General features: G+C 42.1%; 1 protein-coding gene and 1 pseudogene across 3 annotated transcripts; one reads left to right on the forward strand and one right to left on the reverse strand.

Moving 5' to 3' along the window:
• Nucleotides 1-11,601: 11,601 nt before the first annotated feature.
• Nucleotides 11,602-106,359, reverse strand: BLM (BLM RecQ like helicase). Of its 3 annotated transcripts, XM_041751025.1 has the most exons (22): nucleotides 105,764-106,359; nucleotides 72,827-72,928; nucleotides 70,963-71,654; nucleotides 69,726-69,876; nucleotides 66,788-66,909; nucleotides 62,888-63,020; nucleotides 61,880-62,571; nucleotides 59,755-59,946; nucleotides 57,603-57,721; nucleotides 56,425-56,538; nucleotides 53,630-53,728; nucleotides 53,312-53,460; nucleotides 46,634-46,740; nucleotides 43,902-44,062; nucleotides 38,020-38,215; nucleotides 35,238-35,428; nucleotides 30,126-30,273; nucleotides 21,853-22,052; nucleotides 21,169-21,364; nucleotides 18,819-18,941; nucleotides 16,310-16,511; nucleotides 11,602-13,018 (listed from the first exon to the last, which is right to left on the reverse strand). In XM_041751025.1, the coding sequence occupies exons 1-22, from the start codon at nucleotides 106,051-106,053 to the stop codon at nucleotides 12,841-12,843; spliced, it is 4,557 nt and encodes a 1,518-aa protein (XP_041606959.1). In that variant the 5' UTR covers nucleotides 106,054-106,359; the 3' UTR covers nucleotides 11,602-12,840. The 3 variants fall into 3 exon arrangements, with proteins under 3 accessions (XP_041606959.1, XP_041606961.1, XP_041606960.1); XM_041751027.1 differs by lacking the exons at nucleotides 72,827-72,928; nucleotides 105,764-106,359 and having other exon boundaries at nucleotides 69,764-69,876; nucleotides 70,963-71,092; XM_041751026.1 differs by lacking the exons at nucleotides 11,602-13,018; nucleotides 16,310-16,511; nucleotides 18,819-18,941 and having other exon boundaries at nucleotides 21,283-21,360.
• LOC121489434 lies at nucleotides 77,984-78,496 on the forward strand (annotated as a pseudogene).
• Nucleotides 106,360-107,879: the final 1,520 nt, after the last annotated feature.

The raw sequence follows: 107,879 nt of genomic DNA on the forward strand, positions 1-107,879 counted from the left end.
AAGAAATAAGATTACAGAATTCATCAACAGAGGATCCCTGGGTGGCTCAGCGGTTTGGCGCCTGCCTTTGGCCCAGGGCGTGATCCTGGAGTCCCGGGATCGAGTCCCACGTCGGGCTCCTGGCATGGAGCCTGCTTTTGCCTCCTCCTGTGTCTCTGCCTCTCTCTCTCTCTCTCTCTGAGTCTATCATGAATAAATAAATATATCTTTAAAAAAAAAAAACAAAAACAAAATTCATCAACAGATTGGAGTCTTGGGGAAAAACAAGAAATGCTTCACCTGGGCAGGCTTCATCATCTTCCCTCCATTCCTGATTTTGACTCTAATGTTTTCCCTTTGTCTAGGTTTCTAACACTTAGATTCTGCTCTGCAACCATGATTCTCCTAGTAGGTCATCTTTTTTTTTTTAAGTATTTTATTTCTTTATTCATGAGAGACAGAGACATAGGCAGAGGGAGAAGCAGGCTCCCTGCTCAGCAGGGAGCCCGACCACAACCACTCTGAGTTTGATTCCAGGACCCCTGGATCATGACCTGAGCCGAAGGCGGGTGTTTCACCGACTGAGCCACCAGGTTCCCATCCATTCCTTTTTTTAAAAGCATACTTTGTCTCTAGGTTTTGTATTTGGAGTCATGTCCTCGTTGTACCAGGAAAAGTGGGGAAAGACTGAAACGGCACCGCTGCCCCTGAAAAAAGCCTACGGTGGGAGGGAGTTCCTGTATTTAGGGACCTGTGCCTTTGATCATCTTGGACCAAGTCTCAGTTACCTTAGGGTAATGCTAATGGTTCCTGTTCAGAGATATGCAAACGAATTTTGTCCTGTGGAATGCAGTGGGACACGCATATGTACATTCACTTTGGTACTTCTTAGCTGCCTGTTTGTGCTGTTCTAATTTTCTTTTAAGCTGGTTGGAACATATTACTTGTTCTCTAATTATTTAATGAGTTAAATAAAATTTTTGACATGTGTTCATTTTATATTACAAGAGAGTCATGATTTTACCTTTAAAAAAAAGGGGGCCTTTTAACTCTCGGCTAGATTTTCAATGCTGAGTAGTTGCGGGTTTTTTCTTTTTCTTTTTTTTTTCAAAGAAGGCTCAAGGGTGCTGTTTCCCATGATCCTTTCCATGTTGTCTATAAATCCAAACAACCTCACTGGGTGTAATATTCTTGGTTTCCTCTTTTCCACACAACTTTGAAGACTAAGCTCCCTTGTCTCCTGGAGTTGAATGTTGCTGTGGAAAAATGAGAGGCCAGATTGATTTTTTTTCCTTCCCTTGTTTGTAACTTGGGGTTTCCTCCTGAGCTCCTGAATGGTTGTTTTCTCTATCCTTAAAGTTTAGCCAGAGTTGGTATGTTCCTGATGATGATCATCCCAAACCCCTCCTGTGCCCTCTAAATCTCCAAATATTCTTTGGCTTCAGCTGTTGGATAATCTACTTCAAGGAGCCAATCCTTCTTAGGTTGGAAGTTCTGGGCTCCATCTCTCTGAGGTTATTGCTATGATTTCAGCTTTTTCTCTGTGCTAGGAGTTTGCTTTTCGGATGTGCGTGTGATGCCGTGACTCGGTTTCTAGATATGCAGTGGTCCTGTTTGGGTCCTGATATTGGTTCTTGACTGTCTCTGCTTCATGCTCTTTTGATATCGAATTCATGTCCTCATGCCCCCTTCTCTAATCTGGGGCTACTGGTTTTGAGGAAGTTGCCTTTGATACTGGGCCCTATCAGCTCTCATGCCCTCATGTGATTTCCTTGCTTTTCCTGGCACTTGACAGAGTGATCTTGCAAGTTCTTTTCATCTGCATGGTTAACTGAGCCCAGTCCTGTGGTCATCCTCCTTGTGGCTGTAATACAGGTACCAACCTGTGTCCAGCCCCGCCCCCCACCTCAGGACAACTGCGAGGGCTGTGTGGTTTTTAGCTGCCTTTTTGGTAGCCCGAGTGTGCAGGGACCGAGTCCTCTACAGAGGCCGCCTGGCAGGGGGCTACAGGCCTTGTCTTTCCGGCCATCCCCTAAACACTGCATCCAGACCCCTCTGCCCAGCCAGGAGGGTGTCCTCCTGCCATCCCCCACCCCTGCTGTGCAGCCCAGGATCCGTGAAGGTGGGGGGGGCGGTCCTGGAGGCCACTGCTGTGGAGACTCTTCATAGTTTGTTGGTCATTCTTTTCATAAACAATTTGTCATTGTTACTCATTTCCTCTGCATGGGGTAGGGGTACTCAAGTTCTTCCTCACTCTGCCCCTCCGGAGTCTGAGCTCCTCTCCGCGCAGCCTCCTAAAAATGACAGTGTCCAGGTCCGGCTGGCCAGAGGCCCCTAGAGCCTGCTTCTGCAGGTCTGCCTGGGACTCTTCCCCACCCGGAGTGGTGAGGGTGTCTAGGCCTGGGGGTGGGAACTGCTGAGTCATCTGCTAGGGCCATTGCATTTTGGTCCTATTAAAGGAAGACAGCTCTGATTATGTGAAATCACATGGCTCTGAACGGCTCACAGTTTTGGAATGTCTAAGTGGGTGGGCAAACTGGATCATTCATTCTATTGGTGGGGCCTCTGAGGCCCAGAGAGGAGAAGTGACTGCCCCAAGGTCATACAGCAAGCCAGCAACAGACAGGTTTGAAGACTTGGAAATGCCAACCAGGCCTGGGGATCAGGGTGGCCCACCTCTGAGGTCAGGAAGGTCCATGGCATGAGGAGCCCCCCCCCCCCCCCCCCCCCCCCCCCCCCCCCCCCCCCCCCCCCGCCCAGTCCCATCTCCTGGCCTTGCAGAGAGGAAATGATTGCAGCCCTGCTCCTGAGGAACTGTGGTCACGGGCTTCCTTGGGGGAGGGTAGCCACCCTGCGAGGCATGCTATCAAATCCCAACCCTCTCAGGAGGAGCCCCACTTCCTCTCCCGCCTGCCCCGCCCCCCCATCCACCCACCACCCTGGCAGCTGTGCTTTCAGCAGGAGCCCAGAGCCTGGCAGTGCAGTGACCCAGTGACCTGGGGCCAGGTGGCAGGTGGAGTGGTCCTGGTAAGGAAGCTGCAACGGAAAAGGTGGGGGATCTGGATTAGTGCCAGCGATGGCTGGGGTCAGGCTTTTCCGAGAGGGTCCCCCACCTGCCCAGGGAAGGGGCTGCCAGAGCAGTGGGGGCCTGGTGGCTCAACGCTCCAACTAGAGGCCTGGGCCGGGGCCCTCGGGGCAGGTGGACCGAGCGGCTCAGTGTGTCCTAGGTACTCGTGGGCCTCCAGCTCTGTTCCTGCGGCACCCCAGCAGCCTGATGACATCGGGCAGCGCGCCGAGGGTCCTGGGCCCACCCGCTTGCTCCTTCCAGGGCCTTCTGAGGCTCAGCTGGCTCAGAACTGTAACAGGACCCTCCCCACAGGGTTGTGATGAGGATTAATTCCTGCAAAGGCACACAGGAAGCAGGGCTCTCCATAATGGAGCCACTGAGCCCAAAATAGATCCATTCCACAAGGTAACAAGAAATATTTCAGTGGAGCTTTTTGCGAGGTGATGGGGAGAAGGAATCGCACCGTTCACCGCAGAGCTGCAATTTCATTTCTCTCTCGGGCATTTCTGATCTTTTCCTGCTAAATTCCCCTCCTCCCTCCGCCCCCACCTCTTCCCAGCGGCCCCTTTACTGCTCAGGCCTGGCTCCCTCGCCCAGAGGTGGGGGCTGGCAGTGGCCCCCACGTGTATCCTGGGGCGTGTGCGAATCACGCCAGTGGCTGCGGCTGGTGCGGGGTCGCCGCCGCGCTGGGCGTAGGAGGACCCGAGGAGGTCAGCGCGGACTCTGGCCTCCAACTCAGGCACACGGGCCCCAGCTCTTCCACAGTGGACGCTGAACACAGTCCCCCACCCGTGGGCTCCTGGCTCTTCACAGCAACCCCAGGAGGAAGACACTGATAAGTCACCCCAGTTTTTGGATGAAGAAGCAAGACCAAGAAGCTAAGGGCTCATGTGACGGATGAACACAGAACCTGAAGTCCCTTGTCGTGTGACGGTGTGGCTGCTCCGCCATCCCGCTGGGTCTGTGACAGGCCAGGCCTGCAGGCGTATCACGGGACCTGTCTCCCGGACAAGCCTGCAGGCCACCTGGTTATTACGGCTAATGTTGTCACAGAAACTTACAATTTAGGAGTTTGCACACCCTCTGACATCTCTCCTTGGGTTTCCCAGGGGTTCCTGGTCTAGATTAAGGCCTCCTATGTTATGGGGTGCTGTCTGCCAATCTCCAGAACCCCAGAAGCTGGATGCTTATGATGGTTGGATAGCTGGGTGTGGTCATGTCTGAAGCAGGCCTCTTTGTTTCCTTTTTTTTTCTTAAGATTTTATTTATTTTATTTATTCATGAGAGACATAGAGAGAGGCAGACACACAGGCAGAGGGAGAAGAAGGCCCCATGCAGCAGCCCGATGTGGGACTCTATCCCGGGTCCCCAGGATCAAACCCTGGGCCGAAGGCGGCGCTAAACCACTGAGACACCAGGGCTGCCCCTCTTTTTTTTTTTTTTTGAGAGAACGATTTTATTTAAGAATTATGTTGAGAATGGCTGACGCCACTGAGTGAGAACAGATTATTCACCACTTGACCCTGGCACAATATAGGCCACAAACAACAAATATATAGAGCAGGTCTTTGCTAGAATGACAACTGCCCATGTCCAGAGAGTGCCAGGCACCTCATGCATTATCATGTTAAATCTTCCTAAAGATCAATCCCACAGGGTCATGCTATTATGACCTATCTAAGGCAAAGGAGAGTTAAGTGAATTACTCAAGGTCACACAAGAAATTGACCCAACTGGCCTTTGACCTCAAGGACTCTGACCCAGGAGCCAGTGACAGTCTTCCTTCCTGTGAGCTGGTGACACAGCCAGGGGAGGGCAGCCCCATTCTTTTCTGAGACAACTCTGTTCCCAGCTCACTTGGATCCTGTTGGGTCTGGGCAAAGACAGCAGGCGCCAAGTAAACACCTAAATGGCATTTTTCTGGAAAGCCTCTGTAACACATTGGCACCCCAACCCCCTTGTCTGAGTCCCCAGTGGACCATATCAAGCAGCATTTGCCTGGCCTGGCAGGGAGACAGAACTCTGCTCTCAGGCAAACTTGGCCGGTAATGTGATCCCATTTGACCCCACAGGCTGGCAAGGCCTGGGAAATGTCAGCTTACACTCGTTTCCACCATTTCTAAGGGGGTTTCCTTTGCCCCCAGAACACTCTGCAAAGCGCCCAATGGGAATGGCAGTTCGGTGGCTGTTCCCAGCTGCCGAGTCACGGTTGAAGATGTACTTTAGGGCTGGAAGGGGCCTGGAGAACCCTAACTCTCTCATGATACCAGACTCCTGCCTGCAAAGGGCTCCCACTGGAAGAAAGATTCTGACCCACGGACAGGCTTGTCCAACATCATGAACGGAGGTAGCTTAAGCCGTCAGGGAAACCAAGGGTGAAAGAGAATTCCTTGCCCAAGGCCCAAAGCTAAAAATCGCCTCAGCAGAGGTTTGTTTTCACCTTGTATTCACCCCGAGGGCTGACCCCTGCTGCCCTTCCCTCTTCCTGAGGCCTGTGGGTCTCAAAGTGTGGGCTGGGGGTGACAGGTGGCTTTAGCCTCATAGTGTGTGGGGGTGTTTATAAGGACTGCAGACCCTCAGGCTGCACCCCCGATCTTCTGCATCAGAAACATTTTTTTTTTTTAAGATTTTATTTATTTAGGAATCCCTGGGTGGCTCAGTGGTTGAGCATCTGCCTTTGGCTCAGGGCCTGATCCTGTAGTCCCGGGATCGAGTCCCACATCGGGCTCCCTGCATGGAGCCTGCTTCTCCCTCCGCCTGTGTCTCTGCCTCTCTGCCCATGCAGGGAGCCCGATGCGGAACTCAATCCCGGGACTCCAGGATCAGGCCCTGAGCCAAAGGCAGATGCTCAAACGCTGAGCCACCCAGGTGTCCCAGAAACAGTTTTAACTAGCCTTGTAGTGATGTGGAAGCTGTTGAGAACAAGTGCCCTAGGCTTCTACCAATGTGAAGCCCTGTACAGGTAGGAATGACTGAAGTCTGCATTCCCACTCCTCCACACCTGGAGCCTTCCCCATATGTAAGCAACTACAGATATGTTGGATAGAATAAGGAGCTGGAAACAGATGCCAGTGATTTACAAATCTTAGCACATGGTAAACGATGCATCTCCAAATCAATAAATGGGGAAATCAGCTAGCTCTCTGATAACCAAAAACATCAGCAAACACACACAAAAGGGAATCTAAGTGAATACCAAGGCCAATTGGACGGCAACTTCCACTTGTCTTCATGAAGCCTGCAGAAGTGTTGAGGGAAGAAGACCTTTGGAACTGGTCTGCCACTATGCTCCACCACCTGGGCACTACCAACTCGGCTGTGGGATTCCCAGGGTCAGCAGGCCCCAGGGCCCTGTCCCCAACCTCCTACCTCATTCTCCCATTAAGAGGACAGTTTAGGCAGATGCCTTTCCAGTGGTCCTCTTCATCCACCCATCACCCACCCATCACCCACCCATCACCCATCCATCCACCCATCCATTCACCATCTATCACCTATCCATCCACTCATTACCCATCCAACAAATGTTATGAGGCACCTGCTGTGTGCCAGGTCCTCCTGGTCACAACCCCAGTCTGGGCAAAGCACAAAGCTAAGCTAAGGACTGTGAAGGGAGTGTTGGGACTTGTGGGGTGGGTCCTTGCAGGCTGGCTGGGACCCCCTTCCCCTTCCTCTGTGCAACACTTGCTCCTTGAGTGAGAGTTCCTGCTGTGCTCCTTAAGGTCACCTAAACAGGTGGCCCAGCCCAGGGTGCCTGTCCTCTTGAAGTGATGAGGGTGGTCAGGTGGGGAAATGTCACTTTCTGCTCAGAAGTGGGTTCCTGAGCTGGCTCTGAGATCCTCTCACCCTTCCCGGGAAGTGAGGAAAAGAGAGCCAGTGGGGCTGGATGAACCCTAGGACCCCTGGCCTGGAGGCTAGGCAGCTACTCTAGCCTCCTCACTGCACAAGTCCAACCCCACTGGTGCCAGCAGGCCTGGCATAGCCCTGGGAGGGGGTGGCTGCCCGTGTACCCATGGCCTGTTCCTAGTCCACAGGGGTTCCTACCCCACAGCCCTTCTGGAAAAAAGCTGAGCCCAAGGTGGCTGAGTGGCCGTCTCTTTGCTTTATTTGATTATAAAAATGATACAGGGCTTATTGTAAAAGTTAATCTATTCAGAAAAGTAAAAAATCACCTCCATCCTGCCACTTTTACTATTCTGGTCAGCAACCTTCACACACACACACACACACACACACATACACACTTTAGTAGCTGTGCTGTTCTGTAGCCTGCTTTTAAGGAAAAAAAAAAGAGGGCTGAGGTTAACAAGCTGTATGAGCACAGAGCACCCTGAGCTATGCTGTGGCCCTTCCTGCAGCCATGTGGCCCGGAGTTCTGAGCTGAGCAGGGTGGCACCATTCTGCTCTCCAATAACCACTGCGGGGGACTCCCCAGGCCAATAAGCAGTGCATTCACCACATGCTCTTCAATAAAACATAACTTAGCACAGAGCTGGATTTTTCGTGTAGGGGGTTGTGTGGCCTTTGAGGGTTTACTTGCTAAGTATAGGGGAGGAAGCGTGGGTGAGAGAGAGAATGCATGCGCACACACATGCACGCACACCCTGAACATCAGGGGAGATGCCAGGCCCAGAGGGCTGCACCAGGGGCCCCAGATGGAGCCTTCAGGCAATAGTGACCGCCGGCCTGGGAGCAGTAGGAACTGTTGGGATCACACATGCAGGCACCATGTCATCTCTCTGGGATGTCATCGGAGCGTGCGGGCAGCCCCTGTGCCTGCCCGTTTCCCCTCCTTGGCCAGTGGGATCGATCTGCTCCTGTCGCCTGCCTGTGACCCTGAAGGTTGCCTGGCCTCTCTGTGGACCAGCAAAGGCCTACTGCCTGTCTGCTGGCATCCAGCTCATCCGCTCTGGTCTTCACTGACCTCGTGGTCAGAGCAATTTCTCTAACCCTCAAATCAGATCATAGCTCTCTGTTGCTTCAGCACCTTCCCCGGGCACAAGGCCATGCTGCTAGGCCAGGACCATCTGGGCTGGCTTCTCTGCCTCCCTCAGCCTGTCCTGAGCTGCAGAGATGCCCCAACAGGCCAGGCTCTGTCACACCTCCAGCCCTCACCACTGTGCTTCCTTTGGATCTGCGGCCTCCTTCCCTTGTTCCCAATTCGTCTTCATTCTTTAGGGGCCGGAGTTTCACTTCTTGTGCACCTGAGACGAGGCTAGGCCTCAGCCAGGGGCTCCCAGGGCACCCCCAATATTGCTCCTGTTCCCCTTCTCCTGGGCTGGGAGAGCATGTGCTCCCTTGGCTGGCTGAGCCTTGCCGAGGCCTGGGGCCAAGCCTGAGTCCCCAGGGCCCGGGCCACCAAGGCTTGTGGAGTATGTGACGGCGGCGGTGCCCACCATCACTGCACGTGGGGACCCAGCGCTTCCTTTCTGGCGCGGGTGAGACCCTGAGGCTCGGGAAGCTGCTGAGCACACAGGTCACTCACTTGGCGGGGCAGGCATGGGCTGGCTGGGCTGGGCGCCGACGAGCCGGCGGTGACAGATGGACTGTGGTCCGGGCTCTGGCGACGCACGTGCAGACAGCGAGTTGCAGTGGGGCTCGCGTGGGCGACTTCTCTCTGGCACAACTGTTAAATCACAGCTGCCGCAGACGTTCACGCTTCTGTCTTGAGGTTAGAAGGGTTACAGCCTGCCCGGGGTCACGAGAGGCTTGAGGCCCCTTGCTGGGGAGGCCCGAGGGTGCCGGGTGTGGGCAGGACGCCGGCCAGAGGTCCGGGCTTCTCAGACGCACTTCCTTCCCAGCTGGGATTCGGTCTCTGGGGGTGTTCTTCAGGCCCTCCCCAAAGTGGTGAAGGTCCCCCGGGTCAGGGCCTCAGCTCACCACCCGACCTTCACCTTCGGGCCCGTGCTCACTGCTCTGGGCTCTGCCCCATGGAGGGAGCACTCCCCACGGGTGGTGGGGACCTGCCCCAGAGCTGGGCAAAGGGCCAGGCTCGGAACTTCGTGGGGCCTCCAGGCTGATGGCGGGGACGGAGGACATGGGGCCAGGACAGGCTGATGGCTGTGGCCACTGTGTGTGCCAGGCCCTGTGTGGGACCCGAAGGGACAGAGGCCGTGGGGAAGAACTCCGGCATCCGGAGTAGGTCTAGGGGCCCTCCGAGTCCCCACCGGGTCGCCAGTGGGCCCTGGACCCTCGGTGGGTGGGTGGAACCACGCAGTCAAGCTGCGAGGACACTGAAACCCCAGGCTCAGGCCCTCGCCCTTCTCCAGGGTTCTGCGGACTCAGTCTACCCTCTTGTCCTGTCCCCTGTCCTCTCCCGACAACCAGAACAAAGCGGCCACCCCGACCAGGGGGGAGTCTCATTCCCTCTCCCTTCTCTGCCCCCCCACAAGGAACAGGGGTCTAGGAAAGCCAGGCTGGGAGTGGGAAGGACAGGAGAACGAGTGCTTTTTGGAACGCAGGAACTGCTGAAGGCCGGGCTGTTCGTCCCGGCAGCTCCGGCGGTGCCCGCGCAGCAACAGAGGCCTGAGCCCGCCGTCCCACTCCGGGCGGGCCTGGTCAGGGCGATGGCTCGGGCGCCTCTCGCCAGCCCGCTCGTCCAAACCGTCCGTGAGGCCACGTGGGGGCCGCGGCAGCTGAGGGAGAAGTGGCTGCGGGAGCCTCTCGGGAACTCCGCCCGGCCCTCCTGAAGGGCCCATGACGCCGTTGTCTCTCCGGCCAGAGGCCTCTGTCCTGGTGGGAGCCCAGGGCTTGGGGAGACCCAGGACGGCTGCCAACCCCAGCAACCGCTCAGGGTAGAGACACAGGGCTGGGGCCCGGCGGGGCCTCCCAAGGACAGGGGAGCCTTGGGGGCTCAGAGCAGCTCCAGGCTGTAGGAGAAACAGTTTCTTAGGAAGAGCAAGGGGCCCAGACCACAGCCTCCACTTCCTCTTCTGGAGAAAAACCGCAGCTCAGCTGTGCCAGCGGGTAGTTGTGCAGCTCTATCCCTGGAGCCTGCCCCGAGGGGTCTGATGTTTCAGCGGGTAGTGGCAGGTGGCCCCTGGGGCTTTGGATGGAAAAAACGGGGTCGAGAGAGGAGGCTGGATTGTCCAGGGCAAGAGCACAGACCTGGATTCCTTACAGTGTATTGTCTAAACTGGAACACTTTCAGGAATGAAAGGGAACGGTCTTAATTATTACACCAGGACAGCAAATGCAACCTGGGACTCTTCGGGGCAAACCGGGATGTGTTACCCTACTTATCACCACTTCTTAGCTGTGCAGATCTGTGCAATTACATAACCTCTCTGAATTCTAGTTTCTGCATAAAGAAGGATAATATCATGTGCCTGCCTCCCAGGGCTGTTGGAGGGATTAAAGGAGTGAATTAAATTATGTGAAAATCTTTGGAACAGCCTTTGGCATGGAGTGGGCTTTGCAGGTTCTCCCCCTGTGAAGAAGTGGGGTCTTTCTTTTTTTTTTCTTTTTTTTTTTTTTTTGGGGGGGTCTGTCTTTCAAAGTAAGCAAGGACCTATCAGCTTGCTGGAGTCCTCATGGTGGGAGAGCCCAGGGAGGCAGATCCCAATCTTTCTTGGGTCCTCCACAGGCCTGATGGGGGAAGGTGGTAGAGGCCCAGACCCCTCCTCACCCTCAGGCCTTCCCGCCCCTGGGGAGGGTGGGCTGGGAAGTGCCTCAGGCTGGAACTCATCCCCCATCTTCTTTCCAGCCATGGTGATGTGTGTGTGCAGAGGCTCTGCTAGGGCCTAGTGGCTTGGTGGTCACTGGCTCTCCTGGGCTGTCAGGGGCACAAAGTCCCTGTGCTTCCGCTGTCCTGAGATTGCCCAAGTGCATGTGACCGCATCCCACCCTCCACCCCCAGGGAGATCAGAGAAGGCTGGAGGCTGGAATGAAGGAGGCCACTAACATTTTCCATGCCTATTGCTGGGGCCTGAGAACTTAACAGAGTGTATTCCAACTCAGAATTTTTAAGAGGGGAGTGTGGGGCCCTGCTCTGCCACTGGACCCTGGACTGGCTGCAGGCATCCAGACCTCAGGTTCCTGCCTCGAGGTGAGTTAGTAGGTTTAGGGTCAGAGTCAGCTCCATCCCCCTCAGCACCCAACTCTGGGGGCACCCTCTGCACTGCCCTTTTCTGTCCCAAGGCCCTGGGAGCCCCAAGATAGTGGGTACACCCTGGGGAGACAGTGGTCTCCAGTATCTGGGCAGAAGAAGCCTCAGGAAAGGAATGAGTGAGGCTGGAGCCAGGAAGTAAACCAATGTCTGTGGCATCAGCTCTGTACAGAGGCCACCCTCTAAACTGCCCCCCCCCCCCCCCAACAAGCCAAAGCTGCCACAGGTGGATGGGACCTCCAGCCAGATGCCAACACTCCCAGGTGACCTTACCCAGCAGCCTCAGCTATAGGCCACTTTGTCGTGTTTCCTTTTCTCATCCCGAGAAGGTTCTTCTGGTTACTTGAGTAAGAGCTTGATGGTATCTTTGAAAATGTTAGCTCTGTAAGACTTTTTTTTTTTTAAAGATTTTATTTATTTATTCATAAGAGACACAGAGAAGCAGAAACATAGGTAGACGTAGAGGCTCTCCTATAGGGAGCCTGATGTGGGACTCGATCCCAGGATCCCAGGATCATGACCTGAGCCAAAGGCAGACTCTCAACCACGGAGCCACCCAGGTGCCCCATCTGGAAGACATCCTGAGAGAAGAGGACATAGTCCTCAGTGGACTCCTGTCTGGCCAGTCTCCTCTGTGTTACACGTGGAGCCCAAAACCCCCAGGTAGCAGTCGAGGAAGTAAGGAGTCGTGTGCAGCTGAGGGCTGCCCCTCAGGTTGGGTACAAGATCCGCCTCAGTACTCAGCCTCCAGGCAGAGCCCACAAGGCTTCCAGCCACATCCCATCCATTACCTTTGGCCCAGGCAGGGCCTCCTCCCTCTGACTGAGGTCCAGGAGAGAATTGGGACGCCAACAGGTCTCTAAAGTTACTGACAGCTAAGAAACAAGAGGTCTCCAAAATTGAGGTACTAAAGCTCCCCAAAGAGGTGCCACATTAAGACTTTCTGGCCAATCAGCCTACCAGTTGAAGGTCTTGGAAAGTGAGACACCCCCCACCTAAATATTAAACATGAACAGCTCCGATATTCTCACCAAGAGAATGTTTGATCATTCTCTTGTTGGCTCCAGATTTGGCGATATTATCCAGTGTTGACAACTTAATAGGCAGAAGGATGGCATCTCATTGTCCTAATATATACTTGTAACTGGGGAGACTGGGCATTTTTCACATATTTGTGGGCCATTTGTACTTCTTCTGGGAAGAGCCTTTTACATCCCCTGTTCATTTTTCTGCTGAGCTGGTTTTCTTCTTTTTCATGATTTGTATAGGACTCTGTATTGTGGATATTAATTGTCAGATCTTTTTGTTTTCTCTGTCATTTGTCTTTTAATTTTGTTTATGTCACCTTCTGCAGAGTTTTACAGTTTCACAATGTCCCATGCATGTCTCTTCCTGCGGCTTCTGTGTTTCATGTCGTGCTTAGAATTTCTCTCACTGAGATGATTCAGCTGCTGCTTCAGACGTTCTGAGAAACGACGGCCACAAGGCTTGCAGTGGCAGCAAATCATGCTTATTCAAAAGAAAACGTTTATTTTAAAAATAAGAACTGTCACCCCAAGCATTTATTTAAATATTAATAGTTATGGGTAAAAATTATAAATGGTATAACAAAACTAACAGCTTTATATTCACAGATGGTGAGATGCTGACAAACAAGAAATAATCTATGTACATTGAGATTTGGTTGTTATGAAAATGCATATGAAGGCTTAAGAAACGGTCTATTTATAGGCTTTGGGGGAGCCATAATCCCCAATTTTCTAGCGGCTCCTGATGCTGCTTGAGAACCATGCAAAGATGAATGAGGTCCAAATATGTTGGAGGATTTACTTTTAGAAGATGTCTTTCTGCATGCGGTGGACCCCCTAAGAGGTGACAAAGAAAAGAAAATTAAAATGTTAAATAAAATCAAAAGTGAACAGTCTTCTTTCTCTTAAACCTGCACAGAGCTATATAATCGGTCTGTGATGTTTTCCTTGTTCTTCTGTGTCTCTGTTCATCTCCTCCTATAAATCCCCTGTAAGTTTCCTTTATAATTCAAGGAATAGAGGACTGCTGCCCTTTGCACAATTTTGTCCTAAATTTGTCTTCCTAAAATGGCAAGGACTATTTCTTAATTTTGTGACCTGAGACTGACCCCTGTGTCTGCACCCCCACCTACACCTCTCACCGCTGATAATCAAACCCCTCCCTCTGGACAACAGAGCCCAGACCCACGTTCCTCAATCTGACCAAATAAAGGAAGTGAGAATACCTTGATTTAAGATCCCAACTGTCAGGACAACAGACACTCTGGAATTACTGTGCTTGCCCAGTTCTGAGAAAGGTAGCTTTGTAAGTGAGTGGAGCTGGGTCCTGCTTTGAGCCTAGCGGGGCGGGAGCAGAGCACTGCGGAGCCTCCTCCAGGCAGGACCCAGCTCACCCAGCAGCGGGGGAGTCTGCACATGTAGGTTCCCAGGGGAGGTGCTTGGGTCTGGCGCCTGTGTCATGGCCACGTCGCCAGCAGCTCCCTCTCTTGCCCACTCTCCTCTCCTAGTCACTGCCTTCAAAACCAGGCAAGACGCCCTGCCACAGCTTATTACAAAGTCCTGCCAGCACCTCACTTCCCTGACTGACCTGAAGATACCAGTTCTTTTTTTTCCTCCCAAATGAAACAAAAGCAAAGAGCCACGAGGCCAGCATTTTACAAGGATAACAGGAGAAGCCTTTCCAAACGATGTGGGTTATTTCCCATGGTTTGTAACCAGTCTGAATCCATGCCAGAGTTAATTCCATAACACTAGGGCAGGCAAAGGGCCTCCTGCCTCTGAATTTAGGGGTCAGGGTCTCAGGGCCACCCACCTGTGGTAAAGGCATTCTGGTGGGCTGGGCTGCAGAGTGGTTTTTCAACATTTTTAAACTCTTGCTTGAGGGCAGTTTTACTGCAGAACTGGCAAAGATCTGCTACACCAGCAGAGAAGCAGCCTTGAATTTCCCTACGCTGATTTCCTGCTGAGAAATTAAGCCCTGAGCAAAAACCTGCTGTTTATGTTGATTTACAGAATGAATCCGCCAACTGCGGTCTCTGCCTCAGCCGGGCCATCCATTTCACTCCCACTCGGAGAGCCCAGAACACAACTGGTTCATTGTGTGTTATTCTGAAGATGTAAAATTCTGAGGGTAGGGTGGGGAGTTAAGGTATCTGGCAAAGAGCCACTTGTATTCTGTTGCTGTGCGGACTCTCAGCCAGGTGAGCAGCTGGAAACTGTGGGAAACCATCACCATGGTTCAGTGGGAGTGAGAATGAAAGCACGTGTACAAAGAGGCTGCTACGAGGGTTGAAAAAAAAGTTACAAAACTCACTGGTTTTGGTTGGTAGGGATTAGAAAAGAAAACCGTTGTAAACGCATAGGCTAATTAACAACTAGCATCAAAATTGGTACTGGTTTTTGGAGAAGTGTGAGTTTTACTACTACTCCCTAGATGAGGTTCTAACCCACAAGGCGAAGTGCTTCACTCTTACAAACAGAAGTTGGAAAAACTGCAAAGGGAGCCAAGGGCAATCGAACATCGAAATATGGCATGCTTTGTTCGAACAAGTAAGAATGAGGAGATCATAATCATGGGTAAGGGATCTCAGCGGGCAACATGCAGAAATGAAAGCACTCTGAGTAGGCGTGGGTGAGCCAGAGGCCAGTCCTACCTGGGAAATTGAGACCTCCCTGGGAAAAGCCTCACGCAAGCCTTCCCCAGGCCAGGCCTCAGCTTCCTCATCATAAACCCCAGGGGGCTGCACCAGATGCCTTTTAAATTCTCCTTCAACTCTGTGAGCTCCTAAGGAAATGAGTATTTCCCAAAACAGAGGAATAGATGAGGAAAATAAGAAAATGTCCCCACCAGAGAACATCTGCTGGTCACTTGCGCACTAAAAACCACAAAATTAAACTAACATTTAGTAATGCCTTTAATTTCTGTACCCTGGCAGAAGGATTAGCACATACAAGATGTTTGTTTATGGACTTAACAAGAAAACGACAATTTGGTAACATTTGCCTTCCTTTTCTCTTCCCCCACTCAATTTTTTTTTATTACCCAGAAGGAAAAGAGGTAGAAAAACTGCAAAAGAAAAACACAACAGCTTGCAAAAGTTTTCCGAGGACTTGTTTCCCTTTTCCTGTAAGCAGTTTTGTTAGCTCATCCAGTTATTTGGGGGCCCTATTCTCCAGACTGATGAGGTGGTCCCCATCCTGCCAGACTTCACTTACCTGCGAGGTCAGGGCAGGGGCTGTCAGAACTAGTGCAATTATGAAGATGTCAAAACACTGTACAAATCACCAGCCAGGACCCGACAACACCCCATTCCCCACTGGCATGCAGGGAGCACCCTAAAGCTGCCGCATCTCGTCCCAGGGACATCCTGGCCCAGGGATGGGAGGTGGAAGGCCTGGCTTAACTGATCTTTCAGTTTGCCTGTTGTGGCCTTTTGTCTGCTGCCCTGTGAAGGTTGGGAGGCAGGTTCTTCCAGCTATTAATGAGGGGCAGGAGCACTGGCAGGGAGCACGCAGGGCTTCCGGGCGCAGGCCTGCAGATTCCACAGCAATAAAGGCAGGGTAGCAGGTACTGATGCAATTATAAAAGCAACATGAAAACAAAACCCTTTGTTTGCTCAGCTAGTATATGATTTATAACATTTTAGGTGGAAAAGTCCCTTAAGAAGAGCCCCCAAATACAAGGCCAAAACTGGAGACACTGGGGCAGCCAGGTGGCCCAGCAGTTTGACGCCACCTTCCACCCGAGGTGTGATTCTGGAGACCTGGAATCGAGTCCCGTGTCAGGCTCCTGCATGGAGCCTGCTTCTCCCTCTGCCTGTGTCTCTGCTCCCCTGTGTCTGTCATAAATAAATTAAAAAATCTTAAAAAAAAAAAACAAAACAAAACTGGAGACATTTTCGGTCAAGTAGAAAACTTGAGTGATAATCAATTTAGGAGTAGAGATTTTAAAATCTGAAACAAATGTTCCTGTTTTGGATTCAATCTTAATCATCACTCCATTAACTAGGGAGGCAAACACTGAACAATGGCTTATTTTAATGAAAGCTTCAAAGTGACCCGGAGCACTTGCGCTTTTGTACTTTCCTCCCCGATTCACTGCGACCCAGACTGCGCGCCAGGACATACCCTTTTGTCTTGGAGCCACCAAAGCCAGTTCTCCTCCTCTTAGACCTCTGGGTAGCTGACATCCTTTTCCTCTTTCTTTCATTTTTGGTTTTATTTGCAAAGTAGTGAGAAGATACGGATGTTTCCTCGTCGAACTCCTCAGGGGCACTTCTCCTGATGCTTCTGCTGCTGCTCGGGCTGATTCGTGGGGAACCATCGTCAGCTACAAATGGACAAGGCAGACAAGTGTCTGTGACGCTGTGCTGGCCCAGGTCTTGTTACAGTCCACGTGGAGGTACACAACCAGGGGTGCAGTTTGGCTGCTACCTTATGCTTTCCTGGTGTCCTCCTGCCACATGGGTTCAACAATTCTACAAGAATAGAACAGTTCTCTTTTATGTGAACAGAGCCCCCAAAGTCCTCACTGGAAATTTACTTTTAAAGTAAGGAGATCAGAATTCATTAAAGAAATCTGTGATACTTTTTTCTTTTCTTTATTTTTTAAAGTAAGCCCTACTAGCCCCAATGTGGGCCTTGAACTTACAATCCTGAGACCATGAGTCCCATGTCCAACTGCCTGAGCCAGCCGGGCGCTCCAGAAATTTGTGATACTCTTTAGCTTAGAGACATCAGGTAAGCTCATATTCTGTTGTGTGGCCTGTGTCCCTGTTATCATTTGGGTAGTAAGTCCTGATAAGCTCTTTGAAAAGTATAAAGTGCGGGGATCCCTGGGTGGCTCAGCAGTTTAGGGCCTGCCTTCAGCCCAGGGCACGATCCTGGAGTCCCGGGATCAAGTCCCACGTCGGGCTCCCGGCATGGAGCCTGCTTCTCCCTCTGCCTGTGTCTCTGCCTCTCTCTCTCTCTCTCTCTCTCTCTCTCTGTATCTCATGAATAAATAAAATCTTTAAAAAAAAAGTATAAAGTGCTATATAAAAGAAGATTTTATTTATCAGTTTACACATGCTGAAAAAAAAAGCCCAATATAAGAGAAACATTATGCTCTGCACCTCATCTTTGAACAATGGTTACTTAGTAAATGCGTGTCAGAAAAGCCTAGGACCTATTATACTCTTCAAAGACAAAAAACCACTTCTTTACATTACAGTTGTGAACATGTCACATATTATGCAGTAAATGGGTCTGTATGAAAGCACTGGTTTGCACAAAAAAGGTGGTATTTTCTATAAGTATTAGCATCCTAAGGCACCTGAAAAGCATGAAACCTCTCTATGGGTCAACAGGGATCTCAGCTCCATTCTCTGAAGGAAGGAGTTTCCGGGCTGGCTCCCCTTCTTGCTCCCCACCCCGCCCCGCCCCGACTGGCAGGAAGGGCCCTAACCCACAGGATTCCTTGTCTGTCCAACACTAGTTCACACGGGGAGGCAGTGCAGCTCTGGTGAAGCTGTCATCCCATCATCCTAGCTGTGGGACTTGGAAATAAAAAGGCTGTGAAATGGGGTGTTGTGAGGACTGAATGATACTAGCAGGCAAAGCTCTTGGCACGGCGTCTGTCCCTCACTAAGTGGGAGCAATCATCACCACGCTGTGGGCTGTTTCCACAGAGGAGCCCGTCTTCTGTGGGCAAGAATCCCCTTTCAAACGAGTTACTACACTAAACAAATGTTAAGTTCCTACCAATATTCAAAGCAAGGCTCTTAATGGAATAATTACCACACAGAGGAATTTACAAAAACCCCACCTTTCAGCATTTTGTTAATGGGTAAAAAGAGGAAGAGGGACAGAATTTGCAACAGACGCTCACTCATTCCTCATTCTGCTTACCTTTTCCATCAACCTTGGGTAGAAACAGGGAAAACACTGACATTGTTACAGAAGCAGGGAAAACCCTGACATTGGCCTCTGTGTCTTACTGCATGGCACGATGCTGGAGATGGGCACGGGGCCTCGTATCCCCTACAACACAATCTCCCTGTCACTATCTTCCTGAGGTTAAAGCTGTCTGTGGCTCAGGGATGAGGTTCATAGTGAGGGGCTACATGATGGGCCCAATGTAACCCTGGGGACAGTCTGCTAATTGCGCTCACTTGGGCTGATTCCTTCTGATAAGGATGATTATCTAGCATTCCAACTGCACGTTCATTTTCCCCGAAACATTTAAATTCTACTCTTAAATTTTATCTTTAGACACGCTTGTCAGATAACATGCTCCTCCCGCAGATAAGGAAACCAAACACAAAGAGGTTATTTGTGGTCTGCCAAGGATAGCAGACTAAGATGGGATTCCTCGAGAACTGGAATTCCTGGGTCCAAAGATCCTTCTCTGGGTCCTACTAGCAGGTCCAGTACCTGCCTGGCATTCTCCAGGGGTGGGGGTGGGGCTAAGCACCAGTGTCCTCGAAGAGGTGCCTGGCACACCACTGGGGGCTGCTCTGAGCACTTTGGTGCCCATGTGACCGGCTGCAGGAAGCATTCACACAACCCAGAAACCACACAATTCTAATCCAGTGAGATGCAGTGCTTAACACGAAAACAGGCTTTTAGAAGACACATATTTAGCAGTGTACCGAACCTGGCAATGTCCACTCAGAGTATTTCTGTAATATTGGAATCAATTCTGCACCATATTTTTCCAGTTTGTCTTCAGTAACACCATCAATTTGAAGCAAAACCTCGGGATCAGAAGATAGAGATTCTGTGCAGGGGCATAAAATCAGGAATTCAAATTACCACCCATAGAAAACCCACCGAGTTCATGCTCATTCACTCATTCAGCACATTTGTCAAGTGCCAACTAACTGCAGGGCACCAGGCACATAGGCCAATTTTCTAAAAGGCAGTTTGTGCTGACAGAGACAGCAGACAGGCCCAGAGAACAGGAGTCCATCATACAGTTCCAGCAGCAAAGGCACGTAGAGCGGGGGCAGGCGGAGACAGTGAGGGGCACGAATGGGGGAGGGGGATCAGAGGCGAAGTGTCTCAGCCTTGAACCTGACTTTGCTCTCACCTGCTGTTCTCACAACAATGACTTGTCTAGCTGTCACAATGATGCTCCCTGTTTTTGGAGAACGCCCACATTTGTATTTCTGGCTCTGACTGCTCCCCTGTACTCCAGACATGTAGATCCTACTCCATAAGGCCACAGTTGAATTCTTACTCTGCCCCCACCCTAAACCCGTTCTTCTTCTAGTCTCTCCCATGTGGGGTGAAGCAAGTATTTGGACTTGAACAATGGACCATTACGAGTCCCCTGCATATAGATGGTGCATCAGTCTTGGAGTTAGACAAGCTTGTCATTTTAAGGATCGCTCTGGCTGCTCATGGAAAATGAACCATAAGGGAGAGAGGAAACTGGAAGTCCCTGCAGACCCCCTGCAGGAGCAGGCAAGGATGCAGTCAACTACAACACGGTAGTGGGTTCTGACTGAAGAGAGAGATCCGGGTCTGTAGGACTCATTGATGGACTGCCTCTTGGGGAGTAAGGAAGTGATAATTTCTACTATTTGAGCAAAGAAAAGGTAGACCTCAAATCTGTGATTTTCGCATCATTTCTGTTTGGAGGAAAAGGAACAGGCCTGTGGGACAGATCAGCAGGTTTATGGGCGGCTGATGGAAGATGAAATTGGACAGGCAAGCAGAAATGCAGGTGCTGCTTGCCGAACAGCCATGGTCCCCTGGATGCATGAGGCCTGGTCACTGCTGATGGTGCCGTGGGCACGTCGGCAGTGTCCCAGCCATGCTGGTGCCACCTGAGTGGAGTCTGACCGTCACACGAAACAGCTGCCAGAAGATGAGAGTGTGAGAGCCCCTGGAAAGTGACTGTGATGCCCAAAAATGCAGGGTCATGGGGAAGGATCTGCAAGAATATAGCAAATATCCTTCTTTGAGGAAAAGGCCACGAGGCCATGACACCTGTGAGCAACATCCTAGCACTTAATGGGACCCAAAAAGGATGCCTCACGTTGGTGGGGCAGCATTACATGTGTGTGCCTGAGAGATGTGTGGCCTCCTGTTGTCACTTCCTGGCATTATCAGGGAAATGCCACCATCAAATCAGGACGGCGGACACGGGATTTTGTAAAGAGTGGAGCGTGCCTAAGAGGCTATGTCATTCTCAGTGACAGAGTTATGTATGATAAAAAATCTGTACTTAAATAAGTCAAAAGCAATTCTTTGCATAAAAGCACTGTGTCATTGTTTAATTAGCACCATTTTTGCTTTCTTAATAGTACACAAAATAGCAGTGTCTGAAAACAGCATCTCAGAGTTGATGAGACACTGTGATGATCTAGGATGGTAGGAATGGGAACAGAACAGAGAGGTATGGATCATAAGATGTGATGAAGGAAGAATGCAGAAGGTAACACATACATTAATCAGTCAGCTATGTGAGTGACTTATTTTATTTTCCAGGGGTTTTCCTATTAGGGTTCTGGGCTGAGCTGTTGGGAGCAATGGAAATAACTCAGGTCAGCACATATTTCTTAACTCAAGATAAGCAGTGTGCTAGATTCGGGCTCAAAGAAGCATGAAACATCATGTCTTTTCATAAAGAATATAGCTCCTTGCAGAGACATTTGTACATAACATAGCCAAATGTCATAAAGCAGGCAGATTATAAACACAAAATCAATGAGTGACGGCTAGTGTTAGTGATTACAATTATCTACATCCTGACATCTGGCATTAGAGGGAAAACTATAAAATTAAAATTATACTATGTGTCCAAATAACACGGTACTGTACATACCTTAAAGACTGTATTTCATCTCAAGTTTGTTTCTTTGAGCTTTCAGTTTAGAGATTATATAAAAATAGTGAAAATAAACTGAGCTAGATCTCTGCACTTAAAAAGTTCCTTAGTGAGATAAACTTTTGGCTTATTAAATCATGCCAATAACAGAGGACTCACCCACACCTACCTGCAAGCTTCTTGAGAGTCACAGTATTAAAAATATTAAAGTAGTGGACACCAAAAACTTTTCCCAGAGATTTACACACTTCTGTCAGTTCTCCAAGACACTTCTTTACCACTTCTTCTCTTTGAGACATCTTTGCCACTAAAGCAGCTTTCTGTTTTTTTATACTGGTAGAATTTTCCGTTTCTATAAAGTCTACCTTTGTGAGAGAGAAAGTGATCACAGGAGTGGGTACATGCACACTTGTATCTAAATACAGGCTTCATTTAATTCTTAACTGCATTTTTTAGTTTTTTGGTGTGTTTTTTTTGTTTTTGTTTTTGGTATTGCTGTTATGTCAAGCAGTTACAGCAAGCCCCTCAGGAATAGGGGCTGTGCATTCCTCATCTTTACATGTCCAGTGCCTGGTGCAGTACAGCTTCTTGATAAATGTTTACCTAATGAATGTATGGTGATTCAGAGATCAGACGAATTCACTTTGACAGGTACTACATTACTTGGGTTAAATTTTAAGATCTCTTTCCAAATTAAGAGGAACAAAATATGTTCATATAGGACAGTATATTTAAATGGACAGTATATATCCATAAACTTTGGAGAAGACCCTCTAATTTACAGTAATGTATTTTTAGTTTTACCCACTCATTATAAGATAATTAAATAAAATAAACATTTAAAATACCATACCTTTAAATGCCCATTTAGTACAGTTTGGGCTTTATTTCCTGGCATCACATAGGCAATTGGTTGGTCATTGGCATTGATATATAAGTCTTCATCCAAAATCTTGTCAAGTATCAATTTCTTAAAAAGTCTTTCGGCATTGTGTCGCGAATAAGTAGATCCCTGTCCAAATATCCCCGACTGAATTTTTGCACTCTTACTCCCTAGTAAGAAGACCCCAGAAGCTAGATTAGTAAATGTAGGTTCTTCAGAAGCCTTAATAGGAGAGGTTGAAAAAATCATTTATGGACAAGTCCTGGTAAATGGAGTAAATAATCTGTTCCACAGGAAAACCCACAGCACAAATAAACATTTCCATAAAATGAGAATATTGGAATAGAACTCTAAACTTTCTACAGTTCTATATACTTTTCCTGATCTTTTTTATAACATGCATTGACCAAAACCAGCAGCAAAATAAAGCTTCTCATTTTAGGATGTTGCATTTACACCTTATACAATTACATTAGAGCAAAGAAATCAGATTTACATAAACTTTAAGCACTTCATATCACTGTGTTACATTAGGATAACTGCATTACTGATTTAGTTACAAAAAGTTTGGACAATCATTTTTACAAATGCCATCTCTGGTCTTGTACTGAAAGCACTACTTGTTTGCGGTCCAATTATTTAAGCCTATACTTTTTATGATCTTTATAACCTGTAAAACAAAAGCACATCCCTCCACGAGACTGCACCTCCCCTGCACCCCACTCGCTGAGAGTACCATCCTGGGCTGGATCTTTGGTTTCATATCCAATCTGCTGTAATTATTAATGTCTTCATTATAAACACAACTTTATTATAGCAATCTACTTGAGAAGCCTTGTGACACTGATTATAATCAGAATTAACAGTTACTTTGTAAAGCTTTAGCTCTATTTTAAGAGTTCCAAATAATTACGTTATTGTAAATGTCAGATGGCTTCTGGTCACATACACCCCATGATTCAAGTTTTCCTTCCTTCAAGTGGTTTGTATCCCTGAAACGTCACATTACAGGATCAGGACCACTGCTCTGGTAATAGTGGGTTTGGGTAATATGGACCAGCCTGGTGCTGCGGATAACTAAGAAAGCTGGAAAAATAAATAAACTTAAAAAAAAAAAAAAAAAGTTGGGGGATGGGGGAGCTAGCTGGCTCAGTCGGAGGAACATAGGACTCTTTTTTTTTTTTTTAAAGATTTTATTTATTTATTCATGAGAAACACACACAAAGAGAGGCAGAGACACAGGCAGAGGGAGAAGCAGGCTCCATGTAGGGAACCCAATGTGGGACCTGATCCCGGGACTTCAGGATCACACTCCTGCCGAAGGCAGGCACCAAACCGCTGAGCCACCTGGGGATCCCCTGAACACAGGACTCTTGATCTCAGGGTTATAAGTTTGAGCCCCACACTGGTTGTAGACATTACTAAAAACAAACAAACTTTGGGAAAAAAAGAAAGCTGAGTGAAACAATTTTCTTAACATGAGAAAGAGCTAACAAGAAACTGAGTAATGTCGGGAATCCCTGGGTGGCTCAGCAGTTTAGCACCTGCCTTTGGCCCAGGGCATGATTCTGGAGTCTCCGGATTGAGTCCCACATTGGGCTCCCTGCATGGAGCCTGCTTCTCCCTCTGCCTGTGTCTCTGCCTCTCTCTCTCTCTGATGAATTAAAAAAAAAAACCAAAAACAAAACCCAGAATGTCAGGAAATTGTTTGACTTAGTAATCTTTCTAGGAATCCACATGAAAGGTGCAATCAGTGATGCAATTGAAGGTGTATTTAAGAGGCCATTTATCATGTCATTATGTGTAATAGAAAAATATGTCCTTAAGTAAGACTACTTAAATACATCTCATCAGTATGATAAAATATAAATTACTAAAAGCTATTCTAGAATAAAAAATTAAGAAATGCTTATCTTATTAAATAGAAATGATATAAATTATATGTACAATGATACGTATGTGATTGTGAACAAATACACATTAAAATATTAGCAGTTTTGGGCAGCCCGCATGGCTCAGCGGTTTAGCGCTGCCTTCAGCCCAGGGCATGATCCTGGAGACTGGGATCGAGTCCCGCATCAGGCTCCCTGCATGGAGTCTGTTTTTCCCTCTGCCTGTGTCTCTGCCTCTCTCTCAATCTGTGTCCCTCATGAATAAATAAAATCTTAAACAAATTATAAATAAAATATTAGCAGTTTTTTTCTGGAGTTACTTACATTTTACATATTGCAATGTGGAGTGATTATGTATCACTCTTATAATACATTATTTCATCTGCAACCCCTTATTCCCCCAGACCCCCCAAAGAGGTCCAAACTAGAAGGCAAGAATCCAGAAAGAGGGAGCATTTGGGTGGCTTAGTCAGTTAAGCATCTACCTTTGGCTCCGGCACATGATCTCAGGGTCCTGGGATGGAGCCCTGTGTCAGGCTCCCTGTTCAGCAGGGAGTCTGCTTCCCCCTTTCCTTCTCTCCTCCTGCTTGTGCTCTATCCTCTTCAAATAAACACAATCTTAAAAGGGTGGGGAGGGGTGGGAACACCTGGGTGGCTCAGTTGGTTAAACATCTGTCTTCAGCTCAGGTTGTGATGCTGGGTCCTGGGATGGAGCCCTATGTAGGGTCAGGCTCCCTGCTCAGCAGGGAGTCTACTTCTCCCTTTCCCTCTGCTGCTCCCCCTGCTCATGCTCTCTCTCTCTATCTCAAATAAATAAATAAAAATCTTAAAAAAAAAAAAAAAAAAAAAAAAGAATCCAGAGAGTGAAGATCAACACTGAAGGTTGCTTTTGTCCTGAGGAATGAAGGTCCAGAAGGAACAGCTGAGAAACTGAGTAAACCATATTCCTATGCCAATCTAGGTATGTTTTAATAAATAAATGCATCTATTAATTGCTTTATCTATTTTTTAAATTAAAGTAAGGCATGTCCATGGGAAAAATAATAGTACAGAAAGGTTTGGAATAAAAAGCAACATTCCTTTTTTAAATAAGATTTTATATACTTATTAGAGAGAGAGTGTGTGTATGCAGGCACAGGCCTGGGGCAGGGGAGGAGCAGAGGGGGAGGGAGAGGAAGGGCGAAAGAATCCCAAGCAGACTCATGAGCCCATTTAGTGAGCCTGAGATCATGACCTGGGCGGAAACCAAGAGTAGGATGCCTAACTGACTGAGGCAGCTGGGTGCCCCAGGCAGTCCTGTTTTAAATAGCTTTTGTTTTCAGCTCTTCTGGTGGCTCCTTCTAGGAGGAACCCAAACTCTTGCTGTCTAGTCATTCTACTAGCCAGCGCTACCATCTGACATTTACCTACTAACTCCCCACTATGAAAGATGGGGCTTCATCTCATTTAGACCACTCCCTGTGGGCAGCCCTGGTGGCGCAGCGGTTTGGCGCCGCCTGCAGCCCAGGGTGTGATCCTGGGGACCTGCTCATGAGTCTGCTTGGGATTCTTTCGCCCTTCCTCTCCCTCCCCCTCTGCTCCTCCCCTGCCCCAGGCCTGTGCCTCCATACACGCTCTCTAATAAGTATATAAAATCTTTTTTATTTTTATTTATTTTATTTTTTAAATTTTTTTTTAAATTTTTTTATTTATTTATGATAGTCACAGAGAGAGAGAGAGAGGCAGAGACACAGGCAGAGGGAGAAGCAGGCTCCATGCACCGGGAGCCTGATGTGGGATTCAATCCCGGGACTCCAGGATCACGCCCTGGGCCAAAGGCAGGCGCCAAACCGCTGCGCCACCCAGGGATCCCTAAAATCTTTTTTAAAAAAAGGAATGCCTCTCTCTCTCTCTCTCTCTCACGAATAAATAAATAAAGTCTTTAAAAAAAAAATTGACCACTCCCTGCATTTCATCTTGCCTCAAATTTGGCAAGTTATCTAATATCAGCTCATTTCTTGATTATTTTGTAATTTTAGACAGAACTTGTGGCTACTCTACCTTCTACCTAGGAGGAATGAGCTCCCCAAGTACTCCCCTTTTGTTAAGTGTACTTTTATTTTTACATCATCAAGATTAACACATCTTGTCCTGTTCTCTAAACAATTTACCGTTTATACATTGACTCTGTCACAGCCCGTCAGCAGTGTTTATGACAAGTTTCCTTCCCTACTTAGAAGGTCCTGACTCCTGTGCAACCCTCAGGAGAATGTTTATTGCACCCAGACAACTGGATTTTTTTGGTATATTTTATCAATTCCTCAAAATCATGTAACAATTTCCTTGGTTTTACACATTTGACCTTGGCTCTTTTTGTATAATCTTTCACATGGAATTTCTCAGTGTCTTTCTTCTTGTTGAAAATTAACATTTGCATTCTTAAAACTGTCATCAAAAAATTTCATTTCTTATTCCTTCTCACATTGCTTAGGACCTATTTGTCTTGATTTTCTGTTATAATTTGCACAGACTGCTTATTGGACCTGCTGCATAGCTTGTGGATCTGGGCTTTCTTCTCCCTGGACCCATGGGTCAGCTCCCGTTTATGGTATTAGAATGTGTGCACTCATTTTGCCTTCGAGCTTCTAGGGTTGCTGACATTAACTGCCAGTTTGGCTTTGGTTTCTGTCTTTCCAAAGTTTTCATAATTATCTCTGAAGGGGTCCAGAACATGCCACTGTGGCATAAACATTATTTTAAGCAGAAGGCATTTGAGTTCCTGAGACCTCTTATCTGCAAAAAAGCAGAGACCCCCCAAAACTCAATTGTCCTAAGTTCTTTCCCTGGGAGCAACCAAATTAGACTGATTCTTATCACTGAAGATGAGAAGGCTCCATACCACTCCTAAACACTGTCACAAACTATCTTATCTCCCTCTCATCTCTTCTTCTAGAAAGCCCATTTATCTTTCCAAAAAACCATTTGTTTTCCCCTAAGCACTCTTTTCCCCTTCTGCTAGTAAGATGGTATATAAGCCCCAACTCTAATTGGCCCTTTGAGTCTTCCCACCTTTTTAAAGATTTTATTTATTTATTCATGAGAGACACAGAGATAGACGCAGAGACATAGGCAGAGGGAGAAGCAGGCTCCCTGTAAGCCTGATGTGGGACTTGATGCCAGGACTCCGGGATTACGCCCTGAGCCAAAGGCAGACATTTAACCACTGAGCCATTCAGGTGCCCCCGAGTCACATTTTGATGAAATCTGTCTTTTGTCAGATGAATTTACAGGCCCCAACCACTAAATATAACAGGATGGAGGAAGTTTTTCTTCCCCAACATCATTTTATTCTTGGCATTCTCAAATCTCATCTTATAAAGTATCTCCTTTGGCCTTCAGTGGAAGGTTGTATTCTGAAGGCCTTTTTCTTTCACTCAGAAATTTTCTATTATCACTGATTTGATAACTCCCTCTACTTTCTGTTTTGTTTTTTTTTTAAGATTTTATTTATTCATGAGAGACAGAGAGAGAGAGAGAGAGAGAGAGAGAGAGGGCCAGAGACACAGGCAGAGGGAGAAACAGGCTCCATGTAGGGAGTCTGACGCGGGACTCAATCCCAGGACTTCAGGATCACACCCTGGAATGCAGGCGGCGCTAAACCGCTGTGCCACCAGGGCTGCCCTCTACTTTCTATTTCAAAAATTACGTCAGATTTCACATCTCCAAAGAACTGATCTATTTTATTTCTCTCATACTTTTCATGTATCTTTTTGCTCAGGGCCTAGAAAATTTATTGACTTTATCTTTCAACATTTCCACTAAACTTACTTTGTCAATCATTAAAAAATTTTAACAGCTCTTGGGGAGCCTGGTCAGCTCAGTCGAAGGAGGCTGAGTCTCTTGATCTCAGGGTTCTAAGTTTGAGCCCCATGCTGGGGATAGAAATTATTTAAAAATATATAAATAAAATAATAATAAAGAAGATTTATTTGAGAGAGAGCATGAGCAGGGAGGAGGGGCAGAAGGAGAAGCAGACACCCTGACTGAGCAGGGAGCCCAACGTGGGGCTCAATCCCAGGACCCTGAGATCATGACCTGAGCTGAAGACAGATGCTTCACTGACTGAGCCACCCAGGTGCCCCAATAAGTAAGATTTTTAACAGTTCTCCCTCATTCTTTGTATCTTTTCCATAACATTATTACTTAAGTCTTTGTGAAGATTCAAAATTAGGAGTTTCTCCTCCCTTCTCCCTAAAGGTACTAATTATTTTCTAAATTCTCTATATCCCAGGGTTAAATACTTACTTGGTTTTTCTTGATTGTCCAGTTGTATTTAACCTGCAGGCATCAGGTTAAACTTTTGAGGTGGATTTCCTGTTATTTAATTTTTCTTAATCCGAAAAAAACCCCACTATTTTTTATTTGAGAGAGAAAGAGAGTGCATGAATGTGCAAGGGAAGGGGCAGATGGTGAGGGAGAGAATCTCAAGCAGACTCCTCGCTGAATGTGGAACCTGATGCAGGGCTCCATCTCATGACCCTGAAATCATGACCTGAGCCAAAACCAAGAGTAGGATGCTTAACTAAGTTATCTAGATGCCCTTCCTCTGTTATTTTGTATCTATTTCCCCTCAAATTCCCCCCATGAATAGGAGTACCCAGGTTTGTTTTAGGGTGAGTGGGTGGGCTGGGTGGTTCCCAAATGCCACTTAGGGGCTTGGGCCCCTAACTCAGCTGCCTTTCTATTCCTTTTTTTTTGTTTTAAGAAGCTTTATGTTTATTTTTAAGATTTTATTTATTTATTAATGAGAGACAGAGAGAGAGAGGCAGAGACACAGGCAGAGAGAGAAGCAGGCTCCATGCAGGGAGCCCGACATGGGACCCGATGCCTGGTCTCCAGGATCACAACCCAGGCCGAAGGAGGTGCCAAACTGCTGAGCCACCCAGGCGTCTCTGCCTTTCTATTCCTTAGGCAGTTTTGTTCTAGAATCAATTCCAGGCTGGTATTTGATACAGTTCTCTCGTGGGCAGTCTTTAATTGCTCCCTCCTATTTCTGGCTCCCCTACTTTTGCTCCCACCCCCTGGGCCTGTAGACTAGTCTGAGGCCCACTGATAATGGACTTCTGCGTGGCTGACAGTCCTTCCTCTTCTATGACTCTCTCCCTACATTCATTTTGCATGGTGGCCTTTTGTATTTCAGTACACTTGGCACCATGCTTCTATCCATTTCCTAAAAGATTTGAAAAACCTTGAATCTGATGATGGTCTCTTTCTGGTGCTCTAATGCCCTAATGAATTGAATCCCCATTTTACTTCCTTACTATTACTTTAATAGGGCCTCAAACAAACAAAAAGACATACTTTTGCCCAGGCTGCCATCTGGAACTGGAAGTCATTCAACAGATAATTCTCCAATTAAGTTATATTCCATTCATTCAGATGGAATTTTGATGCTTTAATATTTTCTTTGTACTAATTTTTATTACTACTACTATCTTTTTGACATATAATTGATATACAATAATATATCAGTTTCATGTGTACAGCATAGCAATCCAACAATTCTATACATTGTGTCTTGCTTACCATGAGAGGTGGTCACCAGTTGTCACCATACGTTATTACAATATTACTGTTGACATTTTCTATCCTGCACTTCTCATTCCCATGATGTATTCATTTTATTTTACTTTATTTTTAAGATTTTTATTTATTTATTCATGAGAGACAGAGAGAGGCAGAGACATAGGCAGAGGGAGAAGCAGGCTCCCTATGGGGAGCCTGATGCAGGACTCAATCCGGGGTCCCCAGGATCACAACATGAGCTGAAGGCAGATGCTCAACTGCTGAGCCACCCAAGTGTCCCGATGTATTCATTTTATAACTGGAAGTTTGCACCTCTTAATTCCTATCACTCATTTACCCTATTATTTCCTTTTCTGAATATGAAGAGCTCACCTTAGTGACATATAAATTCTATATAAATAATTGGTAAAATTAATAAAAGCTTATTTTTGTTTGTAACTCATAAAAGTTTTATTCTGAAATCCTTAATTTCATTTTTAAATAGTTTAAAATTTTTATTTACTTGAGAGAGACAGAAAGAGACAGTGTGCACATAAGCAAGGGGAGGGGGAGAGGGGGAAGCAGATTCCTCACTGAGCAGGGTGCCTCATGCAGAGCTTGATCTCCGGACCCTGAAATCATGACCTGAGCCTAAGGCAGATACTTAACTGAGTCACCCAGGTGTCCCCGAAATCCTTAATTTCTACAAGAAAATAGACGAGAGATTTTTTTCTGTGTACTTGTGATGAATTCTTTAGATGCTCAATCTTAATTACTGTAACTCAAACAATAAAACGGACAACTTACCCAAGAAAATGTCAACTAGCATATTCATAGTAAATCTCCCAGAAGGACCTAATTGGTTTTTAATTCTTGTTCCTTGTGATGAACTATGTTCTTGAACAAATCTTACAATATTTTTTACATCATCAGTCACATCTCTTGTCTTATAATCCTATGAATAAAAAGAGATTACCAAAAAAGAAAAAAGAAAAAAAAGGAGATTACCTTCTGCTGTAATGAAGCCAATACCTAAGTTGCTAGGGTTTAATATTACCTGCGGTATAGTCTTATAACCAATTTCCACACCAAAACCAAGACCCAAACCCAAATTTCTTTTTTTAAAAGATTAAAAAAAATGTATTCATTTGATGGGCAGCCCAGGTGGCTCAGTGGTTTGGTGCCGCCTTCAGCCCAGGGTGTGATCCTAGGATCCCAGGATTGAGTCCCGCATTGGGCTCCCTGCATGGGGCCTGCTTCTCCCTCTGCTGGTGTCTCTGCCTCTCTCTCTGTGTCTCTCATGAATAAATAAATAAAATCATTAAAAGAAAAAATGTATTCTTTTGAGAGAGAGAGAGTGCACTTGTGTGCACACACACGAGCAGGGGGAGGAGCAGAGGGAGAGGGAGAAACAGACCCCGCTGACCAGGTAGCCTGACTCAGGGCTCTATCCCAGGACCCTGGGATCATGACCTGAGCCAAAGACAGATGCTTAACTGACTGAGCCACCCAGGTGCCCCCAAACCCTAATTTCCAATGTTCTTTCTTTTCTAAGTTCTTACATTAACCTTGTGCCTAGAACAATTAGCACTCTACCATATCTACTTTACTACTGTGTTAGAGACATTCCTCTCCTTACAGACATTCTTCCATTCCTCTTCCATTCTGTTACTTGGATGGTGACTTCTGCGATCAAAAACAGTGCCCCCCCCAAAAAAAACCCCACTGCCCAACCATGCAAATCTATGAGTTCTGATTGCTTTTGGGCCTTTGGTGCTGTAGTCAACCATTTTAATGATGGCCTGGCAGCTCCCTTTCTTCTCTCTGGTCTCCAAACTCAGCCTACTTTTTAAAGTATTACTGTATGATTTATCTGCTTTCATCTATCCTAGATCTCCAAACTAGTAATTCTAACCACTCACTGTTCTCAAAAGCGGCATCAAGCTCCTGGCCTCTGCCTATGCAGCCGCCTCACCTTCTACCCCTTGTTCCTCTGCCACGGTCTCACAACAAGACAAACAGGTTTCTTGTCTTATTCTAACAGTTGGTAGTGATTCTGAGGTTCTATCTAGAACCATCATGAAACAGTGCTCTGTCACTCTAACGCAGTTCCTGCCTTAATTCTTGGTGACTCAGCAGACAGATGCTCCACCTTGGCCTCTGGCATCTTGATCTCCTCTGCCCCAGTGACCCTGTCTTCCATGTTTGCAGCAACTCACTCCCCTGGTCACACCTACCACCTTGGCCTCACTAAAAGCGGCAACCCCTTCATTCTTTGACTGCCACCTTATGCCATCTTGTATATTCTGACTCCAACAACCCACTAATTCCCATCCTCATCTGATCTCCTAACTCAGCTTAAATTCCACAGCCCGTCATTACAATACTACCTTTCATGTACCTTAAGTTCCCTTGCCTTTAGGTCACTTCATCACATTCATTGTTCAACGGATGATACACATTAGTTCCAACTCTTCATCATTCCATGCCCGAGCCTTGGTGGCTGACCTTGGCTGGAGAACATGTGCAGCCATGTTGAAAGTCTGCACTTTCAACAAATGGCCAGAAACCTCAAGTGAATCCCTCACTCGGCCAGGTCATCATCACACACCCTTGGTCTAGTACCCCCCCATTCAGGGATGAGCATACTGTGGCCCATGAGCTGTACTCCTGTTTCCGTACATCAAATTTTATTGGAACAAAGCCATGGAAAATTGATGTATTTACTGTTTATATTTGCTTTTGGGCTAAAAGAGCAGAGTTGAGTACTTGTGACAGAGACCATGATTCCAGGACCCACAAAGCCTGGTTTGCTGACCACTGTCCAAGATAACTACTTCTCTTGCTCCTTTCTCTTCAATTCTCTTTTCCTGACCATTAGCTGACCACTTCATCTGCTACTTCACAGAAAATGAAAGCAACCACAAGAGAGCTTTCACAAACTTCCCTCACATCATCTATCACTGGCAAAGGCTCCATAGTCTTCTTCCTCCTGCTATTACGGATGGACTATCTCGGTTCCTACCCAGAGCCAACTCTGGACTTGTGCACTAGATCCCTCCACTACCCACCCTCTTCAAGCTCTTCAAGGACATTGCATCTGTGGTTCTCCCCTCTTCTGACACAATAAAGTTTTCACCCTATACAGGTACATTCTTTTTTTTTTTTTAAGTCTTCTTTTTTTTTAGATTTTATTTATTTATTTATCTATTTATTTATTTTAGATTTTATTTATTTATTCATGAAAGACACACAGAAAGAGGTAGAGACACAGGCAGAGGGAGAAGCAGGCTCCATGCAGGGAGCCTGACATGGGACTTGATCCTGGGACTCCAGGATCATACCCTGGGCTTAAGGTGGCGCTAAACCGCTGACCCACCCAGGATGCCCCTACAGGTACATTCTTATCAGAGACATATATTACTTCTGTCTTTTCCTGATTCCACTCCCCTTGCCAGCTGCTATCTCATTTTTCTGATCATCCTTGAAGCAGAACTTAAGAGAGTTTTCTATTTTCACTACCTCCAGTTTGGCCCCACGCTACTGAAACTGGCCAAACAAATCTAAGCTACCATGATTCCTGTGGTGCTAACGCCAGTGGCATATTCTCGGTCCCTTTCCTTCTTGGCTTAGGAGCAGCATTTGAGGTGTGAGTACTCCCTCCTCCCTAAAACGCTTTCTGTCTGTATGTTTTCCTCTTACCTTGCTAATTCTCTTTCTTGGTCTCCTTTCCTAGCCCCTCCTCTTCTCCTTAAACTCTTAATGTCCTAGGACTCAATGCTTTGGTTTTCTTATCTTTGGTCTAATCTTAGACCTCTGAAGATTTCATCTGCTCTTATGGCTCTGAATACCATCTGTGTACTAACCACTCCCAAATTTGTAGGTACCACAAGCCTCTTTTCAGAATTCCTGAATCTAACAGACACATCTAACTCAAAACACCCCAAACTGAACTGATTTGCCCTGCCAAATGGCCATCCCCAAACATTCTGGCTGAGAGTCACATCACACCACCCCTCCAGTGGCTTCTCTGGCCTGCCATTTCCTTTCCTTCAACTGACTCTTAGCTGTGCCCAGCTAAACGGGCTTCCCTGCCATCCTTCAAATACACAGGCATACCCACCCTCGCCTCTAATACCCTGAGGCTAAGAATGCCCATATCCAGGGAGCTGCTTAGCTAACTACAAGTATCCTCTCAGGTAGGCTGCATCTCTGTGCTAAGACTTCCCTGGGCCAATTTACCTGATCCTGAACCTTCATCCCATCCGTTATTCTGGGCTCCTTACGTTGCTGTGCTCGCATGCCCTTACACTGTACTCAGACTCCCTCTGTGAGGATGTAAGCCCCACAGGGGTAGGGATCTTTTTATTTTGTTCAGTTACGCATCCCAATCTCCTAGAATGGTACCCTCACACAGCAGGCACTCAATAAACATTTGTTAAACAAGAACTGATCAGCAATGTCGCAGGGTAGGGCTTGAGGAATCTGGAGATCCTACCCTGAGAGAGAGTACACCACCCTCTGTTCTGGCTACTGCTGCGTATCTTTGTGACTGTGCTTATCACATGGCATTACAATCATGTGAATACATGTATGTCTGTCCCCCTCCAGTCTATGAACTGGCCCATAGCACACTCATTTGTGAATCTCCAGCATCTTGCATAGACATTTCAAATAATGTATCAAATGTGAAAACACTCTGTAAACTGCAATGTCTCTCTGTACGGAGACATTAAAACACAGAATTACCATGAGAGGTAAAATTAAGTACCTAATGATTGAATTTAACAACTTCTCATGGTTATTTTTAGGACAGATGATAGCAAACTCATCTAGAATCTATTGCCATTAATTCTTTATAGTTTTTAAATAACCAATTTATAGTATAACATAATTAACCTGATTCAAACACACAATATACTAGTTACTATAACTCTCTTCAGAATTACAACTTCAAATATATATTGGGATCGAATCTAAATATTCTATCTGTCCATGTTGGATCTTTCCAGATAAATGATATTTCTTTTTTTTTTTAATTTTTATTTATTTATGATAGTCACAGAGAGAGAGAGAGAGAGAGAGAGAGAGAGGCAGAGACACAGGCAGAGGGAGAAGCAGGCTCCATGCTCCGGGAGCCCGATGTGGGATTCGATCCCGGGTCTCCAGGATCGCGCCCTGGGCCAAAGGCAGGCACTAAACCGCTGCGCCACTCAGGGATCCGATAAATGATATTTCTAAAATACCCTATAAGCCTTATTGCACATATAAAACCTTAATATTTTATTTTATTTTTAAATTTTATTTATTTATTCATGAGAGACACACAGAGAGAGGGGCAGAGACACAGGCAGAGAGAGAAGCAGGCTCCATGCAGGAAGCCCAACGTGGGACTCGATCCCATGACTCAAGGACCATGCCCTGGGCCGAAGGCAGGCACTAAACTGCTGAGCCATCCAGGGATCCCCAAAACCTCAATATTTTAGATAGGTCCGGTATATTTTTTTTATAGGCTTCTAATCTGAAAGCTATTCCACAGAATTACTATTAAATGTTTCTATTCCAGGGGATCCCTGGGTGGCGCAGCGGTTTGGCGCCTGCCTTTGGCCCAGGGCGCGATCCTGGAGACCCGGGATCGAATCCCACATCAGGCTCCCGGCGCATGGAGCCTGCTTCTCCCTCTGCCTGTGTCTCTGCCTCTCTCTCTTTCTCTCTGTATGACTATCATAAATAAATAAAAAAAAAAAAAAAATGTTTCTATTCCAAATTACTATGGGGAGGAAGCCATCTTTCCCCAGCTCAATCCCTGAGGGCACACTTATAGTAACCTAACTTGTACCTCACTTTGCCAAATTAAGAAAGAAAAAAAGTCCTGGCAATTTCCCGAATTACAAGGAATTTAAAACTTTCTTTTTTTACCTTTGTTTTACAGCAATTATCACAAGAAACATCAGGGTATTTCTTACAAAAATCAGGATTAAATCCAGTTTCACCAAAGTAAGCCAAAAGCTGTATTCTCCTGCATTCTGTTATATTTTCACAGTAATGCACCATACTATACAAATTATTGAAGTGAGTCTCTCTTGTATGACGGTTTCCATCTTTTTCCACTAAAAGAGGTGAAGACCAAAGTAAAAATACTTATTAGTATTAAGTAGAAAAAATAGAAGCAAATATCACAGAAATATACAGAATAGATTCATGTAACTTTAAATATTAAATGAAACAAAATTATTAATAGCATAGATATCAGTATGGTATCATTCTATATTCTATACTATGACCAACAGGGTATTTATGTTTATCCCTCAAATTTTTAGTTTTATAGGAATAAATGAAGATTGTCATCAGGAATATCTGAAAAATTTCTTCAGATCTTTATGATTCCCACTGATGAAGATGTGAATCAAATTTACTGTATTTATCAGATAAGCACATACTTAGCTGGATGTTCAAAGTCAGCAGAGCATGGAACCATGGCAGTGAGCCATGCACGTCCCTGGGCATCTAGGGTCAAAAGAGTTAAGCCAGCGGTTCCCGAGGTGTGTGCCAAGGAGCCCCGGGGTGCTGCAGTGAACTCACAGGGATGTTGGCAGGGTATTTTAAATCTAAGCACAGCAATATCTGACATCTGTTGAACACCACACAAACCACTAGTCCGAGGTAGCTCAGGGTGCTACATTCCTTCCGATGCCATCTCTGTGAAACTCAAGTTTTGGCAGTTGTCGTGATAAATACAAGTACCTCCAGAAAAATCCACGTGAAACAGGAAATACGGGTGGCAGTGTCTAATCTCATGTCAAGGTTTGAGAATCACATGCACACACTTTCTGTTTGTAAGCAATTGAGGTTAGTTAAGAATGAAAATAAAAAAATTAAAAATTTTTTTCTGATTTATGAGTATTATTTTTTTTCAAAATATTGCTAAGTGTTAAAAACTTAAAATACTTATTGAATTGTTTGGACCTAAATTAATCTAGGTTCTTTCTTTTTTTTTTTTTTTTAAAGATTTTATTTATTTATTCATGAGAGAGAGAGAGAGAGGCAGACACAGGTAGAGGGAGAAGCAGGCTCCCTGCAGGAAGCCTGATGTGGGACTCAATTCAGGGACTCTAGGATCATGCCCTCAGCCGAAGGCAGGTGCTAAACCACTGAGCCACCCAGGGATCCCCAATACAGGTTCTGTTTAAAATCACAAAAGGACATGCTAAGATTAAAAGTCCATTTTTTCACTGAGAATCATCTTGGTATATAGTGCAAGGGACATGGACTTTGGGGTTCAGATAGACCTGGGCCCCATCAGAGCTCTGCCACTTACTAGCTCTACATCTCTCGTCCTGCCATGTGAAATGAGGAGAGTAACAGCATTACCCATTAGGCCTGTTGTGAAGACTGGGTAAAGGGATATAATCAAGCAGTTAAGATAGCGCACAGAGCAGGTGCTAAGCAATGCCATCTATCTGTATTGCTGATACAACGTACTCTCCCCCCAACCCCCATTCCTATTGCTGCTGCTGCTCATCAGTGCTCTTGGGGGCAAGTCACAAAGGTTTCATGAAACTCCCTTTTACCATGGGATAAACTACCTCAAAAGCTAGGGATTATGGGCACAAAAGGGGACATGATACTTGGCACGGTGCCTGGTAAATGTCATGTCCATGTGTAGTATCTCTGGAAGGATCCATTCAAAAGTGGTCTCAAAATAGCAACTTTATTTGGGAAATGTATTTAACTACCACAATTTAGTAGAAAAATGGGCAAAGGGCCTAATAAAAGATTCTAAAATATGTATTACTTTAACCTAGCAAGTCTAAGTCTGGAAATTTGTTCTATACAGATTCTTTGCACATATGCCCAAAGATACCCGTAAAAGATGCTCAATACTGTACTGCTGATAACTGTGAAAAGCAATAAATAATCTAGGTATCAATTCCAACAGGACTGGTTAAAAAGCCATGGAATTCTACGTAGTTGAACAATACGTTATCCACCGGAGTCATAATTACATCCTCATGTAGACTGAAAACAATCAGCTTGCTATCAATCTACAAAAAAAGGCATACATAACCCCATTTACAAATTTTATTTCAATTAATTAATTAATTAATTAATTAATTAATCAGATAGAGAGGCAGAGACACAAGCAGAGGGAGAAGTAGGCTCCATGCAGGGAGCCCAACGCAGGACTCATTCCCAGGCCTCCAGGATCTCATCCTGGGCTGCAGGCGGCGCTAAACCGCTGCGCCACAGGGGCTGCCCCGAATTTACAAATTTTAAAATGTATGCATTTGGCAGGGGTAGACACTAAATATCAGATACTGCTTCTCTCTGATGGGGGAGTAGAAGGCTGAGATGGGAGAGAGAGACACGGGGGGGTTTATTTCTTAACCTGGTGATATGTGAAGGTTCGTTATTTCTCCCATTTGACCTTTCTGCGTGTCTGAAATCTATGTTACATGCAAGGATGCACACAGAGACTGGATCTGGAAGGATACAAAGGAAGCCAATAGCTGGAGTTATTTCTTAGGGCAGGATCACATACAAGGCATGGTTTGGACATTGTCTGCTGCTGTATCATTTGAGTGTTACATGACAAGCATGTAATACGTTTATAACTATTTAAAGAAAACTGGACCGAAAGTACCCCGATGGCAGGACAAGGTTCTATCACGAGACTGAAGAGGACAGGAGTTTGGCTTACTCAGGATGAGTCTCTTGAGTCGTGTCACATCATGATAGGTATAGAACAGCAGGCAGTGAGAAATTTCCCCATCTCTTCCAGCTCTGCCAGATTCTTGGTAGTAGCCCTCCACAGACTTAGGGAGAGATGCATGAATCACGAATCGCACATCAGGTTTGTCAATCCCCATTCCGAATGCTATTGTTGCACAGATGACCTGATGAAAAAGCAAAAACCTTTTAGACTCATAATAGATTTACAGGAACATTTACAGGCACCTCTAAAAGCTCCATCCTCTATTTTACTTTATTTATTTATTTTTAAAAAAGATTTTATTTATTTATTCCTAAGAGACACACAGAGAAGCAGAGATGTAGGCAGAGGGAGAAGCGGCCTCCATGCAAGGACCCTGATGTGGGACTCGATCCTGGAACTCCGGGAACACACCTAGAGCCAAAGGCAGATGCTCAACCGCTGAGCTACCCAGGCGTCCCTTTATTTTACTTTAAAGTATACTCTATACAACAATCTAATATCGTAACTTGGTCCCATTATTTAGCACGACTTATATGAGATCTTCATATACAAGATAACTGGCAATTTTATTAAGACCCAAGGAGGTAAAGAGAAACCTGCTATGGCAGGCACTTTTTTGTATGATTTGGAGTCATTATGGAAGAGGCCCAGAATCAAGAGCAGTCACCTCTTGCTGTGTTGCCATTGCTTATTCTCTTACATTTTTGATATGGAGGTGTGAGGAGCACTATCCACATGGCCATGATCACCAGGTCTATGATCATGAACACGTTGCTCAGGAGCCCACGTTACTCAGGCTGTTCCCAGGGCTTGAACTTCCAGCGGCCACCGCTGCCAGCTTCTCTGATGCTCTGGGAGCAATGGCATTCTCCCCTGCTCTGCTGCTTACCGTCTATGTTCCTAGGTGGGGCAGCTGATGGAACACACACAAGCAACAGCTGATTTCAAAGTAAAAACTTGTGACATTTTTATTGGAACTCATGTGGGTGAAAGTCTAAGTTGCTTATACTAGAAAAAAAAAAAAAGACTGGAGATTGTGCCTATGCAAATGACTTAGTAGGACAAGCCAGGTGACAGTTAAATTTCAGGAGCTTCATAAATTGGCTTTTAGTAAAAAGATCATTTTTAAGAATATCTATTTCAGTTGCAAATTTAGGACTTATTAAGTCAGACCAAAAAGTTACATCTCCAGGTAAAATTATATTATACAAATAAAGCTGCAAGGCTTTATTTTATTTTTTTAGCTCTTAAGAAAATAAACAGCGGCTGCAAGAACAGGATTTCAAAAGCAACTGAGCTACCTAGCAGCCAGACTGAGGCCTTGGTGCCTGAACAGTAGAAACAGCAACTGCAGGCTGTGAAGTGTGAGGCAGCAAATAAATGTGCTTGGCAACGTTGGGTCTGGCTGCGGCCTGAGCTATAGGCCAGTCAGCCCTCTAAATTTATGGCACTTTGATCAAAGGAAATGTCCTTGGAAAAGAGAAAGTCTACTGGAGCCTCTAGTGGTGGGGAGCAGGTGGAGAGGCCGGGCAGGGAGGTGTGGCAACCCACAGGCCCGTAGCAGTCCAAGAAGCAGGGGTGCATTTCCCCAGGTCAGGTGGGCCTAGGGCAGTGAGAGAGCGTGTAGGCTCCCAGCGAGTCGACATAGATGCCAAGTCCCCCTGAAAGCCTTTACTCCTCATCACTGGGAAAAACTTGCTTGGTCCAGCTGTTATTTCCTTATTTCTGTGTTGCTTTTAAAACTATAGACTAGACTATAATAATTTCTTTGTGAAGAAAAACAAGGAAGTTTTATTCTATCTTACAAATCTAACAAGATCAGGGTTGTCCAGTGATGGTATAATTAGCTAGTCTGAAAATGGAAACAAAAACTCACCAATTTTTTTAAACTATATATATTTTTTTTGTTTTTTTTCTTTTTTTTAAACTATATTTTTGATCAAAGTGTTTTATATGTATGCATACAAATATGTATATATGTGTGCATGGGTATTTATACTATACATATTTTTTTTCAAGAATTTATTTATATATTCATGAGAGAGAAAGAGAAGCAGAGACATAGACAGAGAAGCAGGCTCCTCACAGCATGCCTGATGTGGGACTGGATCCCAGGACTCCAGGATCACTCTCTGAGCCAAAGGCAGACGCTCAACCCCTGAGCCACCCAGGAGTCCCCCCCCCTTTTTTTTAGTCCCTTTTTTATGGTTTTAGATTCTATTTGTTCCTATGTTTCTCCATCATTTACATCTGAACATTTGCATATCATTATGAAATTCTTCATAAATCATTTTCAATGTCAGGAATGCACAATAATAGAGTCCTGAGTCACTCTCTCAGGACACTTAGGCTACTTACGATTAAAAATATTATTATACAGTCGATGATATTCTAATAACTTTGTTGTAAGTGCCTAGTACAATTATTGTGGTGTGCATGCGACAATGTATATAATTGCCAAGTCACTGTGTTGTATACCTGAAAGTAATATAATATTGTATATATCAGCTATACTTCAATTAAAAAAACCCCCAGAAAACCATAAACAAACACTGATACGAATTCCATTCGTGCGTTTCAAATCAGAAGCTCCTGTAATAGTCTGCTATGTTCTTTTCCAGAAAGGCTCTCAGAAGCATTGCAGGAAACTGCCTCTTATAGCACTATTAACAATTAATAGAAGTTTCCTAATACAAGAAGTGAAAATGGTCTCTCACTGTTTTAAGTTTGACTTCCTTTAATAACTAGCAAAGTTGCACTTTGAGAAACAATTCTACTTAGCTTTTTGTGGCTCCTTCTTTTTGATGTCTCTTGATAGCCTGGGGAAATTTATTATTTGAGACTCATGTTTTTCTTATCAAAGTTTTACATGCTCTTTGGTATGTTTTATTTGCTGGAGACATTATTTTCCTAGTTTTGCTATTTGCTATTGCCTTTAATTTTACCAATTAATAAGTGTTTATTTAGGTTTTTAATTGTTTCTAGCAATTATTTCCTTTTGAGCTCTTTTTAAGGTTGGGTTCTCTTCTAGTCAGAGTTCATACATTTAAAAATACCAATACTGGGGCATCTGGATGGCTCAGTGGTTGAGTGTCTGCCTTTGGCTCAGGTCGTGATCCTGGGGACCTGGGATCAAGTCTGGCATCAGGCTCCCTGGAGGGGGCCTGCTTCTCCCTGACTCTGCTTCTCTCTGTCTCTCATGAATAAATAAATAAAATCTTCAAAAAAATAAAAATATCAATACCTTTATTTACCTATAATTAATTTTGATAGGAGGATTCAAAATGATTCCCCCCCCAGCAGGTAAGGGGTACCAGTGGTTGGATTGTCCTCCTTTCCTCATTATTTTTCAATGTCATCCTTACCACATATTGTTTTTATAATGCCTTTTTTTAAAAAGATTTATTCATTTTGGGGGAGGGGAGGGGAAAGGAGGGGGTAGAGTCTCAAGCAGACTCTGCCTTAAGCAGGGAACCCTGCTTATGGGGCTTGATATCACAACCCTGAGATCACAACTTGAGCTGAAACCAAGAGCTGGGACACTCAATTGACTGCACCACCCACCCGGTGTGCTCTGTTTTCCAGTCTAATTCTGGACTTCTGTGTCACTGATCTGTCTGTAATGTACTGCAAAGCCAGTGTTCACGTGTTTTCATTTTCTTGCCCAAGTCTTTCAGTTATTTTAACTTGAATATTCTTCCAGATAAACTTTAGAAAAAGTTTATCAAAGAAAAAAAACCCACTGGAATTCTGCTTAGTTAAATATACAAATTAGGGAAGACTGGCATCTGTGATTACTTCAGTGGAGATAAGCTGGTGATACATTTTGGACTTTACATATCTGAGAGTGCTTTTCTGTTGTGTCCAACATCTGTGATGAGAGCTGGCTGTGAAATCCTACAGCTCCAGGCTTCCCTCCTTTGATTCTGAAGATGGTGTGTTCTGCTTTTGTTCTTCAGTGAAACAGTTTCAGGCCTGTTTTTTTGTAGAGTATCCTATTTCTCTATCTTCGTGAATGTAATTTCTTTCAGCTCTCTGCAAATCAAACAAAGTGGTGAACTCTGTCTACATGTAAGTTTTCCCCCAGCGACTCTGAGATAATGCTTTTAAATTTGTTAAATATTTGTTATGTATTCATTCAGAACACATCTGACTACTGTATCTACTTCAGCCATCTTGATTTCTTCCTTGGATACACTGATTATTCTTAAGCTGACATTTTCAAGATATTCACTACCTCGCTGATCCAAATGTCTGCACCAAGGTGAATCATTTATGTCTTGATACATAATTGGATTTGTTTTGCCTTTTTGTGAATTTTCTTATCTAGACTGAATTTTTTTTTTTTAAGATTTTATTTATTCATAGAGACACACAGAGAGAGAGGCAGAGACACAGGCAGAGGGAGAAGCAGGCTCCATGCAGGGAGCCCGACGTGGGACTCGATCCAGGGTCTCCAGGATCAGGCCCTGGGCTGCAGGCGGCGCCAAACCGCTGCGCCACCGGGGCTGCCCCTAGATAAACTGAATTTTTATTTGTGCCTTCATCTCTGCCTGTGGTCTTCTTATGGCAAAGTGCTTCTAGTTCATATATTGAGTCTTCTGGCATCTTTCCAAGGACCCCAAGCTAATACCCTCTAAGACTTTTTTCTGTTTCCATTATGAAATAATTTTGAGAGGTATTTTTCCTTTGAATCTTCGGGGTAATTTCTTTTTTTGTGAACTGAAAACTTCATAGGCTAAGAAAAAAAGTTATCAGTCATTTTCCTCAAATTCATCCTTGTATTTAGAGAGATCTATCCAAGGCTGCAACACTGGCACCTGTTGCCATACGGGATGTCTAGAGGGTTCTTAGTTCCATGTCTCTTGATCCACTTGGGTGAAAAATCTGTCATCTCAGAATCTCAACACAATTAATTATCAGGGAAATGCAAATTAAAATCACAATGAGATGCTGCTTCACATTCCCTAGGATGGATATGGTTAAAAAAATAAAGTAATAATAATAATAAGGAAGCATGGACACTAGAACCTCATATATCACTGGTGGAAATGTAAAGTTTAAAATTCTGTAGCTGCTTTAGAAAACAGTTTGGTAGTTCCTCAAAACATTAAATACAGTTACCATATGACTAAACAATTCCCCACTCTAGGTATCTATCCAAGAGAACTGAAAACATATTCATACAAAAACATGTACACGGATGTTCGCAGAAGCATTATTCACAATAGCCAGAAAGTGGGTACAACAAAATGTCCATTAACTGATGAATGGATAACAAACTAGGATATATTCATACAACAGAATGTGATCTGGTGCACAAAAAGAAAGTACTGATACATGCTACAACAAGATACATAATGCCTTGAAAACATTATGCTAAATAAGAGAAATTAGTCACAAAAGAACACATACTGTATAATTTCATTTATATGAAATGTCCAGAATAGGAAAAACTATAGAGACAGATTAGCAGTGGTTCCATTAGTTTTTGTCAGAGATGGGAGTTTGTGAAGTGGGGAGTGGCTGCTAACGGGTATGGAGTTTCTTTTTGCAATGATGAAATATTCTGGAATTAGATAATGGTGATGCTTGCACAACCCTGTGAATACACTAAAACCTACTGACTCATAAACTTTGAAAGGGCGAATTTTATGGTATGTAAATTACAACTGAATAAGAAAAAAATTTTTTTGATTTAGGAAAGAAAAAGCAACTTCAGAAGTCTCAAAAAAATCTGTTTTTAAATTTCAGTCTTATTTTGATGTTTGCTGTCTTTTCAGTAGAAAGAATTTTTATACTGCATGTGCAAGTTTGTTCATATACTATAAAAGATTATTTCCTTTGTTTATTTTAAAAAATGTTACCTGGCAGCCATCCTGATTAATCCACTTGTGCTGTACTTCATCCCTTGCAGAATCACTGAGGCCAGCATGATAAGCAAGAGCAGCAAGACCATCTTTCTGTAAAGTGTCAGCCATTGTATCACATTCTCGTCTGGAGAGGCAATAGATTATCCCGGAGTCATCTGCCAAGAAACCAAAACAGTATTGAGACATGAGAGCTTTTAACATAAGTAACAAAACAATTTCCTTTCTTTTTTTAAGTTGGCTCTAATTCCAGCATGGAGTCCAATGTGGGGCTCGAACCCATGACCCTGAGATCAAGACCCAAACTGAGATCAAGGGTGGGATGCTCAACCAACTTAGCCACTTGTTATGTTCTTAGAAATACATAAACCATAAGCAGACCTCCAGTCTTCTAATAGTAGCGGGTAACAGAGTAATTCAAGCAAGGAGTTCAGGTGGACTGGAAATGACAAGATGTGACCTTCTGGGGGCGTGTGGGTGGCTCAGTTGGTTAAGCGTCTGCCTTAGCTCAGGTCATGATCCCAGGGTCATGGGATTGAGCCCCACGTCAGGCTCCCTGCTCAGTGGGGGGGGGGGGGGGGGGGGGGGACTGCTTCTCTCTCAGCCTCTACTTTTCTCAGTGTTTGTGTTTCCTCTCTCTCTCAAATAAATTAAAAAAAACACGTGACCTTTTGTTCTATTTGTTCCCCAAATGACTCCTTATGTGGACGTGGAGGAAGCCTGGGCTCTATTTCACGCTGGCAATAAAATGGAAAGAGGGTACCCTTACACAAATGCTGCGGAAAGCGTATAGCTGTATGTATCAGCCTTAGAAATGCATCTAGGAAGCTAATCTAGGAAATAAAGTGGTACAAGGACTTCTGTGAAAAGTTTTGTTTCTACTTTTTAAAATTAGAAAAATTTTAATGGCCAACATTAGGACATTAAGAAATAAGATACTGGGGATCCCTGGGTGGCTCAGCGGTTTGGCGCCTGCCTTTGGCCCAAGGAGCAGTCCTGGAATCCCGGGATCGAGTCTCGTGTCGGGATCCCGGCATGGAGCCTGCTTCTCTCTCTGCCTCTCTCTCTCTCTCTATGTCTATCATGAATAAATAAATAAAATCTTAAAAAAAAAAAAAAAAAGATACACTGAAACTTTTTTTTTTTTTTTTAAAGATTTCATTTATTTGTTCATGAGACACACAGAGAGAGGCAGAGACATAGGCAAAAGGGAGGAGCAGGCTCCCTGCGGGGAGCCCGATGTGGGACTTGATCCCAGGACCCTGGGATCACAACCTGAGCCAAAGGTAGACAGTTAACTACTGAGCCACCCAGGCATCCTGATATGCTGAAACTTTTAAGTGACCTCTAAGTTTAAAAAATAAAACACGAAAATGCTCAAGATATAAAACAGGTTAAGGGTAGAAAAACTATACACAGAAGCTAATGGAAAGATGCACACAGCAACTGCTGGAAGGAAATAAACCCCCAAATGGTAATGGTGACTTGTCTTGAGGTAAGGTTTATCTTTTGCTTCTTTCTTCTTGTTACTTTCTCAGTTTTCTTCAGTAAGCACATGTTATATGTATTGCTTTGAAAAATCACAAAACGAGGGATGCCTGGGTGGCTCAGCAGTTAAGCTTCTGCCTTTGGCTCAGGGCATGATCCTGGAATCCTGAGATCCAGTCCTACATTGGGCTTCCTGCATGGAGCCTGCTTCTCTCTCTGCCTGTGTCTCTGCCTTGCTCTCTCTCTGGGTCTCTCATGAATAAATAAATAAAATCTTAAAAAAAAAAAAATCACAAAACGAAAGGTATGAGATTTGTCCGCTCTCCATGGCAAAGTCAAGGTTATAGACACACACGCTGCCTATGTTCTTCACTGCCTGAGAGGAGGAGGCCTAGAAGGGAGATTGTGGATGACTTCTTGGTCTATCCCTGTATCATTTGATTTGTTCAAAAAAATACATATAGGATTTTTTTTAAAAGATTTATTTACTTATTTATTCATGAGAAACACAGGGAGAGAGAGAGAGAGAGAGAGAGAGAGAGAGGCAGAGCCACAGGCAGAGGGAGAAGCAGGCTCCATGAAGGGAGCCCGATGTGGGACTTGATTCCCGGTCTCCAAGATCACATCCTGGGCTGCAGGCGGTGCTAAACTGCTGCGCCACCAGGGCTGCCCCAAGGATTTTTTTTTAAAAGTGATCGCTACACCCAATGTGGGGGCTCGAACTCATGATCCCCGAGATCAAAAGTCACACGCTCCACTGATAGAGCCAGCCAGGTGCCCCACAAACATGTGTACTAGTTTTTAAAAAATCAAAGAGAGGTGGCTAACAGAAACAATTTTCTATGGGGAAATAGAAAAAGGGTTACATGGAAAACCACCATGCATTTCAGGATCTCATTCCAGTTAACAGAACTCAGAGGCAGACACTCTTGGGAGAAGACCCTAACCCAGACAGTGGTATAATTCCTACCAACAGAAACCAGGGGAGATACACTGAAACCACAAATCATAACACGGGTGTGTAGGAGGGAGTATTTCATACACTTTTTCTTAGGGTTTATTGTTACTAAACGCAATTTTATAATTTCTAGGATTCAGAGAGTTGCAGTATTCTGTTCTATAAATAGCTAGTTAGTGTTATTATAACGAGAAAAGAAATGTTTAATATGCACATTTATTCTATTGTGATACTGAAACGACATTTATTACTTCTAGACAGTTTGTCATATAGCTGTACTCACGTGGGTGATACTTTCTGATCCATTCTAAGCAATCAAATGCCACCTTCTTGGGTTTTTTTGGTAACACGTAGTATTTCAGATTATGTCTGTTAAAGCTCATGCTAAACCTAGAAGTCCCAAACATAAAATTCTGTTATTATGAGAAAGTATAGTTTCAGTCACCTTCACACATTAAACACAGATTTTGCATTCTGCAAACCTAATTATCAAGCTGTCTTAAGCTGAATATGGTCCCTGGCAGCTTAGGTAAGAGAACCGTGGGAGGGAAGTCAGGTGAAGGGTCCACAGATAGAGGGAGTAAATGTCTGTAGGCCGAGGTGATAAGGAATTAGGAAGGCTATACACAGACCGTGTACAAAGCCCAGTCGCCAGGATGAGGTTGATTACAAGCAGAGGCAAATAAAACATTACTTAAAACATTAAGAAAATCAGAGAATGGTGTATTTTTTTTTTTTTTTTACACCACCAATGTTCTCAAATTTTGACTGCGTCCATGAAGAGTTGACTGTAGGGCAGCAGCAGGAGCTGATGCCTTACGCATCAGGGATCCCTGTCCTGTGGTCTGCGCCCCAGAGAGCAGGTCTGTCTCCCCTTTCGCTGGTCCTTTGTTCTCCTCCCACTTCCACCCTCCTGCTTCCTTAGCTTTTCTCTATTTGCTCCTCTCCTGTATTCAGTCTCTTCCTTTTGCCTGAGTATGTTCTAGGGCCACCAATCCTAAAAACAGAAGCTCCTCTGGATCCTTACATTCCACTGCATCTGGCACCTCACCTCTTTCTTTTCCCTCCAATGGCAAGTTTCTCAGAAGACACTTATGCCCCCAACCAGCCATATGTCATGGGGATGTGTACTAACAGTTTATATGAACTGAGAAACAAAGTCAGAATTTTCCTTTTAAAAATGAAAGTAAGTTTAATTTAGGTGATGGGGGGATCCCTGGGTGGCGCAGCGGTTTAGCGCCTGTCTTTGGCCCGGGGCGTGATCCTGGAGACCCGGGATCAAATCCCACGTCGGGCTCCCGGTGCATGGAGCCTGCTTCTCCCTCTGCCTGTGTCTCTGCCTCTCTCTCTCTCTCTGTGTGACTATCATAAATAAATAAAAATTAAAAAAAAAATTTAGGTGATGGGTTTGGCACTGAATACTAGCTTTGCCAACCAGATTAGATAGTAGTTACATCCCAGCATTTGAAAGTGCTAAATGGTAGCCACAAAAATTGGATGAAACTATCATTTAAAAGCATATCCCACAATAAAAATACCTGTCAAAAATATATTAGAAAAAGTGTACTAAAACTAACAGCATTTTGGTTTCCCAACTTTTCCAAATATAATGGATATAAGATTCATTTCAGTACAAGAGGAACAAGAATATTTATTTACTTGGGCGGGGGAGGCAGAGGAAGTGGGAGAGAGAATCTCAAGCAGACTCCACACCCAATGCAGAGCCTGACTTGGGGTTCAATCTCACAACCCTGCAATCATGAACTGAGCCAAAACCAGAGTTGGCCACTAACCAAACTGAGCCCCAGGAACAAGAATATTTAATAGTCATTAGATAAGTCTTGGTATTTTTTATAGTATGCTTCCCAGAAAAAATAAAGTGAGTAATGATCTGACTTATTTTGCCAGTTAGATTGTTTACAATACTTCGCTTTCCACAAAATTTAAAGAACCTAAGTTGAGTCGTCAGTTGACAGACCATTAAAAATAATTTTTATGACATATTATGTAATTTTGGCATATATGTCAGAAAAAATTCAAATAATTGAGTGTTACTGCTATAATAAAATGCTTTCCATTCCCATCTACATGTGTATGTGAGCAATGGTTCTCAATGCTTACATCTGTAAAAATAAGAAATATGAACCAACTTGATTTGTCCATGGATGTATCAGCTAATTGAAAAGAAGTCCTATCTCATTAAATTACACATTCTCAATCAAAATATAGGCTTAAATTTTTAAAAAGATACTTAAACTATTTCAATCAGTAATATATTACTAATGATTATAGTAATTCAATCTGGAAGAAAATTTTGGTATGGGAAATTCAAAAACAACTTTTAATTTATATACACAGATTTTTTTCATATTTTTCTTATAGGTAAGTATGATATAGTAAGTAATAAGACTTCAAGCATAAAAATATATTACCTTAGGATAAAAATCTGTGGGGAAACTGAAAGAGAAATAGGAGTTCAAAGAGAAAAAGGAAAGATATAATAAAATATCTGTTAAAGACTTTTTTTTAAAGATTTTATTTATTTTTTTATTCATGAGAGGCACAGAGTCAGAGAGAGGCAGAGATACAGGCAGAGGGAGAAGCAGGCTCCAAGCAGGGAGCCCGATGTGGGACTCGATCCGGGTCTCCAGATCACACCCTGGGCTGAAGGCGGCGCTAAACTTCTGAGCCACTGGGGCGGCCCAAGATATATATAAAGATTTTATTTTTTTATTCATCAGAGACAGAAAGAGAGAGAGGCAGAGACATAGGCAGAGGGAGAAACAGGCTCCATGCAGGGAACCCAATGAGGGACTCGATCCCGGGCCTCCTAGGATCACACCCTGGGCAGAAGGGGCGCTCAACCGTTGAGCCACCCAGGTGTCCCTGTTAAAGACATTTTTGAAGATATTTAAAGTTAAAATTTTTTAATGTGTTTTTTAAATGAGTGAAAGTAGATACAAAATTACTATTATATTTATATTCTACTGGATACATTTAAAAGGGCTAGGTTAAAGATTTAATTTAAAAACATTATTTACAACAGACTACATTCTTATTTAAAATTCATGTTGAAAAATTTTTGGTGTCATGTTAGAAATATATAGGTGATACAGTTTTCCAAAATTCTTTCAGGAGGCCCATAAAACCAAAGAAAGTACTAAGGGGCACCTGGGTGGCTCAGTTAAATGTCTGCCTTTGGCTCAGGTCATGATCCTGGAGTCCCTGAGAGCGAGCTCTGCCTCGGGCTCCCTGCTCAGAAGGGGGTCTGCTTCTCCCTCTTCCCCCTGCTCATGTTCTCTCTCTTGGTCTCTCTCAAATAAATAAAATCTTAAAAAAAAGAAAGTATGAAGACTGAGGTAGTGACCTTCTCCACTCATCCCTTAACCCCCACCCCAACCACAGATCTAAAAATCAAATTCATTATCCACCCCTTCACCTCTTCTCCCCTCCTGCATGTCACCTGCACCAGAAACTAGTATAAACTTTACAATGTCTGTCTTTCTTATGCCACCAGTTGTCAGTCTTCCTGTTTCAGCTGTGTCTTCCCTCAAACCGGTACCCTGGGTTCTCTTCTGCTGTTGCCAGCACTGTCACCTCTCTTCTAGAATGCTACAATGGGGTTTCCAGGGGCCATTTGGCCTCTGATCCCTTGTTCGTCTGCTACATCTTCTGTTCCACTGCCAGGGTGATTATTCTATCCTAAGGTTCAGCTCAAGCCATTTTCCAGGTCAAGTTGTCCAAAGAATGAATTCCAAACACGATACCACCACAAAATGCAAGATCCCCGTGATGGGGTGTTAAGCCCTCCCAGGTCTCTCCTCTTATCCCATGTATTATTCTCCATTCCTTGGATCCCGCTTGTACTCTGATACCTGAAACTTCAGCCCTGAATTCTCCTTCTCTGCCTGTGAAAGCACCATTCTCATCACTTCACACCCACTAGGACAGGTATAATAAAAGATGTCCTGTAACATGTGTTGATGTGGACAGGGAGCAACCATAGCCCTCACACACTGCTGGAGCTCTGTGGTCTGTCATGGCTGCTGCACAGATGCCCCAGAGAAACAAAAACACACACCCACAACTTAAGACACCAAGGCCCGTAGTAGTCTTCATAAACAACGGCCACAAAATGGAAACAACTGAAATATCCACCACATGATAAATGAAAAATAAAACGTAGAGAGCACACGTGTGATGGAATAGTTTTTGTCAGTAGGACAGAAAGCAGTACTGACAGGAACCAACACATGGATGAACCCTGAACACATGAAGCTGCGTGAGAGGCCAGTCACAGAGGCCACTTTCCGCAAAATGCCGTTTCTATGAAATGTCCAGCTTAGGCAAAAATCTATAAAGACACAAAATAGATCAGTGGTTGTCTAGGGCTGGGGAGATGGGGAATAGTGGGAACTGACTGCTGATGGGTATGGAGTTTCTTTCAAGGGAGACAGATATGTTCTAAAATTAGATATGGTGGGGGTGCACAACTCTGTGAATAAATAAAAAAAAATCATAGCATTGCATACTTAAATAGGTGACTCTTAAAGTATGTAAATGGTATCTCAGTACAGCTGCTGACAACAAAGACTCCTCAACCTACCAAGCCCACTTCCTTTATAAAAGCCCATCCGACCCCTCCTCATTAACAACTGGTTGTTATTTTGGGTTAGAGTCACTCTTGCCTTCCTGAGTTCCTGCAGTCATAATTTACATCTCTAATTAACACGTACTTCATCCTGCAATTTATTAAGAAGTACTTAAAGGGTTCTAAAACCAGACTGTCTGGGTTTAAGTCCTCCCTCCGGCACTCGTGAGGCCTATGACCTTGTGCAAGTTATTTCTCTGTGCCTTTGTTTCCTCATCCAAAAGTGAGGAAAGTAGGAGTACTCAGCTCATAAGCCTTTTGTGTGGATAAATGAGTTCATATACATAAACTGTCAAGAATAGTGCCTGGCCCATTGAATAGGCTAAATATGTAACTAGTAGCTCTCATTATTGTTTTGTGATATTATTGTTGTATCAACTGTCTATGTGTCTGCCTTTCCCTTCTCAGTTTATATTTTAAGGTCCTAAGGAAAAGAAATAAAGTCTCTATTTTATTATTATCTATCCTATTTTCCAAAGAAGAACATTACCACACACTAGCTGTAGAAGAGGAGCACGGGGGTGCTGTGGCTCCAACCCTAGGGAGACCTGCCTTCTCCGGGGCCATGATACAGCAGCAGTTGGGTACATTTAATCGAAGCAAGGGCCTACTGGCAAAAAAGATCAGGAAAAAATGTACCAGAAAGTGTTTGTTAAAATCTTTTTACTTCCACTAAGAGATTTAAACTCTCCCAAATATAGAAGTAGCAAATATATTAAGGAATCAACAGACTTGCCCAAATTTTCATATTTTACCCACATTTACCAAAATTCCTCCATATGTTCCATTTATTCATTCTTACTGAGTGCCAATTATGCACAGGGCGCCACATGCTAGACTCAGGAAATGTACAATCTATTGCTTTTCCAGGCTGATCTCCTCACACGACCAGGAAAAGATATTAAAGGTGTCTATCTCTAAATGCATATGTGCAATGTTTACGCAAACAAAAATGACAAATTCTGTACTTACAAAAAGTTATTCAAAAGGTGAAGTGAATTCATACAATTTCTTTTCACTATGTGCATTTGGCAATTAATATTACTGGCCTAGAAGATGAGCAGACTGCATCTGGCATAAATTTGATGGAAAAAAGCTAAAAACACTGCCTATTAAAAAAAAGAAAGGCTTTCACAGATCAATGTAGTACTTATAGCAGTGAATTTCTGGCAGGTAGGTTACTCACTAGAACCTAAAGCATAATATGACACCTTAAATATGTTTTCATGTACATCAATTATGGAAGCAAAATCTCTCCCCACCCCCAAATTCTACAAAAACACCCTTTCTCAAGTGAGATTAAAGATATTCCATTCCAAATTTTGTGATTTCACACAAAAAATTCTGAGGACTCGAAAATTCGTGTGCTGGAGAATGCCTGTTTAATCGGCAAAGGTCCCTGTAGCTGTCTTAACCTCATGGTCCCCCATATCCTTCATATGGTGCTTTTGGTTCTTCCCTAAGCTGCTGAGGGATGCTGCTGTTTTTATTGATCACAATATTTAGAGAGCCAGCTTACTGTCTTTATTTCCAAATGAGCAAGAAGTGTGCTTTAAAAATTCACCCCAATATACCGGTCATTCCTTCAAGCATTCCTCAAAGTACCCACTAATAAATTAGAAGAGACAAGTATTTTTAACCTTGGCACACAGCAGCTGTTAAGTAAATATTTGCTGAGTGAATGAACCTATCAGAGAATGCACCTGTCTCTACAGACTCATGCAGAGGTATGAAACAATCCAGTACAACCTAGATATGTGGGGATTTTTTTTTTTATAGTAGTTTCTATTGTAATTATGGATTTGGTGGCAATGAAAAGCACCTATGCTTTTGAGATGAAAACAAAGCATAAAAACTGTAAAACATAGTTCCTGGATTGTTTTCAATATCCTGGCTATAAGTGGAACTTCAGGGAAAATGACAAAGTAGGGTCATCTGTGTACTTCCTGATGTATACCCTAGGATGTATGGGAACCAGGATAGAAAAATAAAAGCTAATTTACTACAGGGACCATTCTAGAGTTAACAGGTACAGCACACACTTTATCTCTACTTCCAAAATAGGTATTGGGATAGAGTTTGAATTTCAGTAAGTAAAAAGCCCTCAGGCCTTGGTTCCCAAATTTTGCTGCACGCTGGAATCACTTGGGGGTTTTTAAAAACATAATGGCTCCCAGCCCCCAAAATTCTTGTCTAATTGACAGAGTGCAATCTGTGCACTGGGATTTTAAAGCTCAGTACATTCTACTGTGTGGCAATCTGGGAACCACTGCCCCAGGGTTTCTAAATTCAGGACTTTGAGCAACTTACACCTGAGGCTGGAGGATCTTCAGCTGAGTGAGGATGTCCTTCTGTACCCTGGGATTAGCTGTGGCAGTAAGGGCCATCACTGGAACAGAGGGAAACTTCTGGCGAAGCATATTCATTCTTTTATAATCTTGGCGAAAATCATGTCCCCACTAGTTGGAAAAAAAAAATAATGCTTTTCAGACTATTTGGATCTTCCTACATAAAAAGGAAGCATATACTGCATATACTGCTCACTGTATTTCATCTATTCTGAAAAGACATATACTGTTGGTAGTATATATTCATTGTGTATTTCAAGTCACATAAACCAGTGTTTACCTGACTGACACAATGCGCTTCATCAATGACAAAACGTGCCAGGAGCTTCCTCTCATACAGATTCTCCAGAGTGGAAAGCAGTCTATTACTTGCACAGACCTAGACGAGAGATGTATTCATTAGAGATCTGAAAATATTTAAACACCACAGCACCTTAAGGACTCTGCTGTCTTTAGTTCCACTACAACTTCAGCTGTATTAAAACCTCCACATAAAATGAGTTATTTCAATGTATGAAGAGAATTAGCAGAATAGAAAATTGCAAACGAAACCTTCTAGAATATTCACCCACATTTAGCAAGCAGTTGTGTATTAGGTCAGTGGTTCTAAAACTTTTTTCCTGCCTCAATATGTCTGAGGTTCACCATGTTTACACTGTAACAGGGTTACAGGTTTAGGTTGTCGGCATGCATGTTGTTTTTGGGGGGGGGGGGATACACACATACACACAAGTATGTATATATGTATGTGTTTCATGATTCTGTGTGTGACAGGGTCTAGAAGCAATGATATCCCAGTAGAAATGACAACATCTGGCATCCATGTCTTGACAGGGACATGTCAACAGGATACAGAAGCAGTGTGATGGAGCTCTCCCACTGGCCAAATCTAGGACAATTAGAACATCCACATAAACAATGAGAGTGGATTATAGCCCCCTGATAAATTAAGAACCCATGATTTCATGTTGGTATAAATAAATATGTAGGTAAAAGGGAAAGCTCTTCCTTACAGGAGAATGCTGGCTAAGTTAGAAAACTCATCATTTGGCATCCATTACAGAAATCACTGACAGGGAGTCATCAATGGATGATAAAAACTCTTTTGGGTCAAAGTCTGATGAGTAACAGGATATTTATACAATCTCAAGAGTACTCCACAGCAGGATACCCACTAATTACAAAAGCAAAAGATTTATGCTTATTTTTGTAATTACCAATTGCAACAACACAAAAGAAGTCATTTTATAGTGGAGAATCTGGCAGACACCACCTCAACCAGTGATCAAAGTTAACACCACCAACAAAAGGATAAACAGACATCAAGTGCATCCCAATCTGATGCACTGAGAACAATTGTCACCTCTATGATATTCCTGCCAAAATGAGTAACATAAATCTCATCGTGAGGAAACAGAAGATACATTCAAACTGAGGGACAGGCCTCAAAACAACTGGCCTTCACTCTTCACAACTGTCAAAATCATGAAGGACAGAGAGAAACTTTAAAGAGACATGACAACCGAATGCAATCTAGGATTTTCTTTTGCAATAAAGGACATTACTGGGACAACTAGAAAGACTATAATAAGGTTTACAGATTAAGTCATTGTATCAATAAACATTTTCTCATTTCAATGATTGTCCTGAGGTTATGCAAGAGAATTTGTTTTTAGGAAACGCATGGTGAAGTGTTTAGAGTTGAAAGGGTTGTCATGTCTACAACCTACTCTCAAATATTTTAGGAAAAAGGCAGAGAGAGGGAAAGGACAATAAAGCAATTATAGTAAAATGTTACCATTTAGGGTTTCTGGGTGAAAGTTATACAGGAATCCTTGTACTATACTGTGTATCAGAAATTATGTCAAAAATTTAAAAATATTATGTATTCTAGTGGGCTTTTATGACATAATAGAAAAATACATTGGTCTCTGCTTTCAGTTCCTGGCACAAGTTCTTGAAACCCTTGTAATTTGCTACGTGATAACAGTAGAAGCATCCCTCACTCCAATATCTGTCTCTGACCCCATCCCTGACGTAGGGATCCTAAATCCCTTCTAAATTCTTAAGTGATAGGAGCACTGGGAGTGTCTTTTGTTCTAGTGCAGTGACTCTGGGTGGGGGCCACTCACCAGACAGACCGAGCCATGATCAGAAACTTGGAATTTTCAGTGGCACCCCATCCTCTTGAGAGGGGAGAGGGGCTGGACATGATCATGCCTATGTGAGGACGCCACCATAAATTCTCAATAGTAGGAGGTTTGGTGAGCTTCCAGTGTGGATGGTTATGCATCCCAGCACCACCAGAAAAGAAGCTCCTGTGTTTGGGACCCCCTCCCCCCAAGTCCCTATACTGTGTGTCTCTCATCTGGCTGTTCATCTGCATCATCTGTCATGTCCTTTAATAAACTGGTAAATGTTAAGTGTTTCCCTGAGTTTTGTGGGCCGCTCTAGCACATTAATCAAACCCGAGGAGGGGATCACCGGAATCTCTGCTTTGTTAGCCAAATCCAACAGAAGTTATGGGTGACTAGGGACCTTCTAGTTGCTACTGGCATCTAAAAGAGGGTGGGAATCATCTTGTGGGACTGAGCCCTTCACCTGGGGGGGGGGGCAATGCTCTCTCTATATAGATACTGTCAGAGCTGTGTTAAATTGTAGGACTCTCTGCTGTAGGACTCTCTGGTCACAGAGAGCTGCTTAGAATAAGGAAAAAATGTCCACACGTTTGGTCACCAGGAATAAAATATTCCATGTGACGGTAAAGGAGAGAGACATCGGAAGGGAAGCCTGGGTTCTTCCCTACTCAGGAGACAGAACAGGGTTGTTTTTCTAACACAGCTTTAATATTTTTATTTATTTCATTACTTTTTAAAGATTTTATTTATTCATGACAGACACACAGAGAGAGGTAGAGAGACAGGCAGAGAGAGGCAGGCTCCCAGCAGGGAGCCCAGTGTGAGACTCCATCCCAGGACCCCGGGATCATGACCTGAGCCAAAGGCAGCCACTCAACCACTGAGCCATCCAGGTGCCCCTAATATCATATTTTAAAATAATGGTATCAATACAAACCTTCTCTGGAGTAACATATAGAAGTTTTATAATTGGGTCTTTCTTGGATAATTGCAGGTAAATACTTGTTGCTTCCGAGTCAGTCTTATCACCTGTTAGATATGTAGCTGGAATCTAAGTAAAAAAGTCGTAAACATAAATTTATCTTTAGGTTCTATATATACTTTATAAGTCTCATATCAAACCTGGGTCAAAGGAAAGCTAATCTCAATGCGGTGAAAGTAAATAATTAGCACATATTAAAAAAAAAAAAACTTTTCTTAGCCATAACTTAGAATATTCCCATTGTTTATTTCCTTCTTTTTTCTTCTCTTTTCTTTACTGCCATTGCTTTTCACATAAGTAAGATAAATATGAATTCAGTGCCCAAGAGAGTCACATCCTAATGCACAGCTCGTTTTTGTTTAGGCAAATGTATCTCCAGTGCGTTAAAGCATGAGGACGATGAGAGGGCCATAGCATCAGGAATAGCTGAACACTGGTGATTGGCGCTGCACACACACATTCTTTGGCAGAAAAATCAAACTGGCGGTCTTGTTGAGGGGTGGTGGCTCACGACTTCAAATATATGTGGGGTTTGGTAGAATACATTTTATACTTTCTTAACCTCAGCCGGAGGAAAAAGGACACATGTGTGGGTGTGCTCATGTGTAAGTATTTTAAGATATTATATGCTGATCTTGCAGTAATAAGAAATCCTTTCACATTAATAAAAGAAATGTACATCAGCAAAATACAGGTTAAAAGTTCTTGCTAAGATACATTTTTCTAGAATAAAATTAGACTGAACTGAGAAGGTTATCTGTACCTAGAATTTTCAACGACTTGTACAACTTACTCAAACTGCTGTGCTTGATTCTTCTAATTTATGAACTACTTAATAAAAAATGTTACCCAGAGTACTGAAATATAATTACTTTTATTTTTTTTTATTTATTTATTTTTTTATTTATGATAGTCACAGAGAGAGAAAGAGAGAGAGGCAGAGACATAGGCAGAGGGAGAAGCAGGCTCCATGCACCGGGAGCCCGATGTGGGACTCGATCCCGGGTCTCCAGGATCACGCCCTGGGCCAAAGGCAGGCGCCAAACCGCTGCGCCACCCAGGGATCCCTATAATTACTTTTATGTCTTTATTAGTATTTTTAATTATAATTGGTAGTGTTTGTTTTAACTTACATCCAAGGAAGTCAGCTTTTGGACTTGATCTACTATAAGTGATCTCAAAGGAGAAATGACAATAGTGACACCAGGAGAGACACAGGCAGGGAGCTGGTAACACAGACTCTTACCACCTCCTGAAAGGACAAAAAACAAAAACAAAAAACCACCTGTCAGGTTCTGTCTTGTGAGCATGAAGGCAGAAGTTACAAACTAAATCATACAGTAATATTTAAAAGTAACAGAACACCAAGTGACATTCCCTATGGTGCCAATAATTTGCCACACTGGAATAAGCCAAAATATTTAGATAATTTAAATGTGTGAAATTTATCTTTTAGGAGATCTTATGTAGGTATACATGAATGCAAAAACAGGAATCAGGGCAGGAAACTTAAATGCAATAGAAGTGCTTTAAAAAGCTACTTGGGAAATCCAAGTACAGTATGAGGGATATTCTACCACAGTATCAGGGTGAAAATAATTACCTTGTATAATATTTAATTTTTAAGGAGTTAAAATGTTATAAAACATACATCACTTAAGACCGTAGTGAACATGGTTTAATATTTCTTTGATGATCCAGAAAGCACTTTTAGGATCTCACTTTTTTAAACCATTAATATGAACCTTTCAACGCTGAACATCCGCACTTTGACTCCCTGTACTCTTATCAGTAAGAAAATATTCCCAATCTTCCTTTGAGATAGAAGAGTAGAACTACATCGGTGTGTACTAACAGAAGATGAAGAGAAAGTCATTCTGAGATGCATCCCCATTTCTCTGGGTAACTCTAATTCAAAATGGTAAGACAACTGGTCTACATTTAATGATTAGTCTCTTAATTTTCAACTTCTCCCATCCACTAATGATAGAAACTTGTGCCTGGCAGTTTCTAGGACTCTGTTTTTGTTTTTTTTAAATACTACACATCACATTCCACCTTTTTTGCATGTTGGGTAAGTATATTATATCTTGGTATACATGTATGTGTAAATGTCAAGAAAAGATCAAGAAGCTGTGTTCCAGCTTCTGCTCCATCACTTAGACTGTCTGACTTTGACACTCAAGCTACCCTTACCATGCCTCAATTCTCTCACCTGCAAAATGTTTTTTTTGTCTGAAAGAAACCTTATTGGAATCTTTATCTATATAAATCAACAGGTTGAAACTGGGGTGGGAAGAACCACAAAAAGCCCCCTGAAATCCTAAAGGACCATGAAAAACCCTGAAACCACTGACTAGATCATTGTCAGGATCACTTCCAGCTTCCATTTTGAAATACCAAACTAGAGCCAGAGCAGCAGAGTGAACAAGTTAATAAAATACAAAATGTTGGTTATTAAGCCAATGTTGTCTGAGTTCTAAAATCAGTTTGAAAGAACTCAGATGCTTAGCAACATAATTTTAAAACGGTAATAACTAATTGCTAAAGGTCATAGCAAGGTGAGTAAAAGGCAGAGGGAAGGCTCTGAGGAAGTACTGCAACTCAGATTCCTGTGCTCCTTATCCTAACTGTTGATTTAATATCCTCACTTGGATGACTGTAAACCATCAAACAGCTGTTACAGATGTGAATGGCACAGTGAAAAGTCCTGGATCTCTTAAAAACTGAGACCAAGCAAGAACTATGGCTAAAGGCCTTCTGCTTACTCCTCACGACATTCTGTGAAGTAGGTACTTGGTTATCACCCCCGCTGCACACATGAGGAAGCTGGTGCTTGGGGTGAAGTGCTTCGCTCCAGGTCACGCTGCAAGTAAGTGGCAGCGCTGCACACTGGAGCCAGGCCGTCACTCCAGAGCTGATGATCTTAACCACCCTTCGACAGCAGACTGTACCAAATAAAGTGCCAGAGATGTTCAAGGTCTCTGACGATGATAACTTTTTGTTCAAGTTCCAGATTAATACAGACTAAAAAGAGAGAGAGAGAGAGAGAAATTCTAGATCGATTCAACACAACAAGCTCTGAGGTGAAAATCTTAAAGGGTTATAAATGTTATCATGTCAGCAGAGGACGTGAGGTAATACATTTTCTCACTATGGCATGGGAGGTATAGAGGTCTCTTAATGATGGAAATGCCATGTGGGTGTTCATTTTATTTCTATTAAAGGGCTTTCATTTAACATCTGCCAATGGACTCTTGCCAATTTACATCTAAAAATACATACCAGTGGGCATTAAGATAAAACAGTCTTCACCCAGCAGTGCAGCATTGATCGCCTCTAGCTGATTAGTTCTAAAATTATGCAGGCCAAATTTTTTATGAAAAATCTTCATCATTTCTTTTGTATGAGGAAAACTAAGACTTTGGAAACGTTCGTGTTTCAGATTTCTGGATGCTAAATTTTGCGCCAACTTGTCTGAGAAAATAATTGATGTTAAGAAAAATCAGTGCATTATTGTTAACAAGTCAGTTTTAGCATTTACCCTTTGCCATACAAAATCAAAGGCATACATGTCCCTGCAGCACATCTTTCTTCAACCACTTATCAGGGTTTCATCCCCACCAAATGTCAAAGCTGCCAGAGGCTTCCCGAGGCCAAATTCCAGTCTTTTCCTTGATCTTTTTGCAGTACCTACCACTAACTATTTCATTTATTCCCTTCTTCCTCCTCTCTTGACCTTCAAGACGATCATAGTTTTTCTTTTCTTTTTTTTTTTTTAATTTTTATTTATTTATGATAGTCACAGAGAGAGAGAGAGAGAGAGGCAGAGACACAGGCGGAGGAAGAAGCAGGCTCCATGCACCGGGAGCCCGATGTGGGATTCGATCCCGGGTCTCCAGGATCGCGCCCTGGGCCAAAGGCAGGCGCTAAACCGCTGCGCCACCCAGGGATCCCGATCATAGTTTTTCTATTTAAATTCTCTCTCCTGGCTCCACTTCCTCCACCTGCCCCTTACACTTGGGAGTCTTTGCAGATGCTTGGGACTTTTGGCCATTCTTTCTTTGTAATTCTCCTAGTCCTCAGATCTTGAACATCACGTATGTGCACAGATTGCCTAGATCTCTTTTGTAAGGCCCTACTGACACCCACCTAAGTTCTAGTCCTGCATGCATCTCCAAATGTCTGCAAGACATTTCTACCTGAATGACTTTACCAACACTTTAAGCTCCATGAGTCTTAAAATAGCCCTCCTCAGCTTTTCTCCCAATCTGCTTTGCCTCCTGACTCCCCTGCTCTGCTAATGGTGTCACATATTTCCCAGTCACCGGGTCTGGAACCTCCAAGGCATCTCAGCTTCCTCTGGCTCCTCTTCCACGTCTCTCACATCTGCCCCCCTGCTCTGCAGCCCTGGTTTGGCACACAGAACAAGAGGTGCTCACACCAGCTCTGGCAGTCTCTCCAACCCCAACACTCAACTGTCTCAAAGATAAATACAAACATCAAGTATGACACATTCTAACTTGACACAAAAATAAATCCATTAATGGTTATTTTAAAGGTCAACAGCATAACTGTCAGAACAACCTCCATGGTATTAAGTCATCAATGGCAAAAATAAGGAAGGCTGTACTTTATAAATCTTACACATATAAACTTGCTTCAGTTAAAAAACACTTGGTGATAACTTTATAGGGTTGATGTAAGGTTTTAAAATTAATTTTGGCTTCTCCTGCAGCCTTTCCAGTGGCTAACTGCACTCCTCCACAAAATTCTACTAAGAGGAAAGGGACTACTCGTTACTCAACTATGACCAGAACCCAACATAAACCAGGGCCTGGAGTGGGAACTCCATAAACATCTGTTGAATGAATTAAAAGGATTTTAGGCCCAGAGAGATCATTTGTCTTAAGAAATTTCTGACTCCATGTCTTTCTTAGGCGGCCTTGCATTTTAATATTTTAACACATAAAACATGTTTTACTACTTTATAAATTGATTGGTTCTCATCAGAGTTCTAAAAATACATTCAGTTACATTTTTTAACATATAAACTCAGCTTTGCTTTTACTTATCTCCCAAATCATTAAAAACTTGGTGCTCATGTGCTTTATTGTTTCCAGGACTAAAAGATGTTAATTTAAAGGCAAAGCACATTTGTAATGACTTTAGAGCTTTACTACAATAGGTTATAATTACTCATTTTATAAAACTACAGCTGCTACGGAGACAAAGGAGTGACTTGCTATTGAAATTGTGATTTGTAATTCATATTATCAACAGGAATTTGCATAGAAACAATGCACTTTTCAGGCAAGGATGATTTCCTCTTGGTTTTCTTACCCAATTGCGATTTTGGACAGTTCCGTTTACATATAAAATATAAGCATTCAATTTAGTTTAAACTTACCAGTGTAATTCTGAATTGACTCTGAGTTTTTATTTTGAGCAGTAGATGCCACTGGAAGACAGTTTGTCTTGGCTGAAGAAATTCTTTCTGATACTGGCTTAACTGGCCGACCTTCCTTAATAGGTAGACAGGCAGCTGTGGAAGATCTGCTGGCCGCTAAATCATGCATTATATCTTCCCAGTCATCATCATCATCAAAGCCATCTATGTCAAAATTATCAATATCACAGGCAGCCTGAATTTCTAAGTCATTTATTGGAGCAGCACGTTTATTCTGATCTTTCACAGCCGTGCTTGTGAGAACATTTCCCAGGAAGTAAGAGCTCTCGTTCCTTTTTTCTATCCGTGGTGTTTCAGCCCAGTTGCTACTTACAAAGGACTTCTGTAAATGGGGACTGAATAACAGTCTTTCAGAGGGATTCTTCATGGTGCCGGAGAATCCTGTCTTTCCTGGGGTAGTAGCCAGTAAACACTCCCCAGTGGAACTGGAATGTGAGGGAAGGTGTGGAAAATTTAACTCCTTAACAGAATTCCCAGTAGGATGGGAATTGCCCTTTGGAAACACATCAGGAGCAGAAAGAGATGCCATATCCTCCACAGGGCTTCCCAGTGAATCAGGCCCGCATGTCCACACCGAAGCAAGAACACTGGCATCACTTGTATTAAAGTCGGCTTCAGCTAGGAGCTTCCTTCTGAAGAGGAAACAGAACTCCACATGAAACATGAGTAGTCTGCCAGGGCAGACCACACAAGTGTATCTTTAGTTTTCATCCCCAATCGTGGCGAAGTCTATCCTTTATATCCTCTTTTCCTCAATCTCAAAAATGTGAACACAAATGCTAAAGGGGCAGTTTGAAAAAGTAAACAAATTCAAAATATAAAACATAATGCCAATTATCCGATACGATTTCCTATTCAGAACACCTCAAAATTCTGCCCGGTACATTTCTAACTCAAGTCAGTCGAAATGCAATCAGATATATTGCAAGAGAAGGAAAAGTAAGATACCTTATGTCCCGCTGCTGATGCAGTGCATTCCCACAAGCCAGAGCTTTCAGTTCATCATCAGGAATAGTATCTACTAATTTACAGATCTGGTCCATCACGTGAATAAGCTGCTGCTGTAAACTTGGCTGTCTAGCTATAAAATGTTATTTTGTTAATATTTTTCCTTGAAAAAGACTTAAAATTTTGACAGTCATGCATGTAAAACTGGCAGTACTTTAACAACAAGATCATAAACTATCATGTATCACCCTATTATCTGCCTGTGAAATAATCTGAAATCATGTTGTCTCTATTCTATATCATGAGAGCCCCAAATTGTGTTATCTTCATTTTGTTTCATGTCAATTCTTAATATTTCTCTTAGGGTAACCAACATCATTGTAAGATGCAAAAGTTTATCAGCTTACTATCATTTTTTTTTTAAAAGATTTATTTATTCGTGAGAGACACAGAGAGAGAGAAACAGAGACACAGGCAGAGAGAGAAGCAGGCTCCATGCAGGGAGCCCGATGCAGGACTCAATCCGGGCACCCCAGGATCACACCCTGGGCCAAAGGCAGACACTCAACCACTGAGCCACCCAGGCATCCCAGGTTACTATCATTTTTAACTAACTTGAGGGGTAAATCTTGCCATGCCCATACAAGGTATCATACAGGGCTGGACTGGCAAGGCTCCCACACCACCTGTAATTCCAGTCCACCCGGCATCCACACACTGTTTTCAAGGTAACAGCACAGCACTGAGACTTTCTTTTCGGGGACCCCAACCTCAGTGGGCCTTTTTTTTTTTTTTAATTTTTATTTATTTATGATAGGCACACAGTGAGAGAGAGAGAGAGAGAGGCAGAGACACAGGCAGAGGGAGAAGCAGGCTCCATGCACCGGGAGCCCGACGTGGGATTCGATCCCGGGTCTCCAGGATCGCGCCCTGGGCCAAAGGCAGGCGCCAAACCGCTGCGCCACCCAGGGATCCCTCAGTGGGCCTTTGATGTGAGGCAGCTCAAAGAGAATTAGGTCTGGGAGTTTTCTGACTGGAAAAGAAGACTTCTCTTTTTAATGAGCTGGACAAGCTGCTGGTGGCCACCCCTGCCACCACCCTGGGACACACAGCTTGAAAATAAGACCCATGCAAGGGAAAGTGGAAAACAGAGATAGAAAGGAAGGGGGCTGAGATTGGAAGGGAGGGTGGAAGAGAGGAGAGAAGGCAGGTGTGAAGGAGAGAAATGCCTAATGACAGTGTTTACACATCAGAATCCGGACAGTCTGGTCCACATTTATTTAATTGACATTATAGACTAAAAAACAGAATGTAAAAGGAGGTAAGGCTATAAATGAAGGAAGAAAAGAATGGGTTAGGCCAATAACGGGAAACGAGGAAGATGCCCACTCCACCCTGAGGGTCTATGGATGTGGGAGAAAGAAACGGTTTCAGTGGGCTGCAGGGGAGACTATTCTCAGGAGACAATCTGAGAGCTGACGGCAAGAGAATGAGGTTGCTGGGAAATTGCTGAGGAGAGTAGCCTGTTGTACGGTCCAACAGGCAGAAAGGACATGGAGAGATGACAGATGGGTCGGGAGGACAAGTGTTTGTGTCAAAATGACTTGGGAAATATGGAATTTGGTGACTGGCACAAATAGGGGTGTGGGGTCTGAGATGGTGGGTGGATGGTGGCTGAATCCCCGTTTTGCCTGTTTTCTCTACACAGAGAACGGCTATCAGAATGGGAAGAAGAGAATGAACAATGGTCTGAAAGAAATGAAAGCCAGACAGGCTCAGAGAGAGATATGGGTATTGAAAAGGAGCTCAGGTCTCCCTGTCTAGGCAGATTATACCTCAGAACACAAAGGAAACCCTCAAAGAAGATCCCGCTGATATGTGAGGCATCCAGTGAACAGGACAGTTGATGGAAGAGTGAAGACAGGCAAACATTGTTCTAATTTTCAAAAAATTCTAAACTGATTGCCAAAAGCTACAGGCTGGTGCTCTGGCTGTTAATTCAAGGCAAAATTCTGGAACATGTTGTCAAATGGCTGCTTTGTGAACTCTAAGGAGAGGAAACAATTATAGAGTTAGCAAGAGTTTATATAAGTAAATCAGTAATCTCATGTATTTCCTTCTTTGAAGGGATTACCAGACTGGCAGATAACAATAGCCACCATTTATTGAAGGCTGACAGTACACTGGGCACTTTACTCTGCATCCTGACAAACACCCAGCAAGGTATTTCAGAGAAGAAGAAACTGAGGTTCAGAAGCATAACTGATTTGCTCCAGTCTCCCCGCCAGGAGCTGAGGGAGACAGGTTTGTGCCCCAGGCCCGCATCACTCTGGAGCCCATGTCCCAGCTGTTCCCTCTTGCTGCCTCAGACCCAGATCGTGTGCAGTCACGTGAGTCTTCTGCAGCCCTGTGGGCCAGGGGGAGAAGCATGGGCTCCAGGCAGGTTTGTACAGAATGGAACAAGAAGTGATGGGTTCACGTCTGCTGTGAGGAAGACCTCTAATGTCATCCTGGAGGACCATGGCCTTGCCCCCAACCGAGTAACCACTTTATAAGCGAGACCATGCCCACAAGCAGCACAGTACAGGAACCTCCCCACCACTGGGTTTAAACCCTGCCTGTGCTGTCTAATTCTAATTCACTCTCCTGTGCCTCGGGGTCTTTATTCGTAAAATGGGGATAATAGAAACTACCTTAAAGGCCACTGTGAGGATGAATTTAGTTAACAGCGGAAAACACGTACAAAAGCGCCCAGGACAGCAGATGTTTCAGGGACATCTCTAACAATAAATTTGGACACCAAAATAAGGAAACAAAATGGGGAGGAAACAGAAACAACACACACATGCTGTGCATGCACCCCACCACACATATCACCACATATGTGCACACACACCACATACATGCCTGTGCATGCACAAACCTCCACACACGTGCATATGACACACCCACTATGACACACATGTGCACACACACTCATCATGAGTACAGAACCCATCAAAAAGGACCAGAACATGTTATAGAAGTATTCAGAGAATGAAAAAAAGGCTCTTGGAAAATCCCATATAGACAAGTTAAAGATAAAATTGAGTAAATCTCCTAGAAAGCAGAGAAGCAAGAAGCTGAAAAGATGAAAGATAACTCAGGGAAGCCTAATATCCAAATAATAGAAGTTTCAGGAAGAGTGAAAAAGAAAACAAAACAAAAAAGAAAAAGAAAAAGAAAAAGAAAAAGAAAAAGAAAAAGAAAAAGAAAAAATAGCGGAAAACTTTCTAGGATAGAAGGGCATAGATCTCAGGACTGACAGAGCCCCAGGGAAGTAGAAATCACAGTGGGAAAGGAGGCTGCTCCTTTTCAAAGTAGTGTGGCTGCACTATTTATACCAGATACTTGATAGAAAGTCTAAAAATGAACTGGAAACAAATCAAACAAAAAGCATTAAACTTTGCATGGCCATCAAGATGTAAACCCAGAGTACAAATAAGGAAGAGTCAGGAGGATGGAAGGTCTAGAAACCATTATCTACAGAGAAGAGTTAAAAGACCTAACGATATTTAGCCCTTAAAAAAAAAAAAGGAGGGGGATGGCGGAAGAAAGTTTCTAGGAGCTTTAGACCTTCCTCACAAGGATTAAAGTTCCAGGAAGGCAAATTCTGGCTCAATGTGAGAAATAATTTTCTAACAAATAGTGTTTCCACTATTTCTCTTTCGAGAACACAAATTTCTGGGTTGTTCAAGCAAATGCTAGCTAACCAGCAGCCAAAGGTGGTTCTGTGTTAGAGGTGAGGAACTGCAAATTTGCCATCTTACACTGGACAGTCACAGGTTAAAAATACAACCGTACTTTGTTTCCAAATGTTAGGTAGTTAAAATATGTGCTATGTCGAAATACTTTTTGTACCGTCACAGTTTGTGCTGGTCTCTTGATTGGGCTGCTGTGTTGTCATCCCCTTGGGTGTTGGCAAGTCCTCGGATGTGCTAGGACCATCCTCTGTGCCAGAGGCATCAAGGTCCTTTAACATACTGTGAATTAAAAAATATAAAACTAAATGAGACTTAAATCAAATGTATAGTTTTTCCTCTCATGTTTTCCCACAACGGGTCAGACAGATAAGAGAAGCATGTTTTTTTTTTTTTTTTAATCTCCTCTAGTCTAGAACCTCTTTGGCAGGTCTTCAAAATCTCCCATCTTCTGGCCCCAAGAGATCTTTTCAATTCTCCTTCCAATGATGTTCTTTTAGTAACCCCATGTGGCGTCACAGGGCATCACTTACATTCCTCACAGGAGCCTGGCGTGGTCTACTTGGTCCATGTGAGGGATTCTGTCTCCCTCTCCTCTCAATTTGGAAAACTCATCACCCAATCTTCTCTGATAATGTATAGTTTTATACAAAAATTATTAACACATATAAACATGGTCAGTCTGACTGGATACAAAAAATACTTTAAAAGTAACAAATGGGCACTAAAGTGTTAGAGAGAGGGTACCATGGAAATCCAGACAAAGACAACATCTTCTGTAACTTGAGCAGGCTTTGCCAAGGAGGGAGATATGAGGAAGCCCTGAATGACAGGTATTGGAAAAATGACAGACCAAGTGTCTCTCTGAGTGAGGAGAGACAAAAAAGATAATTCTCTTTCCTTGGTATCAACTGTGCTTGCCTAAGGCTGGAATGCAATCTTCTAACTAGATTGAACAGTGATGAATAACTATGCTTTATATAGTCTTAAAAAATGATAATATAATTAAAGAAAAGGCCTTATAGTTTTAGCAATGTTTTCTAGATTGTCGGTTTGTCTCATTTGGCTCACTGGAGCTTATTGTTATCCTAAGAGCATAACTAGGGATAGAACTGAAGAGGTGATGTGGGGTCTGAAGATGGGAGGACTCTGAAGGCTGGCTCAAGAGGTTTGGCACACAGGAGATACAAAAACACGTTTCTCCTTTCTGTTACATATTACCTGAGCGTTACACCTCTGAAATTAATCCAGAAGTCACAACCAGTGTTTTAAGACAAGATAAAATACAAAAGAAAATTTAAGTATGTACTGCACATACTGAGAGCATCATTTGTGAAAATTCTATTTCAGTTTTAAAATATATGCAAATATGTATTCGAGGTCACAATGGAAACTATATAGATAGACTTCACCTTTGGGGAAACCTTGGAAATAAACATTTTCCAACTGCCAAAAATCTAGGTAAAGTTAACCATGGTATGACAACTCAATAAATTAGGTAGCCATTAAAAAGAATAAAAATAAAGACTATGTAGCAGTATGAAAAATGTCTAAAAATAATGTAAGAGAAAAGCAGAATAAAAAATTAAAGTTACATGTTGATTACATGTAAAAATGATTACAATGTAAAAATCACACACACATGTGAAGAAGGATCAAAACCTAACATGGGTAAGGAAAACGTCTGGTTTGTTGGAACTGCAAGACTACCAAGCATCCTGTTAAGCTGGATACAAGGTTGTCTGTGCAACACACTTTTTTAGTAAACAGAGGGAAAAACCCAGGTGTTCAGTAGGAATTGGTATGGTCCAGAAAATAGCCCTACACTGGATCTTATTTTTCTTTTTGATTTTTTTATTGGTGTTCAATTTGCCAACATATAGAATAACACCCAGTACTCATCCCATCAAGTGCCCCCCTCAGTGCCCGTCACCCAGTCACCCCCACCCTACACTGGATCTTAGTCCACGTGCCATTGATTGTATCATCCTGGACAATCCCCTGCTCCTCCCTGGGCCTTGGCTGCTTCGTTGTTAAACGGGAATCTGGTTTAGAATCTACACTCTATATAAACTCTTGTTCAGTTCTTTCACTTTTTATAATGTTGTCTGAAATTCTATGGGATGGGATAAGAGGACAGCTCTTACAGTTTTTTAGTTTTTTTATCAAATAGTAATCATGCTTCGACCTTTCCCTCCTCTTTAAACAAGCCAACCTACGTGTTAAAACACAATCTCAGAGAAATGAGGTTATGTAGGCAAATACCTCCTTCCTGCCTGCCTTCTTTAATTAAGGTGGTATACTAGGGGGACATGTTTCTCATAAAAATATTGGTTCACAGTAAATACTCCACCACTCAAATGCACCATGATCTAGATTGGGTCAAAGATGGAGGTAAGACTGATTAGTATTTTAAGCTATCGATGGCTTATGTATACCATGTCTTTTTCCTATAATACTGTCAATTAACCACAACCACATCACTGATTTACTAAAATTTAGTGAATGACAAATATAATGGCCAATTCTATCCTGCAGGGTAAAAAGAAAAGGACACAATGTTAACTAAATCACTTCCCAAATAAGTGACTTTTCATTTGTGTCATTTCAGGTGTAGGAGTTTGAAAATATATTGTATTTTTAGGAATATATTTCACATGTCAAATTAAACTAAGTAGAACTGTTTGGAGGTCCCACATAATTAATCATAATAGAACTTTACAGCTTTATACCACCGATTAAATAAAGTGTATAAACAGGGATTTTTTGATGCTTTCATGGGGATAGAAAACTTTGCAAAAGCATCAAACAAATCTATACAGAAATGATACTAGGTGGCTAAACAAAATTCTTTTCTTCTTTTTTTTTTTTAAGATTTTATTTATTCATGAGAGACACACAGAGAGACAGGCAGAGGGAGAAACAGGCTCCATGCAGAGAACCGGATGTGGAACTTGATTTTGGGACTCCAGGATCACGCCCTAGACTGAAGGGAGGCACTCAAGGCACTCAACTGCTGAGCCACCCAGGTGTCCTAAACAAAATTATTTCAGATAACCCAGAAATACTCAGTAACATTTATTAATTTGCTGTTTTACCTAAAACACTTTAAAGAGGAAGAAGAGGCAGAAATTACTTCTGGAGAAGGTGGAACAAAATCTGTATCGTAATCATCTTCGTCAAGCTCTACACATGGCGACTTCTCCAGTGAACGCAACTCTGTTTCTTCCCAGTTCTTCTTTTCGCTATCTAAAATACAATCATTGACAAGCACAGGTTACTTTCATCACTACTGAGACAGGAAGTGCTGGGCACAAGCACTCAAGTGGGTGCTCCAGGCGAGTCACACCAATGCCAGCACTCTATGTGTGCCCATCTTCCATATGTCCATGCTGGGGGCTTCTTCACAAATCATCACTGAGTCACCTGGATTAAAACCAATGGATGCGGGAAAGAAGGCTAAAGATCTGCTGAAGGATTCTCAGGACTCTCCAGTTCAACTATGAAACCCCTACTTAGTATCAGCACTTCTGTTTTTCTATTTTTCACTCATATTTCAGTAAGTGAAGTATGACATAGGAGTGTGTAACTGTACCAACCCTGCTAACTTGACTATGAGGGCCTCCTAGTTACTGAAGTCTGCCACACTCAGTGTCTTTCTCTTGACTATGTGTGATAACAATGCCCGATGGTTGCTTTCCAGCTTACCTGTGACCCCATTTTCTCTTTATAAACAGCAATGCATTGATTAGACTACAGTTTTGCTTCTCATCAATCACCTTTCTGTCCCTTCGCACCCTGTGGTAACCTTGATGGGATTCGGGTGTTTAGAAGTATTAGTCTCACATTTACAATCATTTCATGAGGTGGGTACTTCCACACATGGCTAATCCCAGCTGAGCTTCTGGGCACCTAATAACTAGGAGACCTAAACAGAAAAGGATTTGAGTGTCATCTGTAATACTTTAATAGCACAATTAGATCGTATCATACATCCACATCCGGCGGAAGCAAGCCATAAAGGACTTATAATGGAAAGGCTTTATTTCATGTTCCATTTCTGCCATGAGCCAGTCAGTAGACCGTTAAGAAACCATTTAACCTCTATGGACCTTACAGAGCTATGCTTGGTGTTTATATAAAAATTATATTACTAGAATAAAATTTTCATTTCATCTGTAGAACCTGCTTCAAAGAAGTGGCCACACGCTGTGCAACAGGTATCTCCACAGAGCTAAGGACAAAAGCTGTATCTATCTGCTATTGTTTCAGGGCCTTGCTTTGAATAAATTAATATAAGCAATATATTGAAATTAGATAAAATAAAATTTTTACCTCTTTCCTCTTCCAAATGAGTTTTTAAAGCATGACTCTCCTGAGGATCTCCATGTATAAGCTCTTCAGGATTGGGGTCATCATCAATGCAAATCACATCATTACTAAACCATTCCAAGTCGTCGTTCTGTTTTTTAGTCAAACATGCTTGCCTACTTTCAAAGGAGGATGGAGTCAAATCAGCCTTTACTGTATTTGCTTGAGGAAGCTGTGCTTTCAAAAAGTTTCTCTTAGGTTTTTTTGACTTCTGAGCAGTGCTAACTCTCACAAAGTGATTTTTGCATGGTGTAACAAGCTTTGAATTTCCAGAAGTATCAAAGTCATCCATATCATCCCAATCATTGATGGTAACAAAAGAATCTGATGAAGAGCTAAATTCCAATTTCTTGAAAGTAGCATTACTGGATTTCTTTACAATCGGTGTGTTCTGGGTATTACATAAAACTCGTGAAACCAGTGACAAATCTGGCAATAATGGTTTTGAAACAGTTCTCCTGGTTTGCTGTCCTGCTGGAGTATTTTTGAGGTCACTGGGCCTTGTCTGCTGACTTGTGGCGTGGGGCAGAGGTTCACTGAAGGGAAAGGCCTCAGTGACATTAACATCTTTGTCATTTAACACAGGTGTTTTTGCTACTGACACACTAGTGACAGACACATTGTTGGCTGATGTTTTCTTCTTAAAAGTGAAAACTCTGAAAAATAATTGAAAACCTGAATTAGACTAATTTTAGCAAACCCACCAACTATACAAAACTCTAAAGTCTGTTACCGATTTATACAGCAACTCCTTCACTGTAGCACAGATAAGCAAAGAATCCATCTCCCTGTTTGTTTGTTTTTTTTAAAGATTTTATTTATTTATTCATGAGAGGCACACAGAGACAGAGAGAGGCAGAGACATAGGCAGAGGGAGAAGCAGGCTCCATGCAGGAAGCCCAACGCAGGACTCGATCCCAGGTCTCCAGGATCACACCCCGGGCCAAAGGCGGCACCAAACCGCTGAGCCACCGGGGCTGCCCTCCCTCTCTGGTTTTAAGATTTATACAGTAACTTAAAATTATAATTTGTATGCTCTGATCTTTCCAACTTAGAAGCTAATTATTTGGTTTTGAGAGTATCCAGGCCACTCCCACTACTTTATTTCTCACATGGATCATCTGTAATTAAGGAGAGGGACAGCATAAAAGAAAAAGAAGAGACTCAAATGTGAGGTTGAGTTGCTTCTCTGGTACAAGTTTTCTTTTCTTTTCTTTTTTTTTTTTTTTGGTACAAGTTCTTATGGGGAAGAGAGATGAAAACTGAACAGGCTATGCTGGAACCGGAAGGACAAAGTCCCTTGGATGTCTGCTGGGCGTGGTGGCATGAAGTTCAATGGTAACTTTAAAGTCCAGCACTCACATCAGTGTCTAGAATTTGGTAAAGTTCTAGAAATTATTAAACAGAATAGAAATATTAAAGAATAAAAATTATTACTAAATATCATCAGAAGGAGTTTGGAGCCTCGCTTGGAGGAGAGAAAAGAACTGGAGAGCTGCAGGGTCCTTATAAACTGTTGTTGGAATAGATATAAAATTGTATTAAAATATTGAAAATACCTATTTGCCCAAACTTATAGGAAGATTCATTATTCATTCATGCCACAGATATTAACTGAGCAAGTAATATGTGCCAGGAACAATGCGGAAGTACTGAATACTTATTACCTGGAGCTAGTAAAACATGCTCTATCGTTAATGTGCTAAGTAGGGACATGACTGAGCCCTCAGCTTCATTTCCTTATCTGCACAGTGAAAGTGCTGAAAGAGAAGTGTTTCATTCATACAATACTCTGGGTCAGTGCTTGTATGACAGCCAAAATACTTACGAAGATTTCGGTTTGGAAGGACTTAATTTGTTACTAAGTTTTCTGGCTGAATGGCGTTCTAGTTGCTCCTGTAGATTATTCTGGGGAATGGCAGCCATGATCCTAAACAGGGAGGAAAAGAATGATCAGGGGAGTTAAGTACTTTGCATTAATCATAGTATTTCTGGAGGGGGACGCATGGAGCACTGTTTCAACTGTGCCTAGATGAATGACTTTTTTTGGGTCAATAAATTGTTTTGATTTTTCTTTTTTTTTTTTTTTTTTAACATCTGGTGATACCTGAAATATATAGCCTTTAACTCAGTGAAGGCTCACTTAAATGGCAAAATGACCTGGTTTCCCCCAAAGCTAAAATAAGCACAATAGACATAAGAGAAGAGATTATTTGTAAAGGGTTTAGAGAAAAACAAGACCTGGCTTGGGCTGGAAGAGTAAATGGAAGCTGGATGGGAGCGAGGTGGGAGTGAACGATGAAAGCATATGGAAAACCCCCAAGAACAGATGAAAGGCAAAGAAGAAAGGGCTCACCTATGAGAATAGTGCACTTTGCCAGCAAGATGCCGTGCTTCATGATTATAGGGTCTCAGTCTGAAAGAGTACTTTCACCAAGCACATTTATATGGGACAAATGTGATATTGCTGAGCTCGTGGGACAAATGTGATATTGCTGAGCTACTATGCAGGATAATGCACAGTCTCGGCCACTTTAAAATCCCTGAGGCTGAAGGAAGATGGGATAGCTGGAATCTATGCATAGTTAACAATTCTCATTCAGGCTGAATGTTATAACCTCCTCTCCCACTCCATCTTTACCAGAGACCCACTTTTATTTTATGCCATGTACCTCAGGAGGAAGGGTTAAAAACACTAGATGTTTATGGAAATAGGAAGTTTTATATCAATCATATTCCACTCATTGACTATTAAAATAATCTGTTTAACAACTGTTTTACTTGATTTTTTTAAAAGTTTATTTATTTTAGTAATCTCTATGTTCAATGTGGGGCTTGAACTCTTGACACCAGGATCAAGAGTCACACACTCCTCCAACCGAGCCAGCCAGGCATCATTTCACTTTAGATAGTAGTGAAAAGAAGAACTTGGAAGAAATGCAATTATATTCAATTGAAAATTTTCCATTTGTTGAGCTTGATGAAGATGATTATGATACAAATTTTCTTCCACAGAAGAAAATTCCTTCTCCAGAAGGAATGATTTCTGCCTCTTCTTCCCCTTTAGTATGCTTCAGGTAAAATAGCTAATTAATTAATAGCATTGAATAATTCATATCGATAATGTGAATTATATCTTAGTAAAGTTGTTATCAAAATAATGATTAAAAAATAGACAGGAAGGGGGACACCTGGGTGGCTCAGTGATTGAGTGTCTCTGTCTTTGGCTTGGGGTGTGATCCCTGGGTCGAGATTGAGCCCTGCATTAGGCTTCCTGCATGGAGCCTGCTTCTCCCTCTGCCTCTGTCTCTGCCTCTCTCTCTCTCGGTCTTTCATGAATAAATAATTTCATGAATAATAAATAAAATTTAAAAAATTGACTGAAGGGTTGTAATGAACTCCTACATACCTGTCACCCAGAGTCAACAATTGTCAACTCACATCCAATGTTGTTTCATCTGTACTCACATCCTACTGTCCTCACTTTACCATTCTGGAAGTTGACCTCCTCAAATGATGTATTTTAATTCTGTCGTCCCTTTTGTATTCATTACCTGGTATATTTCTATCAACAGAAGTCTCTTCTGACCTAGTTTGTTACCTAGTTTAATACAGTTCACACAGGAAGGTCAGGATGTTAGATTCTTTCCTTTATTTATTAATTTTCAAAACAATGACTTGATTTTCTAACAGCCCCCAATGGTTAATTTTTTTTCAGATTATAAACTCGTCACTTAAATGTATTAGGCATATTTCAGTCCAATAATTATCATTCATCCTTACTGATTCTCCAATTGTTTCATGTGTGGCTAGTGGGAATCTCCTTAGTCCTTCTGACATACCCTAGTCTTTGTGAGCTCCCTCACTATCTGGAATGAATACATATTCCAGGCTAATATTGTGCATTTTCTGCCCCAGAATTAGAATTAGCCATTTCCCCCAAAGAGTCCTGATTTTTTTTACATGGAGAATATATTAAGGCCAGTTTCTGTGTGTCCAAAGGCACAATCCCATTTTGTCCTAACAAGGGGCTTGAATTCACAGCTCCAAGATCAAGAGTCGCAGGCTCCTCTGACTGAGCCAGCCAGGAACCCTAGCACTTCCCCATTTTATATCCAGTTTAAAAGGATTTTTTTTTTTTTTAGAATTTTTAATTTATTTATTCATGAGAGACACAGAGAGAGAGAGACATAGGCAGAGAGAGGGAGAAGTAGGATCCCTGTGGGACTCGATCCCAGGACCCTAGGATCATGACCTGAGCCAAAGGTAGACCCTCAACCACTGAGGCACCCAGTTGTCCCTCTTTTTTTTTTTTTTAACAAATAAAGATTTTATTTATTTATTTGATAGAGAGCGCTCACACAAGCAGGAGAGGGGCAGAGGCAGAGAGAGAGAGAGAGAGAGAGAGAGAGAGAGAGAGAGAAGCAGACTCCCCACTGAGCAGGGAGCCCGACACAGGGTTCGATCCCAGGACCCCAGGATCATAACCCAACCCAAAGGCAGAAACTCAACCAGTTGAGCCACCCAGGCACCTCTCTAAAAAAGACTGGTCTTTTGTTGAAATATGCTCTCTCCAAGATCTGTCCAGTGTGGAAATTCTTCACAGTATAAATGAGAAAGAGTGAAGTCACACTGCTGCCTCTCAGAATTTCAACCTCAGCTGCTGACACAGAGGTAGAGGCACAAGATCTTCAACCTTAAGACATTGAGCAGAACAAAATGGTCCACGGCATCATTACTTAATTTTTCCCCACATTCCTTCTAAGATTTTATAGTTTTTATCTCATCCTTCTATGAATTTTCCATGTCTTATTTATTTTTGGATCAAAATCAGCCATAGTACTCTGAGATTTCCAACATCACTCCAAAACATGATGATATGTATTTAACCACCTCAATAGGATAAATGTTTGATTAAATATTTCATAACGGTAGTGACACATTATGGATTCATAGCATGCAGTCAGCCTTAATCCTGGGGCACTTTCCCTACTTTTAAGCTACACGACTCTTTGGTTATTCCCAGAGGGTACCATCCTCTAGTCAGAGACATAGTCCAGAGCTTGGTAGCAAGCACACAAATTTTCTACTCAATATCCTTCAGTGGGATTGCCTTTAAGAAGTTGGTGAGTGCTGAGAAGCAAAAGGTGTCTCCCTTGTACCTATTCCATTAGAACATTAAATTGTTTGACACACAAAAAATTGTTCACTAACAGCAAAAATCTATGATATAAAATTAATGGAGGAAAATTAACTGAAAATAGAGATCAGTGAAAAGTTTCACAATACCAAAGAATAGGAACAGAGCAATGAGCCCAGAAAACTTTAAATAAAATAAACTTCTGAATTAGACTCACCAGTGGAATCATAAGAATACTTTTTTTTTTTTTTTTAAAGATTGTATTTATTTATGCATGAGAGACGGAGAGAGAGAGAGAGAGGCAGAGACACAGGCAGAGGGAGAAGCAGGCTCCATGCAGGGAGCCCGACATGGGATTTGATCCTGGATCTCCAGGATCCCACCCTGGGCCAAAGGCAACACTAAACCGCTGAGCCACTGGGGCTGCCCCACAAGAATACTTTGGTAAATGATTAACAATTTTCTCTCACTTACAAGAGGGGGTAAGTCATTCTTAAGCCATGTGATAAGCAAAATACTGATTCAATAGTTATAAAAAATTTGCTGAATGAAACAAAATGAACCACAAAACAACATCCAAGCACAGAATAAATAAGAATAAATAAATCAGTGAAAAGAATGAGAGAATAACAACAATCCAGAGCTGGAATTCAAAACATATACCCAGTAAACGAGACTTCAAGTTTTTGTAAATTAAAAAAAAAAAACAATGGCAAAGAATAAACGACTAAAGGGGTCCTATCTGAAAAGTATCTTGAATAAAGAAAAATGGTTTAGGCCAGAAACTGAGGATTTTTATTTAACAAGCAGGCTGTGACACTAAGAAGTAGTCTAAGGACATGAAAAGGAAAAAAAATAGTTAAGTAATCTCTGCACTCAACATGGGGCTTGAACTCACAACCCCAAGATCAAGAGTCACATGCTCCACCGATTGAGCCAGCCAGGAACCCCTAAAAGGAAAAAAAAAAGGTAAAGTCCTACCTTTAGCAAAGCAAGAAAAGTATCACATTTGTAATAATAGAATTACTTCCAACTGCTTGAGAGATATAGCTGTTAATAAGATCCTCAGCATAAAAGATCCAAGCAACTTTTGTTCATTCTCCAAAGAGTAATCTTTTTGGAGTTTTTTTTTTTTTTAAAGATTTATTTATTTGAGAGAGAGCACTCTTGTGTGCAAATGGGGGCAGGGAAAAGAGGGAGAGAATCTCAGGCAGCCTTCATACTGATGTGGAACATGATAGGGGGCTCAATCTCACAACCCTAAAATCATGACCTGAGTCCAAACCAAGAGTCAGATGCTCATCTGCACCACCCAGGTGTCCCTGGAGTTTTAACATTTTAAGATTCAAGCCTTATCTCCAAAACTGTGTGTTAAGAAATGTTCACAGATGGGGCTCCAAGCTCAGCAGAATCTTCTTTCCCTCTCTGCCTCTCCCCCAGCTTGCACATGCACGTGTGCACACTTTCTTTTTTTTTTTTTTTTTTAATTTTTTTAAAAATTTTTATTTATTTATCATAGTCACACAGAGAGAGAGAGGCAGAGAGAGACACAGGCAGAGGGAGAAGCAGGCTCCATGCACCGGGAGCCCGACATGGGATTCGATCCCGGATCTCCAGGATCGCGCCCTGGGCCAAAGGCAGGCGCCAAACCGCTGCGCCACCCAGGGATCCCACACACTTTCTAAAATAAATAAAAAATCTTTAAAAAAATGTTCAAATAGTAACACTGACTTTAAAAACATAAATTTAGGTAGACACAAGCAGGTGGCTTGAAGACTCTATGTCCCTCCCACATCAGGAAACTACTAAAGGTCCTGTGAAAGTGAAGCAGAATTTCCTAAGAATATGAGAGGTGGAGAAGAGAAAACCTATAATGGCTGTGAAGGTCCTGACACCATAGATGTCAAATTGATGTCTTTCGATGGTCATGAACTTATTGTGGAAAGAGAACATGTACTAACATCTGGAACAATATAAGCCACATTGTGCGGCCTGAATCAGTCTGCTGAGAACAAGACTACTGAGGTCAATTTCAGAGAGATCCCTTCATGGGATCAAAGTATCACGTATCAAAAGTACGTGTAGGGGCGCCTGGGTGGCTCAGTCATTTAGGCATCTGACTTGATTTCCATGCAGGTCATGATCTTGGGTTATGAGATCACCTGGCATGGGGCTCCCCACTGGGTGTGGAGCCTGCTTGGGATTCTCTCTCCTCCTCTGTCCCTACCTCACTTAAAACAAACAAACAAACAAGACATATGTATTTTACCTACAAGGTTTGCTATACTAACAGCTCCATGGAATATGCCAAATGCACCTGAAATTGTACCAGAACTGCTGATGGCTGGGAACTTTTAGATTGTTAAATAAAATACATTGTAATAACCTGTTAACTTCTTTCAGTGTTTAAAAATAAACAAAAATTTAAAAAGTTAGTGGAAGGAATGGCTCATCTGAGTTAACCAGGTCTATTAGACATGTTCTGAAAACACTGGTGGGAAAATGACTGTTGCTATGAAATGCAGAATTATTACAACAAAAGTTAAGGTTAAAAAAAGACTGCAGGAAAACAAAGGGCAGAAAAAGCAAAGTTTTCTCTCTTTTTTAACGCAGAATTCCTTTTCTTTCAAATAAATGTGACTAAAGTTACTATTTTGGGATCTATCAAAATCAGTAGTACTACCTTCTCTCTAGGTCAAGCCTTTCTTTTATTCTTTTTGCTGTCGTAAGATGGCTACTTTAGGACATGAGGACAGACTAGCCAAAAAGACTACTCTTAAGAAATTCACTGCCGGGATCACTGGGTGGCGCAGCGGTTTAGCGCCTGCCTTTAGCCCAGGGCGCGATCCTGGAGACCCGGGATCGAATCCCACATCGGGCTCCCGGTGCATGGAGCCTGTTTCTCCCTCTGCCTGTGTCTCTGCCTCTCTCTCTCTCTCTGTGTGTGACTATCATAAATTAAAAAAAAAAAAAAAAAAAGAAATTCACTGCCAACTAACATTCAAGTATGTCTTGTACTGTTTTCAGTTTTCTGCTGGAAGTAGAGGTTTCAGGGGTGAGCTTCACTTGGTTACTGTTCAAAGGGAGGAGCTACCTTTCCTGCGGCAAAAGTGAGGGCAAATTTTAACCTTATAAACCTCAACTTCACCTTGACAGGGCACCAGAGACAAGCAACACTTTCTCCTCTAATCAAACATTATGCAAACACAATTTCTAAATGAAGAGAGACTTCTGACTAGGATTTCATAAATGTATGTTTTCTTCATTTACTGTCATGCATAGTTTATCTTCTGGGAAGAGGCATATCTCTGTGTGATTTAACTATGAAAATCAAAACTGTCAAAATGTGTAATCCCACTGCATCTCATAAGAAAGGGAAATTTATTAATTATAGGGTTATCAGGTGGTTACCAAATCCATTTGCCCACAGTTCTTCCATACCACTATTTTTATTATGTAGGTTTTAATTATCTTTCTTTTTAAAATTCATGGTAAAAATGTAAAGTAATTCTCCAGGCAGCCCTGGTGGCTCAGCGGTTTAGCGCTGCCTTCAGCCAAGGGCATGATCCTGGAGTCCTGGGATTGAGTCCCACGTCGGGCTCCCTGAATGGAGCCTGCTTCTCCCTCTGCCTGTGTCTCTGCCTCTCTCTCTCTGTGTCTCTCATGAATGAATAAATAAAATCTTAATAAATAAGTAAATACTCCAACTTTTAGACTTTTAACTTCCAGTTATATTTAATAAGTAAAATTAAAACAGCTGCTAAGAACTAAAAAAAGAAAGAACCTACATATTATATCAAAGAGCCCAAGGCAAAGGGAATAAATAAAAAATCATTGCAGAATGATAAAAAAAAAAAGTCCAAACTATACTTAATCTCTATGACCCAAATACCACAGCAAAAAAACGAATAAACCTAAAACTGTTAAAAATGCAAGGAGAGATAATGGAAAGAAACAGAACTGTAAGGAGATCATAGCATCAATTTAGTAAAAATGCAAAGACCAGTGGGAATGAGAACTGTATTAAAGAACCCAGCTTCTTTGGTTAATCCTACCACAAATTCATGGTGTACCTTGGAGGAATTCATTTACTCTCTCTAGCACCCTCATTTGTAAAGTAAGGAAAAGTAAGGAGGTTGGGTTGGAGAATTTCTGTGTTTCCTTCTAAAATTAGCTTTCTATGATTTCAGAACTAAGCAGGTATTTGGAAGGAATAAAATGAGAAGTAGAGAATATAATCCCAAAATGTTGATGAGCAATAAAAAAAAAAAACTGTCAAAGAAATAATATATACTAAAAAGTAGAGACTACATAGTTTCAAGTTGGAGGCACAAATTAATAAAAACAAATTAATAGGGAAAATAAAAACGAAAATAAAAACGAAATAAAAATGAAATAAACTATGGTCTAAATAAAACTGGAACTGATATCTCAATATTATAAAATGATACTATTTTTAAAGAGTGATAATTAAAACACTATATATTGAACACTTAGTTGGCAGTAGTTCTTAGCATTTTGGGTCATAGATTCTGTTAACAATCTTATGAAAATAATGGACCCTCTGTCTGAAAAATGAACACAATTTTGTAATAAGTTTCAAGGGGTTTTGAGTCCCACCAGGAGCCCACCACAGCCTTTGGTAACAACCTGTTTTATTTGAATATAGCTGAAGGAGAGGAAAAAAATGAACTACACATGTGTATAATCTTAGAAAAAGCACAGAATAACAATTAAAAAAATTAAGGGCGTAAAAGTCAATAAGGAAAAAATAGGGGAACTGATAACACCAAGAGGTGTTTCTAGAGCACAATGAAGAGACAAACAGGGATCCCTGGGTGGCGCAGCGGCTTAGCGCCTGCCTTCGGCCCAGGGCGCGATCCTGGAGACCCGGGATCAAGTCCTACATCGGGCTCCCGGTGCATGGTGCCTGCTTCTCCCTCTGCCTGTGTCTCTGCCTCTCTCTCTGTGTGACTATCATAAATTTAAAAAAAAAAAAAAAAGTAAACTATTAAAAAAGAAATAAAACATAATGAGAAACATATAAACACTAACATCAAAGCATGATGGTTGACTTGAAAAATCTAAATTAAATAGACTTTTCTAAAAAAATGTAAGTACTCAATATTGATATGAGAAATAGGAAGCCAAAATGAACAGTTAAAATGGAAAGAACTATAAAAAGTTTCTCTAAAAAGCACCAAATTCATTGTACAAATTCATTGTACAAAACAAGCATGGTACTGACTCTAAAATATCATAAGTACAAAGAAACTTAAGTTGATGCTCACAAACCTCAAATGGGCCTGCAGCTCTGCCAAGAAAAAGTACATTTCTCTGGTCAATTTACTCTCATTTTACTTCCTCAAACTTCTACTCCTCTCTCCAAACAGATGACTTCCTTTCTATATTACAGAGAACATGGAAACCACCACAGAAAACTGCCCCACTTTTCTGCCAAATTGCAAGCCCCCTCTTTATGTGGAGCCAGGCTACCCTCTTTGACAAAGTTCTCCACCTGAAACTTTAGATCCCCTACAGATCCTTCACCTTTCCAAAAACCTTACTCTATTTATTACTAATCTTTCTCTTTCTTGTATAATTAGTCCATTCTTGACTGGCATCCCTTTAGATTTTAAACATGTGAAAGCCTCTCCCTTTGAGGAAAGAAACCCCAAAACATAAAACCTATATGAGTCCGTATCTCCTTCCCTGTAGAGCCAAACCTTTTTTTTTTTTTTTTAATTTTATCAAAGAGAGAGAGCGAGCGAGCATGTGCACAAGCAGGGGAAGAGGGGCAAAGGGACAGAGAGAGGGAGAAGCAGACTCCTTGCTGAGCAGGGAGCCCAACCTGGGGCTCGATCCCAGGACCCTGAATCATGACCTGAGCTGAAGGCAGTTGCTTAACCAACTGAGCCACCCAAGCGCTCCTTTTAAAAAAGATTTTATTTATTTCAGAGAGAGTACACACACACACACACACACACACACACACACACACACAAAGGAGGAGCAGAGGGAGAGGGACAAGCAGACTCTGCACCAAGTGTAAAGCCCAATGTGGGACTCCATCCCACGACTCTGAGATCATGGCCTGAGCTGAAGAGTCAGACACTTACACGACTGAGCCACCTAGGCGCCCCTAAAGCCAAACTTCTTGAAAGACTTACCTTCACTCTCCATTTCCCAACCCTCAATCATCTTTTCCTCATATAAATCTGGGTTCTATCCTGACCACAAAGCTAAACCCTTACTAGGGCCACTAACGATCCCTATATTACTTAATCCAATAGCCTTTTTTGACCCTTCTCTTTTCTGACCTCTTAATATATGACATAGTTGACTACATGCTCCTTTTTGAAACAGGAGCCTTCTATCAGACCCTCTTGACACAGTTTACTCCTACTCATCCTTCAGTATGTCATCTGAATCATTACTTCCTTAAGGAAAACCCGTATTTAGGGAGGAGGTTAAAAGCATGGGTTCTGAGCCAAAGTACATGGGTTTGTATCCTGGCTCTGCCATTTATTAGCTAAGTGCCCTTGGACACTGCCATTTAACCTCTCTGTCCCTCAGATTACTCATCTATACAATGCCCCCCCAACCTCAAGTGGTTGTTACGTGAATTTGAGCAAATCAGTATTTGTGAAGTGTTTGGAATGTTATCTGGGAGACAACAAGTATATAGATATCTGTGTTTGATAAAGAATAACTCCTCTATAATACACTTTTATGATAATAAATACCTCTTAATTGCAGCTCTTATCACAGTTGTAACTCTACATTCACTTTTGTAATTACTTGATTGGTTATTTCTTCTACTAGATTTTGAGTACTATGCAGATTGGGCCACTATTGGTTTTATAACCCACAGCATCTCTAAATACCTAGCGCTTTATTAACACTTATTAAATGAAAGAATAAAAAACAATTTTAAAGAATATAGAAAGGATGGTTCAAAGGACTTTATTTATTTGAAAGACTTATTTACTTATTCATCTGAGAGAGAGAGAGAAAGGGAGAATGAGAGAGTGCACACATGCATGGGGTGGGAGGTAAGGGGAGAGAGAGAGGGAGAGGGAAACTCAAACAGACTCAGCTCTAAGCATGGAGCCCAATGCAGTGTTCAGTCTCATGATCCTGAGATCACAGCCTGAACTGAAACCAAGAGTCAAGTGCTTAACCAACTGTACCACCCAGGTGCCACTCAAAAGAATAACTGTGATCAACTATGGCTTATGCCAGAAATATAAAGCTGTTTAATATTAAGTAAAACTATTAACACGTCATCTTAACAGTTTACTTAATAATAGTATGATCAGATCCATAGATTCTAAAAATATATTTCTATTGGGGTAAAAGATACATGTAGTAAAGTGCATTGATCTTAAATGTACCTCTCAATACAGTTTTTTTTTTATTTATTATTTATGTATTATAGTCACAGAGAGAGAGAGAGACAGGCAGAGACACAGGCAGAGGGAGAAGCAGGCTCCATGCACCGGGAGCCCGATGTGGGATTCGATCCCGGGTCTCCAGGATCGCGCCCTGGGCCAAAGGCAGGCGCCAAACCGCTGCGCCACCCAGGGATCCCAATACAGTTTTACTTATATATTCAATTATATAAATAACATTCAATTATAATATAGAATATCAGTAACACCTCAGTATGCTTTCTTGTTTTCTTTCCCAGTTAATATATCCTAGATATAACCACTACTTGACTCTATCACCAGTGATTAGTTTTGCCTATTCTTGAACTTCATTCATATACATAGAATAATACACTATGTACTACCAATGCATTTTTGAAAAGCCAGCTGATAAAACTCAAATCATTTCTAATAGGTAGACTGAAACACAGAATTAGAAATTGAAACCAAGGCCCATTATAATATATTTTACAGTAGGGATGAATCCATTAAAAATAGGGCCAAAAACCAAGGGTGTTCTCTTATTTTCACTCTCACATTTTCACATATTTGCCAATGTGAAAATATTCAAAAAGGAAAATACTAGAAGAGATGAGAATATCATTACATGTAGACAATATGATTATATACCAACACAATCCAAAGAAAATCAGTCATAACAATAGATAATTAAAACTTCAGCAAAGTGGTTAAATAAAAGATAAATATAAATCCACAGAAGGCAAGTGTATTCTTGTGTAGTGGTAATAGCTAACTAGAAAATCCAAATTTTAAAAAGCATTCAGTTAACAATAGCAATGAAAAGTATTAAACTACCAATTAACCTAACAAAAGATATACATCTTCATGATATAAAAAAAATGACCAAATATTACTAGGAGAAATAAAGAAAAATTGGAAAAATAGACAAATATTTCATATTCTTCAATGAAAGCTTTAAATGTCATTAAGATAGCAGTCTTTCATAAATTAATTCAAGAGTTTAACAAAATTCCAATTAAAACACCACAAGAATACAAAACTCAACAAAAATGCTTCTAAAGTTCTTTTGTCAAAAGCACAAGAATACTAAACAATATTGGGGCTGGAACCAGCATTAGAAATAAAATTATGTTAAATGTGACGGTAATTTAAAAGGCATGGTACTCATCTTTAAAAAAGAAAAACCTGGTCTCTAAAACGTAATGTTTAATGTGTGATGAGAAAAACATAACAAAATAGGGAAAATAATCAGTATTTAACAAGTGTTACTGGGATGTTCAGTAAGCAATATACTCTAGATCAGGAGCTGGCAAACTACGACAAACAGGCCAAATCTGGCCTGCAGCCAGGTTTTGTAAGCAATGTTTTCCTGAAATACAACTATGCTTATTTGTTCACATACTACCTATAGCTAGCTGCTTTAACACCATAGTTGCGTAGTTATGGCAGAGACTATCTGGTCTGCAAAGCCTAAAATGTTTACTATCTGGCTCTTTTTAGAAAAGATTTGTTGATAGTTGCTCTAGATTATTGTTGAGTAAAAAAATAATTATTAAATACATCAAATCCCTGATTAAAAGTAAAAAAAAAAATTGTCAGGCCAAAATCTTTAAAACTTTCTTTTAAAGATTTTATTTTTCATGAGAGACACACAGAGAGAGGCAGAGACATAGACAGAAGAAGCAGGCTCCTTGTGGGGAGCCCGATGCGGGACTCTATCCCTGGATCCAGGATCATGTCCTGAGCTGAAGGCAGATGCTCAACCGCTTGCTGAGCCACTTAGGTGCCCCTAACAGGCCAAAACCTAAATCAAAGCGGACAACTAGAGAGTTAAGGAGAGCACTGAAACTGCTTTTGTCCTAAGACAGATGTCTAAATCCTGAGAATCTGGATATCAATTTTGATAGCCTTGGAGGGAAAAGACAGAATGAAAGTTAGGCCTAACCAGGGGGGAAAGTCCCCCTATAAAATCGGCAACCCCAACGGCCTTATCATTTGGGAAAAGGTAAACTAATATTAAATCCCACTTCTTTTTTTTTTTTTTTTTTAATTCATGAAAGACACACAGAGAGAAAGAGGCAGAGACATAGGCAGAGGGAGAAGCAGGCTCCAGGCAGGGAGCCCGATGTGGGACTTGATCCTGAGACCGCGGATCACGCCCTGAAGCCAAGGGCAGGTGCTCAACCGCTGAGCCACCCAGGAGTCCCTTAAATCCCACTTCTATTGCTGGTGTTTGTAAGTGAATAGAAGTTACCAATTGAGAGGGGCTATGTGGGAAAGACCCTGAGATCACAAACCCAAGAATATTTTCAAATCAATTTTTACACCTGCATAATTTCTTAAAACTTCAAGTCATTAATTTAGATTGAAGTGATCCTAGCTCCAAAGTACCTGGCAGAAGCAAATGCAAAAACGTCTCTGGAGAAATATATATTTATTTTAGGGCTTAAATAATTTCCATAAATAATTTTTCAAGACAATGTGTAGCAAACACAGACAAAAATAGCCAAGCACACAAGGAAACAAGGCACCAGGAATGAGACCTTGCAGTAATAGAAATGGTCGAACAGGCATAAAAGTGTAAGGCAACTAAACTTATTATGTTTAGAAAAATCAAAGACAAGCTTGGAAATAACTGCAGTAAACAGAAAACTATAAAAATGATCTTGCCAAAAGGACTTCTAAAAATGAAAAATACAATAACCAAAACTAAGAATTCAATGAATGGATTTACCAATACACTATACACAACTAAAGAGATATTAGTAAATGGGAGGGAAAATCAGAAAAAAGTGTCCAAGATCCATCTCCAGGGATTTCTCACCTTCTTACCTGGTCCAAGCCTTTTGAGCAAAGGACATGTTAAGTCTTTGGCAGCTAGAGATAGCATGTCCCTCCAGAGAGATCTGGAGTCAGACGTCCCAAGAGACATCCCACAGTAATAAAGACAAAGCCCTCTCCTTTCTCTCCCTTGAGATATCTCCTTACATTTCAGGGTAATAAGCCTTAAGACACCCTCCCCATCTCACCCCAGGGTAGATCTGCCTACACCCTAAGGTAACAAGTAATCTCTCTGGAAGGAAGGATGTGCATATGTGTCAGCAATCCAGTGCTCAGAGTCTCTGGGTTTTGGAGTTCCTTTCCTGTGATGCACTAAACTGCATGTACGTACAGGTATCACCTAGTCTTTATTACCTCACCCTGTGGGAATCAGGGCACAAGAAACTGATGTAAGATATTGCTGGCTGTTTTTGCTGTAATAAATTGTCTATATCTCTGATCCAGGGGTCTTGGGTCTTGTCAGCACATATATAAATGTGTATATACGTGTGTATAAAAAACTATGACAAGGTAACTTACTAGTTTAAAAACAGGACAAAATCTAAGATCCTTCATGGTTTCTGACATAACAAATGCATACACAGAGAGATAAAGAAAACAGGTGGAAAATAAGAGAAGTTAAAAGACACAGAAGACACAGTGATTCTAACAGAAATCTAGTTCCAGAAAGAGGAGAAACTGAGGCAGAATTTATACTTAAAAAGATAACAGCTCAGATGTTTCCTCCAGAATCAAAGACATGAATCTTCAGATTCAAGAAACCAAACAAATTCTGAGCAGGATAGATAAAAAGAAATCCATACCAAAATACATCGTTGTGCAACATTTGAACAGAAAATTGATTTCTCTTCAGCAAAAATGAAAATCACTTTCCATGTGATGACAGAAAATAACCTAGAACTCTTTTCCCAGCAAAACTATCCTTCAAAAATTGAGATTGAATTATATACTTTAAAAGGATGAATTTTGTGATTTGTGAATTACATCTCAGTAAAGTTGTTACTTTTAAAACTGACTATAACAAAAGCAACAGGTAAGTGCTGAGGATGCAGAGAAATTGGAACCCTCATACACTGTTGTTGAGAGCATAAAATGGTACAGCTGTGTTGGAAAAGTCTGGCAGTATTTCAGAAGATTAAACACAGAGAAACCAGCAATTTCACTCCTAGATATATACTCAAAAGAACAGAAAACATGGATTCAAACAAATACTTGTACCTGAATGTTCACAGAGGCAGTATTCATAATACCAAAAAAGCAAAACAACCCATATGTCCATCCACTGATGAATGGAAAAATAAAACATAGGTATCCCTGTGAGGAAATATTTGGTCATACAAAGGAATATAGTACTGATTCATGCTACAATAATGAGAACCTTGAAATGTTACACTAAGGGAAAGAAGCCAGTCATAAGAACCACATATGATATGATATGATTTATTTATATATAATATTATATATATATATGATATATATTTATATGAAATGTCCAGAATAAGCAAAGCTGTATAAACAAAGTAGCTTGTGACTGCCTGGGAGTGAGGTGGTGATCAGATTGGGGGATGATGGTGAAGGGTTGGTTGTCTTTGGGTTGAGGAAAATGTTTTGAAATCAGTCGTGACAATGGCTGCACAAGTCTATGAACATAGTAAGAGCAACTGAGTTGTTCTCTAAATGGGTGAATTTTACACTATGTGAATTACCTCTCAAAGTTGTTAGGAAAGAAATCAAGGCAGGACGCCTGGGTTGCTCAGTGGTTGAGCATCTGAGTTCAGTCAGGGCATGATCCCAGGGTCCTGGGATCGAGTCCTGCATCAGGCTCCCCACAGAGAGCCTGCTTCTCCTTCTGCCTGTCTCTGCCTCTCTCTCTGTCTCTCTCATGAATAAATAAATAAATAAATGGTGCTGGGAAAATTGGACAGTCACATGCAGAAGAATGAAACTAGACCATTCGCTTACACCATACACAAAGATAAACTCAAAATGGATGAAAGATCTAAATGTGAGACAAGAATCCATCAAAATCCTAGAGGAGAACACAGGCAGCACCCTTTTTGAACTTGGCCACAGCAACTTCTTGCAGGATACATCTATGAAGGCAAGGGAAACAAAAGCAAAAATGAATTATTGGGACTTCATCAAGATAAAAAGCTTCTGCACAGCAAAAGAAACAGTCAACAAAACTAAAAGACAACCTACAGAATGGGAGAAGATATTTGCAAATGACATATCAGATAAAGAGCTAGTATCCAAGATCTATAAAAAACTTATTAAACTCAACAGCAAAGAAACAAACAATCCAATCGTGAAATGGGCAAAAGACATGAACAGAAATTTCACAGAGGAAGACACAGACGTGGCCAACAAGCACATGAGAAAATGCTCTGCATCACTTGTCATCAGGGAAATACAAATCAAAACCACAATGAGATACCACCTCACACTAATGAGAATGGTAAAAATTAACAAGACAGGAAACAACAATGTTGGAGAGGATGTGGAGAAAGGGGAACCCTCTTGCACTGTTGGTGGGAATGTGAACTGGTGCAGCAGCCACTCTGGAAAACTGTGTGGCTCAGAGTTAAAAATAGACCTGCCCTACTACCCAGCAATTGCACTGCTGGGGATTTACCCCAAAGATACAGATGCAGTGAAACGCCGGAACACCTGCACCCCGATGTTTATAGCAGCAATGTCCACAATAGCCAAACTGTGGAAGGAGCCATGGTGTCCATCGAAGGATGAATGGATAAAGAAGCTGTGGTCTACGTATACAATGGAATATTACTCAGCCATTAGAAATGACAAATACTCACCATTTGCTTCAATGTGGATGGAACTGGAGGGTATTATGCTGAGTGAAATAAGTCAACTGGAGAAGGACAAAGATTATATGGTCTCATTCATTTGGAGAATATAGTGAAAGGGAATAAAGGGGAAAGGAGAAAAAATGAGTGAAAATATAAGTGAGGGTGACAGAACGTGAGAGATTCCTAACTCTGGGAAATGAACAAGGGGTGGTGGAAAGAGAAGTGGGCGGGGGTTTGGGGTGACTCAGTGATGGGCACTGAGGGGGGCACTTGATGGGATGAGCACTGGGTGTTATGCTATATGTTGGCAAATTGAACTCCAATAAAAAAATTAAAAAATAAAATAAAATCTTAAAAAAAAAAGAAAAAAATAGAGCTGCCCTATTAGCCAGCAATTGCACTACTGGATGCCTTGATTGAAATCAAGGCAATATAAAAACATTTTCAGATCACCAAAACCAATAGTTTGCCACCAGTGACTCTCATTAAATGAGATTCTGAAGGAAGTATTTAAGGCAGTAGAAAAGTAAGCCTAGATGGAAATTCTCACATGATAGGTGGACTGAAGGAAGTCAAGAAAGTGGTAAATACATGACTAAATCTATGCAAGCCTTGACTGCACAAAGCAATAATAATAATGTCTTGTAGGGTGAAAAATAAAATAGTTGAAATACCCAACAGTAATGACACATAAGTGAGGTGCTCCAAGACCTCTGTGATTTAAGGGGTGTATGGTGTTGTTTAGTTTTAGACTTTGAGAGGACAAATATGCATGCTGCACATTCTAGGGTAACCACTAGAATGAAGAATAAAAATAGAATAACTTAAAATCTAGAAGGCGAAAATGAAATGATTAAAAAAACACACACACACACACACCTAAAAGAAAGCTATACAGGCTCCTAGGTGGCTCAGTTGGTTACGTGCCTGACTCTTGATTTTTGCTCAGGTCATAATCTCAGGGTGGTGGGATGGAGTCCCACATGGGGCTGTGCGCTCCGTAGGGAATCTGCTTGAGATTCTCTCCCTCTGCCCACCTGCCCCACTCATGCCTGCTCTCTCTCAAATAAATAAAGAAAATTTTTAACTTTATTTTTAAAATTTTTATAATTTTTTAATATGGAGAACTGAAGGTTTAATTTTAATTCCAGTATAGTTAACATACAATGTAATATTAGTTCTAGATGTACAATACAGTTATTCAAAAATTCTATATATTACTCAGTGCTCATCATGATAAGTGTACTCTTAAATCCCCATCACCTGTTTCATCCATCTTCCCACTTACCTCCCCTCCGGTAATCATCCATTCTCTATATTTAAGAGCCTGTTTTTTGGTTTATCTCCTTTTTCCTTTGCTCATTTGTAGAAGTAGCACTATTTAAAAAATAAGGGTTGGGCAGCTCGGGTGGCTCAGCGGTTTAGCACCGCCTTCAGCCCAGGGCCTGATCCTGGAGACCTGGGATCGAGTCCCACATTGGTCTCCCTGCATGGAGCCTGCTTTTCCCTCTGCCTGTATCTCTGCCTCTCTGCCTCTGTGTCTCTCATGAATAAATAAATAAAATCTTAAAGAAAAAAAAATAAGGGTTATCTCCAAATTAATCCATTTATTCAGTGCAATCCAAATCAAATAGCCAACAGGAGGTTTTTTAAATTCAATTAACTAACATATACTGTATTATTGGTTTCAGAGGTAGAATTCGGTGATTCATCAGTCTTATGTAACACCCAGCGATCATTACATCACGCGCCTTCCATCATGTCCAACTCCCAGTTACCCTACCCTCCACCCCTTCCCTTCCAGCTACTCTCCGTTTCTTTCCTATGATTAAGTCTTATGTTTTATCTTGTTTTATTTTTTCCTCTCTTCCCCTATAGTCCTCTGTTTTGTTTCTTAAATTTCACACATGAGTGATATATAATTGTCTTTCTCTGACTGACTTATTTCGCTGAGCATCATACCCTCTAGTTCATCTATGTCGTTGCAAACAGTAAGATTTCATTCTTTGTGATTGGCTGTCCACAATGTCCATTGTGGACATTGCTGCTATAAACATCGGGTGCAGGTGCCCCTTCGGATCACTACATTTGTATCTTTGGGGTAAATATCCAGTAGTGCAATTGCTGGCTAATAGGGCAGCTCTATTTTCAACTTCTTGAGGAACCTCCATACTGTTTTCCAGAGTGGCTGCACTAACTTGCATTCCCTCCAATAGTGTATGAGGGTCCCCCTTTCTCTGCATCCTTGCCAGTATCTGTTGTTTCCTGACTTGTTAATTTTAGCCATTCTGACTGCTGTGTGAGGTGTATCTCACTGTGGTTTTGATTTGTATTTCGCTGCTGCTGAGTAATGGTGGGCATTTTTTCATGTGTCTGTTGGCCATTTGTAGGTCTTCTTTGGAGAAATGTCTGTTAATGTCTTCTCCCCATTTCTTGATAGGATTATTAGTTCTCTGGGTGTCGAGTTTGATAAGTTCTTTATAGATTTTGGATACTAGCCCTTTATCTGATATGTCATTTGCAAATATCTTTTCCCACTCTGTTGGTTGTCTTTTGGTTTTGTCGACTGTTTCCTTTGCTGTGTAAAATCTTTTTATCTTGATGAAATACCAATAGTTCATTTTTGCCTTTGCCTTTGCCTTCGTTTCCCTTGCCTTTGGAGATGTGTCTAGTAAGAAGTTGCTGTGGCCAAGGTCACGAAAGCTGCTCTCTATATTCTCCTCTAGGATTTTGATGGATTCCTGTCTCACATTTAGGTCTTTCATCCATTTTGAGTCTATTTTTGTGTATGGTATGAGGAAATGATCCAGTTTCATTCTTCTGCATATGGCTGTCCAATTTCCCCAACACCATTTGTTGAAGAGACTTTTTTCCATGGGATATTTTTTCCTGTTTTGTCGAAGATTAGTTGACCATATAACTGAGGGTCCATTTCTGGATTCTCTATTCTGTTCCATTGATCTATGTGTTTTTGTGCCAGTACCACACTGTCTTGATGACTACAACTTCATAATAGAGCTTGAAGTCCAGAATTGTGTTTGGTTTTTTTTTTCCAACATTCCTCTATTAGGGGTCTTTTCTGGTTCCTTACAAATTTTAGGATTATTTGTTCTAACTTTGTGAAATAAGGTGATGGTATTTTGATAGGGATTGCACTGAATGTGTAGATTGCTCTAGGTAGCCTAAACATTTTAACAATATTTATTCTCCTAATCCATAAGCATTGAACGTTTTTCCATTTGTGTCTTCAATTTCTTCCATAACTGTTCTATAGTTCTCTGAGCACAGATCCTTTGCCTGTTAGTTTTATTCCTAGGTATCTTATGATTTTGTGTGCAACTGTAAATGGGATTGATTTATTCATTTCTCTTTCTTCTGTCTCATTTTTAGTGTACAAAAGTGCAACTGATTTCTGTGCATTGATTTTATATCCTGCCACTTTGCTGAATTCCTGTATGAGTTCTAGGAATTTTGGGGTCAAGTCTTCTGGGTTTTCCATACAGAATATCATGTCTCCTCTGCAAAGAGGGAGAGCATGACTTCTTTGCTGATTCGGATGCCTTTTATTTCTTCTTGTCGTCTGATTGTTGAGCCTAGGACTTCTAGTACTATGTTGAATAACAGTGGTGATAGTGGACATCTCTGCCATGTTCCTGACCTTAGGGGAAAAGCTCTCAGTTTTTCCCCATTGAGATTACCATTCTTGCTGTGGGCTTTTTTATAGATGGCTCTATGATATTGAGGTATGTTCCCTCTATCCCTACACTGAAAGTTTTAATCAAGAAAGGATGCTATACTTTGTGAAATATTTTTTCTGCATCAACTAGAGGATCATATGGTTCTTATCCTTTCCTTTATTAATGCAGTGTATCACACTGATTTGCAGATGTTGAACCACCCAGGAATAAATCCCCCTGGGTCATGGCAAATAATCCTTTTAATATACTGTTGGATCCTACTGACTAGTATCTTGGTGAGAATTTTGCATCCATGCTCATCTGGGATATTGGCCTGTAATTCTCCTTTGTGGTGGGGTCTTTGGTTTTGGGATCAAGGTAATGTTGGCCTCATAGAATGAGTTTGGAAGTTTTCCTTACATTTCTATTTTTTGAAACAGCTTCAGAAGAATAGACATTAATTCTTTTTTAAACGTTTGGTAGAATTCCCTTGGGGAGCCATCTGGCCCTGGACTCATTTATTGGGAGATTTTCGATGACTGCTTCAATTTCCTTACTGGTTATGGGTCTGCTCAGGTTTTCTATTTCTTCCTGTTTCAGTTTTGGTAGTTTATATGTCTCCAGGAATGCATCCATTTCTTCCAGATTCCCTAATTTTTGGCATATAATTGCTCATAAAATGTTCTTATAATTGTTTGTATTTCTTCAGTGTTGGTTGTGATCTTTCATTCATGATTTTATTTATCCGGGTCCTTTTTCTTTGCTTTTTGATAAGTCTGGCCAGGGGTTTATCAATCTTATTAATTCTTTCAAAGAACTAGCTTCTCATGGCATTGATCTGCCCTACTGTTCTTCTGGTTTCTATTTCATTTATTTCTGCTCTAATCTTTATTATTTCTCTTCTCCTGCTGGGGTTAGGCTTTACTTGCTGTTCTTTCTCCAGCTCTGTTAGGTGTAAGGTTAGCTTGTGTATTTGAGACCTTTCTTGTTACTTGAGAAAGGCTCATATTGCTATAAACTTCCCTTAGGACCACCTTTGGTGCATCCCAAAGGTTTCGAACAGCTGTGCTTTCATTTTCATTTGTTTCCATGAATATTCTTAATTCTTCTTTAATTTCCTGGTTGACCCATTCATTCTTTAGTAGGATGCTCTTTAGTTTACATTTATTTCTTTCCAAATTTCCTCTTGTAATTGAGTTCCAGTTTCAAAGCATTGGTCTGAAAATATGTAGGGAATGATCACAATCTTTTGGTACCAGTTGAGACCTGATTTGTAACCCAGTATGTGATCTATCCTGGAGAATGTTCCATGTGCACTCGAGGAGAATGTGTATTTTGGTGCTTTAGGATGGAATGTTCTGACTATATCTGTGAAGTCCATCTGGCCCAGTGTGTTATCAATGCTCTTGTTTCATTGTTGATCTTCTGCTTAGATGATAGGTCCGCTGCAGTGAATGGGGTGTTAAAGTCCACTACTATTATTGTATTATTATCAATGTGTTTCTTTAAATTTTGTTATTAATTGGCTGCTTCCGTGTTAGGGGCATAAATATTTACAACTGTTAGATCTTCTTGTTGGAGAGTCCCTTTAATAATGACATAGTGTCCTTCCTCATCTCTTATTACAGTCTTTGGTTTAAAATCTAATTTGTCTGATAGAAGAATTGTTACCTCAGCTATCTTTTGATGTCTATTAGCATTATAAATGGTTTTCCACCCTCTCACTTCAAGTCTGGAGGTGTCTTTGGGTCTAAAATGAGTCTCTTGCAGATAGCATATCTATGATCTTGCTCTTTTTTTTTTTTAATCCAATCTGATACCCTGTGTCCTTTGATTGGGGCATTAAGCCCATTTACATTCAAAATAACTATTGAAATATATTAATTTAGTGTCATTATATTACATGTAAAGTCACTGTTTTTGTATACTGTCTCTGTCCCTTTCTGATCTATGTAACTTTTGGGCTCTCTCTTCACTTCAAGGACCCTTTTAAAACTTTCTGTAGGGCTGGTCTGGTGATCACAGGGAGTGTGCTTGAGATTCTCTTCCTCTGCCTCTCTCCCTGCTCACATGCACTCTCTCAAACAAATATAAATCTTTTTTAAAAAGCTATAAAAATTAAGAACTTAGGAAACAACAGATCTTGGTGAGGATGTGGAGAAAGGGAAACCGTCTTACACTGTTGGTGAGAATGCAAACTGATGCAGCCACTCTGGAAAACAATATGGAGGTTCCTCAAAAAGTTAAAAATAGAGCTACCCTATGACCCAGGAATTACACTACTAGGTATACAAACATAGTGATTCAAAAGAACACCTGCACCCCAAGGTTTATAGCAGCAATGTCCACAATAGTCAGACTATGGAAAAAGCCCAGATGTTCACTGGCAGATGAATGGATAAAGAAGATGTGTTGTGTGTGTGTACATAGGAATATTACTCAGCCATCAAAAAGAATGAAATTTTGCCATTTGCAATGACACAGATGGAACTAGAGGGTACTACGCTAAGCAAAATAAGTCAGTCAGAGAAAGACAAATACCATATGATTTCATTCATATGTATAATTTAAGAAACAAAACAGGGCGGCCCCGGTGGCGCAGCAGTTTATCGCCACCTGCAGCCCAGGGCGTGATCCTGGAGACCCGGGATCGAGTCCCACGTCAGGCTCTCTGTGTGGTGCCTGCTTCTCCCTCTGCCTGTGTCTCTGCCTCTCTCTCTCTGTCTCTATGAATAAATAAAATAAAATCTTAAAAAAAAAAAAAGAAACAAAACAGATGAACATAGGGGAAAGCAAGGAAAAATTAAGATGAAAATTAAGTGGGAGGCAAACCAAGAGACACTGAAATCTAGGGAATAAACTGAGGGTTGCTGGAGGAGAGGTAGGTGGAGGTTTGGGGGTAAATGGGTGATGGACATTAAGGAGGGTACATGATGTAATGAACACTGGGCGCTATTTGAAACTGATGAATCACTAAATTCTACCTCTGAAACTTAAAAAATAAAAAAGCTATAAAAAAAAAGAAGAGAAAAGAAAAATATAATACAAATTAAGAGAGAAGTTAGTAGTAGATTTAAATCCAAATATTTGTTAGTTATAATAAATATAAACTGACAAATTACTTTGGCTAAAAAATATTATCTGAACTTAAAAATGAAATCTATTATATTATATTTGTTATTTGTTAGAGGCATGTCTAAAACAGGAGATGTATAGAAAACTGAATGTAAGATGAAAAAATAGGTAAAAACTCCCCAGAAGAAAGCTGAGACTGCTACATTAATATCAGACAAAATCGATTTTAAGACAGAAAGCCTTACTAGAGATAAAGAGGGTCACTATATAATGAATTTAATTCACCAGAAAGATATAACAACTTTAAATCTGTATGGCCCATAAAATAACTGTAAAATACATGAACCAAAACTGATAGAATTATAAGAAACAGGAAAAGACTATAATTAGATTTAAAATGACCTCTCAGTAATTGCGAGAATAAGTAACTAAACAGTAACAACCCTGAAGATTTGAATAACACAACCTTTACAACTTATAAAATGTGCATTTTTTTCAAGAAGAGATGCTTACAGAAGCTGACCGTGTACTAGGCCATAAGGCAAGTCTCAGTAATTACAATGGACTGAAATCACAACATGTTTTCCAACCCAATATAATTATGCCACAAATCAATAATTGGAAAAAGTAACTGTTTTAGTATCCATTGATGATTCACGCCTGAAGAAATAATAGTATGACTGTAAACAGTAGGATTGTGTAATGATGGTTTTCATAACCCCATCCATCATTCTTTGTATTGGCATCATCGTTCAGCAGCTGACATGCTACTGTAAAGAACTTTCCTTTCTCCCCTATTTGCTTTTTATCATCAGGATTCTTAATGTATTTGGTGGGTTGTAATCCATTACTGTCATTATTTTCACGCTCAAGTAGTTTCGTATTTGATTAGCGGAGCTCCTTCAAGCTGGCTCCTGAATCCTTTTTTATTTTTAATTGTGCTAAAATACATGTAATATAAAATTTACCATCTTAATCATTTTTAAGCATACACTTCTGTGGAATAAGTATATTCACACTGTCACACAACCAATTGCCAGAACTTTTTCATCTTGCAAAACTAAAACTCCATACCTGTTAAACAGTAACTTTCCCCTTCCCCGGCCCCTAACAATTACCATTCTTTCTGCTTCTATGAATTTGACTACTTCGGAGGACCATACAGTATTGTCTTTTTGTGACTGGCTTGTTTCACTTGGCATATTGTCTTCAAGGTTTATTCACACTGCAGCATGTGTCAGAATTTCCTTCCTGTTTAAAGTTTAATGATATTTCATTGTATGGCTCTAACACATTTTGTTTATCCATTCTTCTGTCCATGGACATTTGGGTTGTTTCCACTTTTTGGCTATTGTGAATAATGTTGCTGTGAACATTTGTGTACAAATATCTCTGAAATTCTGCTTTCAATTCTTTTGGGTCTATACCCAGAAGTGGAATTCCTGGATCCTATGCTAATTCTATTATTTTTAAAAAAGATTTTATTTATTTATTCATGAGAGACACAGAGAAAGGCAGAGACATAGGCAGAGAAAGAAACAGGCTCCATGCAGGGAGCCCGATGTGGGACTAGATTCCAGGACTCCAGGATCACGCCCTGGGCCAAAGGCAGGGGTTCAACCACTGAGCTACCCAGATGTTCCTAATTCTATTATTTTTAATTTTTGTGGAATAGTCATACTATAGTTCACAGTAGCTGCACCATTCTACATTCCCAGCAACAGGGCACAATTTCTCCACATCCTCACCAATACTTGTTATCGTCTAGGTTTTTTTCATGGTAACCATCCTAGTGAGTGTGAAATGATATCTTGTGTCTTTGATTTGCATTTTTCTAATAAATTAGTGATGCTGAGCATCTTTTCATGTGCTTTTTGGCCATCTGTGTATCTTCTTTGACAAAATGTCCATTCAAATCCTTTGTCTACTTTTAACTGAGTTGTTTGTTTTTAAGGAACTATAGGAGGTTTTTTTTTTTTAAGATTTTATTTATTTATTTGAGAAGCAAAAGAGAGCTGAGGAAGAGGGAGAGGGAGAGGGAGAGGCAAACTTCCTACTGGGCAGGAAGATGCAGGGCTTGATCCCAGGACCCTGGGATCATGACCCAAGCCAAAGGCAGATGCCTAACCACTGAGTCACTCCTATGCCCCGAACCATAGGGGTTCTTCATTCTGGAGTAGGGGACGGGGAACAGAAGGGAGGCAATTTTAAAGAGACATAAAACTTTTGGGGGAGATGAATATGTTGACAAACCTGACTGTAGTGATGATATCTCCTATCAAACTGATCAAATTGTACACTTTACAGGGTTATCTGGATGGCTCAGTTGGCTGAGCAACTGAGTCCTGATTTTGGCTCAGGTCATGGGAGGATTGTGCCCCGCATTTGACTCTGCACTCAGCAAGAAGTTGGCTTGGGATTCTTTCCCTCTCCCTCTGCTCCCACCCCCCTCCACCCCTACTTGCATGCACATGCACTCTCTCAAAAAAAAAAAAAAAAAAAAACCAAAAAACAAAAAACACCCTAATTATATGCAGTTTATTGTAGATCAATAAAGCTGCTTTAAAACAACAAAACAAAACCCAAAGACCTCTAGAAAAGTTTTGGGGAAATTTTATTTCACTTTAGCCCTTCAACAGCTAAAGGCAGATGACTAAACCAACCATTGTAAGAATACAAAGTAACTAAGAAAAAAATAATTTGGAAGTTTTCCTTCATTTCCTATGCTCTGAAACAATGTATTTTAACACTGGGATTATGTGGACTCCTAAAATTTTCAACAGAATTTCTCTGTGAAACCATTTAGATCTAGTGTTTTGTTTCCAATGGGACAGTTCTTTCATAACCTCATTCTATGAAAATTGAGTTATTTAACTCCCATCTTCGCTGGCGTCAATTTTGGTAAATTGTATTTTCTTAAATTGTTTTTTCATTTCATTTGAATTTTCAAATTCATTTAACACAGAAGTATGCAAATTAATATTATTAAAACTTTTTTTTTTCCACTTGTCATTTGTTATTTTGTATTTGTGATTTCTCCCAAAGTTGCTCAGGTCATGATCCTGGGATCTGGGATTGAGCTCTGCATCAGGCTCCCTACGAGGAGCCTGCTTCTCCCTCTGTCTATGTCTCTGCCTCTCTCAGTTTGTGTCTCTCATGAATAAATAAATCTTAAAAAAAAAAAAAAACTAAGATTATTATTTCTCAATCAGATGTTTCTCTGTTCTTCATCTCATTAACCTATTTCAATCTTTATTATTTTTTATTCTTTTGTGCTTTTGTTTTACTTTGTCTTTTAAATTGAGGGTTTTTTTTTTTAAGATTTTATTTATTTTTTCATGAGAGACAGAGAGAGAGAGGCAGAGACACAGGCAGAGGGAGAAGCAAGCTCCACACAGGGAGCCCGACGTGGGACTCGATCCTGGGTCTCGGGGATCCCGTGCTGGGCTGACCACTGAGCCACCCAGGCTGCCCCAATTGAGCGTTTAATTTTCCACATGAAAGGGTCTTTTTGCTTTTTTAAAATTTCATTTTAAATTTCTTGTTTTGTTATATAGTGATAAGGACTGTTTGTAACACTTCTACTTTATGGAAATTACTAATCTTCCTTGCAACTTAACAGGTGAACTGTTTTTATGAATGTAAATGTACACTTAAGAAAATAGATCATGGGGTCCCTGGGTCACTAAGCACCTGAGTCTTGGTTTCAGATCGAGTCATGATCTCAGAGTCCTGAGATAGAGCCCTGCCTCTGGCTCCATGCTCAGCCCAGAATCTTTCTCCCTCTCCCTCTTCCTCTCTTCTACCACCCTCTCAAATAAATAAAATCTTAAAAAAAAAAAATAAAGTTTCTGGAGAATAATATAGAATAACTTCTAAGAGATTTCTCAGTTAAGATACAAAAAGCACTAACAAGAAAAATAATTGAATTACATTTTAATTTAAGAATTTTTTACGTGTCAAATAGCTTTTAACAGCGCCAAGACTTTTGAGACAACAGAATATAAAGAAAAGCAAGGTAATGGCTGCACAAAAGTCAGGATAATGGTTATCTTTGGGGTAGAGGATAAGATGGGGTAGACACAGAGGCCTCTGACGGTGTTAGTTACATGCTATTTCTTACCTGAGACCTAGGTACAGGGGTATTTGTTTTGACAAATATGTTATTAAGCTATTTTGGGGGTGACCAGAGACTACCCCCTCACTTTCGGTGATTCACTGAAACAACCTGCAGACTCAGCATGTAGTCTTATTTACAGCTAAAATCTATTACAGCTACAAAGAGCAGGAACACACAGCTGGATGTGCAAGGACACACAGCGAAATCAGCAAGAGGAAGAGACCCATCGGGGCTGTATGACTGTTCTCTACCTCCCAAGGAGCACTCTTGCTCTCTCAGGGAAGATGCAGCAAGGTGTGTGCACCATTTCTGCCCCAGGAAACCTGTCAGAGACTCAAAATCTAGGGTTTTTCCTGGGGGCTGGTCACACAGGAACCGCTCCTCTGCCCACCAAAAATTGAGACTCTCAGAATGAAAGCTGGTGTTAGTATCTCAGGTAGGCAAAACAACCATATTGGCTTAGGAAAGGTTTTAAAAGCCAAGTTCCCACTCATCAGCCAAGAAGCAATCTTGTAAGCAGGTCTCTCTAAAGGTAAGTTTCAGGCTTACTATGTGAATTCATTCCTGCACAGCTTATGTAGATGTTTTTTGCACTTTCCTCTATGATATTTCACAATAAAAGATGCTTAAAAATGGTTGACCAAAATATACTAAGTCTATGTTTAAAAGCCACAAAGAATATTTACAATACATGTAACTGACAAATAAGTAGTGTATGGAATGTATAAACAATTCCTACAAAATAATGAGATAAAGGCAAGACAGCTGCAAAGAAAGACAAGAAAACTTGGACACTTAAAAATAAGGAAACAGTCCAGAAACACAAGGCACTCAACTTCACTAATAATCCAGGGAGTTAAAACCACAAGAAAATACTATACATATGTTTACTAAATGGGAAAAAATTACAACACAGTATCAAATCTTAGCAAGAATGTGGGGCAATGGAATTCTCACAGGCTAGTAGGAGGGAGCGCAACAACTTTTGAAAAACAATTTGACCTTATATAGGAAGGTAAAAAGGAAACATACTCTGACCCAGGACTTCTCTTAATCACATATACAAACTAATGAACACATATAAGAACATTCACAACAAACATCAATAGCCATAACCTGAAAACAATGCAAATGCCATCAAAAAGCAGGATGGATAAAAATAAACCAAAACCAAAAAGACACGATGGATAAACTGTGGCACAATCACACAAAGGAGTATTCTACAGCAATCATGAATTTTTATTAAAAATTATTTCAAAAATTTAAAAAAACTATATCCACAGTATGAAAGACTCTCACAAACATAATGTTGAACCAAACAAGACAAAGTAGAAATACATAAACTCTCAAAACCAGGTAAAACTGAACTACATTATTTATGGATGCATGTATAAGGTAAATGATGAAGGTAAGAAAATTATCACAAAAATCACAATAGTTCTCTCTAGTGTGGGGAGGAGGTTATGATGAGGGAAGGCACACTCCTGGGGCACCAGTAATATCCTATGTCTTGATTTGTTTAATGGTTATGTGTAATTATCATTTTACAGTCATCGTTATGTTTAATAAACATAGTTTATTTAGTTTTAATGTATAATTAAGCTATAATTTTTTAAACTTTGTAATTTTAAAATAATTATTTTTAAATTGTATATATTTACACTAAGTACTTCCTAAGATACTATGTATCTTCTTTCTCAAAAAATTTCTTTGAGAAGACATGGGGTGGCTCTGTAGGTTAAGCATCTGACTCTTGGTTTCAGCTCAGGTCATGATCTCAGGGTCCTGCAATCAAACTCCGAATCATACTCTGCACTCAGCTCAGTGTCTGCTTTGAATTCTCCCTTCCTCCTCCTCTTCCTCTGCCCCTCTCCCCACATGCACGTGCTCTCTCTGTCTCTTTCTTTTTTTTTTTTTTTTAATTTTTTTATTTATTTATGATAGGCACACAGTGAGAGAGAGAGAGAAGCAGAGACATAGGCAGAGGGAGAAGCAGGCTCCATGCACCGGGAGCCCGACGTGGGATTCGATCCCGGGTCTCCAGGATCGCGCCCCGGGCCAAAGGCAGGCGCCAAACCGCTGCGCCACCCAGGGATCCCTGTCTCTTTCTAAAATAAATAAACTTTTAACACAAAATTTCTGAGAAAAGTTACCAAAAACAAATAAATTAATATTAAAAACATACAAAGAACATCCAATTTCCCATGAACGAATGATCAGAGTGTAAACACACAGTTCACCAAAATACAGACACTAAATAAACTTACGAAAAAACATTCTTTTCTAATAATTAATAGCATTAAGCAACACTGCATACCTATTAAGCCAAGGAGAGTGCAATACTGTGATAATTTATAAGATAAATGACAACCATGAAGAGTAGCTACATGGAATGATTTAATATTGGAAAAACAAAAGACTAAATTATTAGTACATTACGCTTACAGCTAAGAAATCTGTATAGCTAAAATTTGGAAAGGACTCATGACAAAGGAAAATAGCTGATGTGGTTGAAGGACAGGACTGTGGCTGCAATATTTTTTCCTTGATATTGTGGGTGTGTTTCATTAAGATACAGGAATTTTTAAACAAAGTAAATGCAATAGGTCCTTGCAATTTTTTTTTTTTTTTTACAGATTTTATTTATTTATTCATGAGAGACACAGAGAGCGGCAGAGACACAGGCAGAGGGAGAAGCAGGCTCCCTGCACGGAGCCCAATGTGGGACTTGATCCCAGGACCCCAGGATCATGCCCTGGGCTGAAGGCAGACACTTAACCACTGAGCCACCCAGGTGCCCCAGGTCCTTGCAATTCTAGAGAATAAAGTCCTTACGTCATAACCCCAAGACCTTCCACAAGGTGACTTCAACATGTATCTTTTACTCGGTGCCACGCACCATGCTGGGCACTGGAGTACAGAGACAGGCAAGACATAATTACTCCCCTCAACAAGCTTCTAGGCTGGCAGGAAACAGACATGTCAACAAATAATTACCACCCAACGAAGTAAGTCCCACAAAAAAGTCTCTTCTTAAAAGTCTATGACTTCCCACATGATCAGACCCATAAATACAGAGAACAAATTAATGGTTGCCAGAGAGGAGGGGTCGGGGGATGGGCAAAATGGGTGAAGGGGAGTGGGAGGTCCAGGCTTCTAGTTAGGAAATGAATAAGTCACAGGGATCAAAGCTACCTCACAGGGAATATCATCAATGATGCTGGAATAGCCTTAGGTGGTGAAAGGTGGTAGCTACACTGGCAGTAATCACAGCATGAAGTCTAGAGTTGTCAAATCACTATGCTGTACACCTGAAACAAATGTAACATTGTGTCAACTACAATTTAAAAAACAAAATGGAAAAAAAGGGGGGGGGCAAGTGGGGGCCAGTCTACAGCTTCCCTGATGAAGTAAAAACTCAGGAAAATCACAGAGCTTTCCAAAGAACACTGAATTGAATCTTGAAGGACAGGTGAAAGCTTCCAGACAGACTGGAGGTGTGAAGGGTGTCTATGCAGTATTTGTGCCAAGTCTGAGGTAGAAGAGGAGGTGGCTAGAGAAGGAGCCTGCTTAAAGACATGCTACAGGCAATGGAGAACCACCAGCACTTTTAGAATTTAGTTCCCAAGAGTACTTTGCAATTATCTTGGGCCTCTTTGTTCTATCCTTTCTTCCCTTAAAAGAAATATAATACACACACACACACACATTATATATTAGAATATATATTTAGTTAAAATTAGTATTAAAATGTATTTGAGGGCAGCCCCGATGGCGCAGCATTTTAGCACTGCCTGCAGCCCGGGGTGTGATCCTGGAGATCTGGGATCGAGTCCACATCAGGCTTCCTGAATGGAGCCTGCTTCTCCCTCTGCCTGTGTCTCTGCCTCTCTCTCGCTCTCTCTGAATAAATAAATAGATAAATCTTTAAAAAAAATAAAATAAAATGTATTTGAGAATATATGTTGGAATATTTAAAATTAGTATTAAAATATATTTATTTTTATATATCATGTATTTCTTTTAATTTTAAATATTTCAAACATAAAAAAAATGATACCCATGTACCCAGCAACTAAATTTAAGAACTCAAATTCTCTACTCTCTCTACCCTCATAGATAATACTATCTCAAAGTGGATGCCTACGATTTCTCTGTACATTGTTCTTTCACTGCATATCTAACACCATGGGCTTTGCCCAGTTTTTAAACTCTGGGTTTCCTTATCAGTAAAATGAAGGCAGTAGCTACTTCTCCCAGTTAGTGGATTAGAAATAGAATGTATATGGTGGCTATCATGGTGACTGGCACTGAAAAGAACTCAAGACCCAGAAATTTCATTCCCTCCTCCTAGACCATAAGCTACTCTCCAAAAGCAGCTTTGGTAACAAAATGTTGGTTCAATTTCGTTATTATTATTATTAATTTATTAATGAGAAACGCAGAGAGAGGCAGAGACTTAGGCAGAGGGAGAAGCAGGCTCCCTGCGGGGAGCTCGATGTGGGACTCAATCCCAGGACCCTGGGATCATGAACTGAGCCAAAGGCAGACACTCAACCACTGAGCCACCCAGGCCTCCTGGCTCAATTTAGTTCTATTTATATTCCCCAAACGCAATACTTCTGCCTCTCCCTTCCCAATTGCTGACCTTTACCATGCTCTCTGCCATTACTGCCCGTTAACCTTGACAGGGACACAAATGCTACTTATCTATTATCTACACTGGTGACACCAGGAGCTGTCAGGCCATTAAATGTCCAAAGTGCTGAGTAACCTGAGAGCAGGTGGGGCGTATCGGAGAAAGTCTGGTGTCGCGGAAGATGCCTTGGAGTCAGGCAGCTCAACAAAGGGACAACCTCTTGATGCTTCAGATTCTTCTAGTCAAAAATCAGGACAATTTCACCTACTTCTCTGGATACTGGTGATAACAGAACCCTAACTATGTACCAAGTACTCTTTGAAGCATTTATTGCATATACTAAGCCATTTAATCCCAACAAAACCTCCAGGGTGTAGAAGAAATAATCCTCCCCATATGACAGAAGGAAAGGAAGGCACTGAGTGACGAGTGGGACAGGCACTGAGCTGTTGCGTGGAAGGGCTGGGATCCGACCCCCCCCCCCCCCCGCAATGGGATGCACTCTGCATCCTTAACCACTCCCCAGTGCGGAGGTGGGGTGGAGCTGCATTTGTAAGACAACGGGTCCCAAGCACGAGGCACGCAGTGCACCCAAAACAACAGCAGCCCGGCACGTGACCGTGGAAGGGTCCGGGACGAGGAGAGCGTTTTGACGTTCCGGGGGAGATGGACAGCACCGGGGTTCTGGGCTAGGATCACCAGTGACCGCTCTATGCCGGGCACCCCTGCAAGTGGGCACCGGAGTACGCGAACAAGACCGGGGCTAGACCGGCTCTTTCCTCGACGCCCAGGGCGACCCTGGACCACCCCCGGGCCTCTGCTCGCGGGTCCGCGAATACGCGTGCTTCTCTGCTCTTCCCCCCTGGGCTGCTAGCCGCTACGGAGAGCTCTGCGGGCCTCGCCGCGCGGGGGGTGGCGGGCAACGGGGAAACCGACGAGCCTCCCTCTCTGGCCCCGGAGCCGGGTCGCCGGGTCGCCGGGAGCGGGGATGGGCCGGGCTAGGGCTCGGGCCCCAAGCCCGTAGGTCCGAGCGCGCTGCACTCACCTTTCGCGCTGGCTCACAGCTGGCAAAACCTCGGTCCAAACTCCCCGCGCCGCCTCCGCAGCCTCCGTGCCGCGCGCCAGCTCACTGCGCGCCGGAAGCCGGCCGATCCCGATTGGCTGCTTCCTGGGGAAACCGACCAGTGGCGTCGTCGCGTGGCACTTGTCCCCGCCCCCGGGGGCTGCCGGGGCCGGATCTTGCCAATGCCCAATCAGAACCCGGAAAGCGAGGTCACGTGACGACGACGCCCCCGCCCCCGGGCTTCCGGGATTCTCGCGATGTTTGTTTTCCATGTGTATTTTGGTGTCGGTGGAGGTTTTGAATGGGGGGATTAGGAAACCCGGCTGTGGCGGGAGTGAGAAACCCCGGAGTTTGAGAGGAGCGTGAGGCAATTCCACAGGCCAGGCGGAGGGTTTGGCGGATTGTCCCCTCTACCTCCTTGCAACGCTGGCCTCCCCCCACCCCCCAGCTCCCGAGCGGGAGCGACTGTAAATTGTGATCGACGGGTAAGGGTCGCAAACTCAGAGGGCTCGGGGACGTGTGCAGGACCCGAGGGAGAAGCCACGCCGGACTGTGGGCTCTGTGATGCCAGATTTTTTTTTTTCCTTCCCTTCCTTCTCCCCCCCCATCTCTTTTCCCTTCCTCCCTCCCTTTCTCCCTTCTTTCCTTTCTCTAAGAAAAGTTGAAAATGTGTTTATGTGTGAAATCTGCTGATTTTAAAATGCTACAAAAATAACATGCTGCAGTCAAACAAAACACATTGGGAAAAAGCAAAAGCAGGTTTAAAAAAATTTTTTTAAAGATTTTATTTATTCATGAGAGACCCAGAGAGAGGCAGAGACACAGGCAGAGGGAGAAGCAGGCTTCCTGCAGGGAGCCCGACGGGGGACTCCATCCCAGAACTCCAGGATCACGACTTGAGCTGAAGGCAGATGCTCCACAACTGAGCCACCACTGAGCCACCCAAAAGCAGGTTTTTAATACCAAAATGGCTACCTAGGAAGCGGGATAGAGACAAAGTACAAGGTATTAAAATCTACCAAAAGAGAAAGCTCTTAACACTTAGACTCAAAAGGTACCACCCAGAATGATAAGTAGGATCCGTGCTGACACTTGCACATGGATGACAAGAGTTATAGGAACACTGGTTGAGGTTTTAGGAGCACCCAGGAGGGACACACACACACACACTCGCAGTGTTAAGTAAGACTCTAAGAGATAAATAGGAGGTAAGATTTGGAGGCAAAGGCCAGGAAATGGGAAAGACCACAGTAAGGTACCTTAGAGGAAATGTCAGGAAAATGAGCAAGGGACAGAGATAACACTTGAGAGGAAACAGAGACCAGATCTCAGTTTAGACTTCACCGGAAAGGTAAATGGCAATTGTTGGATCTGGGGACAAGTAGGATAGGGAGAGCCTTGTTCACTAATTTTAAGGAAACCCAACGACTTTACATTTATGTACATATATATGTATCTCCACCACCTAAATCAAGGTATATACCATTTCCAGCACCTGGTATGGTTCCCTTGGGAGCTTCCCATCTCTCTGTGTCCTGAGAGGTAATCTGGTATCACACAGTGTATACTCCTCCATATCTGCCTTTTTTGGATCAACATAATATCTGTGAGCTTCATTTATATTGTGTGTACCAGTGACTCATTCTCTTTTATTACTGCAGAATGTAGAGAAAATTCGTGAAAACTTTGAAATGGCCCCCCAATAGTACTTTTTTTGTCCAATGAAAAATAAGGTGTTGCCTAGCACATCCTCAGGGAGAGCTGATTCTATGTGGGCTCTACACCTTTCATTGTCTTCAATATAAAGAACTCTGCAAGGTTTTTCAAAAAATGATTCTTGTCTATAGAAATGCAAACTATGTCCAGTGGAATGCATTGAATTATTGTTGATTTCATTAGTTCTGCCAGTTTTGCAAGATATTTCATTATTTCTCATTGAACTACAGTATATATGTGCAGTACTTTGAATTATCCTTTAAATCAGTTGTAATATCTTTCCGGATCTCATTAAGGAGTTAAATAAAACCTTTGACATGTGTTTATCTATATCTTTATGAGAGTCATGATTATACTTTGTTTTAAAAATTATTCTTTAACA

Source organism: Vulpes lagopus, chromosome 4, assembly GCF_018345385.1.
Source record: "Vulpes lagopus strain Blue_001 chromosome 4, ASM1834538v1, whole genome shotgun sequence".
Taxonomy (NCBI): Eukaryota; Metazoa; Chordata; class Mammalia; order Carnivora; family Canidae; genus Vulpes; species Vulpes lagopus.

Bases quoted from the DNA above. Each gene is read 5' to 3' on its own strand.
- BLM (XM_041751025.1), bottom strand. From the start codon at position 106,053: ATGGAAAACAAACATCGCGAGAATCCCGGAAGCCCGGGGGCGGGGGCG. The intron at 59,947-61,879 runs GTAAGTTTAAAC...TTATTTTCTCAG, and splicing joins GTCAATTCAGAATTACACTG to ACAAGTTGGCGCAAAATTTA. The intron at 46,741-53,311 runs GTAAGTTGCTCA...TGGGACTTCTAG, and splicing joins AAGATCCTCCAGCCTCAGGT to GTTTAGCATGAGCTTTAACA.